The sequence below is a fragment of the Temnothorax nylanderi genome, unplaced genomic scaffold, assembly GCF_030848795.1.
Source record: "Temnothorax nylanderi isolate EJ_2023f unplaced genomic scaffold, tnyl_v1.0 TNYL_tig0003_pilon, whole genome shotgun sequence".
Lineage (NCBI taxonomy): Eukaryota > Metazoa > Arthropoda > Insecta > Hymenoptera > Formicidae > Temnothorax > Temnothorax nylanderi.
Genome location: NW_027249065.1, coordinates 552,264 through 658,101, shown reverse-complemented (window position 1 = coordinate 658,101; position 105,838 = coordinate 552,264). Strand labels below are relative to the sequence as shown.

The 105,838-nt window shown below is 39.9% G+C and overlaps 9 protein-coding genes across 26 annotated transcripts; 4 read left to right on the top strand and 5 right to left on the bottom strand.

Moving 5' to 3' along the window:
* Positions 1-9,135: 9,135 nt before the first annotated feature.
* On the bottom strand, positions 9,136-22,920 carry LOC139770825 (uncharacterized). The gene is made up of 8 exons (XM_071703053.1): positions 22,101-22,920; positions 19,726-19,758; positions 18,875-18,940; positions 17,272-17,519; positions 16,845-17,103; positions 16,051-16,432; positions 15,733-15,924; positions 9,136-13,134 (listed from the first exon to the last, which is right to left on the bottom strand). The coding sequence occupies exons 1-8, from the start codon at positions 22,176-22,178 to the stop codon at positions 11,294-11,296; spliced, it is 3,099 nt and encodes a 1,032-aa protein (XP_071559154.1). The 5' UTR covers positions 22,179-22,920; the 3' UTR covers positions 9,136-11,293.
* Positions 22,921-23,474: 554 nt separating this feature from the next.
* Positions 23,475-26,490, top strand: Gmppa (GDP-mannose pyrophosphorylase A). 2 transcript variants are annotated; one of them, XM_071703036.1, is made up of 6 exons: positions 23,475-23,577; positions 23,647-24,338; positions 24,662-25,238; positions 25,313-25,592; positions 25,672-25,936; positions 26,015-26,490. In XM_071703036.1, exons 2-6 carry the CDS (start codon positions 24,299-24,301, stop codon positions 26,113-26,115), a joined length of 1,263 nt encoding a protein of 420 aa, XP_071559137.1. In that variant the 5' UTR covers positions 23,475-23,577; positions 23,647-24,298; the 3' UTR covers positions 26,116-26,490. The 2 variants fall into 2 exon arrangements, with proteins under 2 accessions (XP_071559137.1, XP_071559142.1); XM_071703041.1 differs by having other exon boundaries at positions 23,489-24,338.
* Positions 26,491-26,647: 157 nt separating this feature from the next.
* On the top strand, positions 26,648-31,738 carry LOC139770757 (uncharacterized). The gene is made up of 10 exons (XM_071702927.1): positions 26,648-27,527; positions 27,934-28,212; positions 28,292-28,495; positions 28,567-29,121; positions 29,198-29,373; positions 29,455-29,533; positions 29,601-29,924; positions 30,001-30,509; positions 30,585-30,814; positions 30,939-31,738. The coding sequence occupies exons 2-10, from the start codon at positions 28,006-28,008 to the stop codon at positions 31,190-31,192; spliced, it is 2,538 nt and encodes an 845-aa protein (XP_071559028.1). The 5' UTR covers positions 26,648-27,527; positions 27,934-28,005; the 3' UTR covers positions 31,193-31,738.
* LOC139770765 (cytochrome P450 6k1-like) lies at positions 31,672-37,565 on the bottom strand. 11 transcript variants are annotated; one of them, XM_071702955.1, is made up of 7 exons: positions 37,437-37,565; positions 34,282-34,346; positions 33,188-34,090; positions 32,856-33,080; positions 32,390-32,667; positions 32,122-32,302; positions 31,672-32,018 (listed from the first exon to the last, which is right to left on the bottom strand). In XM_071702955.1, exons 3-7 carry the CDS (start codon positions 33,825-33,827, stop codon positions 31,858-31,860), a joined length of 1,485 nt encoding a protein of 494 aa, XP_071559056.1. In that variant the 5' UTR covers positions 33,828-34,090; positions 34,282-34,346; positions 37,437-37,565; the 3' UTR covers positions 31,672-31,857. The 11 variants fall into 11 exon arrangements, with proteins under 11 accessions (XP_071559056.1, XP_071559098.1, XP_071559117.1 ...); XM_071702997.1 differs by having other exon boundaries at positions 33,188-34,036; XM_071703016.1 differs by having other exon boundaries at positions 33,188-33,958.
* LOC139770752 (uncharacterized) lies at positions 35,675-42,771 on the top strand. Its single transcript, XM_071702914.1, has 9 exons — positions 35,675-35,810; positions 36,401-38,127; positions 38,388-38,781; positions 39,454-39,614; positions 39,728-40,192; positions 40,365-40,662; positions 40,761-40,923; positions 41,154-41,413; positions 41,525-42,771. The coding sequence occupies exons 1-9, from the start codon at positions 35,711-35,713 to the stop codon at positions 41,608-41,610; spliced, it is 3,654 nt and encodes a 1,217-aa protein (XP_071559015.1). The 5' UTR covers positions 35,675-35,710; the 3' UTR covers positions 41,611-42,771.
* A 999-nt stretch (positions 42,772-43,770) lies between these two features.
* Positions 43,771-64,175, bottom strand: LOC139770721 (solute carrier family 41 member 1-like). Of its 6 annotated transcripts, none has more exons than XM_071702853.1 (8): positions 62,430-64,175; positions 52,054-52,458; positions 50,858-51,248; positions 50,310-50,489; positions 48,302-48,741; positions 47,941-48,161; positions 47,537-47,873; positions 43,771-47,222 (listed from the first exon to the last, which is right to left on the bottom strand). In XM_071702853.1, the coding sequence occupies exons 2-7, from the start codon at positions 52,146-52,148 to the stop codon at positions 47,542-47,544; spliced, it is 1,659 nt and encodes a 552-aa protein (XP_071558954.1). In that variant the 5' UTR covers positions 52,149-52,458; positions 62,430-64,175; the 3' UTR covers positions 43,771-47,222; positions 47,537-47,541. The 6 variants fall into 6 exon arrangements, with proteins under 6 accessions (XP_071558954.1, XP_071558961.1, XP_071558944.1 ...); XM_071702860.1 differs by lacking the exon at positions 62,430-64,175 and adding an exon at positions 58,219-62,327; XM_071702843.1 differs by lacking the exon at positions 62,430-64,175 and adding an exon at positions 55,069-57,302.
* Positions 64,176-64,378: 203 nt separating this feature from the next.
* LOC139770743 (solute carrier family 41 member 1-like) lies at positions 64,379-70,642 on the bottom strand. The gene is made up of 7 exons (XM_071702902.1): positions 70,424-70,642; positions 68,019-68,451; positions 67,348-67,819; positions 67,125-67,272; positions 66,847-67,049; positions 66,623-66,771; positions 64,379-66,521 (listed from the first exon to the last, which is right to left on the bottom strand). The coding sequence occupies exons 2-7, from the start codon at positions 68,412-68,414 to the stop codon at positions 66,336-66,338; spliced, it is 1,554 nt and encodes a 517-aa protein (XP_071559003.1). The 5' UTR covers positions 68,415-68,451; positions 70,424-70,642; the 3' UTR covers positions 64,379-66,335.
* Positions 70,643-73,615: 2,973 nt separating this feature from the next.
* Positions 73,616-76,640, top strand: LOC139770712 (uncharacterized). The gene is made up of 2 exons (XM_071702830.1): positions 73,616-73,888; positions 74,518-76,640. Exon 2 carries the CDS (start codon positions 74,526-74,528, stop codon positions 76,014-76,016), a length of 1,491 nt encoding a protein of 496 aa, XP_071558931.1. The 5' UTR covers positions 73,616-73,888; positions 74,518-74,525; the 3' UTR covers positions 76,017-76,640.
* LOC139770694 (alkaline phosphatase 4-like) lies at positions 76,495-85,719 on the bottom strand. Of its 2 annotated transcripts, XM_071702822.1 has the most exons (9): positions 85,387-85,718; positions 82,945-83,045; positions 81,934-82,154; positions 81,293-81,485; positions 79,532-79,698; positions 78,907-79,209; positions 77,616-78,042; positions 77,349-77,527; positions 76,495-76,837 (listed from the first exon to the last, which is right to left on the bottom strand). In XM_071702822.1, exons 2-9 carry the CDS (start codon positions 83,027-83,029, stop codon positions 76,832-76,834), a joined length of 1,581 nt encoding a protein of 526 aa, XP_071558923.1. In that variant the 5' UTR covers positions 83,030-83,045; positions 85,387-85,718; the 3' UTR covers positions 76,495-76,831. The 2 variants fall into 2 exon arrangements, with proteins under 2 accessions (XP_071558923.1, XP_071558916.1); XM_071702815.1 differs by having other exon boundaries at positions 76,495-77,527; positions 85,387-85,719.
* Between the last annotated feature and the right edge of the window lie 20,119 nt (positions 85,720-105,838).

Here is a 105,838-nt window from a genome sequence, read left to right as displayed (position 1 = left end):
TTCTTAATTAGAAATTAATAAATTTTGCGATGGGTCCATGAATAGCCTACGAAACTTATATACGCGAATTAAATACCGGTCGCGCGTTTCGCGTCGTTCAATCGAGAGTCTCCGTCGAATGCAATGCCGGCGAATATCACACAACGATTATCGTCGCCGATTATTGGCAAGCGAATTTCGATGCACGACACCAAACCGATCGATCAATCACACGCGGAAACGCGAGCAACGAGAGGAGCGCGGAGAGGAGCACGAACCGATCCTCGCGACAGCCGGAATGACTCTGCGCGTAAATAAGTTATTTCGAAAAATACCAGGACGCGACGTACAGGTGAGGGGGGAGGGGTGGAGCGAGCAGGGCGAGCTCGCTTGTTTACGATGTCGACGCTAGGCGCCAAGACGCCGCGCCGCGCCGTAGGCGTGAATTCCCGGAACGGCTTTGTTTATTATGTACGTTTACGGCTCGTTTCCTGACGAAGAATTAACTCGTAGCTACGTGCAATCGTGCTACCCATATTATCACGACGAATATTTTATACACATCGATCTCTAATTCTCTCCCCTCTGTCAAGCATACACGCGCGGAATTTTCCCGTGAACGCGCCTTCGCGAAGTATCATGGCGTCTTGGAAGCCTTTTTTACGTCGCGACAAGAGTGACGAATAATTCGCTTTTAATTCAAGGCGCGGCAATTAATTATGTACATAATTAAAAACGATTAATTTCGACGTGCTACGTCCAGTGAAAAGCTCGCCGTACGCGCTTCGAGCCTCTCGAAGGCACTCGCGATGATTATTCTCGCGGTATATGTCGGGGATTTGTACTCACAGCGGGACTGTATCCGTTCCGAAGCACAGCGAGGTGAGCGAAGTCGATTGCGAAACGTCGATGCGGCGTCGCTCGGGAAGATCCGCGGTAAACGATATGCTCCGGCGATCGCCCGTCACTTCGATCGGCACTCCCGACGAGAATTTGCGTTTGTCACTCACTCCGAATAAGCAAAATCTGCGATTAACCGCGGGAGCGTTCGCGCGACGTGCGCTCCGACCGCCGCGCAGCGAAAGTGTCATGGCGGCCGGGCGCGCGCGCGGCGGCGGCGCGCGGCGTCGGAACGGTCGGTGCGTTTGAAATGAACGTTTGAAATTTGAAATTGAAGTTCGTAACGAGATGCTGTCTAAGTACATCTTTGACAGCGGGCCACGATGCTCGGCAACGTTATATTCAATGTCTTTCACGAAGAATAGACGCGTCAAAATTGATATGCAAACGAAACGCGGAGAAATACATCCTTATTCAAATTTCAAATTGGCGCGAAATTACAATGCGAGATTCGAGTGGAGTAGCGAGCAATTTGCGGAATGGCGAAATGTTGCGTATAAAATAACGTGAAATTGTAATATTAAAATATTTGTTTAACTTTTTTTGCGATAGAGATAGCCACGTCTGTTCGCCTCTATTGTAAAATTTACATTATTTTTTGAACTTACAGATAAATATTATCTCTCTCGCTTCTTTCTTTCTTTTTCACTGCTATAAATCGATCTTCTCGAAATGTATTCTCTTTAAATCTATATAAAAATTATAAATAGTAACTTCGAGTTTCTTTTAATAATTATATATGTTCGTGTGATTTTGATTATTTATATTAGCAGGAGTATAAATCTTCAATTAATCTCTAATTAAAATTTCTAATTATAAAAAAATTATATATTAAAATAACTGTCACTTTATCCAAATGTTTTGATTTAAAGGAATGTAAAATTGTAAGTAAAATACTCGTAAAAAATTCGATTTGAGTCTGCTTGGAAGTAATCTTATTTTTCGCGATAATCATAGAGGGCTCGAAACTACGCCAACAGATTTACTTACTTGTAAAATTTATTTACTTAATTATAAGATACTTAATCCCATCGCTAGTTGTCATACACAGGATGCATGTCCTAATTGTTATTAATTGAAATCAGAGGCTACATAAGAGATTATCTCACTGATTTTGTGACGCCCATATCTATTTCCAATACATATCATAACGATCTTTACAGTGTAATTAAATTATCTAAATTTTATGACGCTTTTTCATCGCCGTTATTCACGCCAGCGTTTAAGGATAGCGACGAAGATTTAAGGCACCTTGTGTACGGATAAATATTACCGGATAAATATTCCTTTCTGCGAGGCGAGTTTCAGAGTCACACGACATACTTTCCCGTTTCTCTTTTTTCCACGCGTTAACGAGTAAATTATAGACCCTACGAGCGCTTTCGCTCTCGAAAGCTGGGAAATAAAAGAACCCCGCGCCCGCCGTGCTCGCCGGTTGACAGATGCACTTATCTTTCGAGTTGAGGACGCCGCCGTGTTATCGGCATGCAAACGACAAACCATTTCCTATGCACACCCTCGTTAGTTTTCTTGTCAGTCGTGCCGACGCGAATAATCTGCCTCGTTAACGGAACGGATAGAAGCTGCCTACGCGATGTGTAACACGTCGGAGAGTGCGTGCGCGCAGTTATCTGCGGCTACTAATTGTCGACATATTTAATTAGAGAACAGACGACGTCCCGCTATCTCGGCACTCGTGCGTTAAGGGAAAAATTATTCGAAGTATTCGTCGCGCAGCATCCTCGACCGAAAGTCACGTGCCGCTAGTCAAACGCGAGTCCCATGCGTTTTTCTTGTTGTATAGATATGTAGATACAAGCCTTTCACCCAAATTGATCAACTCTGTAAGTAAAAAGTGCAGAGAAGATTAATAAAATTATAAATTAAAATGAAATAATAAATTAAAGCTCGTAAAATCATCTGTTCCAATACTAAAATTAAGAAATCTACAAGAAGTTGATTACTTTGGCTTTCGAGAGGCTCGTAATACAGGCCTGCGTGTACATTATGTGCTTTTACAATTTCGTTTGTTTAAAGCATAAGTTAGGATAATGATATTATTTTTATTCGCGTAACTTCTCCTCGATCAGCGATCGCAACGATGAAGCTGGAAGCCGAAGCGGCGGCTGCGAGGCTCCATCGAGAGCCGGCAAGAAAGAGCGCGGCGAAACTCGTACGTCAGCGGTATCCTCCCTGCTTCGGGAGCCGAGAGCTATTCGGGATCATCCTCCCCGTTCTTCCCTCTCTCCCCACCTCCATTCGCTCGCGCAAGCCCCGATTAATTAATTCCTACCTCATTAGCGAAGCGCGGGCAGCGTTTCTCCAGCTCCTGTGCGCGCGCCGTAAGTGGCGGCCGGATATCGCGAAGCTTACCCAGATACGGGGCCCCGGCATATTGCATATTATTAATAACAACTGTTTGCGGACGGCTTTTCCGTTTTCCCCACGTTCCCTCCCCCCCTCCTCGTCCCTCCGCCTTCGCTGCCAATTTGCCAGATATTGGATTCGGCCGCGTTAACAACGCCGCATTATCGGCGCGGCTGGTGATAAAAGACCGCGCGCCGCGCGATGTCCAGCGGTCTGGTCCCCTTCCCCTTCGATGTTTTTCCAAGGGCGGTCGTTATCCCCTTGTAATCGTATCCGTGTCTCGTTAACGACGGACGAGTCTAGATTTTACTATCTCCTGGCTCCCGACCGCTTGCCGGCGCGACCAAAGCTCTCTCTCTCTCCCTCTCCTTTTTTTCGTTTTGTTTCGTTCTCGGAACGCTATCGCGCCCTCCGTTCGCTGTGTCCTCGTGCAGCTATGGAAAAGTAAAATCTTGACGCAGTGCCGCGTGTTAAAGTTACATTGATATCAATAACGAATTCTGTTGGACACGCTAGTTTGCGTATGGTGCTCTGATGCATATTAAAGGTCGCCTCTCAGTTGCGCGCATGCAGTTACAGAAAAACATATAAGCGTATGATGTAATATATGTAATATGTATGAGCAATTTTCCAATGAAACGCTTAGCCGCTGCGCCGTATGGCAAAATTCATGCCGGCTGCCTCAATGGTCGTGTGATATTACCATGCTTATGCGCTTTGATAAACTCGTATACGATATAGAGTAAGTGGATCCCAACGGAATCCGCAGCGTTTAACAATAAATGGCTTAACGATATGGGAATTACAAAAATCGTGATGTTAACCGTTTCGAAATGTCTGCAACGTTCAATGACAGTTGATAATGTCCGTCGTTATCAAAACGAGAACACGTTTACATTTTTTTTTTTTAGCAAGTCGCTTCGAAGGTTCTTTCGTCGCTTAAAACGCAACGCGTTCTTATTTTTTCCCACGTTTAGTACCTTCTCGTACGTGAACTGCGATTGTTTATCTTTATGTCTAGTCAGCGAGACTTAAGAAATTGTACGTTTTGCAAACCAACGTTCGCATGACGTATCAGCACGAAAAGCAGAGGGAGGGAAGGAGGGAACGAGAAAGAAAGGGAGAGAGAGAAAGAGTCCTGGCGCTCGAAAATGGTGGAAAAATGTTCGAGAAGTTTTAGTTAAATTACTTAGACCGTGGGATTGCCCCGTCGGACGTATACGACAGGGGATAGCGAAGTCGAAAGGAGAAAGGGAAGAGAGAGAGAGAGAGAGAGAGAGAGAGAGGAGGAGGCGTGTGGCGTGCATTTGTGTGAGAGCGCGCGGGGCGGCAGGGGGAGGTGAGCTATCCCTAGCTAAGAGGGTTTGCTTGTATCCCCCGAGATGCGCATACGTCATCCGATTAAAATTAGTAATTAGCTAATTAACTTAAGCGCGCAGCACTCCAGACTAAGTAAGTTGACCGCCTGATTATGATGCATCGCTTCTGAGTTCGGTTTCGCGCGAAAAAGGCGCAAGCCGCCGGTAGAAAAACCCGCCGGCAGAACGAGAAAGGATGAGACGGAGGTGGACTTTCCCCGCCGGAGAACCTCTTCGGAGAATCCTTCTTTGGCGAGAGAAAGAGAGAAAGAGAGAAAGAGAAACGGAGAGAGAGATCGCTCTTCGCGATTTATCTGTGTAACTCGACACGGTATACTCCGGCGGCTGCGGTAGCTGTCAGCAAATATAGAATCTCGAAAATTGCACCGTAGATTTTTAGCGATATCTAATTTTATGTAATGCCGATTCATTGTTCCGAAGTAACGGGATAACATGTTCCGGAAGCGCCTGGGAAGGAAATATCGTTCAGAATTCGCTCCAAGGTAAAAACGAAAACGAAGAATAAAGTTATTTATCGGATGACGTTTCGATTCGCCTCTCGCGCGAGAGGGAAGAAGGGAGTAACTTTTTAGTTACTCCAGTCGAACCGGAAACGCTCTACGGATTGCACGCGGTGTTAAAGGACAGAGATCTCTCGCCACGCGTGTCAGGGCGACGGTGACGCGGCGCACGACGGTCGACGAGGGTGTGAAAATTGACGTATTATATGCACGAGATGATATCTATAGGGAGAGAGAGTCGATCGTATCTCCGTATCCGAGACGTTGCCTCGTGGAGGAGGGACGCGAGCGCCGAGAGTGATCCAGAAGTGCTTTCTCGTGTTCCTTAACTAACCGTTCGCCGGTCCTCCGGACGTCTCATCGGTCGCACTTGCCTGCACCGAGGAGGGAGAGAGAGCAAGAGAGAGAGGAGGACGACGGCGACACCACTAAGGACCCCCGTATCTTCACTCACCCCCTTATCTCTTCTGGTCGCTCTTATCCTCCCCGCCCACCCCTCTCCCCCGTCAGCCGCGCGGTTATCCTCAGAAAAACTTCGCAAATGGCTTCGAGACGTTGCAGGTATGCTCTCACCTTGGCTATCCCTCGCAATTTGCAATGGCCCCGCGCGCGAACGTAAGCGAGCACTCTTTCCGAAGGACTCCACGCAGAGTGCTGGGGAAAAAAAAAAAACAATATACGTGCGAACTTCGGGATTGCGTTGTGAATTCAAAAACGCGGCGAGAGCTTTCCATAAACGTAGATTCGAGGAGTTGAATCTGAGAGGGTCCTCTTCAAATCGCGAGCCATTAAAGCAGCCTCTCGCGAATTAATCCACGTAATCTAATTTCAATTTAATTTAATTTTACCTTATTTCAAATAAAGCGGATTTCACTCAACTGAAAGATTTTATATATAACGTAATAAGATCGAATTATTAAGTTATTAAATCGCGAAAAAAATATGAGGGAAAAAAGATTGACGTCTAAATGATATTTTTTTACAATTTCTGTGAATATTCTTTCAGTTTCAAAGTAAGACGGACGCAACGCGAAGAGAAAACGCTGCGGGACGTGAATATTTCTTTCGAAGACATAATTATGATTTGCGATATTATATTATAATGAAAATATCCTGATGTAGGTATATAAATAAATAAATTAATTACATTTTTCCATAATAACACCAGCGCTCGCTTGAAATTATCCAAACGTAAAAAAGAAAGATGCAAATATGTATCGAGTCTTCCGTGTCGTGCGAGACCTCGCCTTTCGGGGTGAGTCTCGAGAGAAGATTACCCGCCGGTCTCCTTCGAGACAGATTCGCGACTCCGCTCGCTAAGTGACAGTAACGTAGCCGGAATTGCGACCATCGGGAAGGCTCGGAAGTAATGTGTCATCGTTAAAGGATTGTAAAGGATGTAGGGAGCTGTCTCCGCCTTCGTTTTCTCCCGTTACCGCCGATACGCCCTTCTTTTCCACGAGAAACTCCGACTTTCCCCGGGGCGAACGTTACTTCGCACCGCATCTATTAAACCCGTTAAATAATTTCGAGGGAGGATTCATCGGGAAGCGCGTGGTCGGCGCTTAAGCAAGTCTCTTTCGTCCTTCTCTTTCTCTCTCTTTCTCGTCCTTTGTCTACCCCCGTCAATCCTCACGTGCGGTTTTGAAAAACGATGTTCCCTCCTCCGTCCCTTGACGTTACTTTCGCGCTCGCGTCCCCTCGACGGCGCCCGATAGCCCGCGCTATCGGAAGGATATCGATTCCTCGTGGCTCGGGAAAGCACCGCGGTGGCCGGGAGAGACGCCGAGGCTTTCGATTCCGAAGTAACGAGGTCCGGTAATGGAACCCGTATGTGTAATTTACCACGGAACTGGAGGCGCGCGCGCGCGCGCGCGGGTGCGCGCAAACACGCGACGCATCCACCCACACGCAAAGCGGCTTGATTAAAATTTCTTTGGAACCTCCTCTCTCTCTCTCTCGCTCTTTTCATCCCTCCCTGCCTGTTCCCGCACGGTGTTCGTTTGTCTCTCGGCGAGCGCCTCTCGATCCGGGGATGCTCGTCAACCTCGATGCGGGCTCCCGCGGAACAACGACACGCGCTCCGACCCGCTTAACGAACAATTAACGTCGGGATCCCGGCGCGTAACGAGCGATCTCCAATAAGAAAAGAAGAAACGACGAGAAAATTCGATCGCTGCCCGCGAAAGCTCTCTGCGCTTTATCTCCCAAGTCCTAAATCGTCGCAAGGTCCACCTGCGCCTCTTTACAAGATCGGAAATCGACGCACGTGGAAGACGCACTCGTTTCGATCCTCGAGACAATCGTGCTTCTTTTTCTGAAATCGCGTCCAGAACATGTTCTTTAAACTGCTTCTAAGAGACAATTTTACCCACTGGACGTCGATCGCTCTTCAAGAATTATTTAGAAAAAAAATTATTTTTACGACTACCGGCTCGCAACCGGATGCTGCAACCCTTTCTTGTCTGATGAGCCTCGAAACAGGAAATCTCGAGAAGTCATTCTGTGAGAATCATAATCTTAGGATGGAGTATACTAATTTCCCAGCAAACGTGAATGTAAAACGTATGTACATGGGCAGCTTGATGACTTCGTTCCTTTTCTTTTCTTCCGGTACGGAAAGAAGGGAGGAACGGGAAATATACTCGAAAGAATTTTCTAATTAAAAACGCTCGTTTCATAAAGCAAGCGCGCCTTGGCGAGAGGAGAGAGAGAGAGAGGGAGAAAACTGACGTAAAGTGTATTTAGAGAGACCCCCTGCTCTCGTTCTTTCTCGCTTTATTGACACAAAAGTGCAGCACCTTCCTTCACCCCTTTTACCGCGCAAAGCGAGATAATTAAAGAACTTTGAACAATAATGTGTTAGCCCCTACGTTTTTCTGTGCCACCGCGAACTCGACGATTCACGAACGTTCACAATTGGTGTGGGTTACACATTTCAGAATCTTTATAAAATTCTTCAACAAAAGAAAAATCGTTAGGCAGTTCTGAGTTAATTGAGGACGTTCGAGAGGCTGAAATGCGTCAATTCGCAAAAAATCGAGCGTTAAAAAAAAAGCGATTGGGAAAAAATTGTAAACCGTTAACGAGAGACGTCTCTCGCTGCGACGCGCGTTCGAGCTTATTTCTGTCGCAGCCGTATTTTCTGAGCGACAATTCCTCCTCGTTCCTTAGTTTCTTTTCCGCCGCGCCGAGCTGAAAATAATCCGCGCGATTACGCGACGTTCGTCTGACGGGACGAGCGCGGAAAGTCCGCGTGTAACGTAAACGCGGCCCTCGGAAATGGCCGTGCTTTGGCACCGATGATGCGCTGCCGAAAGTAGGTTTCCGTGGGATCTCGAGCGTGAACCAGCTGTAGTAGGTGCCCGAGGTGAATTGATTAAAATCGAACCGCGGCGGCGCGGCGCGGCGCGGCGCGGCGCGCACGCTAACAAAGGAGAATTGCGGCACGGAAAGGGTGAAGAGAATGTGGGTGGACGTGTAGATGGAGCGTAGAATGGGGAATGGGCAAACAGAGCGCAATTAACGTGCAACCATTAAATATGTACGCGCGCGTTGCTACAGCGCGACGCATGTGCGCAGGTCGGCCTCGCAAATACATCGGGTATATCGGGGATACCCTCCACCCTCCTCTCCCTTCATCCCTGTGTGCGTTACGAACGAGCGAGCGAGCGAGCGGGTCGCAGCGTCTCTTCCCGTGGCCTGTTGGCACAGCCGCTTGATTAGCTCCGCCATATTTACATGTCATTAGCCGATTGTTTGTCCAAGTCGGTAACTCCACCGCTCCCACCCTCGCGTCGCCGCAGTTTGGTCTCATTTTTTTTCCCAGCGGGAATCCATCCGCGATTCGACGGAACGTCCGCGCTGAGCGCGCTTCGAAAATCCCGGGATCGACCGTGATAAGCGAGCGAGATAAGCGGCGCTGCGAAATCTCGGCGTGAAGCGGTTCTTCGCGTTTGTAGGAGCTGGTTGAGATAGGTCGAGTTTCCCCGCAAACTGAAACATATATGTTTTACTGCTTAAGTTGTCTTTATTTCATAAAAAATACGAATCTCTCGCTCTCAATATCTCGTTGCCTACGCTGCATATAACAATTTGCTTCTTCCACTTCCTCTCTTCTTTCGATTATACATTAGTGTAAATGATGGGCAATCCGGCACGTTGATGCCCGGCGAAAACTAACGTTAATACGAAATAAATAGACGAAATAAATTGGTTCGCGCAACGCAATTTCGGGGATGACAAAAAATAATACTAGTATCGTCGACGTTTCTCGTGGAAAAATAATTATACTTTTCGAATAATCACCCATCTCGGTCCCTCTTGCAGGCAAAACGCTGCAAAAGATCACAGCTCCGCTCTATCCCGTTGAAAAACAGTCGTAAACAAATTAAAATCAACGTAACGTCAAATACTGTCGAAGTTCGCATCAACAAAATAGTGTAGTAGCTTTTAAGAATACACGCACACATGCGCACACACATACAATCTTTCTCTCTCTCTTTTCACAAACTATGTTCGGCAAGGATACAACTTTCGTGAGAAATAGAACGATCGGTTTTACCGCGTCGCTTTATGGAACTTACAGACGAGCCTTAATATCTAACGCTTTCGATTATGGTAACGAGAATTTGATTAATCGTATTACTCCACTGTGATTGCTCTCGTTCTCCGATCGCCGACCGTCAATTGCGTCGCATCCGCATTTACACCGGGGTGCGTAATTGGCTTTCCGCGCGATTGCCAGTTTTTAAAAAGTACCACTTTTACATCACTATTAAGGCAGTACGGTAATGTGACTTGATTTACGTAATAATTAGGCTTCCTCCCGTGTCCTTTTCTCTATCTCTCTAGATGTAATCGCACGACGTCTCGGATATGTTGCTCGGTTTATCTAGTCGTGGGGGATATACGGGGTTTCTTCGAAAATCGTGGTTCGCAACCGGGTGAGGAATCTCTCGGAAGTCGGGAATGCAGAACAAAACGAGGTCCTGTTTCCGGGAGAATCGATTTAGAAAATTCGCCTTAATCGGCCTAGATTTATCATCAAACCTACAAAACGCTCGATTTCCATTCGTGCTTATAAAGAATCGTATCATTGCGTCTCATCTTGTCGTCACAAGGTCCAAACAGCTTGGATAGACTAGATCGCTAGACTATCGGACCGAGAAAAATAAATCATCTTAACGTCATGTTTACAAACACTGGCACGAAAGAACCTAGTAATTTCCTTTTCCGGTCGTCCAGCAATTTCGCACGCTTCTACTCACGTATACATATTGAGTATAAATTCTATTACGAAAGGAGGAACCTCGCAATATACGCAATATGACGCGTTTCCTTCTTCGGAAAAAGTTTTAACAATCGCAGATACGAGAAACAAGGAAAATTAGGTTTACGAAAGGAAGCGCGCCTGGTCTCGGATAATCTATCCTCTATCCTAACATTTCGCGCAAAACCTATCGAGTTCTAAAACGATTCGTGAAGTAAAATGATTAATACGATTGTAGCAATGACGTGTTTATCCTACGCGTCGTAGGCCGCGATACATTGGGAGGTGCGGCATGCGTTCGAGTTGACATGCTCCGCATAAAAACTTCCAGGATGTCGCTGAACTATCATTGTTAAAATATCTCTAGGGTACAACGCGATCGTATACTGATATAATTGCTATGATTCGACGATTGACCTGCGCGCCGCAGTCTTCTCCGAGAAAACGCGAACGTGCCGTCGAGAGACCGCGGGTTTTCGAGCGCGATTAGGAGTAACGATGAGCACGATTGACAATGTTAAGGCTCTTGTTTTTCCCTTGCAATATATAAATTTATCTTTATTCCTTCTCGTATCACCAATGTTCAACAGCATAAATTAGTAACATATATATTTCTTTACGACCCGTGGGTTAATAAATAAATCTTAATCAACTGTCGAAAGATCCTTTTTTGCTGTAGGGCATACATGCAGATTCACTAATATAAATAATAAAAAGTTTTTAGGGCATTTACTAATCTCCTATTGAACGTGGTGACAGATGACAAAATTAATTTCTTTCGATATATAGTGCAAGAAAAAAAAATCGCATGGTTTTTCTCGTTGTTGAATCGTGCTCGTAATTCAACGTAGAACCAGGAGCCTTAATGTCGACGTAATTAATCTAACTATCTATGTCTAACCAGTGGCGGCGTCAGCCTCACTCGCCGTCGCGGACTCGTCGTCGACTTGCTCCAGCTCCTCGCTCCTCCCCTCCGGAGAGACGAAACCCATGGCTAAAATGTTAAAATTGTCCGAGAGATCGTTCACGTTCATCGCTTGCTCAGGGGTGTCGCTGTGGCCGCTGCTGCTGCTACTACTGCTGCTATTACTTCTGCTTCTCAACCGCCTACCACTGGGTAAGTCTTGTCTCTCGGTGTCAGCCTTATCGTCAGGAACTGAGACCTCGTTACGAAGCTCCGAAATATTGTTTTGGGCAATGCGCAGTGCCGCCGCCACCGCCGCTGTCGCCGTCAATCGATCGTCCTCGCGCTCCGCCGAATGCCGTAGAGTCACCGAGGATTGCGGGTTAACGCGAGCGAGCTCATAGCCGGCGTAATCGTCGGAATGCGTCAAGGCTGCGTCCGAAAGACGACGGACGAGTGCTTTGTTCGTGACATTGTCATCGTCACAGGCATTTCCCGAGTCATCGGCTAGCCAAGGAACGCGAATGATCAAGCGGTCTTCGTCCGAGTCGCACGACGTCAACAGTGGAGCTTCAGCAACGGCACCACCGTCATCGCACTGTTCGTTGCGCGGGCTGTCTTCCCGGGCAATCTCGTCGTCGTCATCGTCGTCATCACTGACCTCATCCTTGTGTGCTAGCTTTGTTCTAAGTGGCGCTGGTATATGCGCTTCTTCCAATTTCACGTGCTCGAAGAACCGCGTGAGAGCGCGCCGCTGGAGCTGGACTGCTGCTGGCTTGCTGTCTGACTGCTCGTGCAGCTCCAATTCGTGTTCCTCGCGACAGAGCTGCTGTCGCAGGAGCGGACAGTCTCGGTCGTTTGAGCCGGAGCCTCGTGACTCAACGTGTGTACAACTGGTGATGGTATGGGACTTGTTATGGCCTGGGAACAGTGAGTGGATGAAGTTTCTTGATCGATGCTTGCTGCAACGACCGTCGAGATTCGTCGTTGCTGCTGCTTCCTCCGCTGATCCGGCTGATTTTGGCCGTTGCTGTTCGTTGCCGCTCCTCTCGGTATCGCCGTAAGGAGACAATAAGATTTCTGCGGCTGATCTGGTTGACTGATTGATATAGAGTTTGCCGTGTGTGAGTTTGGCCCAGGGCTTCCTGCCGTTGAGGGTTGCTCGGTCCAGCTGATGGTCGTTCGAGACGGAGTGAAGAGAATTTGACAATTTTGATACGGTGACATGGTGGTGTGGGGCTGTACGATCGGTTTGTTTCTTACGGTTGTTACGATCGTAGAACATGGAATGGGTGACGACGGGTTGGAGGCCGGTCTGAATGGTAGTGCTGCAACTGGTCGGCAATTGATAGTTGAAAACTGTGGAGCGGTTTTGGTCTTCGGTTTCACTGCTAGGAGACTGATTGGACCTTCCAGTCGGCTCGGTGATTTTCTTGACGATGAGATATGATTGATGCTTTTCTGGCTGGACGGTGGTACCGGACAATTGGTAGGAGTAGGACACCTGGTCTTCTTGGACATAGGTGATGCTCGGTCGTGAATGGTGATTGACGACGTGATGGTTGCGATGTACGGTGTCTTGTCGGTATTCGGTATCGAAGATCGAGGTGAGCTTACTGAGGTCTTCTGATTTGTTGATGTTTGAGGCGGAGATATCGTTTGTGGTGATCGGGATGAGGAAGGTTGAGGCAGGCAGCTGATTGACGTCGAAGACGGTGGAGAGGATGCGTTTTTTCTGAGTTGTATCAACTTTATGAAGTCCACCAGACGTTTTATAGACCTTTGGGTCTTCTCTTGTTTCCCCAATAAATCCTGACGCATTCGCTGTTGCAGCTATTGCAAAGAAGACATATTTTAAATATTTTACCGAGAAAGGCACTTCAAATGTAGCGTGAAACTTTGTTACGAACAAGGAAATATATACAAATGTCATCTCCAATTTTATCTTTGAATATATACATGTTATAAATGCGATTGTGATGAAGATAGTTGTTTAGCGCATGATCTTCACGCATATGAGAAATAAATGTGATTTCGCAAGATAAAAAATATTGTTACGAATCATTGAACATTATTTTAGTTTTATAATTTGTAAAATTATGAATTTTGTAATACAAAATGAATTTTAAAATACTTTGAGAAATAAAACATCTTCGAAAAGTCTAGACACAAAGTATATATCAAATACGATAAAGCTCTTTTATCTTTTTGCGGAATAGTTTCGCGTATATTTCATACATATTTTTAGTGATATTCACTTGGAATCTAAAATTTAACTTGCAGGAATGGTGTTTTAACTTTTAACAGATAAATTTTTAAAGCTGTCTACAAAATAAATTATAAAAATTGAAAATGGACATTTGCATTTGTTTCCATCCAGAACGGCTTACTAATATAGCAACTTTTATCGTACGTTTACTATATACGAAAAGCTGCTATGATTGCTTGCCAAAAATTTTCGCTATGAAAAAAAGAGCTAAATAATATAAATTTTGTATGTCATACATAAATGTCTTGGGTGTATAATATATGGTACGTTTTTTGCATCTATATTACATGCGAGCTAATAAATTGTGAGAAAGATTACGCGTGTTACATGATTCTAACATAAAAATAGCTAATAGTGTATTTCTAATTTGCTTGCGATCTAGTTCGAAAAAAAATCACGACATGGACTTTACAAATCCTCGTCGATTTGTAAAGATTATTAATAAACATGATGTAATAAAGCTTAAATGTGTAAGATGTTCTTGAATTTTATACAAAAAAGTAATATTTTTTCATGTTACGTAACAATCGGAGCATGTCGCAGTCGCAAAAAGATTAACTCTTGTGCATATATATAATTGGCTCTTCTTTTCTGAGAATTTTTCCGGCAAGGCAAATATTGAAATGTATGGTAAATATCTAGAAAATTATATCACTAATAAAAAATATTACAAATATATCACGCTTGCCATTGGATGCATATGAAATATCGCTCTTAGAATACTATTTCATTTTTCGTATACGATAAATTTTTCAAACGTGTTGACTATGGGATTTTGCAGAGAAAGAATTTCTATAGTCGAGAAATTCTCCTAGTACTCTAAAAATGTTTTGTAACAAAATTTTCGAATCCGATGTTTTATGTACAATAACGTATACATAATTGAATAATCTTTAAATATGATATTTCAGCATAATCGGCAAATAAATCTAGATGTTACATAAGATTTCCGCCTATTCTCAATAATAACAAAGAGGAAATTATACTTGAACAATCAGGCGCTCTATATTTTTGCAGTGCAATGCAGTGAGCAAATCACATCTATAGATCGTTAATGCGAAGGAAATAAATGATTAAAGAAATGAAGCTGATGACTCATATTCATGAACATGGAAAGAACGATCAATAAATAAAAATATTCAAGACTAGTCGATTCTTAGTTAAATTAGTGCATTTAAAAAACATTGTAAAACAATAAAACATTACTATGTATATATATTATATATTAAATATAAGAGATCATTTTCATATTTACAGAAATATCTTAGACAACAGAATCGACTTGCCTTCATAAAATATCACATGAACGAAAAAAAAATATATAACGAAAACGCAGCGATCTTGCAGGTTCTTCTGGATGAAAAAACAAAAGAACGAAAATTGTTCGCAATTTACATATTCGATCAACTCAAGAGCATTCCAAATAAAAGTGAACTTTATAATTTGTCTCTATGTAGGCCACAGGACGAACCTGGAGTGACTGGCCGAGTAGTTGTGAGCGTTTTTCCAACTCGTAAACCTGCAATCTCAGATCCGAGTTTCGCTCGCGCAGCTCATATCTTTCTCTCTCTTTTTCCTCTGCAAGATATTTTGCGTTCAATACACAGGTTGTTTTTTTGTGCCCTATCGTGGACGATCGACCAAAAAGTTCTTCTTAATTGCAAATTCTTCGGCCGTAATCGAGAAGCCGGTCTCACACGCGGACACTTCTTCCGGCAGGTTGCCTCTCTCGTTTATTCAGTGCGTGCGTGCCTACGCTCAATTAAGTCTGCGGCAACGCTGCGATACCTCGTTGTATGTTAAATCTAGAAGTTATGGACTCATGTTATACAAATTCCTGTGTTTATTTAAAATAATGTGCTTGCGCCGATTTACCGGTCCTTCATGATTTTATCTCGACCAAGTTTACGTATATGCCGTTACGTACGCACCTTGCCGTTACTCTACAATCCATTAACTGAGAAGGCAGCAAAAAAAATCGTCGGTTTTCCTTCATAATTAGAAAATCAATAATTCCCAACCGACTTGCTGCCGCAAAATGACATAAGCCTATCGCGAACTTTTCACAACTAAAGTTGTAGGAACAAGAACTTTTTTGTCAATCACACGCTTAGCGCTATTGAAGAAGGATTTCTTCTTTCAAGAAACCGAGGACGATTTACCGAGTTTTTCGTCTTTTTTGTAACGTAGCAATTTATTGTCGTCTTCTTCCTCTGCTTCTTCATCCTTTTCAATGTCTTCTTCCTCATCCATTGATGATACACATTTTGGACAAGTTCTGGGTGGTGGCGTTGATCGGGTATGACACGAGATGTGATAGTTACTTGAGCAATTTCTACATGTTGTTAACGAACCTACGAAATGACAAATCGTATGTGCATATGCATTAAATATGCGTATACATGTATGCATTCGCAGATTTTTTCAATAAGACTGTAAAGAAATTAATAACGTTTCTAAGATTGACGCGATGTTTTTACCTGGATTTTCACAAGAGATGCACACGATAGAGTCACTCCCAATCCTTTCGATGGTCAAGCTAGATGGTAATCCGGGTATGCGAACAGCCTTGTTACCTATCGACTGAACAGATTTGGCACTAGATACAGACACTCGCATTTGGTTGTCTTCTATTTTGCTTTTATTCACGAAAACTTTGCTGTCCGCGTTTCTTAGGATATTTGGCCTAGTGGTGGACTTTTGGATTGGGATTAACGACTTCGTTACCGTTTGCGCCGGTGGCGAGGTAGATTTGGTTGATTGAGTTTTGTTAGGTGGTGGCGACGGGCCATTCATACGTGCAGTTGTCTGCCGGGTGTGAGGTGCGTTTCCAGATTGCAAATAAGAATGCCTCTTCCGTTTCTAAAATATATGCGTCAAAATACTAGTCATTAAATAAGATTCAAAATAATACGATATTAAATTGTAAAGACTTTATTTCCATCTGAAGCATCTTAAATTCATTTCTTAAATATGTAAATAGCTCAATTTATCTTTGCGTGTTATGTTTTCGCAAAGGCCATGCTAATCTAATGTCCAAGTATCTATATGTATAAACAAAAGAATGGGAATGACGCGTGACTTCGTATAAGAGTGGCTATTGATAGTCAGCGAATTCCAAGTTCAATCCCGATCTCGTGTATGCTTTTATAAGGATTAATTGGAGAGTTAAAGGTTGTGAGTGATGGAATATATGAAATTAAATGATTGTCGCTTCGGGAACCCATATTTCACATGTAAGAACATATACAAACAAAAGCATTGACACACTTACAGATGGCTGCTCGAACATGGAGTATACAAATTGCGGATTAGCTGTGCTACGACGTTTTCTTTCCACTCTTCTGTTCTGCAGCTCCATACATTTGGACTTGGTAATAAGCCCGAGGCAATTCAGGTAGTTGTACTTCTCGGGCGATTCGATGTCGTGTTCTTTTTGCACCTCTTCCTGCTTATCGTCGGAATTTTCGTCCAACGATACCTCGACGACGTCGTCTTCGCCGGAAACCGTTTCCACCGAGCTAGGACGTAGCCTGTAAAGAAACTTCCAATTGAAAAAATTCCAAAATCTTTGTTACAATGACAGACATTTTCGTGTAATTTTGCATAATTGTGAACAAATTTGAATCGTAATTAATTTATATCGTAATTAAGTGGGACTTGTTATTTATTTGCTATTTTTTCAGCGCACACAAGCTTACTTCGCACAATCGTTATCTCGCGGCCGCGAACGATGAACATCGCCATTCCTGACAACTTCTTCGTAATCCTCCTTCGAAGGCTTCGTCTCGAAACCATTGGCAGCTGCTTCATGCTTCGTTTCATTATTATTTGTAATGTGATTGTTGTTGTTCAGTCCGAGGAGAGACGGTATAGAAACTTTCGATCCATTCGCGTTGTCTGCCTTGAACGCGTCTACCTCTTTGCGCAGCCGCTGTACAATCTGCTTCTGTGTATTAACAACCAGAGATATATATAGCACATAGCAGCGTTACTTAATATCGGTGATTTCTAAAAGAGATCCTTAGAAACAGCTTGTACAAGCGCGTTAACTTCAGCACGTTTAGCAAACACATACATGTACAAATATTCGGACAATTGTTATAACTTTATATAAAAATACAAGCGTACAACAAACATATGTAATTGTTACGAAGAAATAGAATATTAACGTACAGTTGTACGATTAAAATTATGATGGAAATACGCGTTTGTTCTATATATTCAAAAGTTAACTTTCGCACAAAGCTCCGGAAAGTTTCCACCACTTTTAAAGTAAACGAGAAATGGATAACTGTTGGGAAAAATGGCTCGGAGAATATTATAAACGGGAAAAACAGTCGTGAAGCTGCGAGAGCGGGGCGGAAAGTTGAGCGAGGGATGAAAGAAGACGCGGAGATTTTGTAAAGAGCCGAAAACGTTTTCGCAGGACATTTTATTGATTTTGAACCGCTCCGTCTCTGCCTCCCGGCTTCTCTCCTTCGCTCCAAGTCGCTCTCGCTCCTTCTTTCAGAATTGTCGTCTCCCTCCCTCGTCGCCGCTCACCCCCGTATACCCCGCGCATCGCGCTTTCCCACTCTCGCAGCCTCTGCGTATCATCCCCGTCTATTCCCCGTCCATTACATCCCGACTATTTATCTCGCTTGTTATCAACACCGTTGAAGGAAAGAGAGCGTCGTATTGGTAAGGGACGAGCAAACACAGCTACACGTGCAAGAAAAACGATAAATATTACCATTAAATATTTCCGCTCGCTTAATCTTGGAATAATGAAATTGACAAATTTTATTCACACTCTCCTTTTCCGTTGGGAACTTTCGTAACTCACCGTAACAGCCCGTTGTAATACATGATCAATATGTTTAGTCGTTTCACAGTCAGTACCACGCGAGTGATACTGCGGCACGATAAGACTTGTACTTTGCAAAAGTTAAGCAAGGCATGCCAAAGTTTTTGCTATGCAGCAGCCAACACTTTGGATCAATAATAGCCATGAACGATAATGTAACTTACTTACAAAACTACAATTTTTCTTATGCGTATATATATAGATAACATATGTTTACATATAGATTAGTCAAGAAATGGAATATTATTAGTCTTCAGAGCACAATCATTCTTAATCATTACAAACACGTTTAACTTGACATGCATTTTCATGTTCAAAATCGCGCGATCGATCAGCCAAGAGATTGATTGTGAAATTGCAGGGTCTCGTAATGGAAACTTAAGAAAAGGCGACATATAGATGTGAATCACTACGTGCATGCGACATGAAAGAAAATCAATTGTGTCCGCGCTTACCTGGCATCTTCCCAAGGATACGATGTACACCTGAATTTTTTCCATCTGGCCAAGAATGTCTGGGTTCTGTAACAAGACGCATCACGATTACGTATCGAGTCCGAACACATTCAAACTAGAACCACGTAACTATCGGAATTAGGGCGAGTCGCGTGTGTCGAAGTCTTTGTGGAGTAACTGTGTATTATTGATACTTTTACGCGCGATCTGGTAGCGTCGTCGATAATGCAAAACAGAAGCAAATAGATGGGTTCAATCATAAAAAGCTGACTTAAAATCATTAATCAACATTTCATATAATAAAATTATATGTCAAAGACATTTTGTTTCTTTAGAGCAATTACTGGAATTATAATCGAATTAATAATTCGATTTCAGATACGTATAACGGTGAAGTTTCTCTTGATATGCATAAATAACATTCGCGGCACTAATTGCCGCGAGACGAAGTGTCTGGCCGAAGTTTGTTGTGCGCGGCGTGGCTTACGAGATTCCAGAAGCAGCGCACACGAGACTCCTGTAAAGTCTCACTGTATCGATTGTTCCCTCCTGAATCTCGAATCCCGTCGTAATTCGAAATAAATCGTATCGAGCCGCAAACCCGCAGCGCGGAAATTATTCAGCACGGCGTACGTATTTATACGTTTCACGAAGTCAGACGTTTAATGTATTAAAACATCGAGAAAGAGAGTTTCTCTAAAACAATTGTATATAATACACTATCATGTAATTAACATATAATTACATTATATAATACATTAATTGCTAATTATATAATACATTATCGCATAATTAGATGACAATGTATTATCGTATAATAATATAGATATAGTAGATACAACAATACTTACATTTGGGTCATCCTTCTGCCTTTCCACGTATATCTGCAATTTAACGAAAAAGTTGTATCGGTATTAATAAGAAAAAAATATAATACGGAGTTCTATTATGTAGACCGTAATGTAGGATCGAGCAGGAGATAAATAATTTAGCAAAAGTATGCCAATGTACACGGCCAACTGGAGCACGATGCGCCATTACGCCATTACGCTCTCTCCCCTCGTTAATACCTCCATTAATTAATAAAGATGAGAATTAGAATATCGCGTTTAATTGGCATTTAACTTTCTTCGCTTCTTCGGGAAGCGATCGACGCAATTTAAGCGCTCAGAGCTAACGTACGCTTGCATATGAATTATTACATAAGAACGTATATCATACATGCTTAATTATTATATTTTTAATTATTGTATGATTCTTAATTATATGTATCATATTCATAATTATCCTCACATTTTCAGGAGGATTTTCAATCCTTACGATGCAAATATTTCGAATCAAATATTCTTAATTATTGCATGATTCTCTTAGTCATCTATTATTTTCATAATCAACTTTTTCGCATCAAGTATTAAGAATTGAAAGTATTTATATTATTTCTAATGCACGAGAATGCGTATTATACATTTTTGATTATATAATTGTATAACTAAGAATAGAGAGAGAAAGAGAGAAAGAGAGAGAGAGAGAGAGAGAGAGAAAGAGAGAGAGTGCAGTTATACGTGTATTATTCTTAATTATATCGATATCAGGGGAAGAGATAGCGATGATTCTTTCGCGGAAAGTAGTTGTAAAAGTAATTCCATCGAGAGTATAAGCGGAGTTTCGCTCAGAACTGCGGGACTTCTACCATTCCTCTTCTGGCGCGCGGGAGGGCGGCGAGTTTTCTTTTGTTTTATCCCGGCACGATTATCGACGGGCAATTCGTCAGGTCCGCCTGGCGAAACTCGTCTCGCTGCGACGCGCGCGCAAAAGTAGAGGAGAGAACGCGACCTTGTCAACGTTCTCGCGGTAAAAGTAAATCAAGCCGATCAAGCGTGGACTCGACGACCACGGGAGAAGCTTCCCGTGCACGAGTATCGACTCGCGCCTGTCTCCCACCAACGAGATACGCAAACTTCGGTTACATAAATCGCGTTCGGCGATTGCCGCGATATAGACGCGTCTCCCGTCGACTCGATATATAGACGCATCCCGCGCAAGGGCTCGCGTAACGATTTTATCCTTTTTACAGGATCTACAGGATCTATGGGAGAAGTCAGAGAGCTAAAAGAACCGTTTAAGCTGCGGAAAACTGACGCGAAAGTTTGTCGAACGTGCGTCGAGGTCGAGGATTCTTCTCGGTCTCGCGGAAAAACGAGAAAAACTCAAAAACGCGGACAATTCAGAAGATATTGATTGTTCGCGCCCGTGGAGCGTCGCCTCGCGAATCGAGCGGACGGCGCCCGTTCATTCGATCGGACGCGCGCGAACTTTCGGGGAACTTTCTTTCGAATGAGCGCGACATTAACGAGCAGATCCCTCGCGTTCCCGGCGTTTCGTGCCGAAAGATCGAGCCGCCGATCGGGAGCGGGTCACTTTCGCGCTCGCGCGGCGCGGCGGCACAAAGGAATCTACAAAGGTATCGATATATTTATAAAGATGGTGGCACGCGGAGACGCTCGGGGCGACTGTCCCCGTCAAGTTTTCGCCTTCCGTGCGAAGCGATCAACAAGTTCTCGGCAACGAGCCGGGCGTCGATTAAATCGCTCGCGAAAACGCTGGTAATTCGATCCCCCGGGCCCCGCGACAAATTTCTCGGCTGCTCTCGACGAGCGAGCGAGGCGCGTAACGCGAGAGAGAGAGAGAGAGAGAGAGAGAGGAAGAGAGAGAAAGAAATGGACGGAAGGGGAGGAAAAGAGGGCGCACGGAGACGCCGAGAGAGAGAGGAGCGGATACGCTCGGCCATAAATGGAACTTTCGACTTTCCGACTCGCTTTCTTCCCCGCCCTTCGCCCTACAATTCGCAAACTATCTTCCGATTCCTGAAACTCTTCACGTGCGCGCGCGCGCGCGCGCGAGCCCGAGCGCGCTAAAGTTATCCACAAAAGACGCTGGTGGATCTATCGTTCGAGTTGTCTCTCGAGCGATCGATCTATCGAGTCGGAGGGATCTTCGCGACTCCGGGGGGGACCGGCCGTGCGTCCTCGCGTGCCCCTCGTACGCGGGGAGAAAAATAAAAGCTTCCCCGTCGATCTCTAAGGATAAACGCGTCGCGAGGAGGAGGTGGAGGACTTCTTCGCCTTCTCTCCCCCTCTTAACCCCCTACGGTCCGTCCCTCGATCGCTATCGCACACGCAGCATCGCAATCTCTTTCTCTTTCTCTCTCTCGCTCTCCTTTTCTCACCTGATGCTCGAGTATCGCTTTCTGCAGTTTCTGTTGCACGTCGACGATCTCCTCGTGCAGACTCTTGGATATTTCCATGCTTCCTGGCAGGTGGTCAGCGCGCGGTGCTCCGTCCTCGGCGACAACCCTGGCGGCGGCACCCCCGATACGTCGGCAGGCGGGGACTGCGGGGTGGGCGACTGGCAAACGCTCCTGTCGAAGCCGCGGCTGCGAGTGCTGCGAGACTGCGAGACTCCGAGTCCCGACTGCGACGAGCGGCGACAACGGTTGCGGGCCCGCGACGCCGTTCTCACCGTCACGTCACGTCACGTCGCGTCGCGTCGCGTCTCCGTCTTGTCTCTCGTGTCCGCCCGTCCGTCCGTCCGTTCGTTAGCTCCGAACTTCGGCCGTTTCCTCTCCGCGGTGCCCGTGCGATGTTGCGACTTGCGACGGTTGCGTTCGTCGCGAACGCGCCACAAGCGGCTGTCTCTCTCTTTCTTCCCCGTTTCTTCCTTCGCCTTCCTCTCTCCTTTCCTCGTCGATCTCTTCTATCGCTCGGATCGCTCCCTCTTTCTTTCGCCCGAGCGCGAAATTGACGAGCTCGCGCGGCGCGGCGCGGCGCAGCGCACGCACTCACTTTACGCACGCACGATCTCTCACCTCGTACCCCCTTCGCACTTTCCCCGGTCGCGGGCTACAGGTCGGCGTTACCGAGAGTCGCGGCACCCAGAGTCAATCCCTCGCTCTCGTCGTCGTCGGCGGCGGCGACGCGAGCGTTTTTACGCTGCCATCGGCGCGCTGCGCTGGCCCTCGCTCGAGTGCGCACGGCCGCACCGAAGACCGAAGTTGATCGCGCGCGCCCTCCTCCCTCCTCTCCTCGCCCTATCCCCCTCCGCCCACCAACGTCCGGCGGCTCCGGCGGCTCCGGCGCTCCGGCGCCCTTCGCCGACGGCCGTCGGCCGACGGCGGCCGAGCGGCGGCGAGTTTTCGCGCCAAGCCTGCGAGATTCGGTTCTTCGGCGAGGAATGACGAGGATCTTCTGCGATTTCTCGCCTTTTTTTCCAGATCCATTCTTTGTAGCTTGTAGCGCTACGTCGCACCTCCTACACTCGAAACGAAACGGGCGCGTATAATTAAACGTCGCAGGGAAAAAGGAAAGGAACGAAAAGTAGGAAGAAAGTTGAGCTACGAGGGACAAACCTCCCCTCCGCTGGCTCCGCTCCGAGATCTCGTTCTCCCCCGAATGTCGCGACTCGCGACGAAGAAAATTCTCTAGATTAGTTTCCCTAGCGACATCGGCGACTCCGCTCGCTCGTCGCGCTGCTATTGGACGATATTCGTGTGTCAACAATATGGCGCGTCCATTATCCATTGTGATCCGCGCATCCGCGGGTGATCGATGGACTGCGATATCTGAATATCCGGAGTCCGAACACTCACAATTTGTGAATCCCTTCCGCGAAAAGAAACAGATTTCTAACTGGATTTCGCACAACAGGTGCAGCTCGAATCTCCCATTGTATCCACTGTCCAGTCGAGCTGTTTCTCACGTCGATTAGATTTTCAGGCGAAAAGGAAACGCGACAGAAAAATGCAACAACCGGAGCTAATAGGAGCGTACTTCGTGCGGGATCGCGTCAGCTGATTGCCATTTAATTCGAACGGACCGAAGTGGTGATAATCGAGGAAAACGAGACGTTCCTTTTACGCGTATGGCTCCAGAAATCTATCGAGATTAGGACGAGGGAGGAAATACGGAGTATAAGAGCGCACGATTTCAAGTGGCGGCCGGCACTCGATGTAGCCTTGCGACTTGCGACGTCACCGTTGGATGCCGTGTCTCGAATATCTCGATTACCTCGGCGAGCTCTCTTCTAGTATACGCCACTCGCCAGTATTATCTGTCTCGCGGTATTATCTGCCGATTATCTGTCAGCATTCGTCAAGCATGGCTTGACTGGCGTTCGAGGAGAGTCATTTTTCTAAAAGTGCGATATGCCCGCTCTGTCGCCGAGTCGATTCATCGAAACCTCTACGTTACACCGATATCGTCACTGATGACACGTCCACACGTCGGCACACGTGTATATACGCAACATGTCTGCGTGGTGCGATTAGCGTTAGTTTCCCTCGCTGTCTCGGAGAGCTTGGATGATCGTCGTCTCTTGCGAGAATATTTTGGAGCTATTCAGTAGAAGGGACATTTAACTTGTGCAATCATGTTGAAGGCTGTCATTTTAATTGGAGGACCTTTAAAGGGTTTGTGTTGATTACTTAATTGTGAAATAATTATTCTATAATTAGTAAACTTAATTATAAAATAATTGAGCTTGAGAATTGTAGAATCGTTGTTGATATGTTAAAACTATGCATAATTAAATGTATATAATTATGTACTTTTATTATTTGAAGATACAATTGATATTGATATTATAATTTTTTAACATTGCTGTTGGATTACGTCACATTTCAACTAATTTTATTATGCATATCTTTTGTCAAAACTTTAATATAGATTCATTGAAAGTATACTTTGTTTTCTTGTGTATTATATTAAGTTGTGTTTTTGTCTGTTCTTGCAGGGACTAGATTTAGACCTCTGTCCCTGGATATCCCAAAGCCGCTGTTTCCAGTGGCCGGATTACCCATGATACAGCATCACATCGAAGCCTGTACCAAAGTCCCTGGTCTTAACGAAGTGTTGATAATCGGGGCGTATCCCAAGAACGATCTGGCTCAGTTTGTGCAGGAGATGTCGAGTACCTACGGCATAATCATTCGATATCTACAAGAGTTCACGCCCCTTGGAACGGCGGGCGGCATGTACCATTTCCGCGATCAGATTCGTTCAGGCAGCCCGACGTGCTTCTTCGTTATGAACGGAGATGTCTGTGCCGATTTCCCTCTGCAAGAGATGGTGGAGTTCCACAGCAACAAGCAAGCCCTCCTCACAATCATGGCAACGGAGGCGACTCGACAACAATCATTGAACTACGGATGTATGGTTTTGGGGAAGGAGGGAGAGGTGGCGCATTACGTGGAGAAACCTTCGACATTCGTGTCGACTCTTATCAATTGCGGTATATATCTCGCATCTCTAGAAATTTTTCAAACAATGGGAGATGTCTTTCACGCCAACCAGCAGCAAGATCACATAATGTAAGTTTCTTGTGGACTCCCTTAGAACGCAATAAGAGAACATTCTTTCTTTCTTTCTTGTTATGGGATTACAGGCAGTTGTGCATAGGCAATGGTAGAGATCCGGCGCACATCGCATTTGAACAAGACATCCTGACGCGTTTAGCAGGATCTGGTCGGTTGTTTGCCCTACCTGTATTCAGATGGTGGTCGCAGGTGAAAACTGCGGGCTCCGCGATATATGCCAATCGGCATTACTTGGCCCTTTACAAGCAGAAGCAACCGAGCCGCCTTGCTTCTACGAGCAAAAATCACTGTCACATTATAGGAGATGTGTACGTTCATCCATCGGCTAGCGTACATCCGACTTCTGTGGTACGAACTGCGCGGATAAATTGTACCGCTATGGTTTTACAAGCTTGCTCTCTTGACATGAAATTTCTATTTCCTGTAGCTAGGTCCAAATGTTAGTATAGGCCCGTACACGATGATCGAGCCTGGCGTGAGAATCAGAGAGTCGATCGTGTTGGCTAATGCGCACATCCAGGCCCATTCCCTTATTTTACACAGCATCATAGGGACAGGCACCAACGTAGGCGAATGGGCCCGCGTCGAGGGGACTCCGTGCGATCCCAATCCTAACAAGCCATTTGCGAAAATGGACAACTTGCCGCTATTCCACGCCAACGGCAAGCTCAACCCTTCCATCACGATACTCGGTAAAGAAATGAAATATATCAAAATTGTTTTTACATATTAGCGGCACGCGCGTTGCAATTACATATATTACGTTTCAGGTACTAGCGTGAGCTTGGCTGCGGAAAAAATTCTACTGAACTCGATTGTTCTACCGCATAAGGAACTTACGAGAAACTACAAGAACGAAATTATTCTTTAATTGTCTAACTCTAACGACTACTACGAGGCTATTAATGGTTTAGATATATTAATGAAAGAGTCGCACAAACGATAAAACGCTAAGTATACAACATACTTTTGGTAGATTTTTATCTGTTGAATTGTGATGACAAATCTTTAATAATTTTGTAACATAAGATGTTAATATAAGATTTTTATATACATTGTATACATGTATGTGGCAACTATAAGTTATGTACATAGGGGCAATGGCAATGGCACAAAATTTTTACAATATACAAGCTTGTACATATCATATGTGTTTATATGTGAACGTTGTCAGATATATACAATATATATAAAAAAATGTTACTCCATATTTTCGTAAGCATATTAATAAATCTTTATCCGTGGATTTTGATTCTTATTAAAAATTACACGTGCGCATGCCGCGGGACGCCGTGCAGGATCGTGCGACGGAGCGAAGTCCCGAACTCGCATCGGCGCTCGTGGTTCGTGGTATCGAGGCGATCGGTACGCGGGAGGAAGAATAACCGGAAAAAATCTGACGGAGGAGCCGGGTATAGGCCGCCTAAGGTGAGGCTCGCTCTCGCGTTCCTCACCGGCGGCGCCAGGTGTTTGTAAAGCGGCTGCGATTATATGCGAGCGAGGAAAGGAGAAAGAGAAGAGGAGGAGAGCCGAGAAGAGTGAGCGAGCGAGCGGTGTGTACGCGTGAGACAGCCGCATTGAATTGCACTGAATCAACAGGTAGATCGGCGGATCGGTATGCGTGGGACGACGATCTCGTACGCGCGTTCTTTCGCCGTGGCGCCGGGATTCGCCGTGGTCCCCCGCGAAAGATGCAGCGCGCGAACGAGCGCGAGACGCTACGACGACGACGGCGACGAGTCTTAGGGAACGGCGGACGACGACCGGGATCGGCCGAGTAGTGGTAGCAGGGAGGAGGAGGAGGAGGAGGAGGGAGCGGCGCTCCAGGTGGAAACGCGCGTTCCTCTAAACGTGTGCTCCGCGGCGAATTCCGCGCATACCAACGCGGCTGATCCAGCTTCCCCGCGAGCGGCGGTGGTGGTGGCGGCGGTGGCGGCTGCGGCAGCGTCCGGATCGGGAGAGTGATTTTTGTGATCGCCGTTCTCGTCAATGACACGCGCGGAATGCGCTGAGCGAGCGCGCGATCCCACGCTGCGCTATACGCGCCGACATTGTTGCGCGTCCGCCTCGTTGCGCTGGCTTTTAAAAATCCGTCCGTGCGCGTCCCGACGTCGTAAAGTGCCGTGGGGTGCGTTTTGAATGCGGCGCAGGGCAAACGCGGATCTCGCGACGTCGCGAGAGCGACGTTCAGTTTGACCCCGGCGCATAACGGACAAATGAGTCCGCCTGTGACATCGAACGTCGTGACTTGTTTATAGCCGTCTTAGCACGAAATTCCTATTGGTAATTTCTATTGTATTTCTGACTGTAAAACAATGCACATTTTTCAGTTTTATATATTTATGAAGTTAATGAGAGATACATTAATTTTTAATTGTACGAGAAGTGTATTTTATGATTTAAATTGTACGAAGAGAGTAATTATAAGAGAAGAGTATTATATATACCTATAGTTCATAAAGTTTAAAGTAAGAAATAGTACGATGATAAAAGAACAATATAAAAAGAACAATATAAACCTTTTTATTCTTAATTTTTCTTCTATGACTGAAGCTAATATTTTTCTGTTTGAAAGAAATTAATTTTGTTCATAAAAAAAAATATATATATATATACACACATTACCTTCTCTTTTTATTTTATTTTTTAGTTATATGATTTATTAAGATATGTAATATTTTATTTACAGGAAGAGGAGAGTAGATTGGTAAAGTAAAATAAAAAATTGCTAAATATTCCAAATGGGCAATAAAAGCCCATTATGGCCCAGTGTCATCAACCACAACATCAGCACGAATTTTTGCCCCTGTGTGATGTACTATTTAACATTATTTCATTAGCATCCTATTTCTGCGATGTTGTCTTTGATTTTGCAATGGTATATGCCCTTGCCCATCAAGCAACAGCGTCACCCATATTGTTCCCATTAAGCATCACTTTTATAGCAACTTCTTTGTTAATTTCTCAGGTTTGTATCTGAAGGAATCTATATCTTTATGCTTGCTATTTTACCGTAATAATTATATATTATATAATTACTCTTATAGATCGTTAGTTTGCGATGGTACCTCTGGGGAGCTAGAGGTAAATTAACAAACAGCACACCAAACAACTGTCGTGTAAATCCAGTGAAGAGAATTGGCAACTGGACCGTAGGCTGTGTTCTATTATTCCACTCCACTCAAGTCGGTGTACTATGGAGATATTTCAAGTTATTTATCCCAGTCAATTTAACTTACGTGAAGCACGAGGTACGTAGTTTTGGAAAGATGAATATCTTCCTACCGTCTCTTTCGTTTCATTATGATATTCGTCGTCTCAGGTACGGGAGCTTTGTGTATTACGGCTGATACACGCATTCTGTGAAGCCGCTCCAATGCTACTTCTGCAGCTGTACGTCTTGTTCGGCGCTACCGATAGTGGTGAAATAGTAGCCGGCAAACTGAAGGAAAGCGAAGGCAAGGACGCCAGTAAATTAAAGGAGTTGACACTAGTATCGGCGGGACTCTCCTTATGGAGCGTATGCTGGGCGGTCGCGAGTTTCAGCAAGGGTGCTGCGCGTCTACGTAATCTGGAACGTTTAGTGCTAACATGGTTGGGGGTGCTGGCGCAGTTATTCTGGCGTTTGGGGACAGTGAGTGCTCGCGTCGGAGCATTGGTCGCGTACGCTTCGCTGTACGGTGGACAGTGGCTGTTGATCGTGATGGCCCTCCACTGGTTGTCCATGTTGACATGGTTACTGCTCACCCCGGACGGACTCTTCCACGGTGGCGAGCGTCTCCCTCTTTTTAGGAAGACTTTCCTCGCTTCTCTCCTCGCCTTTGTATATATATTCGCATATGTTAATCTACATGAGACGAATCATCGTCAAAAAATGGTTAGTAGCGGGAAGACACCAATTTTTACATCTGAAAGACAGTCTATATGTTAATCTCATGTTCCTCTTCTCTCAGGTGATATTTTACACTGTAATGTTCTTGGAGAACAGTCTACTCATCGGCGTGTGGATAGCTGGTGTTAATCGTGCCGATCTTTTGCCTCACCAGCATCATCTACATCCAGTTACTTTAGTACTTATTTTACTAGCTTTATTTTTCGGTGGTATGTTTTTCATGGGTCTTTACTATAGGTAAGTACGATATTTTATTTAATTTTATTTTATTAATATTGGTGGTTGTATTACATTGTACATTTTTCTTTTTTTTTACAGATTTTTTCATGTGAGAAGATTGAGGTACGAGGCTGGTGGAAGAATGACTGGTTCGAATCTCACCACGCTATCCAATCAGGTATAATACGAGACGAGACGGATTTCTCTTCTCGGAAGCATCGTTATGCAACTTTTTGAACTTTCAGGACAATGCGGAAGAGAAGCAAATAGATTATAATGAAGGGAAGAAGATTAACATTAACATTGGCATGAGGAAAGTTAAATTAAGTAATGGCGGTATACCGGGCGTGTTTAATTGCCGTTTCGCGAATCCGACGGTTGTAAATCCGAATCGCAAGAAGAAAAAGCCGACCAGCTTCGTACCACCACCGCCGCCGCAATCGCAAACGGGCACAGTGATAAATTCCGTAGCAGCGATAGGCGATTCAAAACAATGGCTCAACATGGGCAATGGATCGCGGCAATTGATTCCATTTTGGAAAAAGCCCATATCCTCTAATATAGTACAGGTATATTTGTCAAAAATCTATTTGTTGATCATTGCGATATGACTGCTGTCACAATGTAATTAATCTCTTAATACAGAACGATGGTTCCAACGAGCGCAAAGATGAGACTGATATGGCGATCGGTGGCTCGTTGAACGTTACGTTAATACGCGAGAAACTGAAGGAGAAAAAGCAACAGCAACTGCGCGAATTGCGAGCGATACAGGAGGAGATTAAGGAGGGTAAGTTGTTCCCACCGCCCTCCGCTTCCACATCATCATTTTCGTCCTCCCCTTCCGCGTCTAATCAGCAACCACCACCGAACACGAAATTGCATACCTCCCCGAGTTCGCCTTTATTCACATCTCCGCCGTCGTTCTCCGAGCAGAATGGTGGTAGTGCGTTATCGTCCTGGCCACCCGTGAAAATGCATTGCCTCTTACCCCCGCCACCTTCCTCCCCATATTATCCCAACTCGCATCCCTCGAATCCGTGGAGAGCGGCGCCTCAACGAGAACGAGCGGACACGCCGGAGATATTACTAGCACCGCGATGCCTTCCGCATCATTATCCTCATTGGTCACCGCCTGGACATCTCAGTCACAGGTAATAAAAGCTCGATCGAACGTCCTAACAATCGAATTCAAATGAGTCAATTGATTCAAAATTCCATTTCGTCAGATTACACGCGAATCAGAATGGTGTCGAAGAAAGTTCCAAAGGCAAGGGCGACGGAGAAGCGGAAGTCAGCGACATGGAGGGTAGCCAAGTCTCGTTACCTAGGAGTTACACGCTGCCCCGCGAGTTTAAGTATAATCCTAACAGCGCTGTGAGAGAACGAGAGCGCCGCGCGGGAAATAATAAAATATCTTCCTCACGTTTTTACTTGCCGTCCACTAATAGTTCCGATGGTGAGTGTGCTTCTTGTCTATTTGTCTTAATCATCTATATTACACAACAGAAGTTTTATAAGATAACTCAACTTAATCAATTATGGACTACACTTTTATTAATGCTAACAGTAATTTTTTTCAGGCGATGTAGATAGTGCTGATAACGAGGACGAAACAGACTCGGAGGCGCAAATGCAAACAAAGGCCCATCACGGTCATAATTATGATGAAATTTTGCAGAGGCGTCACATATACGAAAATAATGAGGAGAATGACGCCCCTGGGCCTAATGTAGAGTGCGGCGCGTCTAACAATTGCTATTTAAACAATTCCCATGGTGTCCTGCGACCGAGTCAATTACTCAGAACACGAGTGAAACACGAAACAAAACTTTAAGTTATGCTATATAACTCGTAATAGCAAATCTTGTCATGCATGAGACATGCGTACAGTGTTCAAAAATATCTTTTAGAATCTCTCCTTTTAAATGCATGTTAACAGTATAAAACTGTTGACCTCGCAAAACGGTATATTTAATGGTATAGTACATAATACATGCACATCACAAAGATATTTTTCTTGTGAAAGTGTATTAGCATGCAATATAATCTAATATAATCTAATTTAATTTAATTTAATTTTTTCGTGGTGTTTTGCATAAAATTTTGTACGGATCACGACCAATCGAGTATATATTTAAGTACATCTTAGGAAAGCACAAATAATGGACAAATATAAATACATGATCTATTGTTAAAATTCATGTACGACGGATATTTTATATAATGCATAGTTACCTGAATATAGAAATCGTACATCCTTCGTTCGTACTTATAAAATACATGTATGTAACGATAAATTAATTTTAACGAATGTAAGGTATTATACTATTTAAAGAGATATATTCTGTTATATATTTGTAAATATACAATCTTGCGGTAACTTGCTGTGCTCTTCTTTATATATCTTTTCTGTGTTATTTTTAAAAACATTTATTGAAAAGTTAAATATCGGATAATACCAAGTAACATTTGCTTTTAACGTTAGTTTTAAGTAAGGATCTAATTACGTTTTTTGAATTGCACATACAGACCATCAGCTGCATACGTGAATACGTGAATAGCGTTGTTGTCATGTTTTTCATTCGTTTCGTAAGACATAGTATAATTTGAAAGGATAGTAATTAACGCTACTTTTAGAATTAATAGGGCTAATCTCAGTCCTAAAATTCAACACAAATTGCCATATAATTTGCAATAATATATACATATAAAAAAGAAAAAAAAATAACATTTTTCGGATTATATAAATATTGTATAACTCACCGATACATGATCGTGGTCCTATACCAAATGCCAAGGATTCGTAAAATTTTTTGTTTTCTGTCTCTGTTCTCAATGGAATAAAGTTTTGCGGATTGGAAAAGTATTTAGGATCTTGATTCGTCGCATTTACAGAGACATACACCGGAATATCTTTCTCAATTGTCAATCCAGTGCGGGGCAACTAAAAATGATATACATATATAATAGTCAAGGAAGCCAAGGAAACATGCGGAGGAACCTGTTCAGTTACTAGTGATGTGTTGCTCACCTCATAATCCCTTGTGGTTATCCTATCAGTGACGGGTAGAGGAGGATGTAGTCTCAACGATTCAGCTATAACGCAGTCCAAGAAAGATAGTTCATTGATCAGATCCATGGTCAAATCTTTTCCTGACAGGTGTGTCTGTATCTCGTTGTATAAAGTGTCTTGGTGCTCCGGATGACGTGCAAGATCATATAGGACAAAGGCGAGCGCGGTGGCGGATGCTTCAAATCCGGCGATGTAAAAACTGGAGGGATGCGCCAGTAAATTGTCGCCTTCAAACTCTACGACATTAATGATTAAATGAATAATATTAACAAGTCTCCACATAATCCTCTTAATAATGCATAAGTCAATGCAGCAGAAATATATTGAAGTTTTATGATATTAATAGCAGAGTACTATATATTACGTATAAATTATGCGATTGTTATTGTTGAAATTTTAGAAATCATGCAAGTGTGATCTTTACTGTAAATGGGATTCTGTTCTCCATTTTTGAGCGCCAACATGGAATCTATCATGTCTCCTCTCGTAAACGCTAGCTGTTCTCTAGTGTTCATGGATTGCCAGAAAACTTTGCGAAAATAATTCGCGGGCGTTTTGATGAACGGCGCGATTAAAAAATCCCACTCGGGAATGAAGAAGAGAATAATGAATGCAATGCCGCGCATCAAACCTCTGAAGATGTTCATACCTGCAAATGCGTAATTATATATCTGATAAACGACAGTATATTCTCCTATTTTAAACATCTATGATTATACACAATTAATGCCGGATAAAATCAGCGCAAAGTCCCACCGTTTTTCAAAAAGGCAGTCTCCTTTTCGTCGAATGAATTTATGCTGATGCCGAACGCCAGGGAAGCCAGAACGTCAGTGCTATAACGGCCACTGATGTCCTTCACCTCCCACGTACTCCGTTCAGCCTCGTCCGTCGGCAATTTCTCGATGAAACTTAACATGAATTTACCGCACTCCATCATTAGCGGTATCATGTTCCTCAGTTTCTGCCCGGTCAAGACTGGGGTTAGCTTGTTCTTCACGTATTTATATCTGGGCTGCTTCATAGACAAGATACTGTCCAGGCCCACCGAGTCCCTCTCGATGCCTGAACCAAATCGCCGATTCGGGAAGACGTCGAAGTCCTTGATCATTACTTGTTTGATCAGGTCATGATCCCGCAGGAGCAGCATAGGCTTGTGGAAGATATAAAAGCCGATATAGGGATCGTCCGGGTCGGCGCTGTTGTAGATTTCGCGCATTATCTCACCCGGTGGCTTCTTCAGGGTGATGCAGTCCTTGAAATTGCCGAAAAGCAGATGCGTCGGGGGGCTTTTCACTCCGCGTCTACTCCAGTAGGACAGCCTGTACTTGGCGTACAGGTAAAAGAGGCTGATGGATATTATCAACGCGGTCGTACAGCAAATCAAGCAATCCATCCTCGATGGAATCTTGGTAGTATTTGTCGTTGACTTATATGCTTCGTCCAACTGTCTCTCACTTTGTAACTCAGGGCTTTATATTATGTAAACACGTGTTCCGAGAAGACGACTACAATTTGTCCTTGTCACTTAAATAATTTGAGCAAGTAAATTTGAGTTCGTTGATTAAATTTTAACAGAGCAGGAAACGCTGCACTTCCTCACAGCTGTTAATGAAATAAGCTGCTCAATTGGTTTGATTTACTGATTCGAGTTTATCTCTAAAAGCATGTAGTAACGTGATAAAGATATTGATGATATTTCATGTATAAATTTGTTTTTCTCACAAACGTTATATAATGTAACATACTTATATCTCATATCAAAGATCCGATAAGATATTTATTTCCTATAACGAGATGTTTTGATTTATGAAACTTTTAATTAAGACATATTATATATATATACGTACAGTACGAGGAGTTCCAAGAAATGTAATTCCGAATATTCTCAGGATTTTAAGCCCGGGATTTTAATCTGCAAAAAATGGAAGCTTTTATTAAAAATCTACGAAGCATTGAGATGTAATTAGGGACAAGGTAAAATAATTAAGACACAATTTCAAGTATTTCAATTCCACAAACTCAGAACTTTGATGGCAGCTTTCCAGCAAGCGACACAAGCAGTTGACACAAGTATCGTTTTATCTTTGTTACTCATCGTTGCCAAAAAAGAAAGATAGAACGATGTTTGTGTCGACTTGTGTCGCTTGCTGGAAAGCTTCCTTTGTTATTTCTTCTTTTTTCGTTTAATTATACATATATATATATAGAGCTATAGCAGAGAGAAAGATGAGAATGGTCATGCCCGCGTTTTGGCTGTACCCGAATCCTGTCGGTATGTGCACGTTTTTCATCTTTCTCTCTGGCTATAGGGACGATTATATGCAGTATAACAGATTACAAGATAAAATGTATTTTATTAATTATAGAATAGAGATAAATTTTTGTCATTAATAAAGTTTTTTATATGCGTAAATATTTAATCAATTAATATCCATTATAGTGAAAAAAATTCTCATTTTTTCTTATAAATTTTATCATATTTTAGATTTATAAAAAATTATGAAAAAATGTCTAAGTTGTCAATATATCAAGAATATATTTCAGTATTTGTTATAAATTTTCGGATTTTCTCATTTTTATTCAGATTTCTATAAAGATGTGTTGACGAAAACAATCTGAAATATTTCATCATATTATTTTGTTTGATTGTGAGTTTTTCTGAATAATGTTCTAATTCGGATAAAAAAGACTGAAAAAATTTTAAAATTTTCATAGAAATTCTGATTAATATAATAATGTGAAAAATTCTGAAATATCTTTTTTCATCAGAGTTATCATGTTTTCATGTTATCAAGTAATTCACATCCTGTTTCTTCCCCTTCTTTTCTACTTTTTTATAATTATTTGTTGCAATATGATGACATATGAATGCAAGTGTAGAAGTGCAATTGCAAGGTGTAGAACGAGATGCTTGTATGTATGTACATACATATGTATCTATGTATGTACATACGGTGGCACCCTCGTACATACCCACGGACCACCACGGACTACGGTACTAACCGAGCACCGAACCGCGGTGCAGCACCATAACCTCCAGGCGGACCTCGGAAGCGGAATCGCCGCATTGATCTCTCTTCGATTTCGGCGACCGGCAAACAAAAATTTCATCGTGCGAGAGTAACGTGAATAGCGCCCCGTCGAGCATGCCGCACGTCGTATCGTTATCGTCGAGCAATACGATGTGTTAATTGCGACGTACAATCGCACCGCGAGGGTGACAACGTACGCGAAGAATGGCCTCCCCGAAGCGCGGAGTGCGATGAATCAGTTATTATGTTGCCCTCGACCGGCTACTTCAAAACGATAAATTGCCCGTTTTATGACGGCGGCTCGTGCGACCGGCCCTATTGTCACTTCAAACACGCCAAGCGAGGTAAGAGCGTGCGACCTTATGATCTCCCTCGGGGAACGCAATCCCGGGGTCGTTTGACCCCGGGTAGTTTTATGCGCGACAGAATCTCCGTCGACTCCGCCTCGATCGAGTGAATTTTAAGGAAGGCCCTGCGTGTTGACCGTGTTATTCTTATGCTTCTTGCACGCTGTCGAGTTGTAATCATTTAGGTGAAATCTTGACTTTGTAATAGATTCTTTGTTCGGTTCCTTTGTCCGCTGTATCAAGGAAGACAAAGAACTTTGAAAAATCTAATGAATGATACATTTTCCCTCTGCTACAGACTGTTACGAAATAATTCAATTCTTAATCCCAGAATAGTTTAATCTTTAATATGATTTATTGTATGGTTATTTATTAACTGTTTTATACATTCAATTTTTGAAGATTAAATTGATAATTTAATCTTAGAAGCTTGGAAAGAAAATTTAGGATAATTTGTTAGATATGCAAAGAGTTTGTGAAAGATTTAAATATTTTGAGAGATTACTGACAAGCTAGTTTATTAAATAACAGTGAATTGTGTACGGATAAAAGATACGTGACATATATATATATTTTTTTTAATACAGAAGATGCAGGCAGTGCAGCAGGAGTGGCCGGCGTGGTGGAGGAGCAGACGGCGGGACAAATACAGGAGGACAAATCTACCAGTGTTGTGGCCTCAGCCCCTGACATGTTACAACACCTAGTGACGGAAGCGGTGAAAAAAGTGCTCGCGAATCAGGAAGTCACCGATACTGAGAAGGTTTCACAGAACATCGTATCTCAAGTGGTAGAGGGGCTCAAGCCGACCTTATCCTCTGGTTCCGCTGCGGCTATACGCAATGCTACACCGAATATAGGAAAGCATGTTGCGATTCCCACAACCATCACAAAACCGGTTGCTTGTGTTTACAACCCGACACCGATAGCAGAATTGAAGAAACGGCATATACCTGTGGTCTCGTATATGCCGACCAGGGAGAGTAGAGTGGCTGTGAAACGTAAATTTTCACCGGACAGTGCTAAACCGTGGTCGAGCATCGTTCAGGAGTCGAGCAGTTCTCAAATTACGTCCGAAGTTACGTATAAACCTACCGCAATAGTGAATACAACCGTTCAGGATGAACAAAGTTATGTACCAACAGTTAAATTGGATACTTTCTCGTCAATATCGTACGATGACAGTAACTCGAACGATTATCAGTCTAAATTTAAGGAGGGATATTATCCGAAATCTAAGAGGAGAAGGGAGGAATACGTCCCTAAAAAGATCAAAGCACCGTTAAAAACGGTTCAGCAATTAAATGACGCCACTGTGAGTCAATATGAGTCTGAATTTGATATGATAGATGAGATCATTACTTCGAATCACGCCACTTCTGTAGCGTTAGGACGAGCAAAAGCGTCGGCCAGCGAGGATTCTCAAGATTATTCTCTGGATATTGAACCTAGGTTCTCCGATGACGAACCTATAGAAGATATATCTACGGACGAACATAACGTAAGTGTAAAAGAGTCAGAACAAACGGAGGATGTTAACGAGAAGGAAAAAGAGAACTTGCAACACGCAGGAGTTGATACTGCAGATAAACAAACGAGCAATAAAGATAATAAAATACATACCAATCATTACGATGCTAAAACGGGTGATATAAAAAGTAGCGATAGATCTAAACAGCATAAAGCAAGTGACTCGAAAAAATTATTGGAGAGAAGAGAGGACTCTGTAAGGCAGGATACTGATAAAGTGAAAGAGAAACACAATGATTATAATAAAAGTAAGGAAAGAGACAAGAGAGATCGTCATAGTTCTGATAAGAAGGACAAAGAAAGATCTAGGCACAAGTCAGATTCTAAAGATAAGCACCGTTCCTCCTCTAGCAGAGACAAAGATAAGAGAAGAAGCAGCCGCGATAGTAAGGACTCTTCACGTGGAAGTAGAGAGCGCTCGAATTCGCTTAAACATGGACATACTTCTCCGAAGAAAGATCGAAATGACCATCACAAATCATCCAGCCAGCGCGACAAGCATAAATCAAGTTCGAATTTAACCAGTTCCAAATCAAATAAACACACGTCAAGCAAAAGTGATAGGAAGCGTCGTTCGGAATCAAGTCGAAGATCCAGTGACTCTTCCAGAAAATCTAGCAAACACAAAGAAAGCAGTAGTGAAAGGAATTCATCTAATAGATCTGACAGTCCTGTAGATAGTATTCACTCTTTCATTGATGACCACAATGAGATGACAGATGAGATTTTGGAATTATCAGATTCTGATCATGATGTACAAGAAGAGTGCCTAAGAATTTTTCAGGTGAATAATCTTTATATATTTATAATGTGATCGTAAATAATTTTCTTGAGAAGTCTATTTAATGTTTAATTTATATTTATCTTTTGTCACTATATGTGCCATTTTATTTTTGCACTTTGATTAAAATATGAATCTCGATTAAAGATACTTAAAATTTCCCTGATTTATCTAATAAGAAATTAAAATTTATTAATAAAATAACAATTTTTAATACTTATTTAACGTACGGTCAGTTTATGTTGCATATATATGTTTGTTAGGAATATCAAGCCTCGGACTATCCGAAATTAGTATCAGTTAAAAAATCTCTGAGAGAAGAAACTGAGAACGTAGAAGAAGTCGGTAAGAAAAGAGTTGCGCATCCTTCGGCAGCCACAAGTGTCACTAGACAACTAGGTCCTAGTCAGCCACCAAAAAAACTTATAACTCCGCAACAGAAAATGTACGAGCGATGGCGTTTGATGAAACAAGCAGCGGCTGAAATGGCCGCGGAAAAGGCAACAGAAAAGGCGGCAGCTGAAATGAAGACTCAAGTTACGTCTAAGTCAGCAGATCAGTATTCGAGTAATGTCACACAACGTGTATCCGTTCACAAAGAACATGTTGAATCTGCCTCATCGATAAGTAATAGTGACGTGCTGCTGAATACAAATGGCAAGTTGAATACATGAGAATTGATATTATTTTGGTCAAGTATTTTAATTTGACCAGATTTGGACCAGATTTTGTGATTCTTAATTCGTTGTTCATATAGTATAGCTCTATAATTGAAATAAGGTGTGTTCCCGGCTTATGATTTCATAATTCTCACTCACAACTCTTTCGATCCTCTAATCAACTTTATAAAACCGAAACATACATGGGGAGAGGGATCGAATTCGGAACCTGATTACGAGTCGATCGCTCTTATACGAAACCATGTTTAATTATATATATACTTACCAATATAATAGACTGATCCGTGCCTTTTTATCGAAGAAATGTTTTGCCTGACAGTTCTTCTAAAAATCCTGGGACCAGAATGTTTTAATGTTAACGGTCTAGTCGAATTCAATGATCTTGATATAATGATTATAAACAGGAGCTGCTACTCCAATTGAAGGTCAAAAATCAAAATCATAGCAGGCAAAAGTGTAATTTTTCATAAATATTAAGTGTTTGTGTCTAACGGCTTGACACCGAGTAACTTTGACTATATTTAGGATCACTACGAATGAAGAATGACGAATTCGACAAATATGTCCATCCGTACAATTTGCTAATATCATAACGAATCGCGAATCACGAATAATAAGTCGTTTAATGCTAATTTAACATGTATTATAGGTCGCATTCGAATCGCTCATGTTCCGTACGCAAAATCCCTTGCGATGGAAAAGAAAAAGGTCATAGTAACAGCGGGGAAGAGCGGGGATGCTAAGGGGGTAGATAACAAAACAATAGCGCAAACCACGAAGGGTGTACGCGTTGCTCATATACCGCAAGTGGTAAGTTATAATTACACGTTATAATTACACATTAAATATTCCACGGTGTAGTCGCATCCTGTTCATATCGAACTTGGATAGATTAGGTATTCAATAGAATTCTATTTACGCAGGTACCTCAGCTCGTGCGTCCAGAACCATTGCAAGTCACTACCCAAAAGTTTCCCTTAAACGTTCGTCAGTATTATATTAATGTAATGCACGATATATGCGTGCAAATTTATACGAATAACGACGACGCAGCGCAACGAGCCGTCAAAGAAGAACTCGCGTGTCACGAGAGATGCAAGGCGCTCGCGGTATACAAGAATTCATGCATGTTAGCGGCTCACAGATTAAGGAAGGAAGTAGATCAAAGCAACTTGAATGAGAAGTTTGTTGGTTTGAGCTGCGGTATGGTGTCCCATGAAGCTGTTCTTGCTGGCAAGTCAAAAGGTTCTTGGAGTGTAGTTAAAAGCAAGAAGAATGTGACAGATTTTAAAGGACCAGCGCTCTACAACATGCTCAAGAAATGGATCATGTCGGAGCAGGAGCTTAGGGATAACGGATTTCCATGTAAACATCCAGATGGTACAAAGGTAAGGAAACAATATAGATAGTAAAACACATAAATGAAAAAATTAGAATTTGTTTAGATTATTAGAAATGAAATAAGATGAGATAGATAATAAATATAAAATTGTTGACTTCTCCTTCGATCGAAATAACGCAGCATTTTATCTTCAACAAAATACGTCTTATACCTTGCAGGGACATGCGAAGGTGTATGTAACAAATTCGCGGAACCAAACCATTTTGTCAAAAGTGCCTAATGAAAGAATGTGCAGCCGATGTGGTCAAGCATATATGATAAATAAACAGGGCCTTGCTGTGCTGCAACAAAATTGTATATATCATTGGGGCAGGAAGTTTACAGTTAGAGGAGAAGGCAAGTACAGTTGTTGCCAGCAATACGGCTCTGCTACTGGTTGCTGCGATGCAAAAACGCATGTATGGGACTACACGGACTATGAAAATCTTCGTGGTTACGTTAAAACTTTATCAAAAGGTATTTTCAGGTTTTTACCTAGCTTCCACGTACTCAAATCTTACTTTTTTCCCATGTATTCAAATGTATCATAATAATTTTTTTTTCTATGTGCAAAGATGGTCCTATCGACGAGCAAGGTGTTTACGCACTTGACTGTGAAATGTGCTATACTACACAAGGTTTGGAACTAACCAGAGTGACGATTATTGACGAAGATTGTAAGGTGATATACGAAACGTTAGTCAAGCCGCAGAACCCAATAATTGATTACAACACAAGGTAAATTATGATAAGAAATCTAAAACTGATTAGATGTGTAGTTGAATGTTATTTAGGCTGCGTTCCACTTAACGCTCGAGCGTCGTTCTATCTTTGTTACTTACAGAAAGTTGAACAAGGACAGAGCACGCTCTTTGCGTTAAGAGCGTGGTTCTGGAACGCAACCTTAGAATATAAGCTGACAAAATATTGATTTATGTATACGATAGTAATTTTCTATGATACGATAGGTTTTCAGGGATCACAGAAGAAGATATGAAGGATGTGACAACGAGTATTTTAGATGTACAAGCTACGCTCCTCACAATGTTCTCAGATAAGACAATCTTAGTGGGTCACAGTCTTGAAAGTGATTTTAAAGCTTTAAGGCTGCTCCACGATACGGTCGTGGATACCAGCGTCATGTTTCCGCATAAGAATGGATATCCGCAAAAAAGGGCGTTGAAAAATCTCTGTTCCGAATATCTCAGAAAGATCATACAAAATGATGGTAAGTTAAATTTTTCACATAAGAAAGACAGAAGAATATATATATATATATATATATATATATATATAAAATTTAATAATAATTAAAAAAACGTAATAATTTGTATTCTAGTTAGTGGTCATGACAGTAAAGAAGATGCCGTCTCTTGTATGGAGTTAATTCGCTGGAAAGTCAAGGAAGAAGCAAAATTACAATAAAATTGCTCGCAGTTTGTTAGGAATAAATATTATCACGATTGTTGTATGCTAATTACAACATGTTTTTCGCTTTCGCGATACTATTGACAAGGTACTGTTAAAGGCGGCCAGCCCTGAGTAAATCGACTAGTTTTGTGATTGAGTGGTCCAGGAATAATTAGAGAACATTAATATTATTTGTCCGTCCGATATAAATATTTGAACGATTAGCCTATGCAGTATTTAATTCATGATTTATTATTTTTCATAGATAAACATATATATTTATCATAATAATAATATCATAATAACTGCATTTATTTCATGGTTGCAATTAGGTCTTTTTCTTGTTTGGATGATCGAAATTTTATGGCAAAGACTTAAGTAAAACTTACATGTTATTGCATCGTAAATATGCGCACATATGTATATATTATATATATCTAGAAATTTATATATATCTAGATAAGTTATGAACTAATAAAATGAGAAATAATAAATTATTAATATATTATAAGCTAATTGTTCAAATTTTAAGTTACTAAAACCTCACAAGTTGGCCTTTAATAATACCTTGTCAGTAGACACGCGCTGGCCAGTAATGTTGCGCATACTTTACTGCCTGCATACTGCGCATATTTTATATATTGTATTATATTTTGTGTAAAAATATGTAATATACACTCATTGTGCCCTCGACTTAGGATTTCCTTTCAAACTAAATTTTAGTATCTAGCTAATAGAATCATATTCGCGACATCAATTCTCGTCAAAATTAGAACGTAAAAATCATACGATAATGGGTGCGTTCCACTTGAGCGCTCGCAACGCTCTTAGAATCATTTTATCCTTGTTTGCCAAATGTTAAACAAGAATAATGCTCACGAGCGTTGTGAGTGCCAAGTAGAACGCATCCTATAGAGTCAGTGCGGAGAATTTAATCAATTTCGACATGCATCACGACATTTTGATTAATATTTTTGTACTCTCCCTTATATTATTACTTATTTATATTTTGTAGCATTAAAACGAGATACATATTGCTTCTATTTATTTACCGATCCAACCTTACACCGTAGATCCATTTGAAGGATCAACAATAAATTAAAAGCTTATTAATGATATTGTACGTTTATATATAAATCTAATAATAGATAAATATATTTATTTTTTATACTGTAATTGAGTTTATGCATTACTGAACAATACATTTATCCCTTAATTGAAGTATTGAAAATAAGAATTACACACTCACACATACACATTAATATATATGTAAGTAATATATGTGTATGTGTATACATGTACATATATGTATACATATGTATATATATCTAATTATTAGATATTTTAAAGAATTATTTAAAATAGAAAGTATAATTGTAACATATATATGTATATATTTATTCCAATTATAATTACGTTTCAAATAATATTGAAATATTTACAAATATTTCTCTCTCTTTATAAGACAATTAGATAAGTTAATAGTTAAATGGGTCAAGCAAAAGTTGGATTACACGTCTTCCGAAATCCTCGAAAAATTATTAGGAAAACATGCTTTGAGAAGAGTTAAAGAAGTGGCAAAAATTAAATTCAATTTAAATTTTGTGCTCTTTAGATAATAATAATGTCAATGTCGATAACTATTAATAAAGTAGTCGATTATTTTTCCGATTGTAGGTAGTTTTTCCAAGCTTAGAGCCAGTTATTTTTTCAATTGTCGGTAATTATTGATAATTAACTAAAGGGCGCGAAATTTGAATTAAATTATCTCTTGTAACCTCTTGTTATAGTATGGTCCCCTAATAACTCTGACGATTTTTCGAGGTTATTAAAAGACGCATCCCAAACTTTCGCTAATCTAATCTCTTATCTAAATATCTTGAAGAGAGATGTAAATTCGTGTAAATAAATACATTTACTTTAGACCTTTAAACATTTTAAAATGCAACTCGAAATAAAAGTAATAAAACAATATATATTATAGTTATTATATATATTTCTTAATTACATGTTAACATGCTTATTTATATTTTAATATTTTAATCAGAACCAAAAGCAAAAAGGAATGAATATAAGTATTATTTATTCTATTATTGTCTGAATTTACCGAGTTCTCTAATGCCTCGTTATACGAAACGAATATCGTAAAAGTTATATAAAAGGAAAGTCAGAGGAAACGTTTTTTGCGTACATTTTATTATACATATTTTACAAAATTACATCTCGGTGAGATCTACGGTGAGATCTACGTCAAAATATTTCTCGAACACTATATGCTGCTCGACCACTTCGTGTTTAACAGTTAATGACTTCAGCTGGACGTCAGGCAATTGCCGCGCGATTATCACTGCGTTACGCTCTCCTCCTCGTCGTGGAATTCGTGATTAATGCCGTGTAACGGACTACAGACATCGTCAGACATAATCTGCGACGTCGATCGGTAACGATGCAGAGTGCCTATCTCCCGTTTCCTTTTTTTTTTAACATTTTAAAACGTAGACTTAACGTAGACAGGAACATTATTTCCGAAGTACGCTGCTCGATCCCCTCGTCGAAGTATTATCCAGTTTTATTGTTCGCAAGACACATACACAGGGTGTCGTATACAAAATATTCCCTTTCTGCCGCTTGTACGATTATTGTCTTGTACGTTCGTCGTTCTAACTTGCGGAATAAACGCTGTGTTTCGGGCTACGGATAAAGTTTAAACGACTATATACGTTGTCTCTAGTCGCTGTCACGTCGAGACGAGGGTTTGCAATCCGGCGATCGAGTGGCAGCATACGTTCTCCTCCGCGATATCTCCGTTCTCCTTTAAAAATTTCACGAGTAGCGAGAGTAAAATGGTTTAAAATATATATCGTTTTTTTTGTCATTTTTATTTGCAAAAGTCGGCTTTGTACAGAGGGATCTTATAAATTCCCTTCAACTTTTTACACATACAAAATACTTTACACATCCGTCCTCAGATTGCATATTTATTGTCTGCGTATTTATAGCACGTTTGTTCATGATACGATCATTGTGCTCGTCAGAACTAACAACAGAACTAACAAACGTATATAAAAAAAAGAGAAATACACATATATTATTTTTTATATAAAATAAAGCGAATAACGATCACTAGATGATGCTACGAGCGATAAAAGTTCATTTTTTAAAGTACTCGACTGCATAACAAAACGCATATCATTTCAAGAATATCGCTGCGAGAATTCACGAAAAAAATTCGCGAGCGCATTTTTTCTTTCTTTCTTTTTACATTTTACTTAAAAATCTCGTTTCTACTGCGTCGACGAAACTCATGAAGCAACTAACCGCGAGTGAAGATGATTCGACAGTAAACCTCAAACGAATTCATGCACTGTTAAATCACGCAACCGCAAAACGTATCGTGATCCTTTTCTTCTTCTTCTTCTTTTTTTTTATTAGAGTAAGTGCACTGTGCTATCTTAATCGGATCGACTTGAACGCAGTTCGCGAGAAGACACACGCGTGCCGAAGAAGCGGAATGTTCTGTCGGCGGGATCGGGATATACCCGCCGTGCCTCAGCGATTCCAGGCAACGTCGTAAAAGCGATAATACTGAACGTGTGTGGGCCGAAAGGCGATGTCGACTTGGACGTGAATCTCTCTCCCCCCTATCGCGAAGACTAAATATTAGTCTTCGACGCGGCGCCTATAACATACGTAACGTACATAAAACACGTACGTTACACGGTAATATGTACACGGAAATATAACGACGCCTCTCTTCGTTCCCTTCCTCCCTTTTCATCACGAATTATCCTAATTTACAATACTATACAGCCTATCGTCCGCGTGAGCTGTGACGGACGCACCGAGCGAAATTAAATTATCGACCGAAGTGTTGCTTACAATTTTTCTGAACACAAAAGCGTATTGTACTACATGTTGCAATCGTGTCAGGGTGCGAATTAAATCGTTCACACGACGTCCGAGATAATCGTCAACGGGACGTTAACTCGTAAATGCAATCGGTTTTCAAACGCCGAGCTTATCGTTGTCTCCCCTCGAAGCGATGCTATTCGTGCACAATTTCGCCAAGGCTCATCCTTGCACCCTTTGCGCGGACTTTCCAATCGACTAATGACACCTCGATATAGTTGATCGAGTAAAATTCGTGGATTAATTTATTAACAACTGCGCACTCGTCTCTATGTCAGCTTTAGACGCTAAGCTTCAATCATCGCTTTTGTATTCCGATTTTTGTCTACAAAAATCTCTAGAATCCGCTTGAATCTTTGAAAAATACAATAAATAGTGCTAGTGAATCTTTTTGTTGTACGAGATTTTGCTGGCTCTCGTACTCGCGATAACTTACGTCATCGACTCGATGTTTAACCTGATAATGCATTCTACCTTTCAGGCGATTGTTCTCTAGATCCGAAAAATGTCCCGCATACTATTAATAAATAATTCAAAAGATTAAAAAATCTTGGAATCAGTTATTTGCGTAAGGAAGACCAAATTCCGATTAAACGCACCGCAAGAGTTAACATAGAACCTTTATGCGGCGAGTATTTCAGGCTCGAGTAAATCTCCGAGAGCTTCTCCAAAGCTTTCAAAAATAGGTCGTGTGGCAGCTTCTAAATACCTATCTAAATTTCGTCGTATACAAAGGCAACTATTCGAAGACACATACGTGTTGGTATTACGACTACACGTGTTTTTTTTATTTACGCGTGCTCCGTGGAAGAATCAGAATTCTCGCTGAGAGCCCGAGGATAAATCAACTACGGAGTCCTAACATTAAATTGCTATTGCAATTCCCGCGATTGTAATTCAATATGCGACTTTGTAAATTATTTCTGACTGCTCTTAAAAAATACGGCATTTCTCCAATTTTTTACTTGCAATACACCGAAGAAATATATGGTTTAGGTTCTTGAAATCCTCAAGTTCCAAGGCTAGCGAATCTTATAAGGCTTTGTGTCACGCGCTTGAGAGATATTTCATCAAATATGTATTGCCGAAGAATCCACAAAATTATTGCCGTTGCTTGGTAAACTTGCTAATTAAATTATCTTTTTTTATCGGCCATTCTTGAAGAAATTAATTCTCGAACTTTAGGCTTGAATTCCGGAGATAGGGTTATTCGGAAATATTCCATGTTTTAAAATACAATCGTAATTTTTAGATAGTCGACGAATTAATTTGCCACGTGCTACCGACCTTCTGATATATTAGTAGCTAATTAAAACCTGAGTAACGCGCCCGCTCGGCTTGACAAGGTATTAACGATCGGTCACTTGTATCTTGCATCCGTAAAAAATTTATGAATTATTAAGTATCGAGATATTCGCATCGATAATGGAAATGAAATTCGACCGGTTTTCACAAAATGCGAACGATACACTCGATACCTCGCCTTTAATTAATTCTTAGCGAACGCAGGATATAAGTGATGAATTATTAATGCTTTGTCAAGTATAATACCATTGCGACCATCCGTCCGTGGGACTCGTCGGCGGACTGGCAGATCGACGATTGGATTTGATGGAATATACTTTCAGACGACCACAGCCTCGTAGAAATGCCCTTTCGGTCCGACAGTTCTAACTTGTGCGTCCCGCCCGCCGAAGAACGCTATAATTTGCGACTTCCTGTAAAAAAATGCAACACGTCGTTCGAGCGTTCGTAGATAAGTTGTTCAGTCGGTTGGGCACGCGATAAATCGATATTTCAAAAATTATGACTGTGAAAGTTCAAAGATAGCAATCTTATCTTTGCTCTGTGAAAATCTTCCCGACGTAATCGATTTTTAATGTTATTATAATGGAATTAATATCACAGTATTCCTGGAAATATAATTCCAACTGTGATGCAATTACGGTGCATGCAAATAATAAAACTAGCATGTCGAAATTATCATGTTTGCCGTCAGTCACGCTCGTAGTCACGCAAAAATGAATCTTACTACGGTCAGGGCGCGTCGAAATCTTGATCTCCGACCAGGTACAGAAATTGGAAGGCAATCGCTAGCAGGCTGATCCCGAGCAAGTCACCCATCGAGGTCAGATACGGGATCGCCGAGTTGTCGGGATCAATCTTCCGCTTCCACATCCAGTGGATCATTATGTAGGCGATGTAGAGGAGCGCCGCGACCTGCAGCATCGCCGCGCAGAGGTAAACGAAGACGAAGAGCGGCGTCATCGACGTGTTGCCGTCCTTCATGTAATTGATCAGGTAAATGAAAATAATGTGCCCCGGTATCACCATTGTCATCAGGACTCTCGTGGTTCTGGCGTGTATACCTGAAGAGACAAGGCAATGAAAAATCCCGATAATTTTGATAATTTGTTAAAGACCGAAAGAGAATACCTTTCCCAAAAAAATTGGCAATTGGGGTGATGAAGATGACGGGATGCGCGAGGCCCGGTGGGATTAGAAGCGTGCCGAGTTCGGCCTGTTTGTGAAGCGCCGTTGATATCCTGCTGGCCTGGACGGCCACCAGGTTCCCGCCGACGCCGTTGATGACCGGCTGGAACACCGTCAAGTTCTCGAAGCGCGACACCATAAACTCCAGTATGAGACCGCCACAGCTGTGAAAAATTTTGCATTTATAGATTCTTCTTTATCTCGAGCTGTACTTGAAATGCGATAAAGATCTAATAATAGGCCTTTGAACGATAACAATTATTTACTTCAAGATCGAAGAACTTGAGAAACGCTCTCTTTTTACCTGCTGATCAACATGGCCACCATGACCGGCGTCCAGCCGAAGTAGAGCACATCATTGGTGTACTTGTTCTTCTTGGCGATCCATACCCAGAGCGGGGTCACGAGGACGTAACAGGCTATGACGAGGGGTGCCACCCAGTCCTGCTTGTCAATGGATTCGTAGAGTATAGTGGCGATCCATGAGAGGAGTGCCAGGGACGTGATGTCGCCGAGACTAGCGGCTATCGGCGTGGCCACGTTGTCCGGATTGATATGGCAATGACGGGAGAAGACGATGACGCCCGCGGTAATAAGGCCCAGAACGAAAGAAGCGAGAGATGCGGTGACCAAACTGCTGGCGCATAGTAGATAGGCATGGTCCAGGGAGACCGTGCCGTTGCGGAAGGCACCCATCACGATCGCCACCACGGAACCCAGGAACCCCACCACTATCGCTTGACACTGCGCACGATTAGGATGATTTTTAGCCCTGAGTAACGAACCTCCCGATAAAAACTTGATGGCTGAAGAGAAATTAAATTTCCTCGCTTGTTTCTTCAATTTTTCTAACAATTAAAGTTATTGAAACATACCATGTTGAAAATCAGGAGTCTTTACTCGACAAAGAAAAGTTTTTCAGCGAAGTTTAATTTAATAAACCGTCAATAAATATTTATTTCAATAGATATTTCGCAAAATATTTTCAATGCCGGAAAAAAATTGAAAGAACAGCCAGCCATGAGTTGAAGAAGAATTCCAGAAGGTTTGGAGAACTTTAGTAATTCTGGGAATTTTATAATCTACATTATATTAGCATAATCGATTGATTTGTATTGTAAACTCATTGTTTATCTATCGTTTGATTGCGATAATTCTTCACACATTTGGGGTATCATCTTTAATTTTTACCGTCAAAAATTTCAAGCGTCTACTGATCCTGTATAGATACCGATTTGTTGAAGTATACGTGTCATTTATCGCGCGGCGTGTCTCGTGAGGTAACCAGCTCGTGCTCGCACACGACCATAGGATCATACGGTAAACAGTCGGCTTCCCGAAGGCCGTCGTCTATCATCGTCGTTGTGAGCGTTGAACACATAATAAAATAAAATCGTGGCGCCAATGATAAGACGGGCGAAGCGCGTGTAGCTCTCAATTCGTTAAATCGAGCGGCTAGGAGAAACGTTGCTCGCTTTCCCGGAATCGTGCCGTCGGCTCGTTTCACAATTAACTGCTAACCACGGGTCAAATTGTCAGCGTCGTTTCGCGGTATTCTCTGGCAATTTACGATTTCCAGGATGTATCGACAATGATGTCGACAGATAGCATGGATTTGTCGAGATTTGCGGGTTACGGCAATTTCGTCGGTAATCGCCAGTCGGCGGAATCGTTAGAGCCTCGCCGATCGCCGCTGGAAATTCGCGAGACTGAACTTGAACCCAAAAAACATCTAATTCCGTGGATATATTGACGTTAGATGATAAGGCTGCTAGATGATAAGAAGCCGGGTGATTAATAGCGCAGAACTTTTCCGCGTGTTGCGTCGCATAGTTGTTGAACAAGACGTGGCGAACGTTTGCATTTTGAGGAGTCGAGAAGTCGGGTAGGCCGACCGAGAACAGAGAGATTCCAGGAGGAAAAATACACGGCGCCAAAGCGAGCCAATATGCGTTTCGCAATGTATTCGGCGGAATTAAGTTAGGAGTCCCTCGTATGACAAACGGCAAATATCGGTGTTTAATTGTGGAACATCTAGTTAGAACCAGTTTCGCGAAAGTAAACTCCCGCGGCTGAATGCGAGCATCCGAGGTAGCGCACGTGGTTTGCTTTTTAAGACTTTATGCGTGCCAAAAATAACACATTTGTCGTGCTATCGATAAACCTATGTTATTTCATACAACTGTACACTTTAAAGGCGAAATAGCTGATGAAATTGCACCTGTGTTGATTATCGCGGGAGAGACGCGAATCAATCGTTTCTTATTCGAAAAATTAGTACAATTCAGTCCGATCGAATTAATGACACTTACTTGTATTAAGACAAGATTCCCGACGATCATGTGCCATTGCTCCTTCGGCAAGTCCATGTGTCCGAGATTCGCTTGAGTAGAAAGACGCGACGCCAGAGTCATTTCTAGATTACCCTTCAAGCCAAGAAGCGCCGGTACCAGAATCATAAGCTCGTTGACTTTCTCGAAGACTACCCAGTGCTGCAAGAGGACACAAAAATTCATTGATCAAATAAAGTTAATACTATCAAAGTCATATCAATTTAAAGTTGATTTTACATCTAATTAATAAAATAAATGGATCTAAAGATCAAATTCTATGATTAATTTTAAGCAAATTCTATAAATAATTTAATATTTTATATATTAAAACATTCGACACTATACAAATAAAAAAAATTGACACTAAGTTCATCAATGTTGAGGCTATATGAGTTGGACGTTCTATTTAAGAACATGTTCGCGTGTTATCGAATTGATTTCTTATATTCCTATATTTCGTAAGGTATTTCCAGAGAAGGATCGTTCACGCGAGGGTTTGTCATGACAAAGGTAAATTTCGTTCGTACTTGGACGAGATCGAGGACTAATCCGGCGCCCACCATGCCCAGCCCGGCGATGAGGAAGGGTATGAAAACCTGGATGGTGATCGCCAAGTACGATTCGACCGGCTCGTCTTCTTCGGTCACGCCATAGATCTTGCTTTCAGCGACAACGTCCGGCAGCCGGCCGCCATCGATGCCCTCGTCGAAGATGGTCACCTCGAGGCAGTCTTCGGTGGCGTGTCCACCGGAATTCACCGCTGCCGCCTGTCCATTAGTGGTTGTGGTGGTGCTGGCGGTGGTGGTAGGGGTGCTTATGGTGTCCTTCGACTCGGAGGTGGTCCGCGAGCGGCCGTCGGTCGGTGTCATCCTGTGGGAGTTCTGCTTCTCCGGAAGCAGGGGCTCCTTACATTGCTCACTGCCGACAGAAAGGAGATCTCTGCTGGTTAAACTTTTTTTTTCCCGCGCGAAATACCAGAGAGTCTTATTAACCCTTTGGCTACGGTCGTTAATGGGTAATAAACTCGAACCGTTACGGTTTATCAGTACCTATATTGGAATGAAATTGCCAAATGCCATTTTGCGGTAACGGAATGATGGGACGTTACGTTGCGACCGTAGAACATTCGTCTTTTCGACTTCACAAACTCCGCAGAATAAGAATTTATTAATATTGATATTATTTGAAAATTGACGTAAATCTTGGAACAGCACTTGATAAAAGTTTTTTATTACTTACATATAAATTTAGCAATATTCTATTTGTGAGAAATAGATCGTATCTCATTTTTAGAAATCCTTATACGCTGATCGATCATTAAATCATTTGCAGTATAATATAATCGAAGAATTAAAATCGCGCAATTATCTTGAAAAAAACTCCACTCGTCTTTAACAATACAAAATTACAATACAAAAAAAGAAAAAAGTGACGTTGATTGAAAAGTGGATTAAGTGGATGCGAAATGAATCGATGCCGGATGAATGAGCGCATGATGCGATCGATCATCGTAAATCATGCACGTGCGTAAATCCACAATTAATTCCACCACATAATTCCTCTTTAATTCGCGGTCCCATGCCGAGCACTGTCACTCGCTCGTCGCTTCTTGACATTCGAGCGAGACGCCGATTCGCGTTTTTCAACTCGATATTTTGAAAAAATTGTATTTCTTTTACAATCGAGAGACCGAAAACTTTTCGCACAATACTTTCCAACGTACTTTTCGAACTTGACGCCGGTATTGGCAGTCTGGAGCGACTGTGGCTTGTCGGGCGGCACTCGTACCGGATGTTGATGCACCTGGCTCTCTATCATCTTCCTACTGAGGGCTGTGTGATACTCGCTGCCGCGAATATACAACCATTCTCCTTTGAGAATGATAAGATTCGCGCCGCCGACAACGACGCTGACGGCGGTTGTATTTCAAGACACAAATAACGTAAATTACGTAATTATGCCGCGGTACAGCAACTATCTTTCTCTTCTCTCTCTCTCTTTCTTTATCTCTCTCTGATTAGATATTCGTTCAGGAACTGCTGTTAATCACGGCGAAAATCAAAATGTGAATCATCCAGTGACGTGCGGATCGAAGAAAGGTGAGCAGCCTCTTCCTATCTGAGGATCACTGCCAAACACAATCGTCATGTTAATCTAATTGCGAGATTAGTAGAGCACGTGGAGTATGGATTAATCAGGGTTTCTTATGCCCTTTTTCATCAACGTCGTTTAACTTGAACCTTAGCTCAATTCACTCTTTGTCTCTTTCTAACAGTCTTCCTTAGAAACAGACAAAGAGTGAATTGAACTAAGGTTCAAGTTAAACGACGTTGGTGAAAACGGGCATTAGAGTCGCTATTCAAAAGATTCAAAAGTTTACTCGATATGTAAGCGCATTAGATAGGCGGTAATTTTCTAATTGGAGCAAAATGACACGTCTAAAACATAATTGCTTTCACAAAGTTTATATTTGTCACACAAACTTTGTCAGATAATTTCCAGGGAACAGATTCTTTGCTACATAAACTTTACATCACTCTAAAGATTCACCTCCAAGTATTTTCTAATTATCATAGATCGAATTTTAATTACTCGAGAATCGATTCTGCGATTTGATTTTATTCTTGTATTAGATAATTATCTAATCTTCAAATCACACTTACGAAACGATATCGTGAAAGGTACTGTCATATGTGCGAAGGCACTTCGACTAAATGCTTCCGTGATTTTGCGCCGCGTGAGTACTTATCATGTGTATCATGCAAATAGTATCACGAATAGACGCGTTTCACACACATCACGTGTGCTTCTAATTAACATGTAACACGTTCAATTTCCTCCCACTTGAGTTCCGCCTCGGAAGAAATCGCGATAATCTGTTTTGCGGTAATCCCACTGTATCTCACTAACGCACGCGTGTGCTCCATTACGTAATTAAATAATAATTTACATCATTGACGTTAATTAGTTATTCGCATCGCCGCGATCCATTTAATTCTCCATTCTCAATCAAATCTGTCGATCGAATCGGATTGAGTTTTACGTCAGATTTTCGGTTATCTGTGTCTGAAATCCACGGATGCGCGTTTCGATATCGTTGCAGATGGGTACGTCAACGACGATAACGATGTTCAATCGTGCGGTGACCTTACGCGTGGAAATTGTAACCGCGAGAGCAGCTTGATTAAGGCCAAATCGGCTGTAATGTTGCCTTCGTAATTTTAACTGTAACACCGATACCTAAAGACTATCACGCTCTAGAACTAGAAAGAAAGGAAGACGTCCTATACGATAAGTATTATGACTGAATAAATAAACAGATAGAAACTTTATTTATTTTGAAATTGAATATTTAAGTGAGAAAGTCAACGACCAAATTATGAGCATAATGAGGTGTTGGTTTAAAATAAAATCGAGTTTATTTACAAACATATGATAAAGACATTTGTAAATAATTTCGATTTTATTTTAAACCAACACCTCATTATGCTCGTAATTTGGCCATTGACTTTCTCACTTAGTTTTGCTTATTTTGAGCGTTGATACTTCTTTATTAATTGGAATATTTAATTTTCTAGTCCAATTATTGTCTATTCATTATTCTTTGTGATCCGAACATTAAAAACGTACAGCTTCTCAAGATCGGTTCTGTTTGATCGGTATATTTTTTTGCAGAGGTGACACATTTGATTTTCCTTCGTCATCAAATGAAGAGCACGAAAGATTTAATCGCGACAATCAAGATACAACTAGGCCGCCGCGGCCGGCCTGATCAATAAAGATCAATGTCGTGTCACCCGCGCGACGATCAACCGCGATCGTATATTCATTGTCTGATTAGCTGTACCTTGCGTCATGCATCGACCGGTTACCGACTCTGGAAAGCACGTTGCATCGCGCGAATCACACGAGTTCTCGTGACCTTAACCTACGTGCAATCAAGTCTCTCATCGTCGGAGAGCTTCGACGGAGCGCTCGGATGCTATCTGCATCTCACGTCCTTCGTCCGTCGCGGTTTCCTGAATAATCGAAAAACAGGTAGCGCGGCTGACACGCGGCGGGAAAAACGCATTCTCGAAGACGCGGGTCCGACCTTCGTCCCGACGATGCCCCTGACCGGTTCTCATTTTTCTCGCGCTTTCGATTGTAGAAGGGATCTTCGGAAACGCGATAACAAAACTTATCAGCGGCTACCTGGGAGTCCGAGATAACGATATCGCGACATATGTCTCGCCTCGTCAAATTGGATTCAGCATCATGCGAGGTGACGCTCTGAAGAGAGCAAGGACTTTGATTTGCTAGCGATTTAACTCACTTTTCTAACACCTGAAAAATACCAGCGAAAAATTAATCGGGACTTATCTTTTTAAATTTCAATATTTGTACCTTCTAAAATAATTTTTTAAATTCTTAAAACGTGAATTGTTATGGAACTGACCTATTCAATTATTCTTTCTCTGTCGCTTTAATTCTCCCAAGTCTGAATCGCGCAAGATTTCATTTGTGTGCTGACTTGTGTCAGCTGTTACAACCTGCTCATAACTTAAAATTTTTAGCAACGCGCGAGAATTAATCTAAGCCGACTGAATATTAGTCCCTGGAAACTCTTTCGCTGAATGAAATGAGATTCGCAAGATTCGTCTTTAAAATAAATCGTGCTCCTTCGCCGAAACGCCCTGTTGGACCGGACCAAAATCCGGCTTCTCCGAATCCGGCTGTTCCGTCCCTTCGCTCGTACCTGGATCCTCAGGCGTGGTCTCAGACGGACCCCCGACGTTCCCACGAGACCCACGTTCCCGTCGGGCCCACCTCAGTGTCCAGGTCGCTGATCGCCAGCTTCGTGGTCCGGGTGATCGGCTCTTCGGCGCGAGATCAGCCCACGTCCAGCATCTGACGGTGGTCACCCGGTGGCCTGGTGTGAGGCCGTTTCACTCTGCGGTTACATCGCGACTGATCGCGATCGCGCATCGTACTCGCGTGCATGCATGCCTCCTTAAAACTAGTTTGGAGACACACGAGCCTCTGTCTGTGTGTGTCAGCGGCGCGCCGGAGGGAGCAAGCGCAAGTTTATCGATCCACTGTGACTTCCCAGTCACAGACCATCCGCAAACTCCTCGCGGCCGTACCGCCACTCTCCGGTACCTGTGCGCCAATGGCAAACCACCCCTAGAACCCCTCTGGACGGCTCCGGAAGGGTGTCTTTCGCGCTCCGAGTCCCAACGTAACGTTACTCGCGTCGATCCATTGTCATCACGGTTGCGTCATCGTTTCGTTTAAACCGCGCTGTGTAATCCAATGATATCTCGCCGCCCCCGCCTCGAGTTCTTCGTCATTTCCAAGAAGCCGCCCTCGCGTTTGAAATCCTAATGACGTCACTTTGGAAGCCCCCGCGAACGGTTGCGTCATCGTTTCGGTGCATCTGATGCGCCTTCACTGCATTAGCTATAATCTTATTAAGTCTCGGATTTGTCTTTACTCTGCTCAGTAATCTGTAAGATTTGTGTCTATGTGTTTGAAAGCATACGAGTGACTTTATCTTTCGCAGTGTTGTTACAAATCGAGTTAAGCTCGTTAACGCGATTTCATTCTTTTCGGATCTCCAAGACAAGGGCTTGCAGAGGCATATCGTTTTTTAACTATCTGCAGAGATCCCTAAAAAATCATATGCGATGAGTAACGTTCAATATCTCTTCTTGCGCGTGATACCAGACACGTGGCGTATTGCATAGGCATCGGTTACGTCATCGATGCACAGCTGATGTATACGGAAGCTTCTGGTTCATTCATAGGATTTACGGCGCATTACACGAGAGAGTTGCACAATCATCTCTGTTTCGCATAATTTTCACAGCTTATGGACGACTCGCCTTTATGCGCTGTAATTTGATGGTAGCAATAATTTACCTCAGCAACAATATTCTGCCAATTTTCATTTTGTACACCGAGTCCATTAGAGCGATATACCAGATACAATTATCGATTACGCGTGTTCTGCAGATTATGAAGTAATGTTGGGCAAACTTTTATCTTCCGTTTGTTACAGAATTTCTCAATCGTGTCTAGTCGTCAATAAAATAATTAGTAGCTAAAATAATTAACTTTTTTAAACCCTACTTCTTTCTACATCCATAACTTCTAATTTTCCTAATTTAAGTTACATATTTTTACATGTAGATTTATTATTTGTGTATGTTAAGATGACAGTTTTGCATTTAAGAATTGTTACTCCGATTCCCTTCACAATTTCATAAAATCTAGTCGTGGGCAACCTTCAAAATTCAATGCATATGGAAATTTCATTTGACATTATAAATGCTGCATCAAGGCCTAAACATCGTGATGCAAATGCATAAATCGATCGAGGGCTATCTTTAGTCAGCACGATAAAATTGATATTGATTTTTTTTCTAAGCTTATCTGATATTATTTCCGGAGAATAAAGAGTGCACATCAAGTACAACATTGCGTAACGTCTTTATAAGCGATAAACGATGGCTCGCATTCCCAAGTTTAAGCGCCATTGAAAAATAGGAGAGGTATTAGGAAGTGTAAATTATTTAAGATTTAATTTTTCATATCTTTTAAGGAAATTAAAATAATTCTCTCCGAGAACTCAATCACGTCATTTTCAGTTTTTCGTAACTTTATTTATGGCTATTAAATTAGTTGCGTTTTATGTATTTTTATTCTGTTTGAGACACCGCGAAGTTCTTGCTTCATCATATTTATTTATTTTTCTAAATTTGCTTTTTCATGCGCAGTATCTCGTAAAATTACATCAGTTAACTTGACGGCCATGAATGTGATATGATGGGAAAAAAGATACAATTACGCCGATCGATCGCACGATATGCCATGCAAACTAGTTGGCAAATTAAAGCAAACCGATTAAATTAGCTATTATGAGATGATGCAATAAATTCAATGAATTTACATTGAAAATTATATATGTGGGTCGAACTGACTCATCCTTTTTTTTTTTAAATAACATATAACGCGTAAATCTTTTTCGCGCGATATCGAATTTATTGAGATTACTACCTCGCGAGACGAGGTAGTAATCTCAATAATTAAAGTCTATTACACGGCTCTACGAAGGCATACAGGAATTACAATCTCGATCGATTCAGCGGACCGCATCTTGTTCAGCAGCAATCCTTATTTAAAGTGGAGCGGAAAAATTCCCTCATATAACAGTCAGTCGGTCAATGACGCGCGAATAGGATTCACTGGCCCGTCTATGACCGTATCCTGTGTAGGAGCGAAGCCGTAACACTCCGGCCGTTCGTGACACGGCAATTTGTATTCTGGTAACTTGAAGATTAGGTCACACTCGTGTCCGTGCAGTCCCGCTTTTCTAATGTTTAAACTCCGCTGAAACGCGTGTATTTCCTGCCGTATACGAGCATTTGACGTCGGAGATGCGCGGGTCTCAACAACGCGAACGAACGAGAACGACGACGAATTAGAGCGAATGCCAATTAATCACCGTCGAATTATCGACCAAGCGAAATCGACGGAGTTCTTCGAAGAATTATAAAAGAGAAACATATCAAAACTACGTAACGATGTGGCGATAAGTCAGATTACCGAATACAATTAACGTTTCCAATTGGAAGTCGAATTTCGCACAGAGACTCGACGGAATGTTCATTACATCGTTTAAAATAGTAGAAACCGTCTGCAATAAAAGCGACAGGTATCAAAAACTCGGTGACCGTGTCTCTAACGACACACTCTTAACGACGCGCGAGTATTTGCGATTTGCACCTTGATGAATAACAGTCGGTTAGCCTATCTAGAACGTTCGACGTATTTGCACGTCTAATTATGCAGGTTCCAACTAACGCGGGTGTCGGATATCGAAAAGTTTGCAAACACTACTCACTCGAATAGTCGACCCGTGATCGTTCTAATCAACAAGGCGAGGATGCCCATCGTTCAGGATCCAGCGATTGACACGATCGGCGTTGTTAATGACACAATTTATTCTTCGAGATCGACTTACGAGCTCGATCGAGTTTCCTCCTCACGATCGGATCTCAACGCCAGATTCGCGGTATCCTTTTCAGTTTCGAATTACGGAACAAGAAATTTACGTTCATCTCTCACGAAAATGAAAAAATTCGTTCCCTCGGCGGCGAATTTTTTCATTTTCTGGAGCCGTGAATTTTTCTCGTTATTGTCTCTCTAGCGACGCGCGAAATTCGCAGCTAAGTCGATAGAGCATACCGACGTCTCATTGCACGATGTACTGGACAATCGGTCTTCCATGCGTTTCATTCGTAGACACGATTCGAGCCCGATAACTATGTCCGCCAGCTGACAAACCGATAATGTTGCAAGGGCAACGTCGTTAACGACAATTTTACGATGCACCGCGCCTGTTCGTTTACACGTTATCGGAGAGTTTATTACACGCTCGTTTTATAACTCCGAGTGACGATAATGCACCGAAACTATTTGAACAATGTTTTTTCACTGCTTTGATCTTGAAAGCGCAAAGAGCGCTAACTTATATACATAGTTAATTTTACATAACTAATTTTACAGAGCTAATTTTATACATAGCATTAAAGTCGAAAAGTATTTAAATTAAAACCAACATTCTATTTTTCTTCGAGCTTCTTATAACTTTAATTTTTAATTCAGCCATCTGACAGGCACGATAAGAAAGCGGCGGCTTAACATTTTATTGGAGTCAATTTGTAGTTGATCTAATCGATCTTAATATATGTCTATTTTATCTTGTTGAAAATTCCTCTCTTTAATCATTTATAACACAAATCTTGATATCTTAACGTTTTTCTATTTTTCATACTTTTCACTAAACCTTTTTCAGGATAAATCGATTAATTAAAGCTAGGGAAGGGAAGGAGAGTGATAAGATAGTTCTGAGATAATTGGTTTAACATACTGTACTTCGTTAAGTTCCGTAGGATTTATTTCGGAAGATGTAACTTTTTAACGCGAGTCCGAGTTCCCTTGCAATCGTAGATCTTGGCATATATCCGACTGGGAACGATATTATCTGCTCGCACACGCATACCTTTCGTGGTTCCTTTTAAAGCGTCGATTACGTAAGATTCGCTCTTGACTCGGCAAAGGTCGACATTGAAACCGGGGGTCTGAATGAATCGTGTAACTGGAACGCATTCAAATACGCGACGATTTTCCCCGGCAATTTCAATAAAACGGCGTATACCCACGTATAATTTAGTCGCACGCGTGGATTCTATCGTCCGTTTAGATGGAGATATGAGATTTTACCGACACCTGATCTCTCGTCAGGTCTGCGTGTCGCTCGCTTCTCATTTGAAATACTAGCGCGGCTGCATCACACATTTGCAATTATAATTTGTGCCCCGTTTCTTTCATCTACCTAATTTTATTAATTTGACGCACGTTGGAATATGCCGAAGAGAGAGCTGCATACATTAGTATAATATGTATATAGTAGGGTACATATTACGTATATTGTTACCATCGCACGAGTACAGATGTGCATTTGATAAGGCTCTCTTCCTTGGGTATCTATTTAAAAAACTGATAATCAGTATTTGATATTCTTCTGCAAGTTGATTATATATTATATAGCGTAAACAAATGATTTAAAAATATAGTGCGATATACATTATATGATGTGCGTGATATGTGATATGTGTGATACGCACGTGCACACCAATAAAATTTTAATTAAAGAGAAGAGAAAGAAAGAGAGAGAAAAGAAAGAAAGAAATAATCAAAAGTTTGATGGTAAGAACGATATAGTTTTTAATACAGTTTTTAAAAAATCTACTATAATATTTTTTTGAGTGCGCAGTCTGAATAAGCGATGGCGATGAGTGTATCGTTAGTGTAGTTTTTATTGCATTATATGATATAATTGACATACACTAACTCACTGAGCTCATGACTGTTCCCAAGTGCCGATGAATCGCGTATGTTTTTTCAATTAAGATTTGTCACGCAAGGAGTCAATTGTTTCGAGCGAATTACCCACCCCAATTAATTAGTCAGACAGCCAAGTTCGTGACTCGTTAGACTGAATTTACCACTTTGTATTCTGTCCCAATTAGTTACATTTATCTTATTCCAAATTCTTTCATACATTATACATCATTACATCATAGAACGCAATGAAATAACGCGTCAGTGATGTGGTAAATTATGATTAACTGAAAGAGTAATTTGAAATTACGGACCAATTTTTAAATTAAAATTTATTTAAAATTAATAGTAAAATTACACGTTAATATTAAAATCACGTCGCGTGTTATACTGCAATTTGAATTCGCTAGAGAAATTACGATAATATATATAAATAAATATCTACCACGAAAAGTGTTACTCGGGAACCAGTAGATTTCTGCAATCTGCGAAAAGATGGCTGTGCTTAAAACGTGGGAGTAGATAAATTTGGGGAACTTAAAATTTTACGCCTCTAATTTACGAGATTTTTAACCGCACATCTGATAATTCGGCGAATACTGAACTCTCTCGTTGTACGCGTATGCTTTTATTATTTCTTTCTACGTGCACCACCCACGTATCGTAAACACGTTGGCGGACAACAATAAGAGCATCGCCGAGAGAGCATTACGCAAGCGCTACCTTACACTTGCTTCTTCAATTACGGACCCTTATGCCATCTAAACCATTACTGTTGCGATGCTACAGTCGGGTACACAAATAAACAGAGATCGGAGAACGAAACGGGGAACCACCACAATTGTTTCATCGTGGAAGTCTCCATCGGTTTTTTTGGCGATAGAGAAAAATTCGAGTCAGAGAGATAACAAGATATACATTTTTCATTTAAAAGTTCCATTAAGACTGCAGTTCAAGCCGAAACATTAACGAACGTATCGCTAATTGATGGAAGTCGTCTCGCGTTCGCGTTCTCCAATGGCGGGCTAGCTTTCGATAGTGCGACTCTCGACAACATATCGCGACACGATCGTGCCGGCTGCAGTACGATAACAGATCAAACAGATGCGCCCGTTTGCATAGGACTCGCGACCGGTTTACGCAAAGCGTTATCGCGTGCAACTTGAGATGAGCTCTCCTCGGCGTAGTGGACCACACGCGAGCGATTCGGCACTGTCGGTACCCCCAGAGACGTCGCCGCGATATTTTTACACACTGGTCTCTCGGCCACGCTTCTCATCGTCACTTAGCACCGTGCTAACAATAAGAAGCTAAATTCTCACTTTTCCGCGCTCGCGACTATTCCATATCAAAACACGGCATGGAGAATAGCGCCAATAGCGTTTTTCTTTTTAGTCTTGTACAAATTATACAATTATATCAATAAATTATACAATATATATAATTGGCATGATTGTCCTATCGTATTAAAGATGATATATCTTTAGAAGAACATGTTTTATATTGTTTTGAAAGACTATCATGAGCTCTTTAATTTCACGCTTTATTTATTCAGTAGTAAAAGTAAAAGACTTTTACGACGCTATTCTATGTTTTACACCCATTTTATCTCTTTTCCAATATTAGCGCCTAACTTTTTCCGTTGCTTCTCTGCTAGAATATAGATTAAGTATTTTAAAAACGCTCGTAAGTGTCATTACATTTTACAGTGATCAATGTTGTAACACTTCTCCGTAGCTTCGAATACTGTACATTCGAGCGCATCTCAAAAACTTATGGGACTTTATATTTTGTTTCATTATTGCGCGTAGAAGAGAGGAATCCTAAATCGACAATCAGCTTGGTGCTGAATTGCGGAGAAGTTGTTTTTTCCGGATTTTCAGGCCCCGTTCTCGCGTTTCACATCGCGACGCTTTTCCGCCGACGAGGATCGCAAACCGCTCTCCGGGCGACGCGAGCGCCTAAGCGCTTCCGTAACATATTCGCAGATTGATAAATTACTCCACGTGTTTAAGTTCGACCATGACGGGCAATAACTTAACATGCGCTCTGATACCTCGTCTCTCCCGAGGTATCTTATCCCACCGGCCGTCTCGCTCGCTCGCTCGCTCGCTCGCTCGCGATTATATTATTTTCGTCGTCGGACGAGAATCGCGCGCAAGGATTCCGCGAGAATCCGCAGGTGCGATCCTTCGTCGTTATACTTACACGTTGGTCAGCTGCGCCGGATGACGACGCACTCGCTCGTCGTCCTGGCCGAGGAAGAGTCCGCGGTGTCGTTCCGCATTACGGCGCACGTGAGGGCATTCATTCGATTTCCGCGCGATGGTCCATGCGAGAAGATGGTCCACGCGTCAAGTCTCTCGCCGGACCACCTTGCTTGTAACTTCCCTTACTCTATTTGTCTTAACGCGACAAATCGGCCCACCCCACCTCTTCGCGCGCGACCAATTTCGGAAAAGGAGTCCTCCGCGCGCGAGAGCGCGGACCAACGAGATCGGAATGCAGACGTATAAATTACGTGGACCGTTCAGAACCAGTTATCAACTAAATCCGGCGCGGACGAACGCTACACGAGCGGGAAGGAAGCTAGGCGATGAAAGTTCGTGGAGCCATTCTTTGAACCGGCATCGAGCTCGCAATTATATTTTATAATAGATACAGACGTCACTCGCTTGAATCGTTATCACGCGTGTCGGTTATTTCACACTCGTTATCGGTCGTTTCCCGACGCTATCGCTTGACGGAACTTTTCCAGAATGACGACGGTTTACGAAGTTATTGAAAAAAAAGAAAGAAAGGAAAAGAAAATCAAAAGTCCCGGCGGAAGGTGTCGCGCAGGGACTGGAACTGACTTAATTTCCGAGAGTTCAGGAATAGTAACCCCCGTCGGCTGCAATTCAGCGATTATAAAAGTAGCTCAGGGTCGAATTAAAAGGTACGTCTGTCCAGCCGCGCTTCTTCGTGACCCCTTTCTGAATTGAAAATAAAACGAGCGTAAGCATCCGAGCCTCGTGGGGGGAAAGAGGGAGGGAAAGAAGATCGCAAAAGTCCTCCTCGTTTTTACTACCTTTCGACCGAGCTTTTGTATTGCAATTTAATGCTATTCTCAGCCTCTAACGGTGCAAACAAGATTCTCTTTTTTTAAATTTATGATTTTCTACGGACCGCTTCCGGTTCACAGGTCGCTACCACCGTCGAAAGCTTCCCCTTCGCGTCCGCGGCATTGAGAATCGAACTCACCGGGATGGATTAAAGCGGTTCCGAGAGCCTTGAACGGTGCGCGACCTTCGGGTCGGAGTAATCGCGCTCTTTTCGCGGCCACTCGCTACCCCCTTTATGCGCGACGACGCACGACGAGCAGATAAGATCTAAGAGACGAACCGCGTACACCGGGAACGGCGCGATAGTTGGCACTGACAGATCCAACTATTTCATTCACAGTCGTCGTCGCCGTCGTCGGGCTTGACCGCGCGAGTCGTCGCCGTCGACGGGCTTGACCGCGCGAATCGCCGCCGTCGTCGCGCGTGTGTGCGTGTACGCGGCTCCCGTGCACGTGCACATACGCGCGAACACGGCGACGTGGATGAATGAACCACGGCGCGCATACACACATACACATACACACACACACATACACACGCACACAATGAAGGAACGATACCGCGCGATTACGGTGTAGGTGGTTACGAGCGTGAACGAGCGAGGAGGATGTGCGACGGGGCTCTAAACGAGCGCGGTCGAGAAGACACGCGGGTCCTCCTGCATGTCGCGGTCGGTGCACAAGCACTTCTCTCATGCATAAATTGGGAACGTATTATTCCCTGTCCCCGCGAGACTCGCCAAAGTTTCCCTCGATCCATCCGACTCTCCTCCGTAGTCCTGATGAGAAGAGAAGCACGATGGATTTCACGTACAATCGAGTACGAGTAGTATGACACTGATATCCATTAGATTTCAGGCTGTAATTAAATTATAATGCAACGTATAGTCCGATCGCAGACATAGACTGTAAAATAAACCTTCAATATTTCCACTTTCGCTGTCTGTTAGAAATATAGAAAGATGCGCACATTCGGCATTTATTGCGTGATTGTACAATTTGAAATATTTTCTCAAACTTATTTTCTCAAATGAGTAATAATAAAATGCGGCAGTTATTCATCGAGACTTTATTCTCTCGTATAAACATAACAAATCGTTGCGCTAGAATTTGTGTTGTTTGTATATATATTATACATATGCATATTTATATATACATATATGTACATGCATAAGTCAACTTTTATATAACGTCATTACTTCCAAACACCGTATGTTTTAGGCACTGGAAAATGTTAACAAAGTTTCAGCTTTCACTTTATCTTCCTCGCAGTAACTTTTAAAGGAACTTATTTCAATAATATATGTCAACATGACATTGTTTTAATAACTTATTGCAAAATATATCATTTGCTACACCCTCGATATCATTGTAAAGCTAAATAAACAGATTGTTTTCATTTAAGAGTAAAGCTATTTAATATAATACTATAATAAAAGATCTTTAATGGTGTTTCACTCCCTTCCTTTTGTGACACCATATAACTATCGTATATATCATATTGCTATATGGATTTCTTCCGTTAAATATGTCCACTGTATTTAATTAATGTGTATGTATATTTATATTCCTAATATTATAAAATACTGTACCACCCACTCTTCTTTCCGAGAAATATAAAATCCGAGAAGTATTATCCGTATTTAGATGAATATACTTCTCTATTCCAGATAATTTCGTAAGACAAACAAAACAATAAACGTCTTTCAATGGCTGAGAGAAATAATTGTCAGAGTTATTAGAAAAACATGTTTTCGCAAGAGGTTAACGTGTATCAAGTCGTATCGAGTGATTTAAATTTTGCAGTTTCCTTTCCAGAGAGATAAGCTGCTTTACCTGTTGCATGTTTCTCAACTTAGTTTCCCTTGAAACTCCAATTTATATTTCAGTTTGATTATCCTAGTTATAATCTTATGAAGGAAAAAATAAATTGGACTTAGTTTGCGAGACAAATCATTATACAATTAATTAATATGATTTACGATTAAGGTCTACTCTCTTGATAGCTCTGACGATATTTCGAGAATTTCATTTTTTCATATTTCAACTGCCGTCTAATCTAATATTTAACTATCTTGGTAAAAGAGATAAATTTATAGAATTATTGTACAAATATTTACAATACAAATATTTTAATTCATTCGAAATAAAATAATGTAATTGTATATATGTACAAAGATTTTTAATTATAGCTTCTCAAATGCCTCAGATAGCAAAACTAGGTAAAAACAAAATTATATATACAGGTTGTTTAGACTTTATGTATATGATGTATATAATATTCCGAGTTATAATAAATTAAAGAAAATACTCGGAAAGAGAGAGAGAAAAAAAGAGTACTCATCTTCCGTTTTAACGCCATAATTGAGAATCGTTCTATACAAAGAGTTTCCTATAGATAATTATATAAAAAATATAAAAATTTATATTTACTATTCAATTAATCAACATTGTGATGTATATGTATAATACATATCCATTGCATATTTTATATAAACAAACTAAATTTATATAGGCATTTTACGATTGATATAATGAAGCTTAAGAAAATATCTCGCATTATGGCAATATACTTTTGGTCAAAGCATAGCATAAAATATATGTACACTTATTTACTGGCCCATATTTATTGGCATAATCGCGATTTAAATTAATTGTAATTTCTATCTTTGTAATTACATGACAATTTAATTATCAATATAACAGAATTAATATTGGCGAATACTGTACTTCTTTTCTTTCTTCTTTTTGCATGCAGCATATCCTAACAGATATATGCTTAATTTAATTTGTACTCTTAACATACCCTTCATACAAAGATGTCAAACGGAACTTTCGAAAGAAAAACTTACTGCAACGAAAATGATAATCACTAATAACGTCGATCACAATCGGTGTCGCGCATCGCAAATTTAATTCAGATTTCTCATCGTCGTCTTTCGAAAAACGATTCCAAAATCTATAACATGCAATATTATAAAGGATTCAGAGTATTGTACAAACTTTACCGATCAATCTCCTACGTCAGAGTCGCCGTCGCCTATGGCATAAAGGATATGGAAGGCAATTCCAAGAAGAGCAGTTCCTATAAGATCGCCTGCTGCTGTCAAGTATGGTATCGCGGAACTGTCTGGATCCATACCCCTTGTCCACATCCAAATAACCATTAATTGCGCAATATATAACAACAGGATTACCTAAAAATTAATCAAGCGTGTAATTGAGATTTCTTTTTAAATTTCAGCCGTTGAAACAATTCATATTATATTTAATTGATAAAAATTAACATATGCTGTACCTGTAACATTGCAGCAATCAAATATATCATAATAAATATAGGTGTGAACGAAGTATGCCCTGCCTGAAGGTAACTAATGGTATAACTAAAGATCAAGTGCCCTGGTATCACCATCATCAGCAATACTCTAGCTGTCCTCGCGTGTCCTCCTGTATCGAAAATTCTTTATTAAATTTATGACGATGCAATTATATTTTACGTATAAGTGTTCATAGCAAACTTGCCTTTAGCAAAGAACGCATGGAATGGACTAATGCAAATGTTGAGAGTTCTTTGAACACCTGTGTGATAATCTTTATGTAGGGACGTCGATATTCTACTGGCCTGAACGGCGACCAAGTTTCCCCCAACGCCATTAATTACTAATTGAAAAACTGCTATGCCCTTGTAGCTCGATATAGTGTAGTCCAAAATCAGTCCACCGAGACTGAAATTAACATTATTCGTTGACGTGCGTTCGCCTCATGAAATTTTTACCAAATGTGCAACGGAAAGTATTCACCTGCTAATTAACATTGCGGATATCACAGGCGTCCAGCCGTAATCCAATACTTCTTTAGTAAATGGATTTCTAGCTGCTATATAACCCCAAACAGGAGTTACAAATACACAAAATGCTATCAATATTGGAGCCACCCATGGAGCGTAACCTGAAAAAAGCATACATTTGTGTTGATATTCAAATATAATAAGCACGAAAAGATAAATCGATTAATCATTTATACCTATTGCGTTGTACAATAAAGAAGCGATCCAAGACAAAAGAGCTAAAGTTGTTAGATCTCCCAAGGAGGCCGCAATTGGGGTAGCGACATTGTCAGGGTTGATGTTCATTCGCCGTGATAATAGTATGACCGCGACCATCACGAGGCCTAGTAGGAAACTGGCTACCGAAGCGGTGACCAAGGCACTGGCGCACAACAAGAGTCCATGATGAATATCGAAGTGAGCTTCCGGGATCCAACCGAGGACCACGGCCGCCAAGGACGCCAGCAAACCCACTACCATGGCTTGACACTGGATTAAGGCTAAGTTTCCGACAATCAACGTCCATTGTTGCTTCTTCGTATCCATTTGACCTAGATTAGCTTGGGTCGACAATCTGGAGGCCAACGTCATCTCCAGATTTCCCTTCAAGCCCAGTAGCGCAGGAACTAATATGTATACTTCAGATACCACTTGATACACCGGCCAATGCTGAAATTCAACGTTTCAGATTTATTATCCATGAATTTGCACTAGAACGGCAGCCTGTAAATTCATTCTTGAGAGAGACATAATAAAAAGACTCTTAGTAGAGGGAGGCAAGTTGTTGCTACTGTGTTTCATTTATTTCCTATTTCAGAATTCCTCAAAAATATGCATAAAATTATGATGAGAATCAATTTTTTAATACCTGCACCACGTCTAGCAGCAAACTAGCGGCGACCATGCCAAAGCCGGCAAGTAGGAAGGGTATAAACATCTGGATGGATATAGACCAGACGCTTTCGTCGTCCGCATTTTCCACCTCGTTTCTTTGATTGTCCCTTTTTCCGCTGCTAAATACGACGCATTCGCTGTTCACCGGCGACGGTATCAGCCGCCGTATATCGCTCCTCTCGTTATCATCGCTCTCGTCCTCAGAGTTGATCTCCAGTTCCATATTGTTGACATCGGCGATGTTCGAAATGAATAGCTCGTCGCTGCCCAATCCCACCATTTTATTCGGCGGCGAGCTGCTCTTCTTTAATTGCCTACGACGAAGTTTACTGTGTCCGTAACGGTCTTGTTGTACCCTCGCATGGCTCATCCTCGTTAACTTTCCTTTTGCGGATCACCGGCGGATACTAGCGACCAAAAACGGAACGATTCGTTAAAGCAGCTAAAAGAAAGTTTTATTAACGTCAAGCTGTATAAATATTATAAGAAGTGATACGTATGTATAGTAATATTTTCCTCATCACGAAAAATTAATCTCAAGTGTATTTTTTATGAACAAAGCCAAATTATTTTTTCGCCAGCGGATTTTTTTGAAATAATTATTTACGTGCCACGCATGTCTAATGCTTAATTTCTGAAATGAACATTATCAGTAGATCCAAAGAGAGAATAAAAAATAATTTGGCTTTGTTGATAAAAGATGCACTTAAGATTAATTTTTCGTAATGAGGAAAATATTACGATACATATTTATCACTTCTCATAATATTTATACAGCTTGACGTTAATAAAACTTTAATAAGACTCGTACGAAGATAAGAGTTGATAAGAAGATTATTGGAATTTCGCTAATGCGAATTAATATTGCAAGCAAAATGGCAGATTCGCATGATGACGTGATTATCTCGTGTCAATAATAGGATTCGTAAAAAATGCATTTTTTCTAACGACGACACGATAGTCTATTATTTGTGGTCGGTGACGACTTGTTAGACGTGTAACTAAAGCCACGTAAGCGACAGATAACGTTTCGTCACGTCTGTTCTAGCCTGTTTTTAGAGCTGAGTCTAATTTAGACCTAACCGTTGGTTTTGCAAGTCCCTGATTCCCTTTTCTTCCTTTTTCCACCGGGTGGTGCAGTCTCGTACATCACATATGGCAATTTAATACTACTACTATATAATTCTATACGTTTACTTATAATACAATTCCGTATAAAGATCATGTAAAGATCGGTATAAAAGATCGTAGTAACGATGCATAAGTTAAATTACTTTTTAATACAGTCTTTAGAAATAATTACTAAATTACTATACAATTATTATAAATACCGGTAATTTTTTTTAACCTATTGATAAGCAAACGACAACAATTAACGGAATTCCAAACTAACAATTAGCTAAATCATTTAAAAAATACTAAAAAATTGCTCTTACTTTTTATAAATTTTAATTTTTCTTTAAATGTCTTTAAATTATATAAAAATGACGAAAAATAATTTATTAAGGATATAAAATAAAGTCAGTAATTTTATACAGATATGCAGTGACCTCGTATCATGCAAGATATACTTATCACACATAATATCGTCAAGGTTTCATGTATGTACACAATATTATCTTCAGGCTTGGATAGTTTCAAATAAGACAAAATTTTATTTTTCGCAAACCCGCAATCGTAAGCAGAATGTAAAATTGTATTTATATTGTAAAATATTCCTCTACAATAAATCTCATTTTCTTTAAGCACAAATGTCTCTTATCGCACACTACGAGGAAAACAGATAATAATAATAGGTCGCGTATCAAAATTGACATGTAAACAAATTGCCTGCAAATAAGATTCGTAAAAACAAGAAATCAGTTTTCGAGCAATTATCACAATATTTTGCAGGATAAATTCAATAGCAGAATATATTTAACTGTTTCTTCTTAGCACCAAATTTTACTTGATAATTTGTTAAAATTTGAAATTATACGATATTGTTTATCGCGATTATCCTCGTCCACTAAACCATCAACTCGCGGCTTTATCTTAATTTCCCCACAAAAAAGGTTCCTTCAATTTCTAATACGTATAATATATTCCAGACAAAACTCCATAATAATTCAATTTACTCTTAATAAATGAAATTTAAACGTCGCGACTCTTCCACCCCGAAATGTTCGCATCCTGAACCGTGTAGTATAAACCTTCGCGCAACAAAATTAAAAAAAAATCGACACATGAAACACGCACGTATGATCTCGCCTGGAAATTTCCGCCGCACTTGCAGGAACGATTCGTAGAAAATAAATTTTGACGAAAGAGCGAATTTTCTTTTGCTCGGAGCGGCCGTCTGACAGCCCGGCCGCCATAACCTCGAAACGCGCCACGTACCTCGAATGTGCGACTTTCCTCCGTGTGCTGATCCATTGGCCGATCATAAGCGCGGCTTCCGCGTACAGTGCTCAGGACGATTCCTCCACGGATTCCTTGGGAAGAAACGGAAGATCCCGGCGTCGAGATCACCGAGCTATCCTAACCCACCGACACACCACGAAGTATACCGCCGTCAGTGCCGTCACCGCCGACCGCGGTGCCGCGGTGCAACCATCGTCGAGTCGTCGACTCGTGGAATTCGATACTATCGATGGCGGGTTGCCTGCGATTCTCGAACGGCGCGGCGCGGCGGCGGCGACTATCCGTTCGGATCATTCGGAAAGTCGCGAGTCGTCGAGCGCGCGTTTCTTTGCAGCTGTTGCTTCCGCGACACTTTTACTGGGTTTTCGCGTAGAAATCGCGTTGGCTCGCCGAAACATGAGTTCTCACCGTGGAGCGGATGTCAGGTTGAAGCGGGAGGATGCAGTCGGACGCGATAACACGGACAACTGGGACAGATAGCGACGGATGATTTCCGACTCCGGCTGGCGGCTACCGGGCGGACGCCGGTGAGCGGTGAGCGAGCGCTATGACGCGTCGCGCGTTAACAGCTGGTAAGACGCTTATTAAATCGCGGATTAAAAGCGACGTGATTACGCTGAGCTTTCGTGCGCTTGAGAAATTCTCGTCTTGGAGGCGTACGATGAATAGTGGACGCTATGTATGGTCGATTATCCCATAAATATGGGACGATCGAATGGATGAAAATGATAATAATTCTTGACGCCACGGAAGATTTCTCGAGCTCACGTAAAGTGACGTAAGCTTACAAATTGAAACGTCAAAGTTTTGTCACCGTTTATTATTTTAGTTGATGTGTCTGTTGCTCCGAAATATATACCACTCTCTTTCTCTCTCTCCCTCTCGACAAACGTCGCTCGTTTGGCTATTCGTCTTCGAATATTTTATTCTATGCAGTACGCGGTGCTTGAAATACCTTGAAGTGTACCGCCGAACGCGCGTATCTACGCGCGGCGCGGTGCAACCGTCGTCGAGTCGTCGGTCGTCGAGTTCGATACTATCGAATGTCGGGTTGCCTGCGATTCTCGAACGGCGACTCCGAACTCCGACTATCCATTCGGAAAGTCGTCGGGCGCGCGTTTCCTTGCGGCTCTCTCTTCCGCGACACTTTTACTGGGTTTTCGCGCAGAAATCGCGTTGGCTCGCCGAAACATGAGTGCTCACCGTGGAGCGGATATCGGGCTGAAGCGGGAGGATGCAGTCGGAAGAGATGACGCGGACAACCGAGACAGGTAGCGACGGATGATTTCCGACTCCGGCTGCCGGGTCGACGGCGGTGAGCGAGCGCCATGACGCCGCGTCGCGCGTTAACAGGTATGACGCTTATTAAATCGTGGATTAAAAGCGATGTGATTGCGCTGAGCTTCGGTGCGCTTGAGAAATTCTCGTCTTGGAGACGTACGATGAATAGCGGACGCTATATGTGGACGATCGGCCCATAAATATAGGACGATTGAATGGATGAAAATGATAATAATTTTTGACGCCACGAAAGATTTCTCGAGCGCACGTAAGGGCCACTTTTGCGTGTCTATAGCATCGAAATTTGAATCTACTGAAATTGTAGCGATTTCATGGCTGGATTAGACTACTAAGTGCGAAATTTATGAAGTAATTTAAAATGTTGAGAAAGTTATGTGGCTAATAGGTCAATTTTATATGTGGCTAAAAGAGATGCTGCTTGCGTAGAGCAACAGAATAAGGTAGAGTAAAATATTGAAAAATAAAACTGAAAAACTAAAGAATATATACCTATACATATGCGTCACGTATATACATATACATACATATATGTAAATATATAATATAAAAAAATATTTAGTGGATAGATAAATATTTTATATTTATTTATCTATTTATTAAAATATTTTTATATTTTTATATTTATATATATTTTTATAATACACATACTATTATACATAGAGTATAAATATATATATATATATATATATATATACTTTTGTATTATACTGAAAAAAAAATATTTAGATCCAAGAAAATATTTATTTAGATACTGCCAATATCTTATTTACTTAATATAATTACATATTTTTACTTAATTTAAGTAAAAATATCTAATTTTAAATAAATATGTAATTATATTAAGTAAATAAGTTATTGGCAGTATCTAAATAAATATTTTCTTGGATCTAAATCTTTTTTTTTCAGTGTAATAATAAAAAATAAAAGAATATATCAAAAAATATTTTAATTGATATTAAAATGAAGGGAAAAATGAAAAATTGGGAATAAAAATATTTTGTATTTACATTTATCGATGTTCGTGAAATAAGATACTTTATCTGTAATATTGCAAATTGGAATACACAATTAGAAGATAAAAACAGATTATTGCTTATATTATATATATATATATATATACGTCTGCATCTATATTATATAGATAACGGAAAATTATGAAAAAATTATAGTAATATTTTTAAGTGTTTCAAATACATATAAAAAAATATACATGTACTTTTCTAAATACTATAAACTTTAATATCTTAATTTCTGCCATTTTTGCATTAATTATATCTGCGAACGTATTGCTGCACTAGGTGAGTTTCTTGCACATTTTAATAATTCTTAAAAAAAATTTCACAAAATTTAATAGTAAGATATGGTTACATTTAAGGCTGAAAATCAACGAATAAAAATTCACAAACTTATCACAAAAATAATCTACTTATCTTCAAATATTTTGTTTTAACATAATCACTTCTACTTTAATATTAATTATTAAATGGATAATTATTTTTAAATTGATTATTTCCTTGACACGTGCGCTCTTCGCGAATGTCGAGGATGATAGGATAAATTTGCATTCGTGACAATATCATCTGTAACGTTAATAATAGCTTGTGGACGTAAAACGCGCATGCACACACACATACACACACAACACTCGTAATTAATTCTCGTATAGAAGTTATATTATTCATATCAGATGTACTAAATGCATTATGCTTACAAATTGGGACGTCAAAGTTCTGTTACCGTTTATTATTTCAGTTGATGTGTCGGTTGCTTCGAAATATACCACTCTCTTTCTCTCTCTTTCGAGAAAAACGTCGCTCATTTGGCTATTCGTCTTCGAATAAAGTTTATTCTCAGTACGGTGCTTGAAATACCTTATGTCTGGGCGACTAGGCATAGTGCCCATCGACGTACTAGCAGCCCTGATAATACCTCGCAGCGCCTTGAACGGTCGAGGTGTCTGGTCCTCGACCAAATCAAATCGTGACGTTAAGTCGCTTCTCTAAGTTACGAGGGAATTTCAAAATCAAGATAATCTCGATAATAGTGGTATCATTATTAACGCAACGCTCTTTACGTTGTACATAATATTTTTTAACTATTGAATAATCGTTGTTTCTGAAGAGTGAAGAATCTTCGAAGGTAAGTATTTAAGTTTTTAATTAATTTTTAATAATTTGTTATGCCAGTTATTATTTTATTATGATTTATTTTGTTAATATACGCGGAGGGTAGTAATGTTAGTAATGCATTTAAAATTGCAAATGAATGATTTCTCGTTTCAATGATAGCGTAACGTATAGTGGAATACGGTGTGCTAAATTGGAAGATAATTGTTTTCTCTTTTCGAGAGATGTAGAATAGGTCATTAAACGCAAGTAGAACCTGTCGCGGTTGGGTTTAATTATTTGCGTTTGCGGTACACCCGGTTTATTAATTACGAACGCGTGACCTCCGTGTTGTAATATTCTAAAATAATGGTTTAGATATGTTCTTCGACGGGACGCAGTTATGTAACCAATCGTGTTTCGCGCTTGAAACGCTAAAATACTCGTATGCGTAACACCGCGATATATTATGTAATCGCAATTGCTTTCGAACAAATAGAATCATTTTTAATTGCATAAGCTATTTTTTTCACCTCTCATATACAATTTGAGGTATTAATTATAACGTAATGCGATCGCTTACTTAGTTGAAACAAATTGATTCTATTTGTTATTGTTATAAAAATCCGCTTTCGTTGCATTTATCTTGTTTCGTTGTTTCAGTTTTGACGATGGGTCGTAGAAAAAAGAATTCGAAAAGAATCGTCATTCAGAAAATTTGCAAGAGTGAGGTGACAGAAAATTCAAATTCCGACGAAAAAGAAGCAATGAAGCAAAGTAAAGAAAATCTTTTCATTGCCGAAGCTATCGACGTTTATTCACGCTTGAAATTGCCACTCGTGCATTCGATGCAGCATCGCTCGTCGGACGACAGCGACGAAGAGGACACTATCGAGCTGAACTTCTGGCCGCGTTTTGTCTTCGTGTCGAACCTATGTCCGATCTGCATAGAACGAGCGGAGGAGATCTGCGGATTTTGCGGCATGGTGTCTTACTGCACCGTCAAACATATGAAGCAAGACCGGCCGAAGCATCGCGACCTGTGTAAAGTTCTCACTGAAATCTGCACGATCGGAGGTGGTTTGTCGTCACTGTCGGAACTCAGCGCGGACGATTATCGCGTTTATCGGCTGAAATTGATCGAAATAGTACAGTATCGCTTGGACAGGCTTCTCCAGCTCTGGGAAAAGGAGATCCTTCTTTATCCTCGCGTTTGTTGCAGCTGTCGTCGCTTCTCGACGACTTTGAAATGCTGTCCGACTTGCGGAATCGGTTTATTCTGCGAGAATCATGACGGCGGACACGAAGAGTCGTGTCGAGAGTTTCAGGTGTTTCGCAGGGTACTGTTCATGCAGCACAAAGTCGGTCACGTTGATCCCGAGATTCCGGATACCTTCCAGAAAGGACCGTTTTATCTGCCGGATAATTTTGATTTGTTAATGGCACAGCTTTACGGTCACTCGACATATTATTGCGATATGGATTGCTACACGTATTGCAGTCTCTCTCATATATCGACCATTCCATTGACGGCTTTGTATTCCATGCAAATTTCTTGCCTGAATTGGAAGACTATCGATACTTTCGTGGTCCACGTGATAGGTGCCGAGTTTCAATTCGAATGTATAAATCTGCATGTGTGGGAAAAACTCTTTCTGCACCTCCTTCCGAATTTAAAGCATCTCAAATTGATGTTCATCGGTCCGGAACTGAGTTTGCCGGTGGTGCCGTTAGACCTGTTGACCGCTGTGAAGATCTGTTCGACTTGCAAATCGTCCGGTCGACGAGTAAACGTTTCGTTCCATCCTGGAAAAGTCTATCACGATTTCTGTCGTTCCAAACAGTTCGTAGAACCGCACCTCGTGTGTCTCTTTAATCCGGGTCTTTATCGCGAAACTGGTTTTGAAGGTAAGGACACGTGGCCGGAGACGATACGAGAATTCTGTAAAACGAAAGTCCCCGTTTGCGTGACGTCTTACACGAAGCAGGAAATTCCTCGAGAGATGATCAGGATAAAATCAATCGCTGATGTAGAGACAATTTTGGAGCCACGAAGAAATCCATTCGCTTCGATCAAACCCGACAGAAATTTTGTCAGTGACGATACGGCGCCACTTATCTATAAAAATTATTATCTCGTTATTGTTAGAGGAAAATCATAAGCAAGGTTGAAAGGGATATTTTTCTTAAAGTTATTTTATACTTAATTCCGCACGAATACTTTCCTAGAATATTTTACATTTGCTTCTATATCTCTTTTAATTTCTAGTACTACTTCTATTTTATATGCATGCAAATGTATGTGAAATTCATAAAGAGATTATATGTACAATATGATAACCACATAAAATTTGACAACTCGCTAAATATTTTTTGTTATCATAGTTGTCCCTATTCCGAATTGGATCAAATTTGTACTTAATCTACAATATTAAGTGATTTATTGTCTCGCTCATGTATTATTTATGTATTTAAATAATTATAATTACGTAAACTTTACAAACAATGTAACGAGAAACTTTATTTCATCCATAATCATATTATAATTTATGTATAATTTATGTATGATTAAGGCATCCAGGTCAGAAATTGTTTTATCAGTTTGTAACAAAATATACTGTGATATACAATGCGCTAGTATATACATAAGTTTATATTTATTTTGTATAAGTAACATGTTAAAGTACATAAAAACTATTTCATTTCTCTTATATTTCGAAGGATGATTTTCTATATTACAGCAATTTTACTTATTTTATACAACCTTACGTATTTCGTATAAAAAGTACTAGACAGAATTTTGTTCGCGATAATTTAATGGTAATATCACCTTCGTCTAAAACATGGCAATGTATTATATTACGAAGTCATACGGCTGTTAGCACTTTCCTATCATTATTTTGAAATCCTGTAAACTTGTGTTTAATACGTGGATAATGCCATCCAAGTTTGTCCATGCTTGAAAATAAATTCGTCATCATTGCTGCAATAACCCAAAAAGATCATCGTGTTACTCGTGTTCATATGAAACCCGCGATCAATAATCACGATTATTTGTTGAACTCTAAACAATAAATAAAATTATAGATAATAATATATCGTCAAAATGTAATTACATCCATGAGAAACATAGGAATTTAAAGAGATTACAGTAAAAGGAGATTACAGTAAAATCGTATATGGTATTTGCAATCATAACTTGTTTAGTCTATTACAAATATCGCAGATCTGCATCGCAAAAGAAACCTTATTGCGTCATATTATATGTATATCAAGATTTGAAGTTGGAATACTCCTCTCGATAAAGACACAAGAAAAGGATATCTCTTAAATATTTTTTTGTACTTAAATAAATATGATTTATTACTCGAAATGAATTCTTCTCACGGCGCATCATTAGTTATTTGGCTAACGAAAAGAAAATGTAATGACGTTTATCACAGTTGTATAAAGATCGCCGTAAACAGGAAAGTTATTATTATCGCAAACGATACCGTGTTTTGTCCGGCTGAATTTTTCTTAGAGTTTGGTGGTGCCATATTGACGTCGTAAAAGTAACGACGATAAGCGCTGTCACAATGAGACGGCCAGTCTTTAAAGCATGCCGCATACGCTACGGCGTGAGCAATGTAATTTTGCTCAAAAGTACCTCGGAACAGGTGCGAATAGGAGCCTGCAAAAGATATTATTTATCCCATCGTTTTCTAAAATTATTAGCAGAATTATTAGCAGAAATTTATTAAGAAAATTGCATTTTTTACCGGTAGCATAAACCCCGACATCTTCTCCGCCGTGAGTCTCGTCCTTGAGGTATTTGCCAGCAAAGTGCCTGTAGAAGGGTTCGTCGCGAGTCTGATCTTCCTCGACTTTTCTCCAGGTCTCGTTGACGTTGTTGCTGCTGTCGTTTCTTCGATGGTAGTAGAATCCTGGACCGTTAGCGTAGGAGAGCGTTTCGTAGGCTTCCCTGCTAGATGATTTGCTGGCGAAACCAAGGATATCGTTGCCTCTCTCGGGATATCCGTTCAGTGTGAACGAATGCGAGTGATCGGCTGTGACGATGATTAACGTTTCTTCCATATTTAACAGCCGTAGAGCCACCTTAACTGCCTCGTCGAGTTCGTACAACTCGCGCAGTGCCAGTTTCGCCCAATTGCCGTGGTGGGCCAAATCGATTTTGCCACTCTCGACCTGAAAGATCGAAGAATAGTTGAAAAAAAGAAAAACTATCAGTTCACTGTTAATATTCCAATTTCGAGTTACGCTCTGCGCGATACTTTGAAAACAGAACAAGATTGCAGCGCTCTCAAATTATGCGTAGAATTATGCGCTCAAATAGCACGACCTCGACATGCATCCGGGAAGATGAAGTCTAAGAACAAATGGCTAATTGTAAGAACGCATTACACGAAAATGGTCATCAACGCGTAATTTGCATAAGAATAGCATTATCGTGTATCCGTCAGGATTCCTTGATGTGTAGTCTCGATTTCGTTTCATTAATGTCGTTTTAATATTCATCGAGGGCATTATCCTATAAGGCCCGTCCGTAGCAATCTGACTTACGTCCGTTATAAATATTCAATGCTGTTCAGCGGTGACTACACTGTTCAATGGAAAAAAAAACCAAGAACGAAGGTAATCGTTTCTCACAGTTTTTTGGACGCTGAAAATTATCATGTTTACCAAATTTGTTTATCACTTCACAAATTTGTGTTAAAATTAAAAAAAGGGACAATTTCAATATTTTGTTCTACTATGATATGTGATATGCAGTTACGACTTAAGGATCTATCAAATATTTTTTAAGAAAATTTGTGTACTTGGAAATACACGAAAAATTTATTATTTTATATCTCTCGCTTTAATAACGGCGTGCTGCTCTTATTTGCCTTATGTGATGATATTGATTATTTTTTAATTACGTTATTTAAATTCAAACTGGAGCAATTTAATAAACGAGATTATATTTAGCACCGAAAAACTACGGGAAATGATTATCTTTTTTCTTGTGTTCGAAAAGAAAGTAATTTTTTGTTGGACAGTGTTACTGACCATTAGCAGAAATCCATTTTTGTTCTTCTTCAGCAATCGTATGGCCTGCGTCGTCATATTCGCTAGCGAGGGTATCTCGTCAGTCTTCACGGCGTGGTAGGGCATGTGACCAGGTGAGAAAACACCAAAGATGTGCGATGTGTTACCTATATCGATGGACATGAGGTCCTGCATGTTGGTGACGGCTCTTCCTTTGGGATGACTCGCTTGCCATTCGTCTACTAAGTTTCTGCCATCAGATCGCGAGAAATCATTCGTATTCAATTTCAAGCCCATTTTTTGTGCTCCGCCACCCAAGATAACCTTTTAAAAGATATGGATTCAATATTAGATTCAAATTGCAATAGCGAATTTAGATTATTTGAATAAAAAACAGGATATTATATCGTAGATCTCTAGAAAAACGTTACGAAGCAGAATAAGCTTGATAGGTGGATTATATATTTCCCATTGTGGATATTTCTATAATGTGATAAATCATTTTCTTTAACGATACTAATACTTTTTTTATTATCATGTTCTATTGTGTATTTATTATACACAATTTCTATTTGCTGTTAATCTGTTAGATTTGAAATTATATTGATCTATACAAATGTAAAGATGCGCAGATGCGATAAATTACCTTAAACTGACTTCCTGGTTCATCCTCAATGAGTTGTCTTGCGATGTCTTTAATGCATGATTGTTGATCCTTCGGTACGTCACTATCGGATTCCCAATCTCGATGATTAATGTGCGCGTAAAGTCCCGCCGGAGTGGCATGGGTGATGCGAGTAGTGGTAACAAATCCTGTTAATTAATTATGCACGAGTTATTTCTTAAATTTGTTTACTTCTGAATAGCAATAAGAATGATTAGAATTAAAAGTCTTCAGTAATTTCATAGATTAGAATCCTAAAAATAACGTGATATAATATGTTATAAATATAAAACTTCTGTCACATAAAGTATATGTATGCTATATATTATGTTGCAATTTGTAAAGATACTTATATTGGATTTCGACGCGCATATTCTGACTGTACGCTGATGATTTATTCATGCAGAGCAACGTAACGAAAAAATGACCAGTGGCGAAGGTCAAGATACAATGGGAAACGAATGCGTTAAATACTAATCAGCGAGTCATGTAAAAAGCTTCCATTATTTTGCCAAAGTAGAAATCAGTCATGGCCGACCGATCGTCCGCGACACGGTAGAAGGTCGGCTTATGACCTCCTCGTTTATTGAGTATACTTTCACTGTGGTGTATGACTTCAACAAGGTTCATTCAGACTAACACTTATGTTAATGAAATAGCCGATCACGCATGACACGTGTTCTCTATAGGATTGATACTCGTAATCATTCGTATATCACGTGAGTACAATTTATATTCGACTGCCGCTTCTAAAAATATCCTCAATAATCTAAATGTTTCTTCAGTCTAGTTTCCTCAGTTTAAATTTGATAAATTCTCAGCGAAAGCGCGTTTTTAAGCTTTTGCCTGAAAAACGGTGGTTACATAAAGAAATAAATATTAATTTCATTAAACCAGAGAGAAGTTAGCATCAAATATATAAATTATATATTTCGTAAGATTAACTTTGAATTATTAGCATGATTTCAATTTGGATTTGTTTGTTTAATATAAATTGTAATTATAAATACGAGATATGTATTATCAAACGATCATGATCAAATTTACTACGTATGCACGATGAATAAATTATATCCACCGACAAGAAAATTTATGAAATTAAATTAAAAAATTAAAATCATATTTTTAATAATCCATACATAATGTGATCATGCGTACAATACTAAACTTGATCGCTTAAGCTTATTATATGTTGATGATAAAAATTGATAGATTTCTTATCTCAATGTCATACCGTGTAGAAAAATTCGCTTAGTCAAGAGTTTAATCAACCGACAACGGTCGGCGATGCATGAGAGATTTCGATCTGTTTCTTCTGATCGGTTTCTACTTTCCAAGAATATTTGAAATACTTAAATCTGAAGCACAGATTTATGTCAAGGTTTGATCTGACTGTGTTGAATGACTATTATTGATTATGCACTCGAAATTTGTCGACCGAACGAAGTTTCAAACCGCGAGTAATAGCAGCTCTATTGTCACAGCCGAGTTCTTAGTTAGCTTGAGATTTTTTTTCGGTGTGGTTGCTTATAATGCAGACGAAATGTTCAATCATAAAAACTTCCTCGCCTAAAATTATTTTCTTATAGCTCCATAAATAATTCTAAGCTAATGACTCCAGATAGAATGAGATAATCTTATGAGAAATAATTTATGCAAAACTAGAAGGTGTAGACAGTTTTAAATCTTTTAGTTAATGGAGAAGAAAGATATATTATAGTTTTCAAAGGTCAAAGCTCTCACCAGTATCCATGCCGGATTGCTGCGCCCAATCAGCTACCGTGGTGACTTTGCTTAATGCGTTGATTTTCTTATCACATTTGCTATTTTCGGCTCTGGCATCCAGTCCAATAAGCCTGTATTTGGTTTTTACGCCAGAAAATATAGCAGTTGCCGTCCCCGCCGAATCCGGTACTTGCTTGTCTACGTTGTAAGTCTACAAATGTATGATAATTGTGAGATATTTGTATTTAACGTGTGATGTAGTTTCGATAACCGATAACGAGTGTTCGGTTTAAGGAAATAATCTCTCGTACATTATCGGCATCAATCGAAATTTTCGAAGCACGAGACTCGACCGATATATTGTAATCGTTGTCACGTTTATCTTTTCCGGTAGCGTGATAAAATATATTACGTCAATGTAGAGGCGTGATATAAGTTAACAAATTCTCATGCTTGGGGAGCAATCAGAAGATCGATGGAGATTAATTGTAATGCGAACATCGTGTTTGTCGTATTTTCTTGTCGAGGATAGACGCGGCGTCCTTATCAAAGGCGCGGAATTAAGCGGCTTAACGTGACGGGATTTCCCAATATCGTTGCGCCTCGCGAGACCGCCCCGTCGAGATTGAAGGCACGATCGATGCAATTTGAATGTCTACCTTGGCGAGGCCGGTGTTGGAGAATTTCTCGAACGCGAGTTGGTATTCTTCACCGCTTTGGCCATTGAGCTGACCTATATAGATTCGACCGGACGTAATGGTGGACAGGCCCATACCGTCCCCGATGAAGATGATCACGTTTTTGGCACGATTCTCGTTTTTCTGCTCCGACAGGATTCTGTGCAGGGTTTCTTGGCCGGACTTCAGCCAGAAGGACATATCTGATAAGAGATCAGAATTTCGCTTCGTTGCCAAGGAATACAATCGATTGATCGTGATAGGACGGATAGGACGGAATTAAAACCGAAAATTTAAAAATATTGAAAAAAATATTTGAAGGAATAATGAGAAGTCTTCCATTATCTCTTAATAATTATAATACTATCTAAAATGTAATTTTATCTACGATAGAAGTTTTATCTATATAGAAAAAGATAAAGTAAAATTTGATCAAAGTTAAGTTACTAATCAATATGTGTAAATTAAGTTTAAGACATTTGCGCTGTGTGCTTATTGATTTTGGAAATTAAAATAATAATGTTGTTATCAATGAACAATTTTGTATTGACAAAAGCTATTTTGTGAGATATATCCCTAAATTTATAACTTGCAATAACACATAAACAGCTTGTTATTTAACAAACCAATATCGATGCGGAAAAACCTTAGGTATCGATACTGATCGATGAAGACCGAACTTCGCATATTATTTTATCGATTTTTTATGATACGACAAAATTTACGTAACTTTGATTTGACCGATCAAAGCACAATCTGCTTTTTTCCAGAAATTTATCAATGAATGACGCAAAAGAGTACTTTGAAATTTTTTTATATATTTATTATAGGCACGTTTAAAATTTGCAACGGACATATGCTTATTAATATTATAATTATGAAAATTTGAAGAACATGAAATCTTAAACTTATGTTTGTGGTATTTATTTAAGAACTTTGGCATCTAATTTGAATATATGTCAATTATTTTATAGTATGACGATTATAACAAACCTTCATAATCCGTGGATCCTTTACGTATCGCTTCGGAATCTCGAAGAGCTGCCACGATGCAAAGTAATAGAATGTAGTGCTTCATTGTGAATGTTTTTTCTCTGCAATAAATAAAAAATTCATCATTATTATTCTATAGAGAGGAATTTTCCTTTTTGTATCTTATTATTAATGATGAGTAAAATTATATTTATTGTTCATTGTCAAAGTTATTATTAAATTATTATTATTTTTATTAAATTTAGAAATGTTGGTTCAATTATTCTTATTATTTTAATAGTACATTTTTCTGATTAGGTTTTTACATAATTCTCTTTAAACCAAATTAGAAACTTTGGTTTGCCAGTAAATAATTAACAATAAGGATTTTTACTCGACCCACTGGTCACGTTTATTAATTATAATCGTTAGACATTGCAATCATTGGCTTTGGTCCTTTTTAAGTGTAAATCTAAGTCATAAACGCAGTATAATGCAGCCTTCAACAAACATCTCACTAGTCATGACATTGCACCAAAACAAGTCATAAATCTGAAAGATGTTCCGTGTGTGTGTCATATAGACGGTAAAATAATACATGTAACAGTAACAATGTCTCAATTTTATAAAACTTATGAAAATAGTATTAAGAAACATAGCACCACTCAATAGCGAACGATAGAAATTTGATTACTGCATTACTACATTACTGATTTTATGACTTATTTATCAGATTTACACTTGAGAGGGCCAAAATTAATGGTCGGAATGTCGTGAGGATTATAATTAATAAATGTGGGTCAGTTAGATCGAATAAAAATTCTTATTGATAATTCTCTTTGTTTCATGCACACTGTATCAATAATTTATTAATGATCTCTAAATCATTAAACTGAGACTAACTTAAATGTGAATAAACTATGTACACATAATTAGTTCTTGAGAATTTTCAAGGAAATGTCAAAATCTGTAAGTTTTTTTTTAATTAGTGGATTGGCTTTTATTTTTAATTAGTTGCTATAACACTAATTAGACTTGTTCAGAATTCTATTGAAATATAATAAAATAATGTAAGATATAAGTTTTATATTTTAAAAAAGCATTTAAAATTTGATTGACAATAATGTGGATATTGTTAGTAATATGGTCTTTTACCCTACTAATACTATAGTCAGCATAAATTGTGGCTCACTCGACGCGATCAGCTGTTCCTAATTTAACGCACCATTAGCTTTGCATTAAACGATCATCATAGGTGATAAAGGGGAACTGTATATAAGAGTCAATTACCAAGCTAATAAAATTACTATAATGACAAATGTATCCTACTTATACCGGGGAGTTCTGGCTCGATCGGCTTTGCGATTCTTCTTGCACACTTTTCCCACGTTTACATAAACGCTTGCAAGTACTTTGCGCACAATTCTGTTTGTAATTTTCCGTTTTTGAAGCGAAACACACAACTATTGTATAACTTCGTAGTTTCTTTGCGAAATGTATGTATTGTTATCCTGATCGAAAATTGTTTGGTTACGACAGCATATAATTGAGTATAATTACACGCTGACCACGATTATCTTTACCTTCTATGCGACATCTGGAAGAATGTAAGGAACAATTTGTTTGCTAACAAGTTGAGGAAGAGAAAAATGATACTTTATATATGTTGTATTATTTTTATATGGAGGAATAAAGGCCATAGTGGTGTAAGTCAAATTTTTAAAAATATTAACTCGTGTGCATAGATGCAATCTATACAATATATACATTGCATCTATGCACACGAGTCAATATTTTAAAGAATTTGACTTATACCACTATGACCTTTACCCCTCCATATACTCGGACATTAAACAATAATATAGATGTGTATGTGTTAAGATATCTCATTATAATTATTATAAATATCTATTAAATTATATGATAATATTCATGCCGTGTGTACAATAATCTTAAATCATTTTTTGATAATCGGATAATTTCAAGATAATTTTTATTTTTAAGTATTAATTGCATTAAGTCCTCTATTTTTTTTTTTATAAAATTTAGAATGTTTAAGAAAGTGTATTATACCTATTTCATTTAAATGGAATAGAAATAAATGTATTTCATTATTTTCCAAGTTTGGGAAGATAATTAGCTCTCTGTATTATTACTTAACTCGCTAATAATAGCTTATACCAATTCGGCTTGTAATAATTCGGTAAAATTCCCGGTTATTTATTTCTATCAAATCTATCGCGAGATTAAATTGACAATTTTTCAGAACATTATTTGAACGACGATACGGATTGACGATATTAACGTGTATACATTCGAACGGGGTCGCTCGCCGACCTAGTTCCTATCTCGCTGCCTCTTCAGCAAGCTTGATTGTTCGAATCTTCTCACGTGTTCCTCAAGCACCCCGAGATGCAGCTTTAATCTTGCACGCAGCAAATGGCAAACCGAGTTACCACTTACCTGAGGTGTCGTAAAGGAACTCGGTATACGGCGTGTCACCACGACGCGACGGTGTCAATTCGATTGGACCTGTCGATACGTCAATTCAACGATGTCTCGGCAATGCGCGTCTTGAAGCGTGACATCGTCGGGAATGAAGCACGCGGCACAGCGAGCGGCGTCCTTTAAATCGCGTCTCGTAATCACCTCGCCACTTCTCCAGTCGATCAGTCGCCGATAGTATCCGTAATAAAAGCCGCCCGCGGCCGGCTCTGACTTCTTTTCGGTTCGCGCGATGCGGCCGGAAAGCGCGAGTTTAAAGCCGATGCGAGGATAGTGGAGCGTGCCCGCCAATAAGCCAGCTTTGTCACTTTATATAGCGTTTCAAAGGCCGTGGCGGCACGAGGTAGCGAAGCGTGCAAGGGACACTGGCTACGCGGATTCTGCGTGCGGAAAGGGAGAGAGAGAGAGAAGAGGGATCCCCCTCGTATACCGTGCTAATCCGACCGTAATTGACTGGCTCCCTGCCATTTTGTCTTATATTCGTGTTATGGATTCATTCGTGTACCCGGAAAGCACGAGGCACCTTACCGCGTAATCTTTCTTTGTCTGGGCGTTCGCTGACATCTCTTCATTTTTATCATAATTCTAATTTTTGCATACATAATAGAATTTAACATTAAAATTACAACCGAGAGTTTTGAAACCCCGTATGTGCAAGTAAAGGACTTAATATAGGTGAATATTTACTTGAGTAGTCTTTATCGCGAGAACAAATACCGTTAATTCGCATGGTTGCAAGTTGCAACCTTAGTTTTTCTTATATTGGAGGAGGCATTCTCCGCGCGCATTGCTCTTTTATTTGTAGACCAATAGTAAATTATTGTCGAGGTAATGGTCGACAAACAAAAACGAAACGATATAAGTATCTTCATATTATGATTAATCAAAAATTATTTATGATTAATTATGATTAATCAAAAAGTAATAAGTTACTCTGTGATGTTATTTTTTATAACTATATGAAAACTCTCTATATGAAAACTAGATGAAAATTTTATATTTAAATAACAATGTTCTAATAATAATTTGTAATTTCTAAATACTTATTGTTAGTTTCTGAATATTCTTTCCAAAAAATGTTGGTTGATGAATGTTACATGATCATTAAACACAACACGTTTCATGGAATACATATAATATTGTATTGATGTAATCAATTGCACGTTAATGCAAAATACTGATATAAATCTATTGATTTATTGCATCTATTGATTATTGCATAATATTGATGTAATCAGTCGCACGTTAATGCAAAATACCGATATCTATTGATTTATTATATCTATTTTTGAGCGTATTTTTCAAGGCAAAATGTCGTTCATATTATAAAATCAACGTATATCTGTGTTGATTTCTTCCGATTTGCTATTAAAGATTGAATTCTTTCTGCACCTGTTAAAACATACTATATTACTAATGTAATATTCATTATGAAGGAATAAATCTTTTATTTAAATATGTTTAGTGTCAATGATATTTCATTAACGTAGTGAATTTCTATGCTACAAGAGATATTCTTAATTGCGTTTCTTAATTTTTTATTATCAGGTTTTATCTTTTGTTGTTTATTGTCATTTATTACATTATTAAGGTACATATAACATCCATTTCAATATTTCTCGATACCAGAAGTAGATAAGATAGGCTGTGTATTTTATACGTCTAATTATTTATTAGTTTTTTTAATTTGATACGAAACAGCAGTTTAATATCGTTTTATCGTTTATTAAAGCGAGATGAAATATCAGTGCCATTTGTACGATAATAATTGCTTCTTTAATCTTGATAACAATATCAATTTGACTCTTGTAATTATTTAATTAGTTAAAGATTAAGTACTACGTAGAATTTTTTATTTCAGAAATATCGACATGGGCAGTTTTATCGAGGCCAATGCAATTGATTATTGATAGTCTCGTTACACTTTTGGTGAGTCCAAACATATTTCTTGTATATTTCTATACTAATTAGATGTATAACAATAATGAAGTTAAGGTGCAAAACATATTTATCAATTTATAAAATTGATTTATAAAAATTTTAAGTAATCTTATCCTCGTATTATTAATTATTATTTTAAATAATCTTATCTATCCGGTAATATCCGATAATTGTATTGCTTCACAATCACTAATGAGAAACTCACTCTCTTTTCAAAAATTTATTCCGTTTTCATCTCTCCCGCATCTTTTATTTATGTGAAATTAAAGGAGTTTTCTCGTGCGTCTGTCTCGCTCCAACTTTTCATAAAAATGTCTACAAATTCATTATGCGATAATTGCTCCTAAGTACGGGTAACTAATGCAAATTGCATTACGGCCAATAACTAAAGAAAGAAAAACGTTAACGTGAAAATCCATGTATGATTTATTCTCACGAGTTAATTGTAATTGGCTTAGTTAATATAGCTTGCAGATGTATTTCTTGATTTAAGATAGTTGTACTGAAGGCTGCATAATATTATCGAGGAATTGATTAAGGAAATTTTTTTTTTCTTAACCGCGCATTAAAAATTTTTAATATTTGATATATATTTCTCTCGTAAAACATATAATGAGACATTGAAATGTTGGCATTATATTCAATTTTTATAAAGGGAAATAAGAAACAGGAATAAAATAAAAAGTGCAAGATTTCGTTTAAAAAGCTTGGAAATATGTCGATTGGGACACTTTTGCGAAACGAGTGTTGACATTGTCAGCAAAGTAATGCCGATTGACGCACGTTTCCTACAAATTGTGCAACAATCGGTGGGTTTACGAGATGACAAAGCCTCAGGTAAACAGGTAGCTGGCGTCTCATGAGATCGGATAGCGTCAGATATTATATTTACAGTACTTAAGGAACAGCGTAGAAATGTAAAATTTCGTTACCCAATCGCAAATTCATGTCTGATCCCAAACCAGAGGTGTGAATCAAGATTCACGTATCGCGATTGGTCGCAGCTATCGACACATGCGACAGGTGAGACTCTTGTCTGCAATCCATGCGTGTCCCTCGAGCGTGAATCGTGCGAGCGGAGCACGTGATTACACGGTGAAGCACGTTTTTGAGATAATGCCATCGTGATCGGTGACTGATTATTACGGCTACGAGCGGTATCATCACGATTTCTACTCATTATTGCAGTAAAGCGATAAATGACAACGCATTGCACATCTGTTAATCTGTTCGCTACCAGATACTGTATTTGAAGAACTTAAAAATATATTAGAGCGCAAAGTTCACCAGACACAATCGCTTTTGAAATCTGAAATTATCTGATTGATGGAACAAAAGTTAACTTTTACTTTAGAAATTATTTTATACGGCAATTTAACTACAGTATTAATAAATATATTTAATAACACAAAGAAATAATCACGTTGAACAGGTTTGGTTAATTAATTTAAATCAATTGAATTAATTGCAAATTTTGAAAATTTTGATCATATATTCATGTGATATTCAGAATGTTTCGTTCTTCAAGTTCTAAATTACATAAATAATCCTCGAAGATCTTAACGATATTTAGAATTTATTTCATAAAATAATTAATTAATTTATTTTTCTCCTTTCCATTTTTCAAAGAATTTGATTTGGAATTTGATTTCTCGATAGAAAGAAATTTAAATACATTTTATATAAAGGTGGAAAGAGAGCAAATACTAAATTCATCATGTTGCCAAAATGATATGTGAAACATTATCGTACTGTTTTATCTATTATTTTCATAGTTTAAAATATCTTGTTCAATAAACTTGAGACGCTATTATTAAAACTCAACCTGGAGAAGGAGTTCTTTATTATATGCGTGTGTTTAATCAAAAAGAAGATGAAGTAGAAATCAGTGATTACTAAAGTAGATCTTATCATGAGTGTTGCGTAAATTTCAGCATTCTTATCGTGCTAATTATAAATAACCATGAAGGAGAGAGACATCGTTGCGATTTAATCTTCGACACAATTGAGATACTTAAACCTAAAATTACTACTTGTATGCTGATATCAAAGATGTCGTTTGGAAAGTTATTAAGTGTTGTTAAAGTGCTGTTAAAAAAAATTGTTTTTATGCAACGAAACACAAAATTTATATTTAAAGCTTAAAGTAACTATTTTATCTGTATCTGATAATAAAATTTGGATAACGATAGACGATAAGGGAATACCCACTTATAATCAAGAAGGAAATTTATCGCCAGAGCCGATAACGAAGAAACCTATGGTTGATGCAAGTCGCATGCAGATAATTTTGCGAGAGGAAAAAAACAATTAAAAAGTAGAAGTATTAAAGCCTGAGATATTGAAATCTTAAAAGATATAGAAATTAAAGGTCATATTTTTAACAAAAGAAGTATTTATTTCGACAACCTTTGACAAATAAATACTTCTTTTGTTATTAAATATTGGCAGAACAAATTATTTATTGTATAGTCATATTTTTACATTATTACATATAATTATAGAGCGAATTATTAAGAGACATATAGATAAATAGATATATAAAATCATATTTTTATATTATTACATATAGATCGAATTATAATAAAAGACATACAGATAAATATAGATACATAAATATAATTAGATCTTATTAGAAGAGACATGTCATAAATACAGACTATAATATTATAACAATTACGTTGCATAATAGATATGATGTTACATTGCATAATAGACATAATGATTTATAAAAAAATTCCTATACATTAGTGTCTCAGATTCTAGTTGTACACAGAAAAGAAAGAAGTGTTAAATCAACACTGTTTATATCTACTCATATATACGCAAGAATATATTATCTTGAAATGAGATTATATTGCGTTAAACGAAGAAAACTTGCTTGAATCAACTCATTATATAGTTCAACCAAGAAAAAAATTGTTGAAATAAAAAGTTGAAATGTTGAAATAAAATGTTGATATTCTTATAAGAAGATTATAGTAATCTTGCGTATATATGAAACAATCTACATATTCTTATAAGAATTTCAACTTTTTTTTTCTTGGTTGAATTATATAATGACTTCATTCAAGAATTTTCTTTGTTTAACACAATATAATCTCATTTCAAGATTTCCAACTTTTCCAACGTTGAAACTAAAGATATTTTCAAATCAAGAATATTCCTTTTTTTCTGTGTACTAAACATCGAATCTCTATTTAATGATAGATGGACTACACATATACATTATGCGATTTTACTTTTATTCACTTCGTTTATTTGAATGTCTCGCGTTAAGTGGAGTAGATTTGCTCCAAATGCGGTCGTTATGCAACAACGTCTTCTCGATATGCTCGGACCAACGAACATATACGCCCGCCGTAATAACGGCTGCGAGTGGAGGCGAAGTCGTACGCCGAGAAATGCACAGGGGGGTCGTTGTCCGTTTACGAGATGGACTGCATAACAGCCGGGTGTGATGCGCTACTCGGCTGCGGCATTATGCAGGAATCTCGGTGACGCGGAGCCGGGATATCCATGATCGTGGCTGGAGATGCGAGATACAGGATGCCTCGTCTCCGACGTTCGCGACGAGATCTCGTTATCAAATGCTCTCCAACGGCGGTGATGCGATTCGCGAGAGTCGCGAACGTACAATAGGATTTTTCGCGTGCAGCCGAGAATCGAGAAAACGAATTGTTTTGAATTTTGTACTATGAATAAAACGTACCTTATCTGCTAGACCAATAAAATTATCGAGTGTTTCTGTTTGATAAAGTACACTAACGATAAGTGTATCATATATCAAACGTAATCGCATTCGCACGAATTTTAAACGTAATCTTGTTTCCATTTCAGTTTTGAATATCGATATGGACTAGTTGGACAAAGAATTAGATTTTCCATCGTGTGTGTGTTTATAAACTTGTAGGAATTATAAATAATAATATTTTTTTAGTTTAGTCTATCTCGATAATGAGATATTTAACATAAAAATAGGAAAAATGTCATTAAATTTTGAAATCACAAGACTTTTAGTTTAGAATTTACAAAAGCATCAAATAAAAAAGCTGTGTATCCGCGTACTTCTACAGTTTTTACTTTATGCACAAATACGATTAATATTTACGGGAAGGAATACCGCGAGAGGTGTGGAATCTAAAGTCGTCGTTCGCGATGCAAAATACGAGAAACGCGTGAAAGCGTCGCGGTTCCAATTTCCATTGAAAAATAGTCGAGTCGTTCCGCGTTTTGCCGCGGTGCGACCGTTCGCTCGGAAGTTCGCATTTCGGTGATATGGAAGCCGATGCACCATGCTCCATATGCATTTCGTGGTGTCGGCTAGATCTACAGCGCGGATCTGCGTAAAACTGCACGCGGCGCAGGCGACCGAGCGTTAATTGCGAAAGCAAACAATTGTTTTGCACGAGGTGAGCCCGCGCGCGCCGCGTGGCGTCGTGCCGCGTGCGCGTGGATTTTTTTACCAGGAACGACAACTTAGTTTCGCGCGCTTCGTGCATACGTCACACACATGCGACACGCACACTGCGTTGCGAAATGCCAACGCAGATCAGACTTCGTAAAAGGCGAAAAGCCACGTCACGGAACTTTTACGTTGAATCTCGAATGTCTCTCTCTCGCACTGCGCGCGCTTTGAATAAGTGCACGTGCCGAGAGGATTCCCGTCGCGCCATAAAGAAGCTAATGAAGCCGTTGAGTGTGTATTTACGCGTGAACTGAAGTTCCTTAAATATTTAAATTAGGACGCGACGCGTTAAATAGGATTCTGTTTGCCGGATAAATTTGGTTTGCGTGGACCAAACTGGAAATATTTAAATCAGATTATACGCGCGATTAGTGGCTTTGTGATTAAAATTAATCATCGAGAATAAAGTTCTTGTGTATTTCAAATGCACATAAGAAATAGAGAGAATTAAAGATCATTAAACGTAAAAAGAAGAATATTTTTGAAAGTCTTATAATACTACGCTCTTTATAATTTAATAGATAAAATTAATTCTGAAATAAAATGTCACGCTTTTGTTAGTTACTAGATTATCGTAATGCCTATCGCTATCCCGTGGTTAAGATGATTAAGATAAAATTATGGATAATTTTCTTTCGCGAACTTCTCGCAACTACGAATCCTTGATAAGGGATATTGTTTCATCCGCGAAGGAAGGGTCCAATAGACGGATACCGAGGGATATATCTTGCGCACGCTGATAAGAAACTTTGGAACTTCTCTCGCCAAAGTCGTCGAAAGATTAGAGTACAACTCAGTTCAAGCCTCTGGCGAGTAGCTTTCATAAATCTTATATTTGAATATTCTCCGTTTAATATCTCTTTCACGAAATGTCGCTTAGGAAGGTGGAGCATTATAAGTATCTAGGATGGCCGGGGAGAACACAATTTTTCTCGTGACTGATTCAAGAGAAAGAATCCAAAAGTTGTGTGAAAATTGTATTCTAGATATCTTAGGAGTTGGGGCTTATAATACACTGAAATTTCATTCTCGAGTGAAATCTTCTCGAGGTAAATCGCGAAGTAAGAGCTTATTGTTTTTTAACAGTTTTAAAACAGTTCTGAAGCATACGTGCGAATCTGAGACCCCGAATTCGCTTTGCTACTTAGGAAGTAGAACGAAGTTACTTTCGCGCAAAGTATAATGTGTGTCTCGTGTTACCGGCATCTTATTCGTAATTAATTCATCTCCCCCCTTTCTCTCTCTCTCTCTCTCTCTCTCTCTCTCTCTCTCTCTCTCTCTCTCTCTCTCTCTCACGTTGATCCGACCTTACGCAGTTATATCCTACACTGGACTAATATCACGGGTCCTGCGGGACCTCCGGGTTCCTGCTCGCACGCGGAACGACCGCACGCAAGTACGTGCACACATACACTCGCGAGGGCGAGTTACAGGCGTACGTACACAGGCTACGTAATGGGGAATATGCAAACTTGGGAACGCGAAGTAAACACGGACCGTAAACTGCCGTGTTAATTTCAAGGCCGGGCTCGGAAAGCTAGAACCGAGACGCTCGCTGTTTTAATTAACCGCAGACCAGGGCCGTCGCCGTGATATCGTGATTAAGAATTATGATGCGTAGTGGGAGCCGCGTGTACGCGCGCGGTTAGCGTTGTTCCTCCCGTCAAATGCTATATGTCTCGCTCCGCGGAATTAGATTGCGACTATATCGATTAAAAGTTACGACGTGTTAGCTCTTTCTTCCGTATCATTCTGTGCGCGCTATAACGATGATGAAACGTAACTGGCGGTTGCGGAAAATTGCAATTTGAGGGTATCTTTCGTTTACCGTACGGCAGAATATGGCGTATAGACACGAAAATGTGAAATTAACTCGGTATACTTATCGCGTTATCATTACGTTGTGTGAGTTTGAGATTCCGGAACAGCTTGCCTTTGATGATATTTGCACGATATATATATATATATATATATATATATATATATATATATATATAATATTTAATTACGTCGAACAGCAGCCAACAATGCTTATCTTAAACAAATAAGATATAAGAATTTTAAATAGATAATTTTAGATAAGTATTTTTTTTAATTGCTAATATCAACGTAATATCTTTTCCGTAATATGTTTTCTCTTTCGTTTTCCGTCTGCTTTCATTTCTCGCAATCTCAGCGTTAATGAACTCTCCTCCTTCTCCCATAGGAATAAATCGTAATTTACATCAACATTACTTTACTCACCGCTTGTTCTGGACTTTGCTTTTCTCCGTGATATTATTTATTATTCGTGCATACGCGTTCGAACAGAACGATGAACGGCGTCGTTCTCTTTATTGAGATACTATATCTCGGTGATCTTCCGCGGCTGCGACGGTTGCAAGAGCGAGCAACGTTCATGGTATCTAACAGACTCATTAATGGTGAATTCCGCATTTTATTCGGCGAGTTGTACTCGTAAATCCAGTCTGGACGTAAAATCGAACATCGTACATTCCGGGCCGGACCTGTGCAGGTACCACATAAATGCATGCAACCTATCAAACTGTACCCGCGGAATATCTCGGTTTAATTATACCTTCGCGCGCGTGACGGCTCCATGAACTCCGATCGCAATAGGAATTGTAAAAACGATTTTTACACGCCGCCGAATGTACGTGTGATATATTACAGGAATCCATAGCTGCAGGCAGGAAAGAAAAATAACATGGAATAATTGAGGAAAGTTAATTTTAGGGAAGAAACTGAAATAACGTGGGAAATTAATTTTCTTCTCAATTAGTTTTTTCGCCTTGTGTGTGAAAGCCTTTAAAAATTAATTTTGTTGGGTAATGAGAAGTAATGTAAAATAAATGTTTATATGTAACACACATACACATTGAATATCATATATCTACAAGTTTATGTTTCTCTATAGAACTAGAGTTACACATATCGAGGTTTTAAATTTTTATTCTATATTTCATATTTTTCTATCTTTCTATATTTCCTACTACCTGACATAATCTGCATACGCGTTAACGTTCTCTTTATACACGTTTTCCGCCGATATTTTTACCCGTTCTGTCAAAAAATTTGTAGCGAAACGAACTTAGAGCATGAACTAACCGCGTTTTTCACGGGGTATGCTAAAGTTGTTAGATTCCAAATTGACAAAGCTCGCGGACCGATTCGATTATACTGAATAATCCAGTTAGTACTGCCATTTAAAATTTTATCTTTCTCTCGACCGAGTTGGCTGGTTGGCGATAATTGATATTAAAAAAACGACTGGAAGAAAAAAAAGCTGGAATTAACGTCGCGGGAATAATCGATCATTTCGCGAAAGGACGCGAAAGCGGCTATAATAATTATCGTTACTATTAATGGGTCGGAATAACTCGAAGCGACGTTGAATCGCGGAGAAGTCGGATATTATCGGCTGAATATCGGCAAAGAACGCCTCTTTCTCGCATTTCCATTTCTCGATTTTTTTTCGGCTGTGTTCCACAAAAAACAGCTCGTTAGAAAAATTTTATGAATTTATATAGACCAGATTATTAAAGATTTATTTTCGATAAATCAGATAATTTTCTAGCGCAATATTCTAGAGTGATATCAAAGGACGCTGTCTCCTTCTTTTTATACAAGAATTTCTACCGGCAAAAAAAGAGCAAAGAACGCGGAATCTTCTACTTTAATCTAATAACTTTCATATCTCCGTACGATGTTACGCAGACGGACATAAAATGCTCCACAAAGATCTGTATTAGTATTTTGAGAATCGCCATGGGAAGAAAATGGATGAGTTGAAATATTGACCTCGCTCCGATGGCCCGCACAGAAATCGCGAGGAGCCGCGGTACGGCCGGAAGAGCGCGATCTGTTATTCTGTCGCGGAAGCACGAAGATCGAGACATAAAGGTCTCTGGCCGTAATTCCGGAAGGACCACGATGTGGCCTCCGAGGGAGGAAGGACGGGAGGTTAAGAGCGGAAAGAGGAGTAATCGAGGTTGATGTAGCGGCGAGGGAGGTCCTTCAGGCTCTCGGTCCACGCGCGACCTGTGTCCTGTAACTTTTGCTTCGTACGGGGTTCAAAGGTCACGTAGTGGCCACTTCAAGTATATCTTGAAAGCCGGCTACGTGGGAAAAAGAGAGAGAGAGAGAGAGAGAGAAAAAAAACGAGAGGGAGAAAATCCACTACCCCGTGAAAAAATAAACTTTTGATCGTGACGCTCTTGCCGGAGTAGAAAAACGTTAGTCAGCAGCGTTCGCGAAGAGGTACCACTTATATCTTTTAAATAGAAGAGCCATAGTAAATGTCACGCAAAGTGTTCACGCGCGAGGATCGTGGCGACCCGCAGCGATACATGCTTTTCTTCTGTTCATACCGACATTTATTAAGAGTAATGAAAGAAAATTGCTTCGTTCGTCGACTCGAGCTTCGCCGAATCGCGAACTCATTTCCGGCCAATCCGTTGAGATTAATGACGTTGAGATAATTTTTGCCGATAAACACTTAAATATTAACACAAAAAAAAAACGCTCTCAAGATATACGATCAATTTCGTGAAATAAGGCAAATAAGAACGAACGTTGTTAGAGCGAGAAATATGATATAATAAATTACTTTAATACAAAGAAAAGATACATATTACAAACGTTTTGGTCACAATTTAGACTCTCTTCAGTGTAACAAAATGAATTTAATAAAGATCTTATAAATGAGTCGCCAATAACACATACCTACTATAAGAAATGTACATGTGTTCCTTTAAGACCAGTGGTCAGGACGCAAAGTTAGTTAACTGAATCTACCAATGGCATATCACAAAATCGACTGCTGCCTTTTGAATCAAATGAAAGAAACAAAATTTAACCATAACAGTAAACTCACGTTATATAATGATATATGCTGCGCTTATCTGATAACTTTGTAATTGTCACCGGTATTTGAGTGTGATATGTGACAATGTCTTCTGTCTAAATATCAGCAAATATAATGAAGCATTGCATGTATAAAGAAAAGCAGTTAGTCAAATAAATAAAACATATAAACAAAAAAAGTGTCAGTTTTGTGGAAGTCTCTCAACAATCGGGAAATAATTATTGCAAAGATTTAATGTGTCGTAAATTAATGTCATTATTTTGTCTTTTGATGTAAAAGATTTCATTTTACAACAAATTTATTTTGTTACACTGAAGAGGGTCTAAATTGTGACCGAAACGTTTATAATATGTATCATTTCTTTGTATTAAAGTAATTTATTATATCATCTCGCTTTAACAACGGCGTTCGCTCTTATTTGCCTTATTTCACGAACTTTAAATATTGAAATGCCCTTCGCGATAGCAAGATAGCGAATATTATTTTAAGAGAGTAATCACGCACCGCAAGTAAATACATGAATTATAAATAGAATGTATGTATGTATTATTTCCCGTGCAGGGCAGAGTTAATTAATGAGCATAAATAATGTATAGTGCGCGCACGAATAAATTAGTAGCGATGTAATTTTCGCGATGTCGAAATATAGTCAATCAAAGTACGACGTGTATCGTAGCTTTCGGAAGTCAACAACGAAATCGTAGACTCGTTAGAGGAGGAAATTCACCAGAGGATACGTGAGCGTACCATGCCATTGGGTACTATCTCAAGTAACGTATTCTTTCTCCACGGTTCCGACAGCAACTTCGCGTGTGCTTAAAGCTTTCTCGTCCCTCTCCGCCCGGAAGAAACGGCCATCCCATGTAAGAGAACAAAGAAGAAGGAAGAAGGTAGACTAGAAGGATACAGATACGAGGACGAGCGCGAGCCTGAGACCGCGGGATTAACGGATCCACAAAATTAATCGTCCATAGAATTAAAGGTCCTGCCGAGACGGGATTACTGTAATTGCCCACCGTCCTCGACAATATGCAAATATTCGCGATTGCTTCTCTCTCCTCCCCCGCACTCCTCCCTCAATCCTCGTATAAGCACTAATTAAGCGCGTGTCTTACAGTTCATCTTCGGCGATGAATAAAGCGCACGCCGAATTAGCGGAATTAACGTACGATCCATTTACGGGTCTACATGTCACGTTCAAGATTTGCCATGAATTACCGTCGACAAATCGCGACAAAATTTTGCACTACGACATCGCGATAACGAGAACGATGCCGTCCGACATTAGTGTCGCGCAATTGAATCGAGGTTGATTTATGTAGCACTTGAATTACCCGGAGCTTGATTTACGCTACCATCAAGTTTCGCTAACAGCTTTGATTGACTGACTTTGCTTACCTGTAATACTTCGGGGTTAACTCATTTCGATTTCTCGCGATATCTTGTTCGTTCTCAGTGTTCTAACTGGATAATATGCACGGGGATGGATTGAGTAACAAAATTAGTACGATTAACGTAATTCAACCTTTCGTGAGAGGATAATGCTCAGCAAATGAGTGAAGTTTGAAAGTTCCGATAAGCATATTGCACATTGAGTTTCATATAAAATGGCTCGTATATAGAGGTGGCACATCTCCTCTTCTTTCACTCTTCCTCTATCTATCTATCCTTCGAACTTCCTAATCACAATATTATACTTATTTCTTTCTGTAATCTATAAATAAATATGGCAGAGAATATTTTATCATATTGTTAGACAGGATAATTATTTAGTTATAAAATTATAGAAATAGTTAACAACTGTGATGTGTTCGAAGTTCTTGGGCAAGCCTATATAGAGTTTTCGACGATAATTCTCTCGAAAATAGAATGGTATCATTATCTGTCCGCAAATGTGCAGCTGCATTTTGATAACACGCAGCAAGTAGAAACGTTTAGTCATACCGATAACGTTGCCACACTATCATGAGAGAGTAAGTGTCCATGCATTAGTCATGCGAAAATGGGCCTTGGGGGCCAATTCCGCGAAGGACATGTCGGATGTAGCGAATGTCGGGCGGGAAGAGCCGATGACCTCGGTTGGAAGCTCTTATACATCGCGTACGGATTTACGTTACGTATAGGGATGTATAGGTACTCGGATATCCGGACGACGCCGATCCGGATTGTATCGGTGCACAGTGTAGGTATACGGGACCGGTCATTGCGCATATCGTGGAAAGTAGACAGCCTCGGCTATTGAGCCGAGTCGCTCGTGCGAAGGCTCGAGGGATGGATTTATCACGAAAACGCTTCGCTCGCAGTAATCATTTTTTTTGTTGTTGTTGCCGGCGATGAAACGCGCGGTAGTGACGCGTGTGACAGATTTATTGCGCGCGCGAAAGGGGGGGAGCGCACGTAGCAGTTATTGGCACGGACTGCGCGTCCGCGTGTGCGTATAATAATGGTGAACGTATTTTACAATTTATTCTGTTATGGGATTTATGGTAATTTATTGGTGGGTCCGACATGTTATTTATTATTGTTTTACCTATTACGCATCTGTTTGGGAAATATCGACAATGTTTTGATATAGCATATTAACGATGCAATTTTGTGTTTTTTTTTTAAATTTGTAGTGTATCTCGATGAAGCAGTGCAGAATTGATAGAAACTTTTCACAGTTTTCGCGTTCCATAACGTAATTCCCATCATTCCTTTCATATTTTTTGAGTCGTCGAACATTCTCACTTTTTCCGCAATTTTCATAATTTTTGTCTTTTATATTTTACTTTTTACATTAATGATTAAAAATGATACATTGCAACAGCGGAGTTGGAAGTTGCAACTGTCGGATGCTCGCGAAGCTAGCTCAGCAAGTTCGAAATTACGATTCAATCTCTCGGCATTATATTCAATCTCTCGTCGATGCAAGACGCATCCCGGCGCGCCCGGGGAAGTCGCAAACGCGAGTACGACGGAGTTCGTCAAGCCAATCCATAATTAACGGTGCATACGGAATTCCGAAGACAATACGCGCACTTGAAGGGTTGTGCGGCATAATGTATCCCGGACCTTTGATTCGAGCGACGGAGGAAGATCAAGGAGAGCCCCCAGGAAAGTCAACGCTGACGTTCCCGAGATGCACGCGCGCATTCTATGTAAATAGCAATCCAGTTTGCTCGAGGATCAGCAACCCTCAGATTTGGGAGCTTTGGTCGACGGAGGTTTCCGTCTTTGCACCTTCGTCCTTGATCCTTCCGGCTTAGACTCCTGGGCGTCTGGTACCTTATCGTATATGCTCCTTCTCCTTCCTTGTCCCTCCGGTCCATCCCCTGTGAGAAACACGCAGACACACGGAACTGGTCCGCTGTGGAAAAGGTTATCGGTTCCTGCCGGTCGTCGAATATCTTCATTCCCTAGGTTCTCTGCCTTCTATTTTTTCATTTTCCATTTTTCAATCCGTTTTTTATGCGTTACAAATTCTCGAACTCGAAAGAATGAAAATTGTGAGAATCAAAATCGCACCGTAGAAGTCGTAATATAAAATTCACGGAACATGAAAATTATATTATACAATTCGCAATTAAAAAACGAAAATTAAATGCGAATAATACCTATACATTAACTTAATTGATAACATCTAGATATAGATGTTCAGACGACTCAAATATAGAATAGTACTTAATTTAAACAAAAAGCAATTGAGATGTCGGTCGGCTTTGATGTTTCAACTGAGTGAGTGGCTGGACTTAATCGCTTTCGTAGACATCTCTTCCAAGTTTCAAGAAGTCCTAAGAAAAGATTTGCACTATCCGGGGGGTTGAGCACGGTTGAGCGGCGTCTCGTCGGTAGACTTTGCGGCGAAACACTTTCATTAGGATGGAAACTTAATTAGGGTGCCCTCAGGGTCGGAGAACTCTGCAACTTGCTTGCAACGAATCAATTTTGTTACGAAGTCGGCTGAAGTGTCAACGAGACGAGAATTGATCAGTGTTACGATGTTGCTTTTTTTTCCAGACTATTTATAAAAATAAACTAGTTGTTTATAAGCAAGTTAATATTCTAAGATGGATTGCGCCAATATCGCTAGCTTAGAAAATTCGAATAAACAAAAGTTTTCTTAGCCAATAAATTTTCTTACCTCGACTATTTAACTAGCAAAATTGCGGTTGTTCTCTGTTTTTATAGTTATTATTTTCCTAGTTAAAAATTTGACAAATAAAAACTTATTCGACAAATAAAAACTGATTTGTTTTTTAATTGTCGAGCAAGCTCATCATAAATGTAACTTCTGTTGCGTCCATATTTTCTTTATGAGGATTCATAAAACGGGAATTAGGAGTGCAGGTAATGATGCGCCTTCTGGAAACAGAGGGAACATCTACTGTCTTACCCATACTCCGAATGTGGCTTCGTCTCGCAATATAAAGCTAGAGCGAAATATCAAGTGGCGTGTTACGTCAGTGCGTAGCTCCAGGGGAAGAAGGATAAGTCATGGTCCGCCTTGATTTCCCTGTAGGGCAGTACGGGCAGTGGAAAGCTTTGTCGTCTCCCGCACATCAACGGGGTCGCTTTTCCTTGTCGGACCTTTTAAATTTGCGCGACATCAGTCGGCAGGATGAGTCGCGAGAGAGAACGTGACGTATAAAATGCTTGGCGGTCGTCAAAAATACGAGAGATTAAAACCTCGTTCGCGCGAGAACGACCTATCAAAGTGACGTTATAAAGTTTCCGCCTTACGTAGATAATGCGTTTGAATGACCATATCGATAATGCACGTTTCTCTCTCGGCTACCCTCTTTTGGTTAGAGAACGGCATAAATTCGGATTACATCCGCGAGTTAAGAGCGTCCCGAAGTACATGTTTTGAATTCAGAATGTATGCAGAATATATGAATGGGTAGATACCATCGAGACTCGAGATCTTTCGGTGCCGTAAATCTGTCCGCGGTAACGGTCGCAGGATAATACGGGTTCCGCGATATCTGCTTTTTCTCTTTCCTTCTCCTTTTCTTTTCCCTCGGCGTTAGACAGAGAGGAGTTACCTCGCGAGCATTCGCGCCTGAAAATGCACCGCGGAAAATTGATGTATTTTGAAGGTCCGCGGCTCCGCGAGAAGATAATTACTAATTTGTCTAATCCATCTTTGCACCGGCTACGTACATCTTGGGCAGTAATGGATTCGAGAGAGGTGCTACGCTCGGACGGATGATCGATGGGTGGAAAACTTATGAACAATAGAGGTTCAAGGCCGTAAACTTCGTCCGGATGGGCGGAGGGCTATACGTTAAGGCCGTTAAAGAGTATAAAAGAATGAGGAGAGCATGCCAGACAAGATTCGTGATAAATTATGATCAATATATAAATCTGTCAGAAGAAAAAAACATACGTCTAACGCGATTCTTCTTTATTTAGAACCCGACGGATAAAAATAATCTCTATGGATATAAAGCGTTCCTTCTCCCAGCTATTTATTTATAATTCAATATGTTCACAGCGTGCGGCAGCATTTTATAGCACTTTATAACGATACGTACCAACGTACCTCTCATCAATGATCTCGTGCAACTTGACACTAATAGTTTTTGTTTCATTTTTTACTCTCATGTTATTATAAATTTTTTTCCACGAAGTGATACATTATTGCTATTTTTTATGCTCTCGAATTCACATAAAATGTAAGCGGACTATACAGATATAATGAATAACTCTCGATAGACTTTTTATTTAATGCAAAATATCCAACTTTTTTAAATGGCAATTTTTTCCAAAGTTCAGTGGTTATAAAGTTCAATTTGCTTCTAGATTTATTTATATTTGATATGGATATTTTATTTTATATTATTCAACGATACGCGCAAATATTTGGTTTCATCGGCGTTACACGATATAGGAACATATGTAATAGAGAAATGATATCGCGATTAATCGCGCAACGTATTGTGTATTGCGGGAGAAATGGCGCAAAAAAATTAAAAAACAAATAGGACGAAACATCGCGGAAAAATCGCGTGTTGGGCTTCTAACACACGAAAGCTTTTAACACTCTATCTCTATTCTCGAATCTCCAGTCAAATATATTCGATGCGGGAACAAAGTAGCAAGCGTGCGAAAGCAAGTATCCTTCCAGCGAGGAACATCGTCCTGCTTCCTCATCTTTTCGCGAACTTGATATTCTGTGTCGTTCTCAACAGGTTCCCACGCGATTTCATTTATCTGTATAGAAGACAATGTTTAAGCATTTTGTCGATATAAAATTGAACGAAATAGGACGCGAGTGGAAGATATGATACATTTGCGTTTATTCTGCAAGCTCGAAACGTCCCTTTCCAATTTTCGACAGTTGTGCGAAATTTAAAGTGTTTACTTGAAAGAGTTTCTGTATCCGAATTTCCATATTTTAGTAATGTAATTTTAATGAGATATACACAGTTTACGCAAAGTAAACTTTGAATTATTATGTAATATTTTAATTAATTTTTAACACTGTATAATATTTAATTTTAGAATCGAAAATTTTAATATAAATGTATCAAAAGTATAATAGTTTTTGAGTTATGTATAAGCAATCAAAATTGGATAATGGTATCTGTAAATATCTTTCTTTAAAAAAAAAACTTAGGAATGGTCGATTAGTTATACTTCGCTTATAAAAAGAATCGTTAAATCTATTTTAGTTTAGATCGGAAAAATAATTATGAAGTTTAATATTATCACGTTCTTTCCAATATCTTTTTGAGAGATGTAAAATCATGTGATTCCAAAAACAAAGTAAAAATAAAATTAACTCACCGCGTTTATTGCGACGAGTCAATCTCGTTTTCTTGATGTATTAATCGTAATTTTTCCCTTATCGAAAAATCATATAATCTCACTCCAGGACGTTAAAGTCTAGAGAAAAGGTAATGATAATGAATATCAATTCACATAATTACTTTCTTGGTTGCAAGACAGATAATTTACTTACCGTTCAGATCGGAACAGTCATACTGTCACTTATTCCGATATGCGCATCGTCCGTATGCGTATCAAATAAGCGATTGAAATAACGGAGAACTGATGTGTATCCGATATTTAATTTGATTAAATTTTAAATAGCGCGTTGAGTATTTGACCCTAGCAGTAGTGACGTAAACATCATAAACGATTCTCGGCGTACGGCGCGCGGCGAGCGGCCTTGCGTTTACGCAAGGTCGCCGCGCTATTATTCGCACAGCGAGAGTCGAGCAAGCCGGTAGTGGCCTGAGTCGCTCCGCGTGTCACCGTATTATTACGATTCAATGCAATCGAAACTATTTCTTACGAACGAATGGCGAATGTTATAGCTTATACAGTTAATTAACTTCTTCGATTAACGAAGAATAAGTTTACGCGAATAGGTATATCGCAGATTTACTAAAGAATTGTAGGGATGGGAAGTTACCGTCGCGTCGTCTCGTTGTAATACATATTTACGAACGGTAATTATTTTTCTAACGACACTTAATTGGAATATTCCTCGCACGTCGCACTTTGAATCTCTCGCGGATCGAAACGCAATTTATTGCTTTTTACAGATTAAGAAAAACATAAAATAATGATCGTTGGATTGAATAATTCGGGTGATATACATATTGTTCGTGATATATCGTCTATTTAATAATAAATTATATATAAAATGTATTTCGCAGATTCCACATTGCGTGCGGCTTAACGTCGGAAGTGTCCTGCAAAGTGTTGCGCAATCATCGTATCCTGGTCATTAGTTCGAGCGTGCGATTGTAATCAATCGGGTTTTCGCGAGTGTTGAGTGCAACGAAGAAATCTGAGAGGAGGAGCAGGCCTAGGAGGCATCGGGCGCCGGCGGAACAACACGCGGTAATTAATTTATTATTATTTAATTATTGTTACTTACAATATTGTATTTTTTTACTTGATTTATTTAGTTTAATTAAAAATTAGAGAAGAAGAATTTTATTTGGAACTTTATATGAAATCATATTTAAAAAAAGTTAAACATTTTTGAAATAGAGATTTTTAAAGTAATTTTTAAAGATTACATAATTATAACTTCTTGGAAAGAAGGAAAATAAAAAATTTATTCAAATTAAAAGTAATATTATTTTTTTAAATTAAAATATTAATTATTATGGGCATTGTACAATAACTTCAATATTTGTATTTTACAGATCACCGTAGTTTGCAACGTAGTTGAAAACTCCGCTGTTGCGCATCGTTATTGGTAAGTCACGAATTAATTAAAATACTTATTATTGAAATTTATAATTCCCACTGCATTACACTGCAGGAAATCATTTTGGTAACAAATTGATATAATAAGAAAATACATTTGCAAAAATAATATAACAAAAAAATATATCTATTTATATGTAATGCTTGCCGAATTATAAGTGGGTTACATGTGCAAAGAAGAAAGAACTGCCGATTAGAATCGGCTAATTAAAATTGGTTGATGAAGAATCTCTATAGGTTGACCCATTTTTTATTGGAGAAAATTTATTCCAAATCTAAAAACAAAATTACAGTTTAATTTAACTAGAAAAATTCGAGTCCAAATTTAGTCAAGATTTGCAACGATATCCGATAAAAATGGAACAGTCTATAAAGATTGTTTATATATTTATTTCTTGGCGATTATTGTCGAAATGAGAAATTAAATCATGTAGGTATCGATAAATTAGCGAAATCATGACATTTCTGCATGTTAAGATTTTTGATTGCATTTAATCTTTAAAATACATACATACAAATGTTTGCGAGATATCTCCATAGATATATACAAAAGATATCGATATCACTTTCGAGAATATACTCTTGAGATACAGCCTGGTCATTTTAGTTTTAGAAGTGTTTTTACGCTTTATTAAATAAATGAAATCTTCAGAAAGAAAGTAAGCCGAGTATGAGAGATAACGGAAAGTCGCTTTGATAAAGCGCGTGTAACAGATACAAATTATCTCCGGGAAATAAAGGACGTCGGCTTGCGGCGAAGCATATTTTCCGTCTGATAAATTACGGGGGCTCCGCGCGGCGACTATAGAACTTTAACCCGGCGAACGTGATCCCCATTTTTATCGCGAGGCCTGCCACCGTTATTAGGAGCTCCGCGCTATCGCGTGCGCGGTTATTACGCTCATGATTTAGGACGCGGT

What these genes read in the sequence shown, in the direction of transcription:
- LOC139770721 (XM_071702853.1), bottom strand. Translation starts at nt 52,148, where the DNA reads ATGATAGAGAGCCAGGTGCATCAACATCCGGTACGAGTGCCGCCCGAC. An exon ending in TAGTCCTCGATCTCGTCCAA is followed by an intron (nt 50,490 to 50,857) that starts GTACGAACGAAA and finishes GTCCTCTTGCAG; the next exon opens with CACTGGGTAGTCTTCGAGAA. An exon ending in TGCCAATTTTTTTGGGAAAG is followed by an intron (nt 47,874 to 47,940) that starts GTATTCTCTTTC and finishes TTGTCTCTTCAG; the next exon opens with GTATACACGCCAGAACCACG.
- Gmppa (XM_071703036.1), top strand. Translation starts at nt 24,299, where the DNA reads ATGTTGAAGGCTGTCATTTTAATTGGAGGACCTTTAAAGG. An exon ending in CAGCAGCAAGATCACATAAT is followed by an intron (nt 25,239 to 25,312) that starts GTAAGTTTCTTG and finishes ATGGGATTACAG; the next exon opens with GCAGTTGTGCATAGGCAATG. An exon ending in GCGTACATCCGACTTCTGTG is followed by an intron (nt 25,593 to 25,671) that starts GTACGAACTGCG and finishes TATTTCCTGTAG; the next exon opens with CTAGGTCCAAATGTTAGTAT.
- LOC139770752 (XM_071702914.1), top strand. Translation starts at nt 35,711, where the DNA reads ATGTTGCCCTCGACCGGCTACTTCAAAACGATAAATTGCCCGTTTTAT. An exon ending in AACATCCAGATGGTACAAAG is followed by an intron (nt 40,193 to 40,364) that starts GTAAGGAAACAA and finishes TATACCTTGCAG; the next exon opens with GGACATGCGAAGGTGTATGT. An exon ending in ATAATTGATTACAACACAAG is followed by an intron (nt 40,924 to 41,153) that starts GTAAATTATGAT and finishes ATGATACGATAG; the next exon opens with GTTTTCAGGGATCACAGAAG.
- LOC139770694 (XM_071702815.1), bottom strand. Translation starts at nt 83,029, where the DNA reads ATGAAGCACTACATTCTATTACTTTGCATCGTGGCAGCTCTTCGAGAT. An exon ending in AAAATGGATTTCTGCTAATG is followed by an intron (nt 78,043 to 78,906) that starts GTCAGTAACACT and finishes TCGATCTTTCAG; the next exon opens with GTCGAGAGTGGCAAAATCGA. An exon ending in TGTCGGGGTTTATGCTACCG is followed by an intron (nt 77,528 to 77,615) that starts GTAAAAAATGCA and finishes TATCTTTTGCAG; the next exon opens with GCTCCTATTCGCACCTGTTC.
- LOC139770712 (XM_071702830.1), top strand. Translation starts at nt 74,526, where the DNA reads ATGGGTCGTAGAAAAAAGAATTCGAAAAGAATCGTCATTCAGAAAATT.
- LOC139770825 (XM_071703053.1), bottom strand. Translation starts at nt 22,178, where the DNA reads ATGGAAATATCCAAGAGTCTGCACGAGGAGATCGTCGACGTGCAACAG. An exon ending in AAGCGATACTCGAGCATCAG is followed by an intron (nt 19,759 to 22,100) that starts GTGAGAAAAGGA and finishes GTTAAATTGCAG; the next exon opens with ATATACGTGGAAAGGCAGAA. An exon ending in CCATGTTCGAGCAGCCATCT is followed by an intron (nt 16,433 to 16,844) that starts GTAAGTGTGTCA and finishes CATATATTTTAG; the next exon opens with AAACGGAAGAGGCATTCTTA.
- LOC139770757 (XM_071702927.1), top strand. Translation starts at nt 28,006, where the DNA reads ATGGCCCAGTGTCATCAACCACAACATCAGCACGAATTTTTGCCCCTG. An exon ending in CTTCTTTGTTAATTTCTCAG is followed by an intron (nt 28,213 to 28,291) that starts GTTTGTATCTGA and finishes TTACTCTTATAG; the next exon opens with ATCGTTAGTTTGCGATGGTA. An exon ending in TAACTTACGTGAAGCACGAG is followed by an intron (nt 28,496 to 28,566) that starts GTACGTAGTTTT and finishes TCGTCGTCTCAG; the next exon opens with GTACGGGAGCTTTGTGTATT.
- LOC139770743 (XM_071702902.1), bottom strand. Translation starts at nt 68,414, where the DNA reads ATGAGCCATGCGAGGGTACAACAAGACCGTTACGGACACAGTAAACTT. An exon ending in TGCTGCTAGACGTGGTGCAG is followed by an intron (nt 67,820 to 68,018) that starts GTATTAAAAAAT and finishes GTTGAATTTCAG; the next exon opens with CATTGGCCGGTGTATCAAGT. An exon ending in TCCGCAATGTTAATTAGCAG is followed by an intron (nt 67,050 to 67,124) that starts GTGAATACTTTC and finishes TGTTAATTTCAG; the next exon opens with TCTCGGTGGACTGATTTTGG.
- LOC139770765 (XM_071702955.1), bottom strand. Translation starts at nt 33,827, where the DNA reads ATGGATTGCTTGATTTGCTGTACGACCGCGTTGATAATATCCATCAGC. An exon ending in GACTGCCTTTTTGAAAAACG is followed by an intron (nt 33,081 to 33,187) that starts GTGGGACTTTGC and finishes ACGCATTTGCAG; the next exon opens with GTATGAACATCTTCAGAGGT. An exon ending in TAACCACAAGGGATTATGAG is followed by an intron (nt 32,303 to 32,389) that starts GTGAGCAACACA and finishes TATCATTTTTAG; the next exon opens with TTGCCCCGCACTGGATTGAC.